This window comes from Coloeus monedula (assembly GCF_965178545.1).
Source record: "Coloeus monedula genome assembly, chromosome: 15".
Lineage (NCBI taxonomy): Eukaryota > Metazoa > Chordata > Aves > Passeriformes > Corvidae > Coloeus > Coloeus monedula.
The window spans coordinates 7,610,801-7,754,979 of NC_138795.1; the positions used below are offsets into that span (position 1 = coordinate 7,610,801).

Here is a 144,179-nt window from a genome sequence, read left to right on the forward strand (position 1 = left end):
AAGTCCAGAGGAGTTACCAATGAAATATCTCCTGCAAACCAACCTTCTGTTGCAGTTGATCTCAGAGTATTATATCCGAGTCATTTATTAATTAAATTTAGCCACACTTTATTTTCACACATGTTTTTGGAAGAGGCAACTTCTTCCCAATTTCTTACTCAGAAATGTTTGACGTGTGGTCTCTGCCAGCACAGCTGAGCACTTTGGCTGTTCGGGACATGTCTGTAATGTGTTCTGCACTGAGCTGCTGTTGGAAGTTGGCTGTTCAGCTATGTAACATTGTATGTGAGAGTTAGTTCATTTAATCTTTGTAAAAAAATGTGCTTGATTAATTAGTTGTAGAGGTGTTCGAGGGTTTTGGATGAGAGACATCATGGACCAGTGACATGTTTCAAAAAGACTTTAAGATGGGTAACATTGATGCCCAGGGCCCTTGCAAAAAGAGAAGCCTCTGCACAGGTTGAGAAGGATAAAGGCAGATTTTTGATCTGTCCAGAATTTTTTTTCATATTTTTTCTCCTGTAAGAGAGAATGTGTAACCATGAGTTCAGGACATATGTGGTTCTGTTTACAACAATTAGAACCAAACCCTTTTTCTCCCTTAATTCTTTATTTGTCGACACTTTGGGAAGATGCTTCCTGGGAGCCCTTTGGCTGCAGTGAATAGTGAGTATCTGGACTGACTCCACTGGTCTCCATCTTGTTCTACAAATAATTATAGGTAATACATTAACACAGATTGCTGCCTAATGCACCGGGCACGCTCTGTTTGCTCACCACAGCAACAGAAAAGGATTAAATGCATTCTTTGTGTTTGTGAGCTCTGAGCCGTTATTCTTGCCAGCCTGAGGTGATTTATTGCTTCAGATCTGAGTTGCCAGTCCCTGGTGGGGATGTGTGGAAGTGAAGTGACCTGTACAGAAATTGGTCTATTTAAACCCATATTTATTCGGTGAATCGTTTGCCTTAATGGCTGTTTGTGACAGCAGCTGCCTGTCAGAAATGTGCCAGTGGGTGATGAGGGACCCCAGGAGAGCACCCAGGATGTGGATTTCTGGAGCTGCCATTCCTGTCTTCTCCATCTTGGTACCTCCATGTCTGTCCATGGATCCAACACCACAAGAAACTGCACCAGCCTGGGCACCCTTCTGACATTTAACCGCATCTCCTAATTCTCTCCTTGATGCTGCTTTTTGTTCATGAGAACTCAACAAAATCCCTTCTCTCTTGGGTGACTGGTACCCCTGAGTACCAAGACTGGCCCTACATGGACTGAAGCTGCTCTCAGTGTCCTGGGGCCAGAGTGGGACTTGGGGACAGACTGTGGGTGCCAGGCCTTGCTGGGGACCCTGCTCTTCCAAATAATGGACAGCAGGTGGTAGCACATGTTCATTTCATCACTTTTGGGTTTTTTTAAGAATTAGGCTTTGCAAAGCTTCATGTGATTTTCTAGAAAGGGAGAGGGTGGGAAGGCTGCTTCCAAAGAGGATGAGCACCTGGCTTGCTTCCAAGTATTTCAGTTTTTCCACAAAAGCTCAAGCCCCTGACATTTCTACAGACACTTTCCTTCCATGAGCTCCTTCGCCGTGTAACCGAAAGAGCTTGTCTTGGCTTGACTGCAATCCTTACTGGATAATTTCCCTGCGGAAGTGCACAGGTAGTGCTGAGCCAGCAGAGCACCGGGCTGGGAACAGCAGCGAGCTGAGACAGACTCTGTGGAACTGAATTAAAGCTGAATTAAACTGGTTGCATCAGCTACTGGGGCTGCTGAAAGGAAACATGCTCTTCCAGCCCAAAATCCTCCTGAGAGGTGTGAAGGTAGCCAAGGCAGCATGTCAGACAGACAGGGCTGAGTCCACCCTCCAGCTGGCAGACAAAATATACAGATCCCTCTGCCCTGCAAGCTGAGTGGCAACAGGAGCAATGGAAGCATCTTTGGACAAATACTCCTGCAGGGTTTGTGATAAGACAGTACTTTTTGTTTGGCCTGGTGAGAGTGTCTGCATGAGCAAAGGCACAGACATGGTTTCGAAATATGCAGCCCAGTTAATCCATATGTCAATAATATATTCATTCTGAGATTTATTTAATACAGACACTTGGTTTACTGCTGGCTTTGGAAATATTTCAGCTCCAATAAAAGTGCAAACTTGTTTGTTTTTTTAATAACTGGACTTATGTAATTAACTGACATGTTATGACAGTCCACTGTGGCTTGAAAAGCAGAGCTTCAATCACATGTCTTAAATGAAATTAAGACAATCTAACCTCAGGTTTCTTGTTTGACTGGGTTTATAATTGCTTTCAGACTGCTCTTAAAAACAGCCACATGTGGACGACAACACCTGCAGTTTGGCCACTGGGATAACCACTGAGTTGTTTCCTTTTCAGACCTGGGCCAGAGCCCAGCTGATGAGTGCCAGGAGGCTGAACCCTCCTACGTGGCCTGTGTTTCCAGGTGTAGCTGGTTGTGTAAAAAATATTAGATGTCTAATCTCTTGTATCTGTATATATCTATTTGTAGCAGGGAGAGCAGAAATGCCAGCATTTTATGCTCTGGGAAATGGATACTGTCACAGGAATATGTGATTTAGCGTGTCTCCAATTATTTTGAACTGTTTAGGTTTTCTCAGGACTGAACTATAAGCCTATTGTAATTAAATTGTGTTTGAGCTTTTATGTCTTGATTCTGACAATCCAGAACTTTTCTTCTGCAGCAGCAGGCTGGGATTCTGTTCCCAACTTAAATTTAGAAAAAGTAGCAATTTTCCAAGGAACTGGCCAGAATTCCAAATCTTCCAGAACTTCTGAGTAGTTTAAATTGGTTCTCAATACACTTTACTCACTGTGTCATCTGTTTTTCAGTGCAAACCTGTCTCAGGCAGGTGCTTATTACCATATCTGGCAATACAACCTTTTGTTTCATTAAACTTTTACTGGTAAAACCTCATTCATTTTCATCTGGATAATCTAGAAGATGAATTACCACTGCAGTCCTCCTGCTTTCCAGAGTTGTAGTTGAGCCAAACCCCAGGTTTTCCAGAAAAGTGAATATTAATTTTGTATCCCAGTTGCTGGTAAATCACATGGTAACTGTTAATAGCAAAAATGGTTTCTCAATGACATTGCATTTTTTGTAAAGTTATTTTCTGTAATGTTTACAGAAAAAAAAATACTCTCTAGTAAACCATCCTATGAAAGACACATTTGAAGTGGAGAATAAGGGGTTTTGCTAGCCGTGACTTATTTGTTCTTAAGTGAATGTAGAAGTAGTAATTGATATGAAACTGCTGGTCAAACTTAGCCAAATTCTGACGTGCGAGTGCAACATGCTGCTTCATAAGGGTGGTGCTTGCAGAAATATCAGTGTGTGTAAGTAAAATACCCTTCAGGATGGGTTGATAGGAAAGCTCTGGGAACAAGTCCTGAAGCAGACTGGGTGTCCTGCCAGTAACCTTCACTGTGGTGACGTGGGAGGAACCACCCATTGTAGTAGCGCAGATGGCTCATGTTATTAGAGATGTCCCTGACAGGCTGGTCAGTTCTTTATTATTTAATTTCAGTACAGCAGTGAACATGCTATTAATTGGAGAAGGGATGTGGATCTGCAGGATCCTGTCCTGCTCTATAAACAGGGTCGAAAACCTCAATCTCCCTTCCATCTTCTCATACACGGTGCTGATGGTATCAGGGGTTGGACCAGGGTCCAGGACAAATTCCTTCCTTTGTGTGGTGTCTTTTGTGCCTCCCAGCAAAAGAACCCAAGTTGTGAATAAACACTAGCATGGAGGTGGGTCTGGGACAATCTGGTTTTGCTTAGTGGTGTAAATGATTTTAACTTTGTTTCTCAGTCCTGGCTTTAAAAAAAATAAATAGAATTTCTCAGAGACAAGTCACAGACCAGAGGCACTTCAGTGTGAAAGGCCAACTGAGCTGATACAGGTTTTCCTCTGATTTGGGAAGCTCTGCCATTTGACTCCCTTGGTGGTGGTTCACATGGTGTAATACTTAAATGTGTCCCTTGACTGTCATTTAGTGCTGTTTTCTAGCCCCAGAGACAACATGTGCATGCCTAGAGAATAAAGTGATGCTTCATTTAGTTTTGGCACAGAACACAGTTCTCCTGCCATTACTGATGGGTGAGCAGGTTAAAGGCTGTGTCCTTCCCTAGTTTAGCAGAGCTGTACATCAGCTCTGGCTCCCTGGTGGGATGTCAGAGGTTCAGTTCTCTGGCTTCTGGCCAGGACAGGCAGGAACTCCCTAACACTGTCCTCCTATTACACATAGATGGGGGCTAAGGAGAGCATTAGTAATCAGAGCAACTCCACCCTATATGGTGGAGATACAGTACCCTGATGGGAGATTCTCATGGAAAACTCTGGTAAAGCTGATAAGAATCCACAACTGACCTTTGATGTCTGCAGCGTTCAGATGCAAAATGCTTAACATAAGGAAGTGGTGAATCTGACAGTGCTCCCAACTGGATCTGAACAAGGGCAAGCCAAAAATATATTTACAGCTTTTGCTATAGATGTGTGGGTTTAGTAGGGCCCAGCCAGAGGGAAAAGGTTTTCCTTTCTATGAGAGGATTCTGTGGCCAATTTCCCTACAGAGCCTGGATCCTGTGAGTCTTGTTTGATAGCAAAAAAGAGCTTCTCAGCTGGAGCTTTGCCCAAAGAGATTCAGAACATACCTGTGTTTTTCTCATCTTAAGCAGTTTTCATTTAAGTGTTTGTGCTGCTTAGGTGATGCTTGCAGAGGTCAGGATTGTTCAGGGTGTTTTATTATGTACATTTTTCTAGTGTACATCCCTGGAGGCTTGTACAGCCCTAAGGAACACATTGGCCCTGTCACAAACTGTATCTCTCCAGCACAGAACTGAATGAAGAAAATCATAATACAGTGCAGCAGGTGAAGTAACCTTCTGGCTCATCACCATGGGAGAGCTGGAAGAGGAGGAGCAGCCCAAGCTGCAGACGTCAGAGGGGAGTGGAGGTGATCAGCATGCAGGAATGCAGAGGGGACATCTGCTCCAGACCCCAGCAGTGACAAGGCCAAGCTGGAGAAATACCCTTTTTTTTTTTTTTTTTGGATGGGATATTTCAGGAATTCTGTCAGTTATCACTGAAAAGCAGACTGCAGCCTCAATCCTGCTTTCTCCAAGTGTGAGATGTGTGGGTTCAGATCAAAGGACCTGGTCTGTACTTACTTTGTATGGGCTCATCATGGCCCTACAAAGCATTTCAGTGCTTATGCAATGAATGTGGGTAATTTCATTGGTCTTATTGAAACTGGTGGTGTATTTAAAATTCCGTGTTGGAGTGCTTTGCATGGTTATAAAGGCTCCAGGAGAGAAAAAAAGCAATTTAATGGAAACATTCAAGCGCTTCTAAAAAAGAAAATTTTCCTTCATGCTGGACTGACTGAATTCAAATGAGGCTTCCCAGACCACCTCTTCAGGTCAGATAAAAAAAACAACCCAGATAATTCAGGGTGAAAATCTACTTTTAAAGAAAACTGCCTCTGTTGGCATCGCTTCCAGTAACTTTGTTAGTGATACAGAGTTACTTGGTGCGTCACAGGGTGTGTTGGGTGTATTACACCGTGGTGTATGGTGTAAAATCGTTCTCATTTGGCAGGAGAACTGTTGGGCAGTAGTTTTAAGGGCCTGTAGCTTGTCCATAAAAGACCTTTGGTTTTGAACTACTGCACTGCTACGCACAGGAAAAGTGATGTTCCATATAACCAAGTTGTAAAAACCCCAGAGATTTCTGGGTTTAGCCCTAACTGGTTACCACTGTGGGCAGATGTAAAAGGCTCGCTTTTTGTTTTTTAGTTGGTTTTTTTTTCAAATGTACTAAAAGATAAAAATGTTGCATAAATATGTCCTAATCATCAGATTTTTAATACAAGTTCTGCCTGCTCTGTAGTGTCTGATCTGTACTGTTGCTCACAGAGGGGACTGAGTTGATGCAGATGTTTTCCTTTCTCTATCACAAGTAACAGCTGAACACACAAATTCCAGCTTTTCTCAGTCAGAAATGATCGTTGCTTCATACATAGCTTAGTAATATATAAAAAGTAGATTTCAAAATGTTGCAGGGAGCAGAGCAATTGCCATTTTTGCCTGCTTTGTAACCCAAATCACTGAATTCTCAGAAGTTTTCTGTATCCACTCAGATGCTCTAGTCAAGCTACCAGCTGTGAGATAAAGATATGTGTGCTTCAGTAAGTGTAACTGGCCCCAGAATGCAGGAGGAGGGTTGGGTGCCCCCTGGAGTGGCAGAGGTCTGCTTTGAAGGAAGACCTTCACTGAAGGCCAGCTCAAAGTGATCATTGTTCTTCCTTTGCTCATTTAGATCTATTTCTTCCCTCTAATCAATAGTTGCCCTTACAGCATCTGACTGTGTTACAGATGATCCTTGTGCACTTAACAATATTAGAAAGGGGGCTGTAATGTGCTGTTTCTCTTTGGCACCCTTCCCAGAGGGAGTAATTGCAACTCCAAGGGACTACTCCTCACTTCCAAGCATTTGAAAGAAAGTATCTTGGATGCTCATCCCTGTAAGGCAGCAGAGAAGCTGAACCAGAGAAAAAGCAATTTAAAAAGAAATGGTGTAAATTATATGCAGTTTGCTTTCTACAAACCAGGTTGCCTTTGCCATTGGTGAAATGCCCCAGGATAGTTGCCCAGTGGGGCATTTTAGCAGGGTTCTGGGGATACTGGAGTCCCATTTCCAAGAACCAGCAGCAGCAGGAGCAGGGCTGGTATGCCCTGTGGTTTGGCTGTGCCTGCAGTGAGGCACTGCAAGAGCTTCCCCACACAGGACATTATGCTCCTTCAAAAGCCCAGCTCAGCTGTGCCAGCCACAAAGCAGAGCTTACACTGATCACTGGATTTTCCACAATTGTTCAGCTGCTTATAAGAAATGGGAAGGAAAAGCAACTCTGTTATCACCGCTGCCTTTGCAGGGAAAGGGAGTGGATTTTATGACCTGGTTACAAGCATTTTGTTACTTAATAGGAATTCCTAAATTATTCATTTGAAAGTAAGATGATTTGGGGACAAATACCTGTTGTCAACCAACAGTCTTTCCTTGGGTTCTTAGTACACCTTTAGAAGTGTTTTGATTCATGCACATGTGAACCCAACTGCCAGGGTTTTTGTAAACCAGCAGCCCCCTCTTCTGTCACCATCCCCTTGTACCTGCTCCTGCCCTGCGCTGTCCTTTTCCAAAAATAATACGGCTCTTTCTCCTTGATGTGGCAGCTCCTTCCTCTGCCTCTCTCCTGGCTTTAGTGTCTTGATCCCCTGCCCTACTTCACTCTGAAGACCAGGACTCCTCACCCTCAGACCCCCATCTGATTTTTTTTTTTTGCTGCTGTGTCATCTGACTGACTGGCTATGGCCAACTACCAAAAAGCCAGAGAAGGAGTTAGTACTAATTTGGGAAAAAAACACCCCATTAATGTTACATGCTTTAAAAACATTAATATATTTTGTGCTCTCCATCCTCCTGGCTCTCATCATTTATAAATTTGCAGCTCTCGAGAAGAACACACTCCTCAGCACAGCAGGATCCTGATTTGATCCTAATTGTGACTGCTGGGCCTGAATAGGCTGTTAGTCAGCAAACTGCCCTGTGCACACAGTGGTTGTTGGGGAGCCTGAGATGTGTGACCAGATAATGTGCCAGCCATCACCTCCCTGCCCTGTGCCATGCCAGACCCTGACTTACCTGCCAAGGAAGGGCAGGGGCACACGGACACCAAACCCACGTGGGTACAAAACTTTGAGAGCTGAGTAGATCAAGTTTTGATGGGCTAAACTCAGGACTAAGCCAAGCAAAGCTCTTTTAACTTAGTGACCACATAAAATTTTTCTAGTGTAAACATAGCCAATTTTACAAATTTTGCATCTGTAAAAGATTGCAAAAGAATACACATTTACAATTTTGTTTTCCAGACCACTTAACAGCCTATATAACCTTAAATACTTGTGAGACTCTGATTGAGCTCCACAAGAAAATATTACGTGTCAGGTTGGAAGCCCCCTGATACCTTGCTGCTCTCTGTCCCAGGAGAGCAGAAAAGTTATCTCACAGACTTATGCAATTCCTGTTTTGCATCGCTGCTGAGGGCCCTAATGAGCTCAGCTGGCTGTGCCCCTGGCCAGGGCTGTGCAAACCTGTGGCTCCCCCAGTGGAAATTGCAGTGAGATAAGTCGTCTTCATTTCGTATCAGCTGGACTCCCTGCGATGAGTCATTTTATCCTGATAATATTAGCCAGTCATTTCAGATTTTGATGGTTGCTTTTCCAATGCTGCAGATGATGTAAGAGAGAGAGATTCCTTCTCACTTACCAATGTGTACAATCCTGCAGAAAAATAACCTGAAAGAGATATGAAGCTATTTATTAAAGTATTTTTTAAATTGATGAGCATGCATGCTTGTAGTCTTCTTCCATTAAACAAGTCACTCATCTATAGGATGATCTCTTTCGTGCCCCATAGTACCACAGAATTCAGCAGTGCTAGTTCTTATGGAAGTTGTGCTGAATGGTGAACAAACAGAAAACTCAACCTCATCTCCTCCAGAGCCACCAGCAACAGCCTCTGCTCTCTATCAAGGTGGCTGAATTTAAACAAGTGACAAAGTATGGGATTCTTCTCCAGCCTTTGAGCAACCTTCCTTTTTTTAATGTTTATATTTGTATCTGCAGGTGGTATCTGATCCATAAGACAAGTTAATTGAAAGCCTACTTTAATCATTAAAAAAATGTGGGAAATAGCTGGAGGGTGAAATATCAGGCTGGGATTATGAGACTAAAGCTGCATTTTACAAAGGAAAACCTTGTGCCTGGCAATTGTCCTTGTAATGTTGCAAGAGCCGGAGGCGTTGAATTAATTCCCAATACAGCTGAGTTCTAATTATCCAAATAGATCAGGGAACCCAGGAGCAACACATCCCCCACTAGTGCTCACAGAACCACTCCAAAGCAGTGTTTTGGTGTTCCCTGAGATGTTGGGGTGTGTGCAGCCACCATGGGTGGTACCTCAGTCAGCATCATCTCTTACCTCAGTGATATACTGAGGGATGCTGGGGTTCGTTGGTTTTAAATAAAGATGGGACATCCCCTTATTTAGGTAATTCAAGTAGGACATAACTCACTCTGAGGTAATGGAGAGTGGGATTTGAAAGGAAACCACAAAAACGAGGCTCCTGTAGGGGAGCTTGCACTCTCTAGGCAATTTTCCTTGTATTTTGAAGGACCTATATTCCCAGAAGGACAAATCAATAGTTCATGATCACATCGACCTGAAAGTTATCACATTCATTTATTTTAAATTGACAGAATAGGGTGTGGTATTTTGGGCCATGGGTGGAACGTGGATTTTTGGGTGTTTTCCTGATTTATGATTGGAAATACTTAAAAAGCAATTTCTGTTTTGCAGAAGAATAGCTATGTCATCTTCCTGTGAATAACACAGGGTGTTCACATCTCCATAGTAATTGGATGTGATAAAATAAACAGATGTTCTGAGGTTCTGCGAGAAAAGTCCTGTAAAGGTCTGAGTTTTAGTGCTCCTAATGCACATATATCCCTTTGCCTTCAGATTTCTCATAAGTAACAAGGTCCACTGTGGGGCACGCTACAACTCATGGGAGAAGAAAATACAAATCTGAAGAGAATTATGGCTGAAAAAATTTTCATTTACTTTGTTTTAAAAATATTGGAGAAGATTTTAGGAATAAGGCATGTGACTCAACATGCCTACCCTTTAGTTCCCTCTGCCCTAATCCTGTGTTCAACTTTCATTTCATATAGTAATTCCTTTCCTCTTTTAGAAATGAACAGAGGTATTTCTTAAATTCCTCAGGCTCAGTCTCTTGCTCTCCCCAGGCTGCAGCAGTACAGCAGCCCCTCAAGGAAGAATACTCTGATAAACACCCTCCTGCCCAACACAAGGCTGTTAACCTTTCACCATCATGTTTTTGTGGGCACACACACACACACGTACCCACCACACAATTTCAGGAAGCCCTAAGAGACCACAGCAGTCAAATGAATTTGAGCCTTTATTTGAACAAATGTCAGAAATTGTTGACCTTCCTGGCGCAGCTGCAGGGCCCTTCTGCCAGAGCCAGCTCCTAGGGGGTCAGAGCAGCTTGGGGGGACTTTTGGGTCTGGGAGGTGCTGCTGAGGTTTTGGGTTGTGTTTGCTACGCATGAGCGGCGATGGAAAGGAGGGGAGTGCTGCTGTCTAAGTCAATATATTCTTGTTGATATTTCACTGATGCCTAAAAGCCCAATGTGAGAGTGTAGCTGCTTCGTGCTCTGTGCTGCCTTTGGCCTCACACACACACTGCTTTCCCGAAAGGCTTCATGCCCTAAATGGATGAAGCAAAGAGTGGGAGGGGAGTGTGGGGTGGTGGAGAAAGCTCCCACCCCACCTGGCAGGTCTCTGGCTGTGCTGGAGCAGCACCAAAACCTCCTGACTCCCAGCCCAGCATCTCATCCACACCTTTTCTTATCAATTTTTTTGCATTCCTAAATACATTTGATAGACTGCAGTTGCTGGAGCACCACAGATCTGCTAAGAGGCTCTCTGATGTGCTGGAAGATTCAAGTGTAAATAGAATATTTTTGGAGAGCTAGCCATATTCCACTGATAAGCCTGAGGGAAGAATGGTTCAGAACAACCCAGTCAAAGTCACTGCTGGCACAGGGGGTGTCCAGCAGTTTTGGGAGTTGTCAGATTTTCTCTCACTTCATATAAATTGTAGAGAAGACAGAGTTTTGTTCTTGAAGAAAGAGGTATTGAAAGTATATTCACCACACTTTCCATCTTTAAGGTACCCTTTAATTTCAAATGCGTTGTTCCAAGTTGTTTTTGTTGAAATAATTATAAGGTGTTGGAGTTTATCATCCTCTTGGATGACAGCCATACCTGGAAAAAGCACTGAATAAAAGCCACGTTAACAGTTAGCCCTGGGCTGGTTCCCACTGTGAGCCAAGCCCTCTCTGGAGCTCAGCTGTTTGCAGTTGGCAGTCCATTCATTTAAAAGCTGTGAAAACACCTAAATATTTTTTTCCTAGGAATTCGATGAAATTGAGTGCAATTTATTTCCGCATTTCTAGCAAGCAGTTCAATTATTTTTGTTCCCCATTAGCTAATAAAATCTTGAGATGGAAAGCTGCTTTCCTGCCACAATGAAGCAATATTCATATTTTGCTCTTAAAAAATCAGTGTTCTTATGAGGGTCACAAAACATTTTGCAAAGGTGGATGACTACGGGTTGGTATGTATACACACACAGACAGACAAACACACACACACATATATATATATATATATATATAGGCCGTCTGTCACAGGCTTTTCTGTCACACTGTTGTCTCTAACTGCAGCCACAGCTGGTTCCGGCTGGGGTGAAAGCTGACCCTCACCAAAGAAATGTGGTAACTTCCAGATCTCCAAGTTCTTTAGAGGTGGTTTAAAAAGTTTGAAAACATCCATTCAGTCTCTTTCCCTTCCTACTTTCATAAAAGAAAAAAGACTGGGAAATTTTGGCTATGCTTTTTGCTAAAAAAAAAAGCAAGCAAACAACCCCCTCAGGCCAAGCTGACTGGAAGATTTATGAGGGTGAGTTGGGGGGAGCTAATTTTCTTGGAAAGTTTCAATTTCATTTCTAGGAAAGAAGAAAATAAATATTGAAGCCTCCATTTATTTTTATTTTTAAAAAATTAAATATAATGCTGTTTTCTAGCCAATCCTAATTCTGAAAAACCCAAACAATAATTAACATGATCCAATCTTGGGTGCCAAGGAAAATCCTTTCTGGCTTGGGTAAGAGACCAGTGAGCTCCGGGCAGGCGCAGGAGCGTGGAGAAAGGTCAGGGCAGGATTTCTGGAGAGAATTTTTCCTCTCCAGGAAATCTTGATGGGAAGCCCATCAGCCCCGGATCTCTTCCCTTTATCCAACCAATAACTCAGGCTCTCAGTCCCCAGCCTGAGTGTGTCCCTTTGACAAGTCCTTTGGCCCCATCCTCAATGTCAAGGGACTGGTTCCCCTTTGGTTGTTAGCAGCTAAGCCTCTTCATGCCAGCTTTTATCCTCTCCTGCATTTATCCTCACTGTCCTCTTCCTCTCCTCTTCCTCTTCTCCCTCCTCTCCTGCTCCCTCTTGTCCTCGTTCTACTGCTCCCTCTCCCCTCCTCTCCTCTCCCCCGACACTCGCCAAGCCTGGCTTGGCCTCTCTCTTGTCAAAGCTCTGAGATGCTCCTTCTGCTCCAGTGCAGGGGAAACGTGACCACACACATTGAAAACCGGTTTGCTGTGGCTCCTTCCTGGGGAGGCGGATTTGCCAGGGAAGCAGGCAATGAACAGACTCAGTCCAGAGCCAGCAAGCATCAGTCTCGTTTGCTGCATGACGTTTTGAGGGGAAAGTCGCATGATTCTGCCTGATTTCCAATGACAAATCATGGCACTCTAATGCAAAATTGCTTCCAGTTGCTTTCCAGAACGGGAAATGAATCCAACCCAAAACCACCCGTGCAGGAGCAGATGAAGTTGCACAATGGAACATTTAACACCGGGTGATTTCTAAAGTGAGAAGATAAGGGGATATATTTCATTTAATTAGGAAAGCAACAGAGTCAGTTCAGAGATTTAGACTTATGAGCAGCAGCGAGTTTGGAAATAAAACAGACCTCTTTCAAAATTACTGTAAGAACCTTTGCCAAACATCTATTCTTATTCACCTTTCAGTGAACACTGGCCTTTTTAATTAAAAAGGGAGCAAATTCCATTATTATGAACTGCTGACTGTCAGTAGAAGCAACATCTGTCCTGTGTTAACTAAATTTTCAGGGTTTTTTCCCCAAAATGCCTCCTTTTTATAGGCTTTACTATAAATGCAATAAATTGTATCAATTTAAATATCCACCAAAATGAGCACTACACCTGACTTTTAATAACCATGGATGTAAGCCATGGAAGAGAAATCTTTATGAAATGCAGTGAAATTTTTATGAAATGAAGTGCAGTCTGGAAGCTTTGCCATTAACTTTGCTGGAGTTAGCTTTTCCCTTCTGTCCACTTTCAACTTTCATTTCTTTCTCCAAGCATGGGGAGAATACCTGTCCCTTGTGCCACGTGGACCTAACCCAGGCTGGCCAGGCTATCCCTTCCTCTCCATCCACAGGTTTATCAGCTTCACCAAACCTGCACCACCCCCCTCTTTCCTCCTTGTTGCTTTGCTGAAGGCAAGTAGAACCCAAAGTTGTCTGCAGGCCACCTGCCTGGGATGCAGCCAGAATAAAGTCTCAGGTCTGAGGCCACAGGTCTCAGGTCTCAGGTCTGAGGCACCCTGCAGAGATCAGCATCAGCACTTTAGTTTAAGCACCATAAATTAGGAATTTGGCAGTAACACAGCCACCAATTTCATGAAGATTTCAAGCTGTACCACAGCATCACCTGGTACAGGATGTGTTCCCCCAACCTTTGGCAAAATTATGGTCCCCACCTCTCCCTCCCTCCTTCCCTCACTCCATCCCTCCCATCCTGTTCCCCTGCAGCCAACCGATTCCAATACAAGAGCTGACTCACTCTGAGCTGCTTGGATGCCACACAGTAAAACCTTGATGAGTATTAACTATCCTTCTTGGATTTATACATAGCTTCCAGAAATGCTGGCTTTATCAAACCACTATAATGAATATAAATCTACAATAATTTTTTTTCAATTAGCTAATTTCTCTCTTCAGGACTCAACAATCAAACACCTTGCAGGGTATCTCCTAAAATGAAGAAAAGAACATGTTCCATAACTAAGAAAGCAGGTTATAAATATTGATCAGGTTGGAAAATGAGTGGTTCTTTGGTGTTTGATGCCCATTCTTCAGTGCTGGGTACAGCGAGAGAAAATGACCCAAAAGGCTCTTACCTCAGTAAAGATGCTCATTGTCTAAAATCTAGGAGACCACTCAGACTTTCTGGACAGCAGCACATGTTCCTGCACATGCACAAAATGCCTGGCTTGGATATTTTATTTAGCTTGATTTGTTTTCTCGTTTCCATTCAGGCCTTGGAACTGGCCTGTTTTTCACACCTGAGGCTCGCAGAAGATCTGTAGGTCAGTGCTAGACACGAGGGAAGGGGCAGGAGATGGCTGGCAGGGGAAGTGATGCTTCCAAAGGGTAATTATTTATGTAACCAGAATGTCACTCGCTGGAGCAGTGGCTGGAACAACAGGCCAGAGCACTGAGAGCTGTCTCATGCTGAGGGAATGGTGCTCCTCCAACAAGTGTTGCACTGATGGGTGGAATTTCTAAAGCAAATGCAGCCACTGCTCTGCCTCTTGTCCCAGGGCCCTGACCCAGAGCCTGCTGCAGCCAACAGGAGTCTTTCCATCAACTGGAACACACTTGGAATGGAATCTGAGCCACAGACACACTAGATCTTGTGCACAGAAAAATAATCAGAAAAATTCAGTTGGCTGCAGTTGTTACCAGCTCGCATGTTTGTGGATTTGTCTGGCCGGACACATGGTTAGAAGAAAGAATGAGGACTGCACACAGATCCCCCTAGAGAATTAACTTCCCTTATTCCTATCTGACCAAACCACCAAAGCCAACAAACATCTTGACACCAGACTCTTTACTAAGATGTTTGCTAATCTGTAATGGAAATGAAACTCGAAGGGCCAGATTCCATTGCTGAACAGGAGAGGGAGGACTGGCAGTGTATCAGGGGAAAAAAATCTGTTTGAAGAACTCTAGGTAAATCTATCTTGTCCACAAAAATCTTTTAGCTGGAGATAAGCTCAGCCATTTGGGGCTTGGGAGGCTGGGATCCTTGCTCCAGCTTGGCCATGAGCCTGCTGGGTGATCTGGGCAAGTACCTTTATTCTGTGTGGCTCATTGGAGGCACTTGAATTATTCCACAATTAGATGTTCCTGGCAGTCCAGATGCTTCACAGCTATTGGAATTTTTTTTTTCCCTTCACACTTCTGGGCACTCAATAAGAAATCTTGCATAACAGAGACTCTGGAGGCACAAGTCAGAAGTAAATCCTGGTGTCAGAGTGTCTCCAAGCCCTTCCTACAAACCTGATATTTCTGCTGACAGATCTTTTGCTGATGCCCAGTTTTACATCCACTCAACCTGGTTTTGTCCATCTACTGGGAGAAATGGTTTCTTGCTGAAGAAGAAAAGAGAGTTAATGTATGATGAAATAATGAGGGTGCTGGGGAAGCAGCCCTGAGTCAGAGGGCTGTGGGAGTGTGTTACTCACTGTGAGCACAGCCTGACTTCTGTCCGTGCTCTTCCTTGCTTAGGATCAAGCTGGACATGAGCCAGCATATCTGCACTGCAGTTAATGGAGGTTCACCTACTCATGCTAGACTGGTTTGCCCCAGTGTTTACATGGCTGGTAAAGATCCACTTGCTTTTTTTTCTTCACTTGAACTTTGACAAATCACAGTCAGGAGAAATATTAATCTGAAATGAGTGTACAGAACCTTTGATCGCCTTGAGCCAATAAGAAGCTGTGATTAATTTTAATCCTTTAAATGCTCAAATGCAAATCCAGAAATGTGAATTAATATATTTTGCTGGCATCAGTAGAGGATTGTGAAACAGGATATTAAGAGCACAATAACTTAAACAGAAGCTTATGAAGAAATAATGGCAGTGGTATGGGTAATGAGTCAGAGCAAAGGCTGGGCTGCTCAGAGAAGCCTGTAAGAGTGGGATACCAGTTTGGTGGGATTTGGGGACCTATTGCCCCTTAAGTTTCTGGAAAATTCCAGCCTAAAGCTGTTGCCAACACTTTATTGCAGGTTTATATGTTCACAGTAAAAATTCTTAATAAAATTAGCTTTCCTCTGACCTTGTGCTGAGTCCCACCAAGGACCTTTGCCTGTGGGTATTCCTGGAGTCTATTGTCTGCAGCAAGGACTGATTTGTGTTGCATGGGAGTGATGCTTTTTCTTGGTCTTAAAATCAAGAGTCAGACACAGTTAGAAGGGAAAAAGGGATTTTAACTTTGATGCCTTAAGAGGCCTCCTAGAAACAGACTAGACAGGAGTAAGGGAATAAAAGTAGGTATTTATCTGAAGGGACTTCAAAGGTACCCCCTGAGGAGCCAGAGGCTACTGCCAAGATGGACCCCAAGATGGACCCCAGGTCACGAGTTCTGCACACTTGTATAGGTTTGGTTCATTTGCATATCAGGGTTAATTCTCCAATTAACGCTTCAGTTATTGATGTAATTTCCCTAAGCTTGACCCCCCTTTAGAGGTTTTTGGTTTATACTTTTTGGGCCTAGGATAGTCTGGGTGTCCTTGGAGAGCAGACTCAGAGAGGCTTTGTTATGTCTACCCAGCAGGAGAGAGCAGAAATTAACAGGCTACAAGAAACTTCAGAGTTACACACTAAGCAGTACAGAAATTGAAAAAGATAAAAGTTAAAACCTAAAGCATCACCTCGGTATTTATTTTAAGGATCCTTAGGTGCACTATGTCTAGGTTGAATGCACCGAAATGCACACCACAATGCACACCCCAAAAGATCTGGTATATCATTAGAGGTCTTACTAATTAGCACATCTATCAAAAATTCTCCAATGAGAGGCTTGAATGAGACCCCCTCCCCAAGGAGCCTATCCCTGGATGGTTCTATCTTAGTTTACAGAATGTGTTTTGGAGAGGACCTTGGGGTCTGGGGCACACTATCCTGTACCTACGAAGCTTCTAAAATGTTTATTCTCTTAGCTGAACAAACAAGTCCAAGAATATAGGCAAAAAGCACTAAGAATACAGGAGTAGTAAAAAAGGTATAACAGGGGTATGAAAGAAAAGGCAAAAAATCATTATGGCATCAGGAGGAGTGGAGGTGGTCTCCATCATCACACCAAGAGATGCTGCAGTTTAATTGCTTCTTGTTTCTGATACTCGGCAGCAGCCTCACAAAACACAAGACGTAAAATGTATGTGGTGGTTTTGATCCTATAAACTTGGGTTATGCATTGTCAATTTATCTCCAGTGTCATTCATCATATTAAAAAGTGACATAAGTATTATTTATACATGATGGTTACCCTACTGAATTACTTGCAAAGATTTAATAGGTGATAGATGTTTCCATGAGGAACAGGTGTCACGAGTGAGTACAGTCATATGAGCAATAAATAACGAGTCATAAAAGACTAACTCGGTAACAACAGATTAATCATCATTAGCCCTCTCGGGAATATTTATAATTGGAATCAGTTCATTAATTTTCTGCCTACAAGCACCAACAGGTTAACCAGCCACTTGTATTACTGAACTACACCTCTGGAGGCCTGATCCTGATGCCATTTGCAATCCCATAGGGCTGGGAATGACCTTGCTCCAAACTCTGTGCACTGGTGCTCCTGGTGCTCTGTGCTGGGCTCCTCCGTGGCTACCACAGGCAGGGGACGTCATCCCACTAACACAATCCTAAAAATACCCAAAATATTGACTGGCTTATGTGCTAGTCAGGTCCAGGGGGAATGAGTTTGGGAGTCTGTAATGTCTCTGTTTCTCATGCTGCCGGTCTCTGTCGTCTGTAGGAGTCTGGGATTATGACTGAGCCTGTGGAGCTGAGGAACTGTGTGTGTGTGTGTGTCTGTGTCTCTGTGTGTGTGTGAGCCACTGCCGGAAATTCAGCATCTGGAATCCATTGTGCCACAGTCATCCTGAGCTGAGCTGGAAGCCAGAAGAGTTTCAGGCTGCATGGGCGCATTTTTTTTCCTCCATGCTTGTGGGATTTTTAAAGCACGGAGAAAAACTCAAAAGAAATCCAAGTCCCAGCATCTCTAATCCTCACAAGTTGACTTCACATTCTTTGGTTTTAAGGGTCAAATTGTGACCCTTGCACAGGGGCCAGAGAAATCTTCTTCCTCCTGCCCTGTCAAACAGCACCCACCATTCCCAGGCACACCATGCTCACAAAATCCAGCCTTGGAGAGCACTGGCCACAGCTCCACACTGCCTGGGAAGGATGTGCAGCTTGATTTCACCTCTTTACGCCACTCATATGGTGGTTAACAGACCACAGAGGAGGAGGAAAATGACCCTTCCAGAATCCCATGTCTACCTCTGTGCTAGGCATCATCCCTGTGCTGTCTGCACCTCGTTCCCTTGGGGAATGCACACCAGAAGGAAGGATGGAGAGCAGAGGGAGGAAGGTGGTAGAAAGGGTGGGTGTGGGCTGCATTGTGCCAATCCTCATGAAGGGCCCTAGGGACCCTCAGTTTATCCCTGTGACCATGCCAGCTCTCCTCTGCCCCCAGAATGCCAGGAGCATGAGGATTTTTAAGCCTTTGGCATTGCTGAGCTAAGTTTTGCTCTATTTTAGAGAGAAGTTTCTCTCTGAGGTTTTCAGAGGCTGGAACTTGACACCTCCGTGCTGCAGGAGGCAGGAGCCAGAGCCTGGATTCAGCAGCCATGCCCAGAGGCTGGAGCAAACAACAGGACACTGGGACAGGAGCTGGAGCATCACCTGCTGTGACTCAGTCTGTGATACCTGTATGGCTAAAGAACAGCTGCCACCTCCGTGGCACATACTGCAGGGGCTTGCAGTGGCATAAATCTGGGAATAAATAATTCACCCTTTGGCACAGCCCCCTCCTGGGGAATGCCGCAATTTGTGGCGCACTTAGTTGGATTCTTTGCCTGTTGGAGGCTGTTCCAGAGCCACACTGCTCAGATGGTGCCTGATTCCGAGCCTGGACTGGTCTGTGGTCACTTAACCTCATCTGCTGCCCTGCCAAAATTGCTCTTAAGTAGCTCTTCTCTCTCACAGGCATTATCTTTCGAAGTATTTATAGAAAGCAGTCAATGTCCATTCTCACTTGTGTAGACTGAGGATGTCACTTCTCAAAATCTGTCTTTGAGGGACTCCCCAGGTGACGTGGGCAGTCAATAGTTCCTTTTTGTGCTGCTGATTTGGAATTTCCCTTTTCCACGCAAAATCAATGTTTAAATCAATTTTATCAACAGTTCCTTATCCCCTTTCGCCCAGTTTCTTTGATTTTCCTGGTGATACCTAAGCAAAGCCTTTACTGAAATCTTGGTGAGATCTACCACATTCCTGTACTTTAGGAAATGAGGTATCAAGGAAATATTCTGAGAGTGTAATTGGTGTTACCTTTGATAACTTGCAATAGAGGTTCATCCTGTTTTTCTACATCTGAATGTGGAATGAGACTTCAGGCACATTCAGGTGCTATATTGGTTATTCCATGTATGGAATGCAGTGACTAAAGGTAGAGATTTGAAGGAGATAGATGTGGGCATCTTTTAGAAGATAGATGAGGAAATGAGGTTTGAAGCAAAATGAAAATGCTTTGGTTGTTAAATTTAAGAAAATCCTCCATTCTGTTGGGTTGTAAGCAAAAGAAAAAAAAACAAACTGTGTTTCTTCTTTTGGTTTTTCTTTTGGTGTATGACACATGCCAAGACATGTGAGTCTTGACAGGGTGTATGAAATTGTAGATCAGATAAAGGAGACCCTCCCCTAAAATCCATTATTTCTGCCTTTCTCATACTTTCTGGTCATGTTTCCTTCCCCTCTCTCACGAACTGCCAGGCTGGGAGGTTTGGTGCCAGCTGGTGGAGAGCAAAGAGGACTGCTGCAATGGAAAACATGAATGCTCTCCCTTCAGAACAGTAAAATAAGCAGCAGGAGCCTCTGCCCATGTCTGATGAGCCTCTGGGGGTGGAAGGGATGTGATCTGCCCATCACTGATCAGAGCTGCCTTGTGTCAAAGAGATGGGAAAGATTCAGATTCAAAACCCCAGGAACCATGTTGGGTTCAATGTGGGGCTTGGAGAGCTCAGCCCAGTTTTGCCAGCCTGGTGTAAATGACACGGGAACGTCTTTCGTGTCTCTCGCACTCTGCTCTCCGTGCTGGTCACTGTGGACATCCTCTGAAGCAGATCACTGGTGTGAAACATGACAGCCCCACACAGCCCAAACAGCTCTTTCTCTTGGCACAAACCAAGGTTTGCTCCTGTGTCCTCTTGTAAACATTTTAAGTGTCATAAGAAACCAAAGAGTGTCCTATTACAATCCTGTACTTTATTGTCTTGAAACCCCACAGCTGCAGGAGTAAAAGTCCCCCTCGCCACCCTCACTACCCCAAACTGACCTAGTGATTCAAATACTCCTGATCTGTCAGCTCCCTTGATCCTGCCACACAATTCATGCCAAACTCCAGCCAGCAAGTGATCACTGAGGGAGGCTTGAACTGAGAAAACAAATAAACCCTGGTGCATTCTGAAGCGACGCAGATTTTCACTGCATATGAGCCTTGACAACATACATTATGTCTGCATTCAGCAACAAATCTGTTATCTCCTGGCCTCAAAAATATGCCACAGATGCAAGTTACAGAAAAACAGCTGCTACAAAAAAGGGGATGTGTAAGTAGTTACCATCAAAAAACTCCATAAACCTAAACAAATGTGAACTACTATAATGTCTCACTGCTTACCACAACAGAGAAAGCAAGTCTGGTTTAGAGGGGAAATGATGCAAAGCACCGATCTCCAAATCAGAAACATCCCAACAAGACCTCCCATAGCAACAAAAGGATTAAAAATAACAGAGAGAAAAGAGGACAGGGCAGCCAGCATTACCTGGGCTGCATATTCAATTTAGAATCCCTCACTCTTAAGCTGAAAACATTCACTGTTATGCTGAAAACATTTACTGATTAAACCATCTCCACCCAGGAGATGCCACTGTCAGGAGTGGCACTGCAGTTGGGGTGCCTCCAGCATCACTGCTGTGCTTATCATGGGCTGATTACATCACATTAAGTGAGGTCTCCTAGATATGGTCTTCAGTGCACAACCCTAATTACTGAAAACCCCAAATTCCAATCAAACATATAGTTATGGTTTGGGAGAAGGAGCTAGATCAGAAAATGAGAAGCTGTGGATTTTAATTTGGCCCCTAGGAATATTGCCTGCTGCAGGGTCAGGCAGGGGTTACTGTGTTACATGAGCTGCCATGTGACTATGGGACTAGAAATTAAGTGGGCCCTCAAGCACACAGGAATTGGCCATTTCTCAATTACAGGCTCACTCTTTGAGCAGTTTCAATGGACGTGGTCAGCTCTTGGCCATGAAATGTTGATGGAAAACAAATGCAGTGGATGAGCTCTTTGACTCTACCTGGTAAATGACAGATCTGCAAAGTGGGATAAGAACTGGACTTTACAGAAATTAATTAAGAATCAACATACAACAGATGGTGTATTCTGAGTTCTGGGTCTTGAAATCTTAAAATGTAGCCAGCTACTTGTACTCTTGGCTTTTATATTTTCTTTAATTACTTCAAACCTTGTCTCTTAATAGACACTTCTGTTACAAGCTACTACAGGGACTTCCCATCTCCATTCCTAGTGTGGCAGTAGGGTCTCAGACTATATTTGGATATTGGAATTTCAGGGTTGAAACAATCCACTAATTATTATTTTGGACTCTGCAGTGGCATATCAGGATCCAACATCTTGGCTTCTTCCACTTCAGAAATCAGAGTGTCTCTGCCTCCCAGCCATGTAATGGTTATGTGCCAAGGAGCTTTCTGCCCAAGACTTTGTGGGCACATGAAGTTTACAAAATGTAAAGAAAAAAATTCCATTTAGCATTTTCTCCTGCCATTTTCACCTACCACACTGTGACTCTGTAGTTGGTGAGCTCTTTGCCATATAAAAAGAAGAGCTTATGAAAATTCAGAGGAAAATCTCCCCAATTCCCTAAAGAACCAAAAGTGGGAACAACATAGTCTGAAAGTTCATCCTCAGCAGCCAAACTCTGATCCAACACAGATGTAGTTGAATATTGTACATGGAGAAGATCGTAATTTTTATATATCGTTTCTCTTGCTTTATCATTCTCTACATTTTTATGGGCTGGCCACATCTTGCCTCATGCACTAATATAAACACACATGTGAATGAACACTGTTGTGCAAAGTCTTTTTCGGATACCAGTAATGGGAAGTTTTCATCCCAGGGTTAGCTTACAGCACACTAACCTGCACGCTTTTGATTCCTGGGCATTATACTATTTCCTGATAATAAAAGTATGCAGCCCCAGTTTATTGCTCTCCATTTAACAAAGGAAATCAATGTTTATTTTGTATGTCTGAAAAGTACAAACTCAATTAAAGGAATGTCCGATGAAATACTGACTCAGGAGCTTGTACACACATTTAATCACACGTGTGGGAGAAACACCCCCTGGAAAACTGATTGTGCTCCCCATCAAGAATGATGTCAAAATCCATTACCTTCAACAGGAACAAGAACTGGCCAAATCTCCAAGTGCTCCAAGGCCTCTCCAGACTTGCAGTTGGCAAGAAAATTCCAGCATCTGCTGCAGGATCCTGACTTCTGCTGTGCACGCAGAAATGCTCTGTCCAGAAGAGCCCACATCTACAAGGACCCCCTGCTGCAAAGGGCAGCCAGCTGGATCCAGGCAGCCAGCAGAGAGTATCTTGGATCCCACAAAGAATTCATCCATCCTTGTGGTATTAATTTTACTGTCCTTGAGCAATGCACAAGTGTGGGCAAAGATCACAACTGAAAATGGCCAGTCATGTTGTAATGCTGAAGGGTGATGGCAGTTTGGTTGTGTATTTCCCATGCATAAATATGGCAAGTTACAAAACTCCCTAATGCCAGTTATTTAAAATATTACTGACAAATTTTAACCGTTTTATGGTTAAATTTAATGTGCCTCACTCTAGCAGCTCTTTGTCTGATTTTTAATACATGGAAAATAGAAGTTTTTTTGCTGGAACAGTCTGCATCTTCAACATCATCACTGGTAAAGCTGAAGTCACTGACAAAATTTTTCAGTTGTGTCATTTTCAGTGTGATTTGGGCACGGCCACTTTCAGATGAAAAAGACATTAGGAAGGAAAAAAAACCCACTGGGCGTTGTAACCATAAGAGTGACCTGTTCACTTCCCTACTACGAATGGCTTGCGTAATTTGATGGTCAAGCCTCTTGAAACTACACAACATACTCTGTTTCTCAATTTCATGGACAGTGATGTAACTCCAAAACAAGCAATGATTAATGAAAAATCATTCGTCCCACCCAAAGCAAGAAATGTCACACTGCTCCAAGCTTTGCAACTACACTGAAAATGTCTAATAAAATGTCTCTAGAAGAGCTTCAGCAGTGCTGTTTCTGTCCCAGGCATGGCAGCTGGTCTTCTCTGCCACAGAAAATTCTGTGTGACATGGTAGGGACACGCTAGGTACATCTGGAGAATCATTCAAGTGGTTACAATTGGGTAATGGTTCCTTGCTCAATATCTTCAGTCATTATATCTGCTAGCTTTTGTGTTTTCTTTAAAAACAAACATTATTGGGTTATCTCATGCAAGGCCACAGCTGAAAAGGAAATATCAGAAGAGAAAATATATGAATTTGGAAATGTCTCCTTGTGGAAACGTGACTCTGTTGTGTCTCATGCATCAAAGGCTTCCTCATGCCTGACTGCTCTGGGAGGGGTGCATGAACCCCACACCAGGAATTCACACAGAAACCTCAGAATTTCAGATAGACTTGTTCGCTGCTCAGCTTCATCTTCTCTCATCCTCATTAAAATATCATATAAACCAGGAAATCACTCAGTAAAGCTTCCTCTACATTAAACCACACTGATGGAGTGAGAGATGAAAAAGTGAAAGACAAGACTAAAGCAAGGCACACTAAATGCAGGGGCAAAGCTGCCATGTGAGATGTGTCTGCCTCCAGGGTCATGAAAATCAACAGCAGATGTTTGAGATAACCTCTTGTGGCTGGAACTTGACATGTCAAAGAGCAGTTCTGCCCTACAGACCTTCAGTTCGTCTCCCCTTAGGAGGGTAACAGGAGATCTTTCTGTCATCCAGTGGAATTTCTCTTCTACCACGATGCTAACTCTGGTAATTCGATACATATCAGCCTCTGAAACTGATATATATCAAGGGGCTGCAGAGGTAGGAATCCCTCCAAGCTCTGATACTATTTTGGGGATTTATTGGGACACTTCCATGGGGCAAAAAACTGTGGTGAAATGTTCACAGCAACCCACATTCCCTGGGGTCTGCAGCAAGTGGTGTTCTGTGGATGGGCTGCTGTTGTGCCAAGCACTAGTGGGATTTGGGGTGAATGGGGCTCACGTGCACAAGATTGATCTCTCTGTTGGTGTCACAGCTCTCCTTGCAGGTAATATAACTACAAAAATGTTTTTTTAAGGAGGCAGTTGGGCTCTAATCCCTCACAGAAGAGCAAGTGTGACATGAATGAAGCTGGCAAAAAAGCTTTGCAAATAAAGCTCAGTCACTCAGCAAGTTACTGGGATGAATACTTTGTCACCAAAAAGAGGCAATTAATTCTTCACCCAGGGGATCTCTGTCCTCTCCTCTTCCAGGAAAAAAAGTTCATATTCTGGTATTCCTGCAAAGTGCATTGTAGAGACATGACAGAAACAAGAGAGGTATCTTGGATTTGATTAACCATCATATAATGAAGGCATGGAAAAAATAATGCCCAAATAAAGGCGAAACTGAAGAGGAATTTCTTCAACATCTTCATCTTTCTAGAAATAGTTTATAATTTTCACTCAGCTGCAAGGGGCAGCCCCGGGTTGGTGGGCTGGCAAGCAGGAATGTTCCTTTGGTAAGGTCACCACTGAAAGAAACCCAATTGAATCAATTCACCTGAACTGCAGCAATAACCTGGGCATACCAAAGATCTAAACTGAGTCTTGAAATCTGCTCTTAACTAATCCTTATTTTATCATATTGCTGCACTGTAGACAAAGGATAAGGCTTCCCTCAGCCTCCATCATCACATCTTTAACACTACTACACACATATGAGTCTAAAATACCTTTATCCTCCCCAATAATTTTAATCATTTTTTTCCTTCAGAGGCTGAGTTCCTAGTTATTCTCCTCCCTGCATAACGAAAAGTACTCTAGTAAAGAAGAAAATGCTCCTGGTTATAATGAAAACCACATTATGGCAGAGCTCTGGGGACTGGGGGAGGTGGAGGCAAGGGGGCTCCCTGGCTCTGCTCAAAAGTATGATCCAATAAGTCATTTCCAGGGTAAACACATAAATCTGTCCATCTTGAACAGAATCCAAACAATCAGAAGTATTCCCCTTGCCTTATTCAAAACATCTCTGCTGCTGCTGAGGAAATAAAAGGAGTGCATAAAAACAAACACCCTTTGGTGGAAGCTGAAAAAGAAAACATTCAGTGTAAATGTTCAGATGGCCACTGACTAACTTTGCTCAGAGGTAAAGTTCTGGCTGCTGCTGCTGTCCCCTGCCTCACTGGTGGTGTCATGCATGCCCCGATGTTGTTCAGAGTGCTAGGATGAGATGTTAGGATGGATGCCTCGGAGAAAAGAAGAAGTGGGATGGGAAAGAAAAAAAATCTACATTTCTTCCCCTGCAGCAAATATGGTTTAGCTAATGTGCAAGTCAGGATTTGTACAGAAAGCAGAACCTACAATAGCAGCCTGTTTTCATCAGCGTGCCCTGCTGGGGAAGTAAGACTGGCTCAGTTGAATGGTAAAGATCAAGGAGAAAATTCTTTTCATGAGGGTCAAAACTGCTTGTAATCTGCAATGTCAAATTAAAATCCCAAATCTGATAGACTTTGCAGTGCAAATGAAAGCTATTGAGCTGTCATAATCCAAGATCTCCCACCCCCAAAATCTAGCTCTGTGTGTAATGTCATTGAAGAAGTCACGATCTGCTACAATTAGTGTCAGGTATGGCTTGCCCTGCTGTAAACCAGTGTCTCTCTGAGGAGATTTTAGACCTAGTGCTATTGTCTGGTGTCTTTTTTAAAGCATTGTCCAGGTTGTTATCTTAAACACCTTTTCTGCAAAGGCAGTGATGTTCTTAGAGAGCTGGGGTAGAAACACCAGGTGTTACAGAGGTGTTTTCATCTAGGTAGTGATTCCAACTGAGAGTTTAAAAATGGTGATACTTGAAATCACCTCTCTAGCTATCTTCTAGGATTCATTTCTGCTGCAGAATCCTAAAACTTCCCAGTTTCCTACTGAGGTGATACAAACAATTCTAAGTTTTCTACTTTAGGTCTTCATTAGGAACACTGGAAACAAAACACAATGTTCAGCTTTAGCTCTTTCCCAAATTGAGCTATCAGTTATTTTCCTTGGAGACCCTGTCTTTAACCTCTGCTGTTAGTTTAGCCCAGCTACACTTCAAGTTTGTTTGTTTAGACAGGTTTATAACCCAGTAAAAGGTGAGCCAGGTTCCCTGAATTATGGCTGTAGATAGCACAAAGGCAAACAAGTCATGGCCAGTAGAAGTCAGGAAGATGCCACCAGTCAGTTCATCCTTTCTGTGTAACCAGCTGGATCCTGCCCTGAGGATCTACAGGCAACTCAGCAACACAACTACAGGTAATTTTCCAGCAAACACACACAGGAGACCGAATATCTCTGTGGGTCTTTTACAACTCTTTGGTAGCTGCATGCTTGTATTTCCCTCTGGTCAATTCTGCTCATCAGTCCAAATCTGCCAATGTTAATGTAAATTGGCTAGCTAGAAGATGGTTTGGACTTTCTCTAGGTTGTATTTTCCCTGCCTCTTGCTCAGCTGACACCAGTCTTGAGCTTATATTTCTTGCAGGAGGTTATGAAATGTGGTTCCCGAAAGTGCAAGATCTGACGCTACAACTCCAACGGCTCATTTCTGTCCTGGTCCTGCCTTCCTGCATTAGCTCAGATGGATGTGTCACTGAGACGCACACCATCCCATCACTCAGCTGTTTCTACACACAGGGCAGACAGCAGAGTGAGTAGTAAGGAAGGAATTAAAATTTTTATGTCACTCCCTTCACTGGAGAGAACGTTTAGAGACATTATTGGCATTATAGTCAAGTGGAGTGTTTTCCAGAGTAGATTTCACCAAAAGGCTTCAAAACAGTTTAAGGACATAGCTTTAATATTTAGATGATTTTGCAAGGAATAGATTAATTCAGCCTTGCATTAGAGCTGAAGAAACTCCTAGCAAGAGCAAAATAAAGCCCAACACATTTTGTGCAGATGGATCCTCATTATCTGAACTCGTATGGCTCCTGCAGGAGGTGTCAGGGAAACGATCACTGGTGGGGACCATGTGAGAAATGAGACAACTCTTAAAAAGATTAATTTATTGAAAACAAAAAAAATTGAAAAATTACAGAAATCAGAAAAATATAAAAATTTGGGATCCTATGGCTCGGTAGATGGTATGCCCCAGGAGCGCAGGGATTTGAGATCTTCTGGCTGAGACAGCACTAGACCTCAGGTAGAGAAAAAACTTGCAGTGCTGGGTTGACTTAAAAAAATCACTAAAAGCCCCTTAAAAGGGGTAAGGCTTTTCATGCCCAGCACCGATGTCTCCCACAGCTAGTCTGGAGAGAGCAAGAGGGGAAGAGAGAAGAGGGAAGAGAGCCTGCCTCTCGGCTTCGTCCTTTTTATAGTTTTTGCTCCGCCCACAGCCCGCCCACAGCCCGCCCCTTCGGTCCAAGGCGATTGGTGCTTTCCCTTTGATGGATCATCTCCGTCCACCAATGGCTCATCGTTGTCAAGGGGGGTGGTATCAGTTAGAGATAAGGGAATACAATACCTTCATTAAAATTCAGGTATTCAGGTTGCCATGGAACTGGCCTGCAGAGTAATGGCTCTGTAGCTAGAAATAGCTGCTGGCTATTAAGACTGGGTGGGGGGGTTTTGGCCTTGGAATCAAAATGCAAGTGAAACACCTACAAAAAGTATTAAAACACATCCAACACACCTCAGAACACTTGTAAAAGTATACAGTAAACACAGGAAAGGTAACTCTTATGGTGTACCAGTGGTTTGTAGCTTGAAAAGGGGCAAGTTTGTGATTTTTAACTGGGAAAATTTTAACTGGGAAGGGTGCAACTCTATTAATAAATTTTAAACAAATAGGAACACTGATAATGGAATTGGATTTTTGTACCTGGGCTGATGGGTTAATTGTAACATTCAATTTAAAAATAATTAACTCAAAATTAATTATTTAAAGCACTTAATATGCAAAGACCAAGCACAAATAGGGATTTCATGTATGACAGACCAGAAAGTGGAATCTGTTCTTGTACATCAAGAAGGAAAGCAATAGAGCACCCACACAAAGAAGAGCTGGAGGGCAACTGGGGCACTTGAGAAAGGTGTGGGATGGGTTTGGCTGGTAGGGGATGGATATGTTACATACACACATCTGGGAGAGGGTTCACAGCTATTCTGGCAGAGAGAACTCTTCCTTGCCTCAGATACACATATCAGGTCAGAGAGATATATTGGGCATCTGCTTTATCATCTGATCATCTTTCATATCAGGTCAGTCGTGCATAGATTTGATGTTTCAGTGCAGTTTATTTCCCAAAGGACATCTTTTCCTCCTTAACTGTGCTCTTCCCATGTGTAACTTGAAAAGTGGCTACTGAGGGCTGAAAGTGCTGCTGAGGCTCAGGACTTAAATTCCCAAGTTGCCTAAGCACAAGGCATTATAAAACCAAGGAAACTGGTACTCAAGTATTTTTAATGATCTGTACTTTCGTGACTTCCCTACATTTATATTAAAAAAATCAATGATGGAGCAGGAGATTTAAATAGGATCTGCTAAAGCTCATTTAACCTTTCAACCCTTTAACCTTTCCCCTGGCCTAACCGGTGCTTTAGAGCTAAAGGAGAATGCCACAAGCGTATTTCTAGGGTTCACCTCGGAGACACCCCTAAGTAGAAAGCAGATTCGACAGGTATTTCATGTCCCTGAAGGGGTACATTGTGCTTTCACAGCACTTTGTGAAGGTCGGGAAATCAGCTGCTCAGAGCCTGTTCTGAACAGTTTGCAGACTGGGAACTCCAGCATCTGGGCTAGAGGGATTGTGCTTCAAAGGGAAATCATGAGGAGTGGGGGGGTCCCTTGTAAAATTGGGCTCCTACTCTGCATCCATTGATACTTCTTGTCTCGGTGAAAATTGCTGTTCCATTTCTATGAGATGACTGCTGAAACTCTGCGTGCAGCTGCTAACAGTGGGGCGCTGGGGGATATAATGCATGTGCTAAGCCATTTTCTTGGAAGCTTTTTAGATATCTAAATTCAGTCTGGAGAAGGAAATAATTTCCCCTGAAGATACCTTCCTTTTGATGGCTTGCTCTCCCAACGGCATTCTTCTGATGTCTCACTTTGTGCTAGGAAGCAGAAAGGCTGGTTGCAAACAGTGAAGATACTGTTTTACCACAAAAGACCTGGCAAAACGTCTGTGGGTTTAGTTTCATTTTGAGCAAGATTAAAACCCAACTTCTTTCTCTTCCTGAATCAAAACATGGAAAGCAGAGGAACCACAAATACTGGAAATAAACATTTTCATAAAATCAGAGGCTGAACTTTTCCTTATAGTGTTATTACTCTAACAATTATGCCCAAATAAAACACAACCAACTGGCAAACAATACATCAATCTAAAAGAGAAAATGAAACTAATATTGCTTGATAGTTTATTTTGCATCTAACTGTTCTACCAGAACCATTAAATTTTGGTTAGCTTAGGATGGCTAATTTGATTTTGAAAGAAATCTCCATCTGTGTAATATGTTTTGTTAAATCTAAGCCAAATCTGGTAGAAAGGAATTGTAATTTTGCCTACCAGAAAAGGATATATTTCCTGCTAATTTTGCAGACCTGCCTTTTAATTTTCTGCCCAGTGCACAGATCCATTAAAAGACGGACCGTGTCAGTCATTACTGAAACCTCCTCTAAGTTGTCAGTAAATGCTATTTATGAAACATGGTCCTTTAATAAAAAGGGAACAACAACTGGATGTAGCTTACCCAGGGAACACTTCTTCGTTCTTTCTGTTGCCAAGAGGCCAAGGCTTTTATTGCATTTTGACAGTTTCACTAGCAATGCACATGACAGGACAGCAGGAACAGGTAAAGAAGAGATGGGTACTGCAATTGCTCCTTTATTTTTGTTGGCCACAAAAAACGCATTCAGTCTCCTCTTGGATGTGTTTTCTCAAGTGTAGAATAACACATCAGCAAGAACTGCAAGGTAAGAAGAGTCTTCAAAAGCAAAATTTGCAAAGGGCAGGTCCTACCTGCCTAGATCATCTGAGAGACTTCTTGTATGGAAAAATGAAATATTTCATTACCTTTGGTTTTCAAGTGTGATCTGAGAGGTGAAAGAAGGACTGTTGTGATTGGAACAGAGACACTACAGGTGCTCCAACCTCAGCATCACACACTGCCTCTGGCTTTGTTTGGGACCTTTGGTAAGTCCTTTATCCCATGAGAAGGAATATCTATTTATCACTATATTTATCTCCCCAGCAGATGTTTTATCCTTTTAAAACCAAATGCAAATGTTGACTTGTAGGTGCCGTGAATAATCTGTCTTACATACAGCTCTGTTCATTAAAAGCCACAGGCACAGATCTGAGATTGCAGCTATAACAGGCAGCCCTTACCCCAGCCCCAAAGTGCATTTACTGCCCTCAGCACTATCCTTCTGTGTGTGGGAGCTTCTAGCAATAAAGACTTGCTTTCTTAGGAATTTTCCTAGCAGCTGGTTGCTTTTCTAAGGAAAAGTGACAGATACGAGCATAAGCAGACACACAGGTACCGGATGCAAATTAGCAGTGGGAGAAGATTCCCTGCGGCCAAGTCAGCCTTGGATATAGCCAGTGACCACCTGGCCTGGAGCCGATAAGAAGCAATTAAACCCAAGAATCCACCAGTCTGAATAAGAAAGGAAGAAACAGGCTTCATCTTTTCATCCTCACCTATTTTGATGCAAGGGATAATGCAGAGGGTAGCCCTGGGGCCAGGCTCAGGACCTGCAAAGCCACACCCAGGTGGTTGGGCAGCAGGTAGAGCACATGTACCACTGCTGCTCTTGAGCACTCCCATGCGGGCTGCTCCGTTCTGAGCCAGTTTACAGAAAGGCCTGAGGGATGCAACATCCATAAATGTACTTTGTGCTTCCAAAAGCTCAGATCTCATCCTAAGTCCTCAAACCACCTCAATGGAAAATAGAACTAGGGTTCCTGAAGCAGCTGTGTAGTTGGGATCTTTCTTTGAAAAGCTGGTAGTCTCCACCTGTGAATTAACTCAGCTGCTGTAGATCAGGTAAATCACTCTGTTGTGTGGCTGAACTTCTCTTATTCCTGGGTGACCCTTGGCTATATTTTATTTATTTATGTAGTCATCACCAATTGTACCTGATAGGTTATGCCTATGAAGGAGAAGTGTTTCTTTTATTGTTTGGTCTTTGTTTTGTGGTTTGGGGTTTGGTTTTTTTATATATTTTGAATCCATCAATTTAAAGGATAAGAAAGAAGTTTAAGTTGGTTAAGTATTAGCAGGTTCAAGGCAGTGAGTAAGCTGTGGTTTACACCATTAACAGAGTACAGAGCAGAAGATTTAGTATTGGGTTTTGTATTTTGCTAGTCAGAAAAATAACCAAAATAATATTTATTTCTTTTCATGGAAATTTATAGGAGCTCTGTCCCTAGGAGGAAAGATGTGCTCTATTCAAAGTTGTGCTTTTTCCCAGCCTATCTGCAAAAATATCTTCATGTAGGCTGTAACAATTGAAGCACAAGCTATTTATGCACTGATGGGTATTTCTGACTTGAAATATTTGACAGGCTCTGTGTTAAATATCTGGTTTCAGTTTCTAAATGTCTATCTCAAAGAGTCTTTTCCCCCTGTGCCGTATTAAAAGAAAGACTGTAAGAAAGGAAATGAAGAAATTTGGAAATTAAAAACATTCTAGGAACATATAGGAAGCCTTCCATTGTATCAACTCTCCTTGCCCTCTTATTAGGGCATTGAATTTGCTATATTAATTCTATTGATCAATTAGTTTGTGTTTCTTTAAAAATTGTAAATGCATCTAGGACTTTTTAAGGAAGAAGTTGGCATTAAGGATGGAGCTCCCAAAGATGTCAGAATCAGACTTTGGTAAAACTTTATTTGCTTCACAATATTTGCCTCTGCAGTTGATGAGGATGTGTTTAATGGGCTGAAGGTAAGAAGCAATTGCTTCAGCTGTGTCTATCTGAAGAAAATTTTGTTAGAAATCACCTTACAAAGGCAAAAAATAAACCCCTGACCTATTCAAGAGGAGCACCAGGCTGCCTGTTGTGGTTTGTGGTGGGAACCTGTCTCTTACAGGCAGGGCCTGGCTCAGGTTGGTGCCTTTGCTGTCGAGTCTCAGTGATGATGCCAAATGTGTGAGCAGGAACCTTGTGCTTCTGGAGCTGGTGTCTGCAGGAGGGCATAGAAAACTGGGTCTGAACCTCTCAGAGTCACTGAAGATCCCGTAGTATCTTTCAAAAGAGGACAGGGCTTAGTGCTAAGGCTTTAATCAGGTTCTTCCCATCAAATGGCACAATGGGGGGATGAGGCTGATGGCTGCTGATTTTGCAGAGGATACTCCAGGTGCCAGCAGCACATTCAGGGAGCACTCCAAGCTATGCCCTTGCTATGAGCAGGCTTGGATGTCCCTGATGGCCACAGAGCTGGACAAAATTTGTCTTGTTTGCAGTGTTAATGCAATGATTTGGTTTGAGAGACACTTATAAGCTCAATGGACCTTCTAGTTCATACACTTACTGTCTCCTTGGAGCTGCTGGGCTGCCTGGACAACAGCAGCTAACAACATAGCTATTTAGCATCAGTAACGTGCAGCATTCCAACTCCTGCCTCCCAGGATGGGTGGTAAAAGCCCTGGTAGTGTGCTTTGCCATCCACTGGCTCCTTATTGTAAGAATTTTCAAAACCAGTGCAAATGGTTCACCTATGTAACCTTGTCTGCTTAATGCGATCAGCATAAAGCTGCTGATTTTCACAAAGTTAAAGGTAAAGATAAAGCCTTGCACTGGACCTGGTGGGTTTCTCTGCTGTTCTTCAATAACCCTGCAAATCTGAGGGTGTAGAAACACAAGCAACTGCAATATTTTGTTACCCTTCATACAGCTGTGCTTCGTTGTTGACAACATGACTTGGGAGAAAGCAGATGGTTTTGCAGTCCAGAAGTCTGGAATTCATTAGTGGAAATTTTCAGACGTGGGTTGGGTTTTTTTTGATTTTTTTTTTAAATTATTTTTTGGCTTAGCTACAAAAAGTCAAAACAAACAGAGCTGAAAATTCATCGTGAGGGGTGTTAAAGACTTTCTTTGCTCTCTTTCACCAAAGAAGTGACTGGACAGGAAAATCACTTGAAAGTTACTTTTTCCTGGTTTGCTTTATTTGTGACAGCAAACCCTTTCCTGAGAAGAGGAGCTGTTAAGACGTTCTCTGGAATTCAGGTTTATTTGGAGAACACGAACTAAAGCCTGCAGTTGCACTAACCTCAGAAAGGAAAGGGGAGGAGACAGAGAAGGGATGTTAATTTATTCACTGAAGAGTTCAAACTGTGCAGTTTTTCCCCTCCAAGGAACTTTTTCTCCTGCTCAGGAGTAAAAACTGCACAGCAAATGTTAACCTGTGACATCCTGTCTCAAGACAGGAGCGGATTGGTTTGAGTTTGTTTTCTAGGCACTTAGTGAGAGCAGACTGCAGCATTTCAATACTGCAACTGCCTGGAAGAAGATGGAGGTGGAATTTGTTTGGCAGGAGTAAAAAATTCTTTGCCTGAGTGAAAGCACAGGAGCGCTGAGCCCTCCCAAGGCAGTCACCAGCCCTGCTGCTGGTCTGGCAGTGCTCTTGGCCAGGTTCTGCTTTGAGCTCTCCCTTCTCAGAATCTCATATCTGTTTCTTCCACTTTGTAGGTTTTTCATCCCTTCCCACCATCTAGATTTGTTGCTCCAGGCTCCCCCTCTTTATGGGGACAATGGCATTGTCTCAGCTCCTGGCAGCTTCTTTCTAGAGTGTTTTCCAAGAGATCCTGTGCTCCAAGCCTGCTCCAGGATCCACCCTTCCCTGCTATTCTACTTCCCATTATCCTTCAGACAACAAATATTTCCTATCTTGTTACACTCCTCTGATGCTGAGCCCCGGGAGAGCCTGGGCTCCGGTCCAGGGCCAACAGCTTTCTGACAAGCACAAGCAACACCGTAACAAATAACGCGGCTTTGGAGAGCCGCCTTTCCATAAGGAGAGGGAAGGTGGAGAGGGAAAACAGGCATGTGAAACCCCTCCTGCTAAAATCTATCAGCACACAATGTGGATCTGCTACAAAGGTTTCAACATGAGCTTCTGGAGCCTGTGCTGCTCATGGTTTACACACACCTTGTAAAGTCTGGGAAAGCCTTTAAGCCTTAGGTAAATACAGGTTACCGAAACTGTGTTGCCTGGGCCTCAGAAGTGTTAGATAAATTTCTCTGGGAGTAGGGGAATTGGTTGTTTTAAAAAAAAAAATTATAAATCCCTGTTTCTGCTTCTCATTCTTGGTCCTCTTGGATTTCCAAGCTGAGTTAGGTGTTACCCTCCCATGCAGACGGGGAAGCAGATTTGGTGTGTCACAGCAGCCGTGAAGCAGAATTGATGTCATAAAAAAGCTTTGCCCCAGTCCAGACAGGATGATGACTGTCTCTAGTTGGACTAAGAACTAGCTAAACCCCTGGCAGCCCTCCTCTCAAATCTAATACGTAGAGAAGGTGCTGCAGCTGGTTATTTAACATCTGTGCTCCTCGCACTCAGACAGCCAGTAAGCAATGTGACTAAGAGACAACGAAATTGGAAATTTTTTTCTGTAAACTGTAATGTGTAATTATGGCAGATGATAACCCCCCATTTCTTGGAAAAGCGAAAGATTCCTATCTGGGATTTTCTTGGCGTGACACATTTCAGGAAGCAAATGACTCTTCACAGAAGTCATTGCAAAGCTGAAGTCGCAAAATTCTGGCCTTGGTGCCAAGGATGCTGGTTCTTGTGAACTGACATGCTTCTATTTGTTTTCCAACATGAAAATTCTTGTTGTAACTCCAGTGGCAGATGCAGGACAGGCTGTGAAGCTGTTCCTTCTACCTTCTTCTACTGATGCTTCTTGTAAATGAACTCAGAAGATATGTGATATAAAATACAATGGTTCTTTATTTGAAAATGTTTCGTGAACTTGTGATATTTTTAGCACATCCAAGTTAAAACTGCATTCATTTATGTTGCTTAGAAGTAATTTCAATTTTTCATGCCAGGTAGATTCATAAAAGCACACACTCCTGTTAAATGTTGGCCATTTAATTCACCACCTACCTGTGTTTGAGTTAATGTAAAATGTAATCGAGCTGTATTAAAACAACATATCCAAGCTTTGAGCCTGAATTGACTGTATTGCATTCAGATCTCGGGCTGCAGCAATGCTGTGCCTGTAGCTGTACAGGCACCAGTTTAAACATTACTATGGTTAGAAGATTTTAGCAATACTTCCCTTTAAAACCTGGGCAGAACTGTTGTAGCCTGTAAGGACAGAAGAGGCTTGTGATCACTCCATGTCCTACTGCAGGACCTCAGGGTTACAGCCTTGATGCAGAGTGGATGTCCTGCAACACGATCATCTGAGGGGGGTGGAGGAGAGCCCAGTGCCTGCAGCTGTACAAATAATGGATTTAGCTGCTTGGGTTTCAAGTTTGCCAGCCAGTTTTGGTCAACTGAGTTCAAAACTGCCTGTCTTTGCTGTCAAAATGTACAGCACATAAAAAAGGTTTCAGACTTGAATTGAAATTAGATGTTTTGACTGGGGGAGAATATTTTTTAAGAGTAAATCCCTTCATTTTAAGATGTAACTAAAATACAGAAAACAGAAACATCTATTCCTCTTTAGTTTTCTAGCAAAGTTCTCTTACTTCCCAAACTCTTCCTTAAATTTTGTCCAAGTTACCATGAGTTAGTATTTTTTCTCTTTAAATTGCAGAAACAGTAGGAAACATTTAAGAAATACATGCTCAGTTTCAGCACACAACTCAAAGAAGCACAGTTAAAAGTGGAGATGAAAAACCATGATCCTGTCTCCCACTTGCCCACATACAATGATGAGGTAAACTGTAGGCTGACAGAAAGCAGAAAACTCAATTTTGAAGCAAAACATCGTCCTCAGCTTACCCCATCTGGTATGTTCACACCAAAGTACCCAGAGCCCAATGACAATACCACAGGAACTCTGGTTGCCAAAGGCAACTTTGCAGTGCAAGAGCATAAACACCCCCACAGGGATGCCATCCTTTCATGCATCTCATGGGACACTCTGAACATGAAGTTCTAAACCCATTTAGTAATTGGAGCTGTTAGGACTAGATAGAGTCCATCTGAGTGAGGGAACCTCGAAGGGGATTTCTAATTTTACTGTAACACAAAAGTCCTGTGCTTAATAGAGGAAAACTATACTTAACAACCAAAATGGAAAAATAAAAAAAGAGAAAATACCCAGACTTTTTACTGACAGTAAAACAGTGCAATTCATAGCCTGGTCATGAGAGCTGTTTCACTGTGTAGTTGGCAGAAGCTGCCAGGGACAGATTTACTCTCCAGCCCGAGGGGCAGTGGCAGCAGAGGAGGTGGTGTGGGATGTGCACTTGAGGTGACACCGTGGGGGAGCTGCCATTTCACTGCACAACTTTTCCTCCATTCCAGGCTAACTTAAGGATATCATCCTGCACACTTTCACAGGTTGTAGAGCACTGTTTCTGTTAATTATCAACTTGTGACTTCTACTCAGTGGTCTCTATCACCCTGTTCTGTAGCAATTCTCTGTGTGTAGTAAATAGAGATGCTCTGCATTGTTTTTTTTAGATGCTTCTTAATCTCTAGTACAGAGGAAATGCACAAAAACTGAACTGGTTTTGCATATGGCTGGTGACAGAAAAGTTATCTTGAAATCTCCTGTGTGCAATATCTTTATTTCTACCAATGTTGATGTGCCCAAATCTGATTTTGATAACTGGTAGATTATGGCAGATCTAATAACCCCAAACCCCTGGAAACAGAGATATAGATGAGTCATTAATTGCCAGTGAAAGAAAATGACTGCTTCTATTTAAGCAGAGTTAATGCCATTTTTCTTTGAATAAGCTGCCAAAAGAACAAGATCACAAGCTGTTAGGAAAACAACTTGAAGAAGCTGTAGCTGTGATTTGTGTCAAGCTCAGAAGAAGGAGACATATAGAATCTGTAGGCAAGAGCAGACATCATCACAATAGCTGTGAGTCTGGGACAGAAAATAACCCACCTGTGAGAAGAGTTTTGTTCAATACTGTATCAGTTGCTAAACAATAGCATCACATATCTATCATAACTGGTTTTTATTTATTAAAGCTGGGGAATCCCTGGTTACCTGTGCTTGGACTTAAGGTACTTTACTTTCACCCTCCTCTAAAATAAACAGTAGCACTGAAGCTGCAGTATTAAATACACCAGTCCTAAAAATTACTGTTGTAGCTTCAATCTGGGCTCCCCCCATTTATTTATTTTAATCCCAAGTGGGACAAAAGGGGAAGAGGTGGTGTTTAAGTTCCCAGTATGTAGTCCTTTGATGCCTATCTCAATTGGAAGGAAGTGATGGGGACAGATTAAGATTTGGGGATAGGGATAGGTAAAACAAATAGATTTGAATGTGTGGGGTGAAGCCAGATGCATCTTGTTGTATGGGCTGCTTTTAGAAATCTGGGGTTGTTTTCTTTCAGCCTAGAACTGCTGATAACTGGAGCTGTATGGCAGTAACTCACATTCCCAGCACCTTGCCTCCCTCCAGCTCATTCCAGAGGCTGCTGTAGCAGCTTCTTGCTGGGCAGTGGTGACAGAAACAATGTTAGGGCTGAGACAGTGGAGAAAACTGGACTGTTATTTAGCTTGGTTTTGTGGAGAGTACAGGTATGTGTTCCTGTCGACAGGTTTTTATTTGCAAAATCAGAAGCTTCTTGCCAGAGAACTGTTTGAAGGGGAAACCCGAGGGCAGCCAGCAGCAAAACTGTTTTCTAGCTTCAGAGGTGTTCTTCTCAAAGGCCAGCACAAATCCTTGAAACATTGAAGCTGTGAAAACAAATTGAGAGAACAATGGAATGGAATTTTTCTTACCAGAATAGCAAGCCAGGTTCATACTTAGAAATAAAATTAACCAGAGCAGTGCAGAAGTTACACCTCACCCTGCTGTGCTCCGTGGTGATGAGTGAGCCAGTGCAGCTGGGGGAGAGCAGAATTATTGTACACAGAGGGTGGTTGCTGCCAGGAGGGCTCTGCAGGAACTGTGGAAGGAGAGTGAGGCTTTCCCTCAGTGGAGGAGTAAGAGGTGATGCTGTGGCCTGTGTGCAGTGTGATGTAGCTGTATGAGCCATATGGAGTAGCTGCAGCAGCTTTTTGGTTCTTCAGCCAGTTCCTTGCCCAAATGCTTTCAGCCAAGCCATGTTTTGGTTCATTACTGGAGAGAATTAACTTCTTGTAATGCTTTTTGCATCTTTGGATTTTAAGCTTCCTGACTTCTTACATGGACATGCTTTCCACAGCTGTTGTAAGTAGCTAGCTTTGCTCCCTCCAACCCCATGTAAGCTGAGAGAATACTGAATTTATGAAAAATAGTGAGTAGATGGACCTGATTCCCAGAAACGGGGCAGGGGAGGGCAGGTATGCAGATATCTGTGTTAGTCTGTCAGCATTTCTCACTCTTGACCTGAAGGACCACACAATATGCTAAGAAATCCAGCACCAAAAGCTGGTTTGCTTGAAAAACCGACAGACTTTTCCAAGCATTTATTTTTCTCTCTGACACGTGCCATCAATTTATTTGCAGCTCCTGTTATGAGGAATTTACATCAAAACCTCAGGAAACCACTTAATGCTCTTTAAAACACAATGCTTTAGATGAATTATTACTAAATGTGCCTTTGTGTTTTTTAAAGTATTTAAGATCTAGTTAATTAGCTGGGTTGGTTTTACATTACACGTTCCTCACAACACTCAGCTGAAAAGCCATCATTGAATTAAATCATGGTTACTTAATCCTCAGTCATAGGTATGATGTTGATTCACATTTACATGTAACTCCTCCTACCACACATAATTTTTATAATTTCAAAGTCAACTGTGTGACAGTTACAAGTGGTGATTAACTCTCCCCTGTTCTCAAATTAAAAGCTGTTAATTACTACTGTGTACTTTTAAACTGAAAATACCAATGGTTTAGCCCTAGACAGATCCTAGGTGAGCAGCTAGTTGACACCTCCACTGAGAGAACCATCAAAATAACAAACATTTTTTTCCTCTCTTTTGAACTTCTCAGCAGAAGAAAGGTGTTGCTGTCTTCACTTCAAAGGCATTGCTGACTGTTTTCCAAACTCGCTGTGGAGCTGAAATGGATGCAGAGGGTGTCCTGAAGCGCAGCCTGACCTTCTTCACATGACAGCAAGGTCAGCACTTCGTTTTTGTTTTTTCCGTTGGTGAAATTCAGCTTCACTGGAGTGACTCCTGGTTAACAGCAGTCATCACTAGCAGACTGGGAAGAAATCAGAGAGATCCAGACCAAGCTGTCAGCCCAAATATTCTTGAGAGCCCTGGTAGGGAATAACACTGTCCCATTTAGTTAAAATGAAAGTGATGCTGATGAGAATGTTCAGAATTTTTCCACGTTTTAAATATTTTTATTTGGAGTAATACATAAAAATTGCAGAAGTGCAGCAGCCTAGTTGAAGGGAATGATGATTTTTAATGTACAGTGGCTGCTTTTAGGCTCTCAACTTCCACATTTTGAAGCAAGAGAAACTCTAAATATATAATATATAATTATATGTAATATATAAATATATTATATAAATTGAAATAATTGATTGTTATTGTTAATATACGAACCTGTGCTGTGTATTCTAGTACGAATCTAGAGACAGGCTATTAGTTCTCAGAAAATGTTGTAGCCACTCAACCAGCAGTCCAAAAAGGGCAATTTAAAAGGGGTTTTATAACCCAGCCATAATCATGCAAGTGCTGGAGTAGGAAGGGACTGCCATTTGGTCACCCCATGCCCTTCACACCACACACAGGTCACTCAGTGGTGACTTACAGGACAGGGTCTATTCCAGTGGTGTCACCAGTAAAAGGGCCACAAACCAGCCTCTGTGGCCTGGTCCATTGCATAACTGCTCCTCATAATTTTTCCTGATATTTATCACACTTCTTCCCTCTTGCACTTCACATCCACTCTTTTTTCCTGCCCCTGTTTACTAATGAGAGCGGTTTGGTTCTTTCACTCCCTGGGACAAGGAACTTACTAAACTCCTCACCAGGAAATTCAGTCCCCGTGGGTGTCAAGGAACAGAACAAGGTATTCAGATGTGTATCTGTACCTCTTGAGTATGCAAATGCATTTTGAAATATCTGTCCTTAAAAGCAGCTGATGGCTGCTTTTCAGGGCAGATCATAAATGCTGTGAGAACTAGGACCTGTATTAGGCTCAGAGGGAGCCTAAAAATAAATCCCTCCTCTTTCCAGCCACACGCTCAATGATTTTCATTGCCCCTCACCTTTGCCTATTGGTGCTCCAGGCAAATTCCTCATTACCTGACACTAAAACAACGATAGAGTGATCTCCATCCTGTACCCTACTGTTTCCTACTTCTATTTTTCATCACTTGTGTGAAGACAGAAAAAAAAGAGAAAGATGTAGCTGGGCAAAAATTCCTCATCCTTTGGGTGTCACTTCAGATTCATGATCAAACTTTACTGGGAAGCTGAACCAGCTGACCTCCCTGTTGCTTGTCAGTTGCCTGTCTCTTATGGCAGGAAAACTGTAACCTTCAATTTACAAACTCTGTCAAAACTGCTCTGTTTTGTTTTGGTTTTTTTAATGGTCTCATGAGAAGAGCACTCTTCCAGAGTATGGCAGAATTTCTGGATTCTTACTATGTTGAATACAATAGGTGATACTTTCAAATATTTTGGCTTTTAGAGTTTATGAAGTTGTGAGATGGGATCAGTTCGATCATCTCATCTGAGTGCTGTAAAATGTGTCCTTCAAGCCATACAAACCCACCAGTAAAACGAATTAGTGTACTCTCTAATGCACTTCCAAAAAGTCATGTAAAAGCCAAATGGCATCAGACAAATGTGTCTGGGAAGTGTTGACTGATAAGTTACCAAGGTGACACAGTAACCGCTAATTAATGCAGTTCTTACTAGCAGTTGAATCTCATTTTGTTTAGTTTTCTCCCCAGGAATGTCACATGGAAACATGAAATGTCTTGCATGAGTGGAATTTTGGGCTCTAACTTGTGATCTTTGGCAATTAGTATTGCAGTGATGTTAAAAAAAAACCAAGGGTTTTTTCCTACTGACTGCATCACTCATTAGTTAAAATGATCCACAAGGAACAAATAAAAAGTTTACCTTTATTGTACATAATTTAATATAAATAGCAGTGCTACTTAATATGCAGAGCTTCAATTAGGAATGTCCCCCTCCACTCTGGCTGGCCTGGGGGAAGCAAGACCAGAGATTACTTTAGAGGAGGAGCAGTTACTCAAACAGACAAGAAAAACTGGAATGGAGTGTCAAAATGACTTGCCTGATGTCACAATGTCACGTTGCAGGTCAGTGACAGAGCCGGGACTGCAACGCTGCAAATCATGGCCCTGTTTGGTCTTATTCTGGGAGACTGGGGGAAGGAAATACTGGTTTTTAAGGAGTATGGTGTGCATAGCTGTTTCACACATTAAGTAAAAAATACACTTAATGTATCCCTTACATAAATTAATTTAAAAGAGAATTTAAACACCTTAAATTTTATGACCTGGAAATATTTTAAACATAGTTTTTTACCTTAAAATTGAGACAAAGTTTTTCTTTCTTAAAGTGGCACAAAAAGGGTTTTTTTGTAATTGAAATGTTAATGTTCCAATCTTTATCCTTCATTCAACTTCTCCATCAAGATGAAAAGTGACAAAGTTTGAGGGAATCACTAATTTAGATTAAAAATTATCTGCAAAAACAGATGCAAGAGGATAAGAGCCATTAAAGTCTAGCTTAAATAAGACACCTCACACTTCAATTTCAAGAACTCTATGAGATAACTAGGATCATGTCTATAAAATACTTTGGTACTTTGTAATAAGGAAGAAGAAACTATTTCGTGAAACTTTGTGTATTTTTAAAAGTCATGTTTGTTCGAATAATGGCTTAAGCTGCTCTGTGAATGCTGTCAGTCCAAGTGTGCTGCAAGGCGCTCGCTTTAAAAGCCACCATTCATTCCTTTTGGTTGGAGGAGGCACTCTGAGATAAGAGATGAGTTTCTTTAAAAGAAGATAAAGCTCGAGGCACTGCATGGGCCATGTCTGCAGACCTGACCCTGCGCCAGGGGCCATGGCCTTCCTCCTTCTTGCAGCGCCTGCCCCCAGGAGAGAGCCTGGACCAGGAGGCAGCAGCTGGACAAGGCTCCCGGAGCAGTTTCTTTCTTGCCAAGTGCATGGAGGAGACCACGGGCTGAGCAGGATTTTAGGCTCTCCCTCAGGTGAGCCTGGTGACCACGTTCAGCCGAGCACGGCGCAGGAGCTCCCCGTCCTGCCTGTGCGGACACAGGTGGCTGCTGAGCGTGTCTGTAAATTCTTGTGGCTGGAGGACGGGGGATCCCTTCCCTTGCCCAGCTCCAAGAGGGGCTGCCCTGACAGGACGGACTGCTTTGCTGCCTTTCCTGCTCCTTCGTGGCACTGTGAGGTGGAAAACCAGAATCAGGGCACAAAAAACTCCTTGTGCCGCCCATGGTCACACAGCCAGGTCTCTCTGGGGTTAGTGTCACCCCGGAAATCCCTGAGTCGGCCTGAGTCACCAGACCTGAGGAGGACACGGGATTCATCCTGTCTTGACATGACTAGAGGATGTAGCCTAGAGCTGTGCCAGAGAAGGTTCAGGCTGGACAGCAGGTAGAATTTTTCCATGGAAAGGGATGCCAAGCATTGGAACGGACTGCCGGGCGGGGGGGGAGGGGGGGGGGTGGTGGAGTCCCGATCCCTGGAGGTGTTCAAGAAATGATTGGACGTGTCAGTTAGTGCTCTGTTCGACCAGGTGTGATCGGTCAAAGGCTGGACTCGGTGATCTGGGAGGTCTTTTCCAAGCTTAATAACTCCGTGACTGCCCGTGAGCGGAGCTCGGCCGGGCCGGGCCGGGCAGGGCGGGAGTGGCCGCGGCCCCGCCGAGCTCTGCCCCTGCGGGGGCCCGGGCAGGGGGCGGGGGAGGCAGGGCCGGCCCGGCCCTATAACCGGAGCTATAAGAGCCGCAGGCGGCGGGGCCGCGCCGGCGACAGCCGCGTTTGCAGGAGCGGGAGGGACCGTGCGCTGCCACCATGTGCGGTGAGTGCCGGAGCCGCGGGCAGAGCGGGCCGAGCTTCGACAGGGGCCGCTTTGTCCCGAGCCCAGCGCTGTCGGGGCTGCGGGTTCGCTCGGGACTGGCCCCGCTGTGTCCGTTTGGGGGATGGGAAGGACAGGGAGCGCCTGGCAGGTGAAGGTGAGGCCCCTCGGCCCGCCCGTTCTCCCAAGGAGCGGCGATCGCTGTTCCGTTCCTCTCTCCCCGAGCCTGGCGGCGCGTCCCCGGCTCTTGGGATGGAAATCGCCCCGTTCCCAGCGCCCCGCTGCCCCAGGGGTGCCCGGGGTGCGTGGTTAACCTCTGCTCCCGGTCCCGCTGCCTCTGATGCACGGGAGGCGTTGGGCTCTGTCTTTCCTAATCCGGGACTAGGGGTTGATTAATCGTGATTCACTTCCCAACAGCAGCGATAAGGGAGAGTTTGTGGCTTTCAAACAAAGGCAGTGAAGGAGCTTAATTCTTAGCTGTTGTGAGTTTATTCACGTCATTGTACCTAATAAAGATGAGATGGTAAAGATAATTCCTACACTGTGTATACAGTTGCTTAGATATGCTTTGGATCAGATTGAAATCAAAGTGTGGGTTCAGAAGCTGCTAATGCAGTTGTATTTAGTTAAGGAGGAAAGTTTAGTGAAACTTCGCCTATCTGTCCCTGACACATCCTCTCAGGTCTGGTGAAAGTAGAAAAATTTGCACTTGTACTTCTTAGTCGTCATCAACAAAACCTCTTTTGTGGGATGCAGACTGAAAGTGAATTGAGTTACTGCTCCTAAAATTGAACTTTTGGAATTAGGTATCTTTTCCTTGCCTCCACATCCTTTTTAATTGTAACCTCAGACAGAGCAAGGAGCTGAGGAATCCTCTTTCGCTTGAAACACGAGGTGATATTGTTTCAACTCCTATTGTTTGAGCTCCTACGTGACAGATCACTATCAGTGAGACAAACTCGGTGTCTTCTAAACAAAACCCCTTCAGGTGAGAGACCTGGCCCAGTGCCTGATACACCCTAAAGTGTTCCCACTGAGTGAGACAGGTAATGGTAATATCAGAAACTTTGTGAGTCTGGGCTGTGTATTGATTGGGAAATGAAGATGTTAACAGTGTTCAAGGAGTTCAGTGAAACGTCCGATTTGGGGTGGAGTAAGTGACTCAGTATGAAATGGCAAAGAGTAGCAGTTCACGAAGGGTAAGTAAGAGCAGAGCTAGTTTTTTTCCCATCAGCATTTAGAGACCTTTTATATTACATCTCTTTTCATGAAAGATATCCTCCAGCCTGCTATGCTGATCTCCGTAGGGAGTGTAGGAGTTCTTGAGACTGCAACCAGCAGTTTCTAAATTACTTTTTTGTTGTTGTTTTTATTTTTTCATATCTTTCCAGGTTTAAGTGCTGATAATACACCCTATTGTGTTTTCTTTGGCTTCAGGTAGCATGTGAAGATTTATAGCCCTTTTATTATGTTTTGAAAATACATAGGTCATAAATAGTGCTATAAACATGCTCCTAAGGAAGCAAAGTTGAGATGTTATCATTCTTCCATGTAAGAAGACAGCATAGCAAAAGTATTAAAGCAAAAGTATTCAGGGTTTAAAAAACAGTCAAGATGTACTTAAACTGATGATCTACCCATTTTAAATCAAAGTTATTTTCATCAGGATATGAAGTTGAGACTCTCTCAAAGCTAAGTTTCTGGCATCAACAATGTGCTTACCCCAAGAGAGGCATCATTTTATTTTTCAAAAAATAAATAATTTTGTTCAAACTTAAAGTATAGGCTGCCCCCTTCTTGATTTTGGTGAAGTCTTGCAATTGCAAGAGTTCTTGTGGAATTTTCCCATGAAAAATACTCAATTTACTTTTCCTCTTCTTGACGCTCTGCTTGTAATCCTGAAAGGGGAAGCTCTAAAGGCATGTAAAGGGAGAGCCTTGCTTTCAGTGTCTGCACGTGATTGAAGCTGGTTTTAGTAATGTTTTAACAACCTTCTGTTTCTGTTTTTAGTATCTGCTTCTAAAGGTAAGCCATATGTGATTGACCTAGTTCATCTTTCTAAGCAAACTGTAATTATGGAAAGTTATAAACTGGATTTAACATTCAGATCAAGAGGCCAGTGTCCTAGTAAAACACTTACTGGGTGCTTTTCCTGGATTTTATGTTTTTGAGTCTTCTTAGGGAAGCAAGATCTGGAAACGGCATCTAATACCTTGGGGAGGGCATCATAAAGGAACTTGTTAGCCTCACAAAACTCTTATCAAAAGTATGATTCAACTGAAATTCAGTCATACTGGTGTGTGTCCAGAAAGAATTAAGTTACAAGGAGTCTTTATCAGAAGTTGTTTCTACACGACTTGAGTAATGTGCTTTAAATCTGGCCAAAATGATGACAGAGGAGGGAAAAAATATGTCAGTGGATAAATTATGAAACAGAAATGTACTAGAGAAAGTGTTACTCTCAGTGCTTAGAGTAAGATTTATTTCCCTTGACTGAAAGAGTTTATAACATGTCCTTTGAAGTCAGGCTGCTGCAATTGTTTTCATTTTAAATGGCCTCTGGTGACTTCTGCATCTTCTAATGCACGTGTGTGGAAGTGCAGCTACAATTCCCTGGAAACAAGGATCTTTTTAACAATTGCAGCACAATGGTAGCATTGTAAGGACGGTCCCAGAGGAAGGTTCTTCCTGGAGCTCTGTGTAGTGAAAGATGCCACATGGAACATACAAGGATGTTGAGGCTTAAATTCCTTGTGAAATTTGGCCTAGAAAGTAGAGCTGGATCTGGAATGAGGTGTGTGGCAATGTTTTGGAATGATGTTGAGAAATTTGTATTGAAGAAATTGAAGAATGCTGCTCTTGAGGTTGGTGGTTAGTGCCAGAGAATGGTAAATATCTATCTGGAAAAATGATCAACAGGCTCTCAATCTGAAGTGACTGCTTATAACAAGAGGCATTATTTTTCAAAGCATCCATGATGAACAGTATTAAGCAGTTCAAATTCCCAAATTCCTCCTTAAATGCAACTATTGTCTTAATGTCTCTGTTAATGTTGGATGCACTAGAAATAATTAGGCTGAGCTCCTCATAAATCTCACTTCTGAAGCAGAAAAGTATTATCCACCCTTTAATCCTTCCAAATCATTCAGAGGCAAATGCAATACTCTCTTTGTCTCACTGTCAAATCAACAGTTTTAATAGCTTATAAACCAGTGGAGTAACCAAATTCACAGCAATATTTATAAGGGAGATTTATTGGTGTATCATTATAACAGCTTCTTCACTATGGCCATTTACAGTTCAAAAGCCTTAATTGAGGGGGAAGAGGGTGTTAAATTTCAAACAAAGGCTTTCTCTATCTAAAACACTCGTCTGAACTGCTTATCTGTTGAGCTCTTAAAGTCTGGCTTTTTTCTAACTGTAGTCTCCAGTCCTGACTTGTTGCTTGGAGAAACTGTTGAAACAGTGAAATTAGTTGTTTCTGTTTTACTGGGATACAGATTTGCAAGAGTTAATAAGAGGGCCTAATGTATCCATATAAATACCAGAATCCCAGGAAGAGCAGTAGGCAGAGAAAAGGAATGGCTGTGTTTTCCTTTGCAGGTGACTTTTATTACACCTTTTCTAAAGATAAAATAACATCCTCAACATCCTTCTAACAAGAAAATGCCAGTGTACTTTTGCTTTCCAGAAAAAAAAAAAAAAAATAGGGTGGAGAACCAAGCCCCAAACGAAAAAAGCCTCTTCTTGGTTGATGACTGGTCTATTCAAGAGAAGAGGGATCAGACTCTCAGGCTCTTCCAGGCTCTGTTTGCCGAGTAGGCAGGGAGTGAGTTCACGGCTCTCCTTGCGATGCCCCTGGAGGAGCTGACACGGGGCAGGCACAGGGCTCTTGTGTGCCTGGCTGGGTTTGGCAGGCGGGATTGTGCTGAGGCAGCACAGGGGGGAGTGCTTGTGTTTTGGGTGACCCTGTTTTGTACCTTCTGTTTCTTTCCTTTGTTGGCCTACCCTGTTGACTTCTGCCCTTTCCTCATGTTTTCTTCTCCATTCTTTTTCTGCTGGAGTGACTGTTGTATACAGGATTAAGCTGGAGCCTTTCAGAAATAGATGTTGTGCCTTGTACCTACCCATGGGTATTTAAGGCCATGACTTGGATTACAAAAGTCTCCTTGTGTTAGTACTGGTGAATATATTCCTTCTTTGAATGTCTGGATATGAAAAAGATCACAATGTTCCCATTTTCAGCTGTGGTTTTCATGAAAAGTAGAATTTTTTTAACCTCTCCTAACTGTTTAACTCTTGGTGGGTAACATGAGGAGAGTGAAACTTGCCAGCAGAGTTTGTGCTGAAATGAGGCTTCTGAGTCCTTTATTGTATTTGAATTCTTTCAATTTAAAAATGCATTAGGAGGAATTGCACTAAATGGGAAGTTGGGTGCCCCTAGGATTTCTCCCTGATACTACTTTTAAAGAGTTTTAAATTGAGACTGGAGTGATGAAATTTTTTTTAAAAAGCCTTTGCTTCTTTTCCCCCCTCCTTCCTCTTTTCTCTTTAAACAGGAATTTTTGCTTATCTAAACTACAGAGTGCCTCGCACTAGGAAGGAAATATATGAAACCCTGATAAAAGGATTACAGAGACTGGAATATAGAGGATATGACTCTGCAGGTATGTTAACGAACTCAACAAATTAATTTTAGCAACCAATAGTTCGTTCCATTACTTTTTTTGGGTGCTTTCAGTGTCTGGCGTCTTGGATTTTTCTTTCTTTATTCTACAGATTAACAGATCAGAACTAATTAGCTTGGTTCTTGGAGTGCTACAGCTTTCCTCAGGACTTAAAACTGGGTGTTTAGCTTTGTAATTAGGTAGTTGAGGTTAGTACACATAAGCAAAACAAACAGGGTGTGGAAGAAGATCTCTATATAGGGCCATGTAGTTTGTGCCTCAGCCTTTTTTGTGCATGTGAATCCCAGTGAAGGATGGGGAAGATTAAATTTGTCTTAAATTTGAGTTGGCTCATTTCATCAGGCAAGGTATTTCAGTCTGTTGTCAACCACAATTTGAGATGGCTCATGTATGTTTTAATCTGTGCAATGGATACAGACTTGATGTAGTTTCATCTGAACATGCACAGGTCTAGGAACAGACTTCAAATATATCCCTGTAAAGGGTAATTTAAAAATACTCATTTCAGTGGTGTGAGCCTGTATTTTCTCAGCCTTTTCCTTATTCTAGTGTATTTCATGCTTTAAATAACACTTAATGACTATGTCCTGTGCTGTAGGAGTTGCAATTGATGGAAATAATAATGAAGATAAAGAAAGATTCATCAAACTAGTTAAAAAAAGAGGAAAAGTAAAGGCCCTGGAAGAAGAGCTGTACAGTAAGTGTTAAAAATGACCCCTTTACTTTGGCCTCCCAGTCAGATACCATCTGCATCTCAGCAGAAAGTCAGACCATAAAATTGCAGTTAAGATTTTGTGTCAGCAATAACTGCACTGGGGAGTCCAAGCAGCTGAATTTTTTGTGCCCCTCAAATCTGCGCTCAAAAAGCAAGCTGACCTTCAGATATAGCACTGTGAAATTGTCAGTCTATACTCCCTTCTTTTGGTTGCTCCTTTGTTCCAAAGCTGGGTGTCTTTGGTGCTTTACTCATGAGATTTCTGCGCTGCATGGCTGAAACATGCACTCTGACAGAATTTACAACCATTTAAGCAGCTGGCTGTCATCACAATCTGCTTTATGCAGTGCTTCCATCTGTGAAAAGCTGAAGTTGTGTTTTAATACATTTACATTATAATTTGTAGTAATGGGGTCTGTTAGCCTGGCTGTTAGTATTGGCTAAAAACGCTCAAGTCTTGGCAAGCAAGGATTTAATCACAGTAGCTTGAACTTTTGGAAGTGTAATGTCAAGAAAGCAAATGGTTTAAAAAAAAGCCAGAAGATAGCTTTTAGAGTTTTGCCTGTAGGAATTCTCTTTGTGTTTTACTAATCGTGTGTGCGTGTGTGAGAGAGAGAGAGAGAGAGGCAACATTAAGTATTCAGTAAACTGATTTTCTCCTGTATAGAACAAGATGACCTGGATTCAAAAACAGATTTTGAAACACATTTTGGAATTGCTCATACTCGCTGGGCGACCCACGGAGTACCAAGCGCAATAAACAGTCACCCTCAGAGATCAGATAAAAGGAATGGTATGTAATCTCTGGAGCACTCAAACCACATGGATCTGAAATTATTCAATCCACAGAGCACATAGGTTCTCACTATTGTTATGATATCTATTTTTTGTACTAGGTCTAAGCTGTTGCCGTTCTATTTAGCTTAAACATGTATAAAACAGTCTCTTCTCAGGCTAAAGTAACACTAAAAATTAATGAGATCTGTTCTCTGAAAACTGCATGTTAATTGAAGTACAACATTCTTGTTTGGAAAGGTGAGACTGAAAATAGAAATGTGTCAATATTGCCTGGGCCAGAAAAGGGAGATTTCAAATCATTCTTTACTTGAGATGGCTTGGTGCTCTTCTACTGGGTGGTGTTTAGAACTCTCTTATTTTGGAACTGCCTTTGTATGCTTTTAGAATTTGTAAGCTTCTGCTTTCTGTTGTCCATATTGTGATAAACTGTAGGTCTGAAAGCTATAGCTACAGTTTCAAGTGTACTTCTAAGCTTTTTTCCCCTTGTAATTTTGTGTTCTGAATTAAATATCTTAATTTTTCATTGCTCATGACTACATACACCTCTTTTTTTCTCTTAGAATTTGTTGTCATCCATAATGGAATCATCACAAACTATAAGGACCTGAGAAAATTTCTGGTGAGTTTGTGGCAACTTGATTCTAAAACTAGAACATTAATACTCCTCCAAAGTACCATCTGATCTTTCATGACTTCGGTGGAACTTGAATTCAAGTTTCTTGATATCATAAAAAAGCTGTGTGAAAGAGTCTGCCTAATAAAGATGCTCAGAAGCTAGTACATGCAATATGTTCCTGTAATCCTAAATGCAAAGTATTTATGAGTAGAGTAGCAGTTTGTGCTGAAATTCTTTGAGAGGGTGTGTGGAGTGGGCTCTCTTCTGTCTCTTGGTGCTTGACAGATGCTAAGCAAGTCTTACTACGTTTCTTATTACAGTATTTCCCAAAGATTATCTATGGCACAATAAGTCCTTGTATTTTATCTGTAGTGATTTGTATCCACTGGTCCAATGTAGTGCTCCGAGCTGTCTGACTCTGCAGTTTCTGGTGGGAGGCAGCTGAGAGGCCCTTCAGCATTTCTGGCCTGAGGATGGACACAATTTTTACCCTTCTATATGATATTTCAGGAGAGCAAAGGCTATGAATTTGAATCTGAAACAGATACAGAAACAATCCCCAAATTGATCAAATACATGTATGACAACAGAGAAAGTGAAGACACCAGCTTTTCAGCCTTGGTAGAGAGAGTTATTCAACAGTTGGTAAGTGGGAAATTACTTTTTTTCCTGTACCACAGTATAAGCTACGTGTGGGGTTCCTTAGCATTCTGCCTCATGCATTAAGATCCTCTGCAGGAGTTCTTAGAAGGTGCTGCAAATAACACTTTTAGGCTTCTAAACAATGCTTAATAGACCAAGAAATGATATTAAAATTTTGGGGACTTTAAAGGCTTTTCACTGTTAAATCTTTAAATTGCAGTAGCAGTGGGTTTTGTTTGTGGAATTTTTTGTTTTGTCTTGGTTTGGTTTTTTTTAGCAAGAAGTTAATGCAGCTTTTTAATGAAGCAGTTTAATTTAAAAAAAAAGTAATAGGAGCCTCTGGGGGTTAAAGTCTCTCATAAATGGCAGTGTGTTCTTAAAGGTTATTCTGATCGTGTTGAAACACTGCTGTGATTCAAGTTTGGCCAATGCCTTGGCTCTCCTATTTGGAAATAGATCTAAGAAGCTGGACTAGTTTCCAAACTGTGAAGTGGGAATCTACTGTTACTCAGTATGTGAATGCTTAAAACTTTGATAGATGCATTGCAAACTTGGAGAAAGCTGGCTTTGTTTCCTCCCCCAGTCTCCGGGCAGATGTTTTCCCTCCCCTTCCTGCAGTTTCTTACACTCTTTTCACCTCCCCGTCTCCTCTTTAAAGCAGCTCTGTAGGATTCCCTGGAGCGGGGCTGGAATCCACACGAAGTCAAGGCCTTTGTGGGTCAAGAGGGAACAGCAGTGCAGCCCCAGAGCTGAGGGGAAGGGAGGCTTCACCTGACCCCAGAACAGGGACAGAGTGCTCTCAGTGGAGCCCTGTGAGAGGAGGGAATGTCACCATCTCTGTCCCGCTTGCAGGGTTGGGAGACCTTGGCTTCTGCTTTGGGAATCCTCCTCCAGGATTTTGCCAGCTCTGTTAGTACTATAGAGTTATTTTTTGGGTTTTTTTTATGGTGTTATGGATTTTTTGTGTGTTTTGTTTTTGAAATACATTAATGAGAATTTGCTGCTTGAACTAGAAATAGTAACTCCAGGTTTTTAGTTGAAACTGCATGGTAATGCTCTACATGCAAATTCTGATTGAAGGTCTGACTGAAAGTAAATGCCTAACACTCTTCATGTTGATTATGAGTAACATCTCTGACATTTTCATAACCTTTTCATTAGAAGTTATTGTTTTTATTTATAAAGAAATGCTAAGTTCTCGCTTCCTGATCTTTCAGCTGCTGCACTGTTAATGTGCAGGTCAGCTTGTTCTGCTCCACAGCCAATTCCTTTAAAGGTGCAGTTTGCCCTCCAGGATGAGATTCCTGATAGCAGTTCCTTCAGTGCCTCTTCAGAGAGGGGCCCCAGTTTAATGAGATGCAACTACTTGAGATAAGTTAGGATCTTTTTTTTTCTCCTCTGTGTTCATGGTTTCCAGGAAGGCGCTTTTGCATTGGTTTTCAAGAGCATCCATTACCCAGGTGAAGCTGTTGCTACCAGGTTAGTAAAAGTTCATTTTATACATAATGCATGCTTTTTATTAGGTAAAAAAAAAAAGCCAGCATCTCTTAAAGATACTAAAATATTGATGTTTAAAGTGCTTAATTAACCAAAACTCAGTGAGTCAATAAAGAATCTCAGTGTATCTAGTGTTTCTAAATTTGTATTAAGAGTGTGCTAACATTTTTCCTATATCAAAAAGGGGAGAGGGAAGGGATATTACTCAGTTTTAATTCCCATTGAGTAAAGACTGAGATAAGTATATTCATGTTGGCTAAAAGACCATCATAGTAACAGGCTATACAAATAGAGTTCTATAGCTGTCATAGCATTTATGGTGTCTTTCTGTGTAAGTTCTACTTTTATTTATGACTTGGAAAACAACTTTCAGGAAATGTAAAGATATTAACATAGCAAGTGATGTAGCAGTGGGAATAAAGACTCTTTTATGTTACAACCCAAAAGCCCATTGCTTCTGTGGTCTAAAATAAGACTACATTGAAATTGTGAAAAAGCCAGCTGTACCATCACTCCAACTGGAGAACATCTTCTGAAATGAACTATTCTAAATGTGGTTCAGGTTTGGGTTTTTAGGGCTGAGGGATTTAAGAGAAGCTAATCTTGTAATCTGAGTGTGACTTGTTCTTTTATTCCTATGATTTTTTTTAATAAGGTCTTCAGTGTGACATGTAACCCATATAGTTAAAAAATGGTCTTAATATTCTACAGTTTCAGAGGTGCAGCAGTGATGGTTGATGTTTCTGAGTTTGAAAGGCTAAAGAGTGTAACAGTATTTCAATTCTAAAGAGCATGGGAGTTTATTGTTTTCTCACTTTAGAGGCAAAGTAAACTTACATTTCAAATTGGAGCCTGTACTAAGCTGTTTTCTGATTACTGGAAAGAAAACAGCTGGTTCATATACAATTTCCTATACCTGGATGTAGTTTATGAGTAAAGAATCACCAACGCACATGGTACTTACTCATATAATAATATTTGGTGAATCTTGCAGAAGAACCAAGTTTATATAACACCTGACATGTAATGGCCTTAGGATCGTGGTTGAAGGAGGCTCTTCCTGTTTAGGAAGCTAAATGGGATATTGTCTTTTCAGCTTCACAGATGTCCTGTAACCTCTTTGTATGCACATTTTTCTTTATAAACTTGAGTGTTTTGCTTTTTGTAGGAGAGGCAGTCCTTTGCTCATTGGGGTTAGGAGCAAGTACAAACTCTCAACTGAACAGATTCCTGTTTTGTATAGAACATGTAAGTTGATAAATCAAAATACATTATTTTTAAGAACTAAAATTACTGTTACTTTATGATGAGAAATTAGGTTAATTGGTTCTTGTACCATAAAACTACCAGCTGATGCCAGAAATAGCTTCTTGGCTGAGGATATTTTTATACTACTGAATGTGTAGTTCATGTAAAAGTCCCATCCCCCAACCTATTTCTGTAACTGTGATACCCAAACCTGTATAGTCTGTATCTTAACTTGAACAGAACTGGTTTTGCATTTAGAATGTCTCATTTCTTTAATAGGCAACATTGAGAATGTGAAGAACATCTGCAATTCCCGAATGAAAAGACTGGACAGCTCAACCTGCCTTCATGCTGTTGGGGATAAGGCAGTAGAATTCTTCTTTGCTTCAGATGCAAGGTAGTAAAAGTACTTCAACTTTTCTGAAAATACTAAAAGTGAGCTCTGGAAATCTTATGCTGTCTTGTGGCTTTCTGAAAGAAGAGCTTTTAATCCAGGTAACATCAGAAAGCCCCCAGGCTCAGATGCTCAAAAAATGTTTGCAATTCAAATGCTGTTGACAAACCTTCAGAAGTGCAGTATCTGCCAGTTGCTGACCCCTATGTGAAATCCATCCAGTGTAGGAAAGTAATTTGGGTACAAATGGACACTTAACAGCTGAGCATTTGGGCAGACTATAGGTTAGTCAGGGTCATGATGTCTTTAATTCAGGTATCAGAGGAGTAAAATAGCGGTGCAGTTCCAAGCTTGGCAGGAACCTGGACATCAGGCACACATTTATCTGGAAACAAGAGCGTGACCTTAGCAGGATCCATCAGGGACCCTGGGAGGCCACTTCAGAGCAGCAGTGGTTCCTGAGCCTCCTGCTGTGGGTTGCTGTGAGAGTGCAGAAGGAGCAGCAGATGGAGCCATTGCCTTTAGGATGGCTCTGTCTGTAGTTATGTCTGAAAGGAAGAGAGAAGCAAGGCTGGAAATGCTCTTGTGGCATATTTAATTGCTTTGCTGTTAGCAACTCTGACGCGTCAGGTTTGTCTTGCTTCTGGTTTTTTCTCTGTAGTGCTATCATTGAGCACACCAACAGAGTGATCTTCTTAGAAGATGATGACATTGCAGCAGTAACTGATGGGAAACTCTCAATTCACCGTCTGGAGCGTTCAGCTAGTGATGATCCTTCCCGGGCCATCCAGACCTTGCAGATGGAATTGCAGCAAATCATGAAGGGTGGGTTGAAACATCTGTAAATGAGTATCACCAAAGATGGGCAGTTACTGTTTATGCAGTAGATGAGGCAGAAAACTGCTAACTGGTTGTGAAAATTACTTTTTATTCAGGCTGTTTGTACTGGGAGCTGACAATTCCAAGTTTTGAGACTAAGTGAGAATGGACAGTCTGGGACCCTATCTATTTTAGCCTTGGAAAAGTCATAGATACTTCTATTCATTTCAGTATTTAGTGAAAATATAATAACGTTAGCATGTTGTCGTTGTTGGCAAAGTTTTACTGTAAATTAATAATTGAAGTGGAACAGAGCAGTTTTCTTATGAAGGAATTTATTTACCTTGTCAGTGCTGGGAGATGGAACCAACCAACCAGAGTGAACTATCCATCCTTCCTTTCGTCTTGCCTGTTCTAAGCTTTTGTTTAAGCTTACACAGTCAAGTTAACTTGTTACCACAGGTCATCTTAAAAGTTCTCTTTGTAACTGGAATAGACTTAAAATAACAAAGCTAAGCATTGCCATGTCATGTTTTTGTAAATAGGTAACTTCAGTGCCTTCATGCAAAAAGAAATTTTTGAACAACCAGAATCAGTTGTCAACACAATGAGAGGCAGGGTGAACTTTGAGAGCAGCACAGGTAACTGAGAACAACCCTTCAAACTGCACTAAGTTTGAAATTTGTAAACATGCTATCTAGAAAATTAAACACACTATCGATATATGTGTATTAATTTGTTTGCAGTTCTGCTGGGGGGGCTGAAGGATCACTTGAAGGAAATCAGAAGATGCCGAAGACTGATCATTATTGGCTGTGGGACCAGTTACCACGCTGCAGTGGCTGTATGTTCCCAGCCTTGGCTGAAATGCACATATAACTTAATTGCTGGGGTTTCAGACAACAGCTCTTCATCTGCTTTTTCTTCCATCTCAAACTCTGTCTTTCATTGAGGGGTCTCACTGTTTTATTTAGTTTTCCTTAGTGCTACATTCTTTATTAATGCTCCAACGCCATTACCTACCATGCTAGAAGCTAACTTTTCCACCTTGGTTTTTAAAGCTCTGCTGAGCTCTAATTACCAGCTCTTCTAATAAGAATCCATTTAGATTTTCTCTGACTTGTAAAATGTCCAAATGTTAGCAGGTGGCAATATTAACAAATACTGTGTGCTGCTTGAATACAGACTCGACAAGTCCTGGAAGAATTAACTGAATTACCAGTGATGGTGGAACTTGCCAGTGACTTCCTGGATAGAAACACACCTGTATTCAGGGATGACGTGTGCTTTTTTATAAGCCAGTCAGGTGAGCTGCATTTGCTGTTGAGTGAGTGCTGTAAGATTGCTTTCCATTGCACTTTGCATCGTGTAAGTGTGGATACAGTTATTTAGAACACACTTGTGTAGAATTTCATGCTTTTCAGGGATCATTATTATCCTCTGCCAACCTGAAGTCAAGATGTGAATGTTTTCCAGGTGAAACTGCAGATACACTCATGGCCTTGAGGTACTGTAAAGAACGTCGTGCTCTGACAGTTGGCATCACAAACACAGTTGGAAGTTCAATATCCAGGGAGACTGACTGTGGTGTGCACATCAATGCAGGACCTGAGATAGGTGTGGCAAGCACAAAGGTAATTGCTGTTCAGTGTTTGACGTTCATCCTTCAGCCCTGTGGAATACAATTAAAATTTTAATTGCAGCACTTCAAACTGAGATCATATTCACTCTCTGCAGAATTAGCTGCTAAATGTTTTTATTTTGTCTGCAGGCTTATACCAGTCAATTCGTGTCTCTTGTAATGTTTGGCCTAATGATGTCTGAAGACAGAATTTCCTTGCAGAAAAGGAGACAGGAAATCATAACTGGACTAAAATCATTGCCAGGTATATTGATATTTTGGGTTTGAGGAGGTGTAGGGGATGTTGGCAGTGTAAAATACTACTCAGGGATATTTCTTTCTCATTTAAGTTTCACTCTCCCCCTCATACTGAAAGGCAGACAATATGAGAAAAATGGACTGTTAATTTCTGCACTATTTGCCAATTTTACAAGCGCCCTTCCAAGAAACTTGGCAGGAAGATTGGAATTTTCATGGGTTGGGTTTTTCTAATTACAATAAGGTAATTTTGTATGAGAAATATTACTTGATCTCCTAAATTCATGGTTAGAAATTTTTTAAGCCTTCCACTTTAAATCAGGATGGATAAAAGGAAACTAATTCAAAGTGACTTTCAAATGGATGTTTCACAACTTCCTTTAGAAATTCAAATGGGATGTATGAGCACTGCTTAAACCAATAGTTGCTTTAAATTTATTACTGTAAGGCTGGAGAAAATATCCTTAAACTGCAGTCAAAGTTGCTAAGTTAATGGTTGAATTGTATTAAGTGTATTTATTCTATTAGATAATTAGAACATTCTACTACAAGTGAACTATTTTTTCCAGTTAAAAAGAATTAATTTTTTTTTTCTGTGCCTCAATAGAAATGATTAAAGAAGTCTTGTCCTTGGATGAGAAGATACATGATTTGGCTCTTGAACTGTACAAACAAAGATCATTGCTGGTTATGGGTCGTGGGTATAATTATGCCACTTGTCTGGAAGGAGCTTTGGTAGGAACTTCTCAATATTGTTTAATATTCTTGAAAAAGAGATTTTGTGGCTTCTGCAACATAGTTTATTTCTAATATTTCATTACAATTTAATTCTACTGCAGTAAAACTGCTATCTATAACTAGGAGCATTTAATTCAACACATACATAGGGTGAACCTGGATATGATTTCAGTTTCCTGTTTTACATAATAAACACAGTGTTTAATGAGTGTTTAAAAACAAGAAACTAACAACTTAAGTTGCTGACCCATTTGAAAACAACATCAGAAAAACGCAATGTGCTGATGTTGAGAAGAGATGCTCATGCAGGAAACTCATGAATTATGTTATGAACGCTCTGGTAAAATGGACACATACCCATTTCTCAGAGGAGTTTGGTGTGTTAAAGGTAGACTGCAGTAGCCAAGGTTGTGCTGGGTGTTTGGTTCCTAAAATTCCTGTTGGTCACTCCATGTGCATGGGCGAGCTCTGCTGCTGCCCACAGCCTGCTAGAAATCCCAGCAGACACCTGTGTGTTTTCACTACTACTTGATACTGGGTACATGTATTTAAGTGGCAGAGGTCCAGCCTTGGTGTTTTGCTTCTTGTGGCTGTCATTTTTCAGCTGATTTAGTAATAATTTGAGGCATTTCATTTTTTTTAGAAAATAAAAGAAATCACCTATATGCACTCGGAAGGTATCCTGGCTGGTGAGCTGAAACATGGGCCCTTAGCCCTAATAGATAAACAAATGCCTGTTATCATGGTGATAATGAAGGATCCTTGTTTCACCAAGTGCCAGAATGCTCTGCAACAGGTCACTGCTCGGCAGGTATGGTGTTTAACTAATTAACTTATACCATGTCACAGGAAAAGAGATTGTGCACACTGTATTGCTGCTGACTGTGCATCTGGAAAGGGACATACTGCTGATTATTTTTAATTATTAAGTTGTAAATAAGATGATACATCTGCATTGCAGGTTGTTATTGCAGGTTAACATTAGCAGTGAAAACTGATTTCATATGGCTTGTTTGTTTTGGGGTTTTTCTGTTTTGAAGCAAATGGAATTAATATTAAAATTCTACAGGGTGAAAACATTCAAGTCATAATATAGTGAAAGTCAAGAGCCATTATGCAAGACTGGTATTGCCTTTGTTAGCTAATTGAGTGTCTTCAAAGACGTCTAGGCATGCTATGAACAATATTTCGAAGTAGTTCTAGGCTAGCTGTTCACTTAACAATGCAAAATTTTATTTTCAGGGTCGTCCAATCATTCTGTGCTCTAAAGAAGACACTGAAAGCTCAAAATTTGCCTACAAAACCATTGAGCTACCTCATACAGTTGACTGCCTTCAAGGAGTGTTGAGTGTCATTCCTCTTCAGTTGCTTTCATTCCACCTGGCTGTTCTCAGAGGATATGATGTAAGTGTCTTCTATATTTAACACTCCATTTAATGCAGTTTTGAACTTCCTCCTACCAGTGTAAAGTGAGAGACCCAGTTATATGGCATATCTAAGAGATAGCTATGAAAATAGCTAGTGAAGTTCATAGTGAGTGTGGTTATAGAGGTGACATTTCAGTGCCAATTCTTCAGTTTTGTATTTTTAAATTAGTATCCTTCTAAAAAAATTTTCAAGCTCTTTTGCTTAGTTTGATTAGTTAAGAGTGCAAATGGGACTTTTTCAGAGAACTCAGTCTTGAAATGTGATATTGTAGTTTAACTTAAACTAGGTCAGTGCTTTGCACAGCTTGGTTTGTTGATGTGTTGGTGTGTCAGTTTGATAGTGATGACTGCTTTGGAAAGGTACCCTGTGCAAAACAAATATGTATTTGTTAGGCGGGTTTTGGAAGCACAGATGAATTCAGCTGCGAGTCATTATCTGCAGATCTATAGCCTGTTGTGTGTGTTAATGTGTCTAGAATAAAGCAGAACTCATTAGGAAGTCTGAAAGAGCCCACTAAATGAACTGTCAAATGCAGAATGTCAGTATTACTCTGTCATACTGAAAGTCTGTCTCTTCATTCTAGGTGGACTTTCCAAGAAATTTGGCCAAATCTGTTACTGTCGAATAACAGCCAAGAACAGCTGACGTGTTTGTCACCAGACCTCTGAGTTATACTTGTAGAATGTGTTGTTCTGAACTGATAGGTAAATGTTCTTTCTAAAGAGAACGACAGTGCTAACTGGAAAGTGTCAGATGGATTTATCTTGCAGCTTTAAAAGCTTTTGATGTGCCTTGTACCCAAGTGCTTTTGCTCACGGCAAATACTCCTTTAAGTTCTGAAATCACCAAAGAAGATAAAAATTGTTTACACATGGTATACTGAATGAACTTTTTTACTGTGCAATATATATATATATATATATACAGCTCTCTCCAGAGTAACTGTGAACATTTTTTTAGCCTACACTACGTAACTAGTTTTAAAGATATAGTATTTATAAGTACAATTTGTATAGCTTTTTTTAAGTTATTTTTTTAGTACGTTGCTTATCTGTAACATTGGTAATGCTCAGACTGTAAATACTGAGCGTGTTGATACTTGTGTACAGGTGTTAGGGATTTTCCTTCTTCAGCCTCAAACTGGAAATTTGTTGTCCCCTCTTCTTTCCCAGCTTCCCTTCCCCCTTTGCATCTGTGTTTCATATTTAACCAGTCATTTACAAAGTTCTTCTGTGGCTGTAAATTCCCAGCTATGTTTTAAATGTCTGCTTCTTTCAACTGTTTTGAAAAGCCAGAACGACATTTGTTTTGTATGCCACCCCAGCTCTTATTTGCATAACATGTATAGTGCAACAGAATAAGGGAACTGGATGTCTTTCAATTGATATTTTTGTTTGAAGAGGGTACAATGAAATGACAATACAATTAAAAGATTATATAATTCTTCTTGTTTTGTGGTTTGGTTTTGTGTGTTTGGGTTTTTGTTTATTTTGTTGTTGTCTTTTTTTATTTTTTTTAAATTGATGACTTCTATCTCAGATCTGAATCAAGTCCTCTTTTAGTATCATATATGTTTGCAAAAGAACGTTTTGCTAGTTGCGAACCAACTTGCAGTAGGGGGGGCCTTATAAACCTGCAAAAAAATAAGGTAAATACACACAAGAAGTTCTGTGCTTATTTGTTTGGTTTTTATTTCCAAATGGCCAGAAAGCATAGTATTTAGTTTTTCTGCATTTTATTAACTAAATACTTCACTAGTAAAGCTTCCTTTATGATATTCCTCTGCAGGCTTGCTTATAAATTGAGGAGTTTGAATGTTTACTTAGGTTAAGAGGTTGAAAGTGTTACACCAGCTTGTTGTAATAGAGGCTACTTACTGGAAACTGCCCTAGTACTTTTTATAATCACATAAAAGAACCAAAATCATAACGAAAAGTATAGTACTAATCTGACCTAAATGCCAAGAATATGTAACACTGTATCTAACATGTTTTGGTAGAATGATGAGAAGGCCCCTTTTACTCTCTGTCTAGAATTAGTATTCTCTTCATATTAAAAATTGGAACTATCAAAGCATATTGATGTCATCTACTCTATATGCTCCATTAAATTGATTTTATTGAAAAAATTGCAGGTGTGTTTTTCTAAAATCATCTGTGAGAACAGAAATCACAGAAATGAAAGGTCTCATCACTCCTGGGAGAGGTGGAAAATGGAGTTTATTTTCAGGCAGCACCTGTTTTAAAAAACAAGCAGTTCTCATGTCAAGGCGGGGGGTATGTAATGGACAGAAGGCTTATGATTTTTGAGTGTGGTTGAAAATAGCTCGGGGAGGGAATAAATCCCTTCCCTTCTGAGCCATCCCCCTGGAAAAGCTGTGGGAAGTCCGTGCTCCAGGGCTGTGGCAGAAGCAGCGGTTCAGGGTGTGCAGCAGCACAACGAGGCCGTGGTGTGTTGTGACGTGGTGACAGGCTGCCACCATGCGATGTCATCCTGCCACTTTGAGGGCTTCTTGTCCATGGCAGGTGTTTATTACACGGAGGGCTTCTCCCGGCCTGCTGGAGCTGTGAGGAGCTGGCAGTAGGATTGGTGCCATAGCCAGTCATGACATGGTGCTGCAATCAAGTGACATCATGACTATCGCGACAGCCTGGTATTATGCGATGACACCACAACTCTCGTGACAGGCTGACGTCATAAGATGACATCACGATTATCGTGCCAGTCTGACGCCACGCGACGACACCACGACTGGGGGGCGGCGGCCGAAGTGCCCCGTCACTGCGGGCCTTCAGAGCCCTCCCTTATATAGCAGCCAGCAGGTCCCGCCCCCAAGTCCGATTGGCTGAGCTCCTCCGGCGGGGGGCTGCGATTGGTCGGGGCGGCTGTCAGTCAGGGGCGGTGCCGTGCGGAGCACCGGGAGGCCATTGTGGCTGGGGCAGCGGGAGGCGGCGGCTGGGGCCGGTCCCGCCGCGTCCGACCCAGGTGAGGGGGTGGCCGTGAGGGGCGTGCTGGGGCGGCGGGGCTGGAGCCGGGGCGGGACGAGCCCTGGGCCTGACGGAGTCCTCGGCTTGTCCCGCGGCGCCCGCCCGCCGCGGCGCGGGCAGAGCCGGGGCGCCCCGCGGGCCGCTGTCCGGGCCGGGCCGCGCCGGAGGGACGCGGGGGAGCGGCAAGGCCGGGCCCGTCCTCCTCTGGCCGAGCCCCCCGCCCTGCCCGTGCCGCAGTACCGGCCCTGGCGGGAGCCGCCTCTGCTCCTGCCGCTCCACTCTCGCTCCGTGCCGGCTCCGCCGGTGCCCGTGTGCGGCCGGCCCGCGCTCGGCGGTCCCCAGAGCCCCGTCCCGGGAGGGGAGCAGGACCGAGGGCTGCGGTTCCCGCTCGATGGGCCGCGTCGAGCCCGGGCTTTCTGGAGCCGAAGCGATTTCTCAGCAGAAGTTTTAGGAAAGATATGAGAAGAGTGTTTTTGCTCGGTTCTTACATAAACAGCGAAATGCACATTTAAACTTTTTCTCTCTTTACCCCAACTTGCCTTGGCAGAGTGCTGAGATTCTTTCAGTGTTCGCGTGTGTGTGTAGCAGATAGTGGTGAAATCTTCGTTTGGTCGGTAGTAACGTGGGTTGCTTAAAGAAGAATGTCTGCTTTCCAAGAGTTTGCAGTTGCAAACTACCTCTAAACTGCTGTAATCCTTCGGCATTACTCAGCTGGTGCTTTGTTACACTTTAGTTTTAAAGGTTGTGAGTAGAGGAGTGAAGTGTAACTCGCTGTGATTTTGTAACTGGACTCTTACCTTTTGTTATATATTGCTGTAAAGATTAAAAATACCCCTTGACACTATTAGATGATAGTCCTTAAAAGAGCACACCTGAGGTTGAAGTGCTTTTGCAAGGGTGAACAAGGGAATGAGGGGAGATTTTCTGCACAGAATTCCCATATGTTTTCATACACACATTTCCTACGTATGTGTGTATTTATTGCTAATATTGTCAGCAGTAGAATTTTAGCTTAAGGCTTAGAAATCAAGCTAAGTTTCATGTTGTTCTTGTGTTTCATTGTCAGTAATAACATTTCTGTAACCAAAACAACTCTGGGAATGCGTTCCCAGTCTGTTTGTTTCATATGCTTTCGACTTGAAGATATCCAGAGGACAGATCTGGTTAATAAGAAGTTGCCATTTTAATAAATATATTTTAGGGAAGTGACTGTATAATATAGGATATATTCTATAGTGCAGTTGCTTTCAGCTTTTAAAGATTTCTCACTGGAATTCTATATAAGCCTACTACTGGCAGGTTTGATGTGTTGGTTATTTTTCTAGTAGGAGAATAATGGATAAGGACTAAGAAACTTATTTGACAGATATACTTCCTCCTTGCACAGCAGGAAATCTGTTTTTATTTGGTGGCTCTTGCCCCCAGAATGGATTGTCTGAAGTCCTGTGAACAGATCATGGCACCTAATTTTACATTAATATGTATGTCTGAAGTAATATATGTCCTGATGCATCCAAGCAACTTGAAGCCCAAGTGAAAGTTGACTCGAGATGGAGAGGTGCTTTGCACAGAGAATGGCAAACATGTTGAAGTACATAAAGCTTGTATGTTCTGAAGCCCAGTTCTCTCTGTGGGTCTTGTCTAAAATGCTTCCTGATTGCCTGGTGATTTTTAAAAGGTGGCTTTGTGCAGACAAGGGTTCTTAAAGGGAGGGGTTTTTCAGGATAATTTCATTTCCCCTATTTTTTTATCTCTGTTACAGAAAAGTGTTTCATTAACCCCTGAAGAGGTACAGCATAGTTTCTTGTGTAACTAACAAGTTGATATCCTGTAACTTGATACCCAGTTTATGCAAAACCTGTACTTTTTTGGTTTTGTCTCTAAGTCCTTGCAGAGGGAAGATCTTGACCTTTCAGCTGTACGTTTCTTCCGATAATGAAGGTTCAGTGAAAATACCATAGCTGCTCAGGAATGGTTCATCAAAAAGTTTGGTACCTCAGAAAGCATAGCTTTGGAGTAATGAAAAGGGTTGGAAAGAAGAGTGGGATGTACTGGGGAAGTCTGGGAGCTGCTCTTGAGGCATCACTTTGGTCTCACGTTAGTGTGAGCTGGCTGTGGAACTGCATCTGACTGCCTCTAATATGCCTATATTGTGTAGGAGATGTTGTTTTTTCCCCTCCTTCTCCCAGCAACAGAGGCAGAAAGTTGGTAGCCTGCATTTTCCCTTTGCTGATTGTTTCTTCTCTAAAGCTTCTAAGAGGAAATGTCAAGTAAACTGACTGTCTAAATTGCTGCTGGAGATGACCCAGTTGAATGTCTGCCTCTTAAAATGCTGCATAGATTTGAAGAAACTAGAAAGTAAAAGGGACTCTAGACATTTCTTGACAATCTCTTAAGACTATTTCAGTTTGGTTTAAACTTAGTCTTTAATAGGATTGGGAGGTCTTCCACCTATTTTACTGCAGATTCCTTGAGTTTATCTGCTGACATAAAACATGGAAAAGATGCTGCTCCCTCCTACGTGCACTGAGGAAGAGAGAAATCCGGATTCTAATTCTTGAAGCAACTAAAAGTTATTTCTGTAGCTTTGTGCCCTTCTAGGGTGGGTATCTGGGTTGCTCTTGAGGCTTTCCTATTTTGCATTGGCTCACAGATACTTGGTGGGGCCAGTGAGGAGAGAGATGAGCTGTTCTTTCTGTAGCCGAAGCAGACAGCACAGGACCCAGCTGCTCTGGGGGAAGGGGCTGCTTGCATTTCCTGTTCTAAGGAACAAGTTTCAAGTGATCTGCCTGTGCAAATCACTCTGGGCTCTAATGGCAATGTCATAGTGAATGTAAAATGAAAAAGGGGAGAATTTGTTAGCAAATTCTTCAGTAATTACCGACGTAATTTTCTTGTGAGGTTTGGAAGGGGGATGGACACTCAGGGAAACTGGTGGTCTGTGCTCTTGTTACTGTAGTACATCAGAGCTAAAGAGGTTTAGTCCATTACTGTGCTCTCTGATGTAATTACTTACCTCTAATTCATTCTTGACAGATGGATTTGACTTACTCTCTATTGTGGCAGGAAATAATACTGTGGCTCTTTTAAACTGTAGCACAAAACTCTAATTCTGTAGTACTGTAAGGACATTGATAGTGTCGGGTGTTATGGTGTGTATAAAATGGGAAGGAGAATGTGTTGCCATAGGTCAGGGAAGGGTTACCTGGCAGAGGTGAGAAGGCAGAGCCCTCCTTGAAATTTCCTGCTGAACAATGCTGAAAGGGATGTTGGAGAAATTGCAGCAGCCACAGGGATTTAGGGGGCAGTTTTGTTTTTAACCAAGTCTTTTATTAAAACCCCGTTTCTTTCTGTCCATGGACTCCATGGATGTCTGCAGTCACTTTTATCTATGTACTCAGTGTTTGCATAACATAATTTTTGAATTTTTTTTTTCTGTAATACAGAAATTAGTACAGCCCTAGCACATAGTAGTAGTTCTAAGTTATGGAGTAACCTTCAAGGAGTAGAGAGTTGTATTTGGGTGGTTTTGTTTATACAGTTGTTTACTGAGATGCTTTTTGTTGAGGGATTGGAGTAGGAACATGCATTCCCTTAAAGTGTGAAAGCTGTAATTGCTGTCTGTCTGCAAGTACTTTTCATTAGCAATGGTAATGCACAAAACTGAAAGAATGTTTGTTTAATGGTGTGCTGTTGAAAAATTAATATGTATTAAAATATGTATACTATTTCCCATCTTGTCTGCCTGAAATTAGTGAGATATTGAACATTTGTTTTCTTTCTTTTTCTTTAAGATCTTGAAAACTTTGCCAGGTCCCTGAGAGACAAAACTACATGACGCTGCACCATGACTGACAGTAAATGTGATAGTCAATTTTACAGTGTTCAAGTTGCAGATTCAACATTCACTGTACTAAAACGCTACCAGCAATTGAAGCCCATAGGATCAGGGGCACAGGGCATTGTTTGGTGAGTAATAAATACTTTATTTAAATATGAAAAGTTATAAATATAAAGCAGAATTTGCATGCATTTCTGGTAGAGGTACCAGAACATAAAACACTGGTAATAAATTCTTATGTTACAGGGTTATGGACTAAATAAATTCTAAACCAATTTCTTGCTATAGTTCATGTGCAAACCTATTATTTTGTTTTGTTTTTAGGGAAAATTAGTATTTGGATAACTGCATAGATTAGAATGGTCAACAGATTTCTTCATTTCTCATTAACCACTTTATTTCTGTTTCTAGTTCTCCCATTGCCCTTGTAGTTGTCTTATTGCAGTGTAAGGTATGACAATGGTGAGAGATTCTGGGTTTTACTCGTTTCTTCATCATGGCCCCCTCTCTTCCCCCTCTTTTATTCCCAATCACTCCTGTCCATTTCTAGGAGCCATCAATGCAGTACCTTGCCATTAACTGGCAGGATGAGGCAAATCAGTGTCATTGTCACTCCATGGATTAACCAGAAAGGGATGCTGTGTGAGGGGTTGGGCTGGCCGGCTCTCCCTTGGTGTGTCACCCCAGCTTTGTGTCCAGCCTCCACTGGCCCAGGACGTGGGAGTCCTTAGGCTGATCCTGAACCTTAGTCTCTTGTATGGCACCACACCTCTGGGCCAGCTAAAGGTAAACACTTTCAAATATTTTTTAGACTGCAGCAATCCATTCTGCACAGCTTAGTGCCAGCCCATATTTTGTTGGGCAAGACTTACTTGGTAACAGCAGAAATGTTTATTGATGTGGGTTTTCATTCCATAAACAGGGAAGCAAACAGATGTACTCAGGAACTCTGTGATATTAACTTAATCACAGCACATGGTGGGCTGTTCGTGCTTTGAATCCAGCCTGCAATTTGTCTTCATCTATAAAATCTGCAGAATAAGTGTGATGACTCATGTACTGTGAACAACTTCTTGTACAGCACCTGCCCATGTCTTTGTGGCCTTTTCATAACCATAATAAGTTATATAAATAGGAAAAGAGTGCATTTTTGTTGGAGAATGTCTTTATTTTAAAATTTTTTAGATAACCCTCTTGCCCTGCTGATAGATGATGAACAAGCAAAACGAGAACACCGTATTTCATTCTTCTTCAGTGGGTTGAGTGATGAGGGGGTCCTAGATCTTGGCCATTAGGATTTGGGTAAGATTTAGTATAGCACTGACATTTTCCAGGTGTAAGTGTTCTCAGAGTTATGCTTGCTTTAGATGGCATGCAGGAATTCAGGGTGGTTGAAAGTATTTCTCCTTTCATTAGAAGCAGAGCATTTCTAAGCCAAATGACTTTGACTGTGTCCCTGCTTCAAAATGAAATGCAGCTAGTGTTAAGGTCAGTGTGTTGGGAAGAAGAAATTATTTGACATATTGACTTGTTTTGAAACTACTTGATTTATGGAACAACAGAGTGAAACATTGCATAAATTTTCATCTTCCTGTGAAATAACTCAAGTTGAACAAGGTGCAACATCTTAATTTCTCATAAAATCTTTACTCAAGGGAAAGATACAAAAAATTAGGAAGTAAAATGTAGAAAACTCAGTGTAAGATGGGTGCTATCCTGCTATGTTTGGCTGAAAAAATTGTCAAGTCATTAGTGTAACACACAGAAGTGATATTTTTTTAATCATCCCATATTTAACATAAAAATTAGGAAAAGTGTTTCTAGAGTTTTGTGTCTGGATTTTATTCCTTTTATGAGAAATTTTTAATACCGCCTGTGTCACTTTAGCTAGGAGAGGTCTAAATTTGCGCTTTTTTCCCCATTATTTTAATGGGAAACTCCATTGGTATTGCTCCATGTAGTTTTATCTTTGATATTAAAATGTAGGGAAAAAAGTAGTTTTAAAAATATGTGCTCGGGAAAAAAAGTAAATGAGAGCTTGAGGAAGATGAAAAAGTAACTCAGTTGTTATTTAGAGGATATTCCTAGCTCACACTGCAAACAGGCTAGGAGAGAAACTGGATATACCTTTTGTATTTTATGTACAAAGCACACATATTTAACTTACTGCACTTTTTTGTTCCTAAATATTAATACATCTGAAGTCTGGTAATCTATTTTGAACTGAATCAAAATAACTTTTGTCTTTAACTTCCTGACATCTTTTTTTTTCCTTTCTTGTCCTTGATTTCCTAAATTTTCTAGTCAATCTCCAAAATAAGAGGTTCAGGTAGAGTTGTTCATATGTGCTTAGACTGAGGCTTGATACATCTGATTTGTTAGATCACAGAGGAACACTTCCCCTAAAATTATTCCTCTATCCACTGCTGCCCTGTGATTTACAGCTAATTCATACAGACCCTGTTGGTTACTGATTTAAGACTAATTCACAGGTATAGTCATTAACATATGGAAGTCATTAAACATTAAAGGCATTGACATATAAAAATTAATTTACATGTAACATCTTTTGGATGAATACTGAAATATCAGTGCTTTCATGTTTGGGAGGAAAATAATTTCTCCAACTGTCTGGCCAGTTGCTTTCCTCCCACTTTGTGTTTCCTTTTGCACAGGCATAAAGGCTTTAAAACAGAGATTGCTCGTGGCATTCAGTAATGACTTGTGCATTTCACAGAACTAAGCTGAAATAAATGCTAGCAAGTCTTTAGGGTAAGTGGCACGTTGGTTCAAATTTGGAGGCATGTCCCAAGAAAACACAGCATCTCCTGGGTGAGCCCTGCTTTGTGGTGGTTTTGCTTTTTTCCAGGAGGGAAAGCAGCAACTTTATGCTGGGAAACTTGATATAATTTGAGTATTGTTGTTCTCAGAGGGAAGCTGTACCTTTTGTTGTAGTAATGTAGTGTGATGGTCCTTTTAAGTCCGGTGTCACATATCTCGATGAGATAGGAAAGGAGCTCGCAAAGGGCTTAAATGTGCATGGAAAAAATGTGAATGAGAATTCTTTCCTACCCTATGAAAGTAACATTAAATGGAAATAGGGTAATGTGGGAATCCTTATTTCAAACTGAAACTGTTTTAAGACTCGATCTCCTGAGTAGCATGTGCTAGGAATTCACATATATTTTGCCAAATAGTCTGTGTAACTAATGAAGAATATTCCCACTTTAGTCTTGTTTTGTTTGTACAGATACTTTAGCTTTAGATTCTTATAGCTATTAAAGCAAGTGTAAACTTTGACCTCAAACTGCAGAGGGAAGGAACAAACACAACTGAAAAACAGGGTAAATTTAATGGTCATGGTCACTTCTAAACTCTTGTATTCCTCCCTTCAGTCTGAGTTTTCCATAGTTCTCAATTCAGTGCATTTTTTTCCACCCAGAAGCAGATGATGAGTGTAATTTTCTGCTAGACACTACAGTTTTTTATCATTGCAAACTATCCGTGTACAGGAGAATATTGATCCCTGCAGAGGGGATTGTGGAGACATTGTTGTCATTCTCCTTTAGCAAAGAGAAATTTCCACTGCAAATACTAAATGATTGTCAGTCAGCAAAAGTGTCCAAAAAGTATTCCAAATATACAGACTAGGCAGCTGGAATGCTTCTTGATTTCAAATAAGCCTAAAATATTTTTAGATCTTGCAATTTTGAGTGTGAGTCTTGAGTCAGCAGTTTCAGTCTAAAGACAGAAAGGAGATCAGGAAGACCTTTGATGAATGTCAGTGGCTTCTGTTTGACTTACTTGTATTTATTAAAGGATGTGTAGTTTTTAAAGGATGTTTCTTTTCTGAATTAAAATTAGATGTTGTACCAACAGGTTAGTGGATATACTTTGTCTTAAGTCTTGGTTTCTTTTCCTTCCTCACTTCTGCCTCCCTTTTGCACCTCCCCCTCCCCCCCCCAACAGACTTCAACTTTTTGTCTTTGAACCCTTCTAGTGCTGCATTTGATACAGTGCTTGGAATCAATGTTGCTGTGAAGAAGCTGAGTCGTCCTTTTCAGAACCAAACCCACGCGAAAAGGGCCTACAGAGAGCTCGTTCTTTTAAAGTGCGTCAATCACAAAAATGTGAGTTGGGCTTTGTGTTTCTCATTACTGTGTGTTATCAAAAAAGCTTAGGATTTGCTCTCTCACTTGCTGTTAGTAACCAAAGGAATGGAAATAGTGACTGGAAAGATTTGCTGTGGGCAATGCAGTTCTCCCCAATGCATGGCTCAGTTTTTGGGTGAGCTGCTTGGGGTATGAAGTGCCAAGGGGAGGAGGTTTTTGCTGTGTTGTTGGTACAGGGCTGCCATCAGTGTCACCTTTAGACACCAGGCCTTGCTCTCTTGCATTTGCCCTTTTTAAGTCATCTGCAGCAAAGCCTGTTTGGCACTGGGATGGTTTGTGGCTTTGACCATTGTAACTTCCCTGTATTTAAATCTTCTGAGCTTAGGCAAGATTTTTATTAAATACAGTGTTTAACTGGTGGGGTTTTTGGGGGTGCAGCACTGTCTAAAAAAGTGAAAGGCTATGGACAATACTTGTGAATTTTGAAATCTTTGAACCCCCTAAAGTGAGTCTTGATGTCAATACTTCAATGTTCAAATACAAGAATATAGGGTTTATGTGACTGCTGTGTTCTGGTACTAATATGAACTAAAACACTGCTGGTCATTGAAGTTGTGCAGTCAAGTGTCAAACTTCCTGCAGTCGATTAGCCTTTCAGGGTTGCTTTTTAAGTAAGCTTTTGGTGAGGCCCAGATGTAGCAGAATAAAAGCAAGGTGGTTATTAAAGATGGCAGTACAGTAATTTTAGCAATTCTGGAAATAGTACATCATAATCTAAGTTTAATGGGATGGCGTGGGGCACCTCTGTGCACGTGGTGTTGGACAGCCTTGGTTAAAATTCCTTGCACAGCATGTGATTTAAAAGAAGAGATTATTATTTATGGGGGGGAAACAGGATATATTTCAGGTACTAGGGAGGGAGATAGAAGGTGTCATATAACTTTAAAAAAGAAAAGTGATTTTGTCCTATCTTGGTTCCTTTGGCACACATGCTGCAGTTTGGAACTATTTCTGAATTGGCAGTTTTTCAGCATATGTGAATTAAGTGCAGCCAAGTAACATTCAAACTGTGTATATAGTAACAGTGTGCACTTCATTTTGCATAGTAACTTCTGCAGTAGTGGAATTTTATGTGAATTAAAGCAGATGTTTCTTCTAATGTTTGTTTTTATTTTATAGATTATTAGTTTATTAAATGTATTTACACCACAGAAGTCACTAGAAGAATTTCAGGATGTGTAAGTACTAGATTTTTTTCATTTTCTCTGACAAATACTGGCATAAGCCCTAGAGGTGGATTTCCAGTATCCTACAGACTTCACGCTTTGAAAATCAAGAGTAGCTAAAAGATGAAGTGGGAAATAAAAAAGGGATATTTACCTTTTATTCATCAGCCTGCCATACTTTGCTTGCACATGCATCTGGTTTCTGTGCCTTGTCCTTCAGCTGCGTGCATCACCTCAGGATAGTAACTTGGTCTGGATAACGTGAGAGCAATTTTTTACTGTACCAGTCACATCAGCACAACAGTATTTTGGCCTCGATTCAGAACTGAATATATTTCTTTTTTATTCAAGCATTATCAGTTGGTCTAGAAAGGATTCATGGCCATTTGATTGGTGGGGTATCTAGGTTCCAGTGAATGTGCTGTTGTGAATAGGCTGCTTGGGTGAATGAGGGAGTGTTGTGTCTGAAGAGGGTAAGTAGATGACAACTGAAAATTATTTTATGATTCTTAGTTTTCACTGTGATTATCCTAATTTTCTTATTTTTTAGAGTAAAATACAGTGAAAGAGCATTTATGTTGCAATATCTGCAATCTCTGCATCATCTTCACTCAGTCTTAGTTTTTCATGATGCATAAAGATAGAATTATTCTCTGTATTACTGTTTATAAAACTAGTGGAATTTTAATATTTTGTGACGGAATATTGAACACTTAATTTTTAATAGTATAACTTTTTGAATAGCTAATTTTGCTTTGTAACTGTGGTCATGTGTGGGTTTTTTTATCATTGGCTTTTTGACATTTAGGTTAGCAAAGTAGTTGAATTTTTTTAAATACCTCTTATGCTAAGCTTAAACCTCATATGAAAAGTAAGACTTGAGTTTTCTCAATGCTTTCTTTTTTGTGCTTTAGATATTTGGTTATGGAGCTGATGGATGCAAATTTGTGCCAGGTTATTCATATGGAATTGGATCATGAAAGAATGTCTTATCTTCTTTACCAAATGCTCTGTGGTATCAAGCATCTCCACTCAGCTGGTATCATCCACAGAGTAGGTAGTAGTAGATCATTAACAATACTCTTTGTGAACACAGTTTTTATGAAAAAGGGAGGAAGGGAGGGGGTTGTATAAATAAGCACATACACCAGAGCAGGAAAATGCAGTCGTTAGTGAAGTGAATTTTTGGCTTATCCTGATTGTGGAGGGGGGTGTGTGGGTATTATTATTAATCCTTCCTTAACTGAAGTAATTTCTTGTTAGGATTTGAAACCCAGCAACATAGTAGTAAAATCAGATTGCACGCTAAAAATCCTTGATTTTGGACTGGCAAGAACAGCATGTACTAACTTCATGATGACTCCATATGTAGTAACACGGTATTACAGAGCACCAGAGGTTATCCTGGGAATGGGATATAAAGAGAATGGTAAGCTGATGGAGTAATGCTTTATATTATCTGTCTAAAGTATGTCTCTCTTGGAACATAACTACTTTAAAAAGAGGAGGGAGGGCTGATTTCCCCCTGTCAAGTTTGTTGTTATTCTAATCATGGTTTTGGAAATCAAAATTATTACAGTGTAATTTTTTGGTGAGAGTATAATAGTTTTCTGTGTGCCTTTCTCCATTTAACATTAACTGCTCCCTCTGCCCTGCTGTAGTTATATCTTGTCATATATTCATCTATTATCTTTTTGCCATGTTTTTTATTCTAAGAAAACTGTTTAGACACTGATGCTGGCTGATACTAAAAAACAATAAACCAGAATATCAATATATAAATAATAAACCCTTTAATCAATGTAATTTTATTCTGAAACATCTTCTTTTGACAATGTGTCCCCTTTTACCTCTCTGATATATTAAAATATGCTGCAGATCCCTACCATAAACCATGCCGTATATTCTCTTAAGTCTGCATAGTGCTCAAAGGGACTGGGTGTTGTATTATTAAAACCAACACAGCTGTAATCTATTGAACATTCAGCCAACAGAATTGCTGCCAAGGAAATTTTCTTTGCATTATTGGGGGTTTGCTTGCTGATTTTTGCTAGCACTGGACTTGTATGCTCTTTGCTTTATCACTAGAGCTTGTGGATGCCATGGTTTTGTATACCTGTAGTTTTGGCTGTCTGAAACAAGGGACTTGTGGGACCTTGCTGGGCCCTTGATAATGATAAAAACACTTTATTTAGTGCAGAAGGCAGCTTGTACAGCACATACTGATGTGGATCAGAACTTCAGCAGAGATTGTTCTGGTTGGGACAAAAATAAATTATCTGCAGGACTGTGGGAATACAGTGTGAGTTTTCAAATAAATAATTGTGGTATTTAAAAAAAAATGTCTTTAATCTTTTGTCCTTGTTGCACCTAACATATGATAGTGGATATCTGGTCTGTTGGGTGCATTATGGCAGAAATGGTCCTCCATAAAGTCCTGTTCCCAGGAAGAGATTGTATCCTTCTTCATGGTCATTTCACAAGTGTAAACACTGACTATGTTTTACAACATGCTAATAACAAAATTCAGAATAGTCAACTGGTGTTGATATGATTGAAAATTCATGTGAGCAGTTTGGTTTTCCACATTGTTGTGTTTTACTGTAGATGCAGATGGTTTTGTTTGTTTTCCTCACATTTGTTCATGATACTTCATAATTTGATCATTTCACTTTTATTTTCAGTTGATATCTGGTCAGTTGGGTGCATCATGGGAGAATTGGTGAAAGGTTGTGTGATATTCCAAGGCACTGATCGTATCCTTCCCTAGTCATCCTTGAATCCCATTCCACTTCCAACAGAAACACAGTTACTTAGATCTGTATAAAAGTATAAACAATGTTTTCAATAATGTTTTACTAGATCCACTGTGCTCTTTGAAATTAGTGTCATTAACCAAATTGTTGAGCTTTCCATTTTATTTTCTTAGTAGACTACATTTGATGTAATTTATAGTAGTTGAATCCAATGTGTTATGAGCTTCAGCTTTTGTAGTTTAAAAGACAGATCCTGCTAGGTTTGAAATACAGAAAATATACTTAACTGCTTTTTTACTCCTGTTCTTTGTAGATAAGTGTTTTAAGCAAAAGCCTACAAAGTTACTTCTTAACTATGCATGGATTTTGCTTATTATTTATTTGAACAGTAGACTAATTTTTTTTATTGCACAATTTTTTAAGTTTCAATCAGATTTTTTTCTTGTTTATAGCGCTTGCTGGGCAAAGGTGACCTAATGGCAAGCACACTGCATGAGATCTTTTTTTATTATTATTATTTAACATAAAAAGAAAACCTTTCTGGAGGTTCTTTTTTTTCCCCCATTTTATGAAAATTTGATTTTGGATTTACTTTTTCTATAAGATTGTTATTCTTCCATTTCTCCCTCCAATATTTTTGACCAAGATTTCATAGAATCATAATCTGAGAATAGTTTGAATTGGAAGGGGCCTGAAAAACCATCTAGTTCCAACCGCCCTGCCAAGGGCAGTGACAACTTCAACTAGACCAGGTTGCTTCAAACCCCGTGCAGCCTGGCCTTGAACACTTCCAGGGATGGGGCAACCACAGCTTCTCTGGGGAACCTGTCTTCATAATTGTACTCCAAGTTTTTGAAGTCAATATAATATTTTTGCTTATTAGTAAGGAGCAACCACCACTAAAACATCAGGTGCCTGTTCACAGATACCTGTGTATCTTATAGAGGAGGACTTCCAATTTTAATGCTAAATTTCATGACAATGATCTTCAACAGTTGATCATACATTATTTAGTAGTAAAATGACTAAATGTTAAATAAGTCTCTTTTTTTTCTACCTTTCTTCCTTTCTATACTTATTATTTTACCTTTTGAAGCCTTCAGACCAACCTAACACAATTCTTCATGGATGTTATATGTCTTTCACCTGCATGTTGTTAGCATGGGCTATTTTGATTTATTCATGAATAAATGAAGGAAATTTTGTTCATACTTGTTGAATATGCAAGTTACGGTTTGTGATTCTCTCAGGGTCACTGAAGTTCCACCAGTCTATGTTTCAAGGAGTCTCCTCCTCTGATAGGGCAGTACTTGGCTGTGCTTACAGGAATTTTTGTTTCTTGTGAGAGTTTCAGTTCTCTTTAATGTGAGATATTGAACTCTTTGTGTTGTTGAGGCTTTTCCTGAGTGATCACTGCGTTGGTCAGGTTGTCACCTTCAGCTGCAGGATTGTCTTGGCAGGGTGGTTTATGGGCAGTGCTGCTGTGCATGGCCATGAAGCTTTCCATTTGTTGATTGTGTTTGGGGTTTCTTTTGTTTGGTTGCTTTCTTTAAGTTAAATTTTAAAATGTCTTAGTATTTGGGCATTTAGAGGAGGGAGCTCAGTTCAGCCCATTGCCCAGTGCTTGCCCTTGACTATCTTCTGGAAAACCTACTCTTAGATTCAGTAATTTGTATTTTCCCAGATGGTGGATGGGAGTTTCTGGAATACTTGCAGCAGTGCTCTGGCTGGAATGAAATGCTCTGCGTTGCCAGGGTGATGGGTACACAGAACCTGCTCCTGACTGTGCTCGGTAGGCCTGAGTTACTACCAGGTGCTGTTGCAGTGGAAGCGAGAAATGGAGAAAAACCAGGGAATGTAGATACTTAAGGTGAAATAATGGAAAAGCCTGGCAGCAGTGGAGTGTTTTTGATGTTCTGTCTGCCCGTATGGAGAAGGAAACTGATTGCCTGACCAATGCAAAAAGCATGAGGGGTATTTGTGCTTTCTTGGGAAAAGTCATGCTTTGTTGTGATTGTAATAAGGACTCTGTTTTCAACTTCTCTTCTTCCAGAGTCCCAAAAGGCACATAGACTTGGAATGGATTAAATGCCTGATTCCTTCTGACCCCGAAGTCTCTAAAATGGGGAGAGTGGCTTTGTCTGAAGGCTGCGAGGTCATGCACAGAGAGCTTACTCTGCCTGCTTTATACTGAAATCCCACTTGGGTTTCTGATAAGAAGCTTATTTTAAGTCCATCCTATGTTGAGAATTTTTTTTTCTACTTTTACCATCTGTAAAGCACTTTGAAACTGAGATACTGGTTTTTGCCCATTTTTACCTCTAAAGTGGGACAGGTCATTAAGTTTTCTGCCCTCCCTGTAGTCTTCTGAGACCTCAATAAACTGGACTCTGATTATCTGACTAACCAGGCTGCTGTAACTCAAAGGAGAAGCATCTTCTTGAATCTAGGTTGGTGGAGATCTCACAAAAATCAGTTTCTCAGCTAGGAACAAAATTTCCTGATATATGTTAATTTTCTCTTTGTGTTTTGTTTTAGCATGACAGTTAACAATTTTCACTTCTTAATTTTAATTTTAATACAGCTTTTCCATTGGAATGCATTCAATAAGCAAATAAAATTTTCAATCTTTGTATCAGAAGTCAAAAGTCTTAGCATGGAGCAGTGACTATACATACAATCCTAATTGTATTCTTGACACACTAACTGAAATAGAAGCACCTCAGTGTTTTTAAAATACATCTTAATTCAAAGTACAGCATATTGTTTAGTTGCATAATCTGTCTATGAGAATGGATAGGTTGAAGTGCTAGATTGTGAATTTAGCTGTGAATGTTTGCAAGGTCAGTGGATAGGCTCTGCTGGAATTGCATATTTTTATCAGGAAAAACTGGAAAGTGTAGATCTGAGTAGACTTCAAGATCAGGAATATTAATGCAGTGTCTTCTCAGTGTGATAAATGAGCTTTGTTTCCCCAGCTAGGCTGGTTCAGAGCAGGCTCTGGTATCTCTGTAGTGAGTGTCACCATGTCTGGGGAAAATGCCTTCACTTGAGAGAGGGAGAAGGGACAGTTCTGAAGAAACATGAGGCATAATTTCAACCTGTGGCTTGTAAATACTATTCTTATAAAATATTTAAATTTTGGTTTCAAGAACAGAGTTATCTGGGAGTATTACCACGGTTGATACACTTAAACAAAAGAACCTGGTACAGAACCTTCTGGAATATGGATTTCCTGTTCAGAACTCTTCTGCACCTTTTCTGAAGTTGAAAAAGGAAAAGAAACCAACCCCACCCAAACACCAACCAAAAAAAGCCCCCAACCATCCAACTACACCCCTGCAAAACGCTCCAACCCAAAACTTGATTTCCTTAGGAGACAGGTACAAAATTCCTTACTTTGGATGGGTTTCATTTGTGCTTTAGGGTTTTTTGTGTGTTTTTCTCTACCTTCAAGAATTTTCAGTGTTCCTGATGTTATATTGCACTTCAGAAGATTCCACAGCAGCCTTTCTTTTCTGACCTTAGAGTTGTTTTGCTATGGATACAACTGCCAAATAAAGCTTCTTTTGGACTCCAGAGAAGTATTATAATTAGAAAAAGATACTTAAGCATAATGCATTGTGCAGCACTTCCAGCCTGTCCTTCAGATTACAAAATCTGAGTCTTATTTTTGTGTCAGTGTAGCTTTTTGCATGGCAGCTCAGAATACTGCTGATGCTACCATGAAGTTCATCTTTGTGTCCTCTGTTCAAGTTTCCATTAGCTTCTCAGATTTTGTAAGTGGTATTTTTGTAGAGTTCAGACTTCAAATTGTTCAGCTGATTTTCCTAAAGATATGGTGCAGATATTGATCAATGGAATAAAGTTATTGAACAATTAGGAACACCATCAGCAGACTTCATGAAGAAACTGCAGCCTACAGTGAGGAATTATGTAGAAAACAGACCAAAATATCCTGGTATTAAGTTTGAAGAGCTCTTCCCAGACTGGATATTTCCATCAGAATCTGATCGTGACAAGTTAAAAAGTAAGGCGAGTTTTTTCTCTCCTTTTTTTCTGTGATGTTAATTTAAAATGTCTGCAGCACACTTCATTTAAAAACCTAATAAAAGTATTTATTGTAGTAGATGTCAACATTAAAAACTGCATATCTTCTGTTTCTTTCATTTATGACAAATTCTGGAATCTTAGTAGTAGCTACTAAATATGTACTATTTCCCTGTCCCCAGGATTCTGTTTAATTCTCTTAATTTTAATCCACTGAATAATGTCTGTCATTTAATGTTCTCCAAAAGTAATACTTGTTATTGAGATTATTGCTGATCATCTTTTTCTAGTGCATACAGTTCATGTGGGCTATGCTTTATCTTTAGATAATTACTGAGAAAGTAAACCCCCTCCCAACAATCCACCTTATTATATTCTGTAGAAAAGAAGTGAAATGTTGCAGTGCATGTCCTGTGTTCCCAGTGTTCATTTCCTGTGTCAGACATGAAACTCTACAGCTCTTTTACATGTGTGTTCTTTTCACCTTTACTTTCTAGCCAGCCAAGCTAGAGATTTATTGTCAAAAATGCTTGTAGTAGATCCAGACAAGAGAATTTCTGTAGATGAAGCCTTACGTCATCCTTATATTACTGTCTGGTATGATCCAGCTGAAGCAGAAGCTGTAAGTTTGCAACTAAAATAAATTTTTAAGATTCCAATTTAATAACTTTAAAAATACCTTTAATTTTAGTCAAGAGCATGCTTTGAACTCATTCATTGGCTAGCAGGAGTCACACAGGAAGCCTTCAGATGAGCATTAGGGGAAGAATCACCTGAAGAACAGCTGCTGGTGGGGAGCTGATATAACTTTGAAAGTGGCTGTTAATATTTAATTTTAGTTACAGAAAGAGGTGCCTGTTTGGTGGCACTCCTGGGCTTTTTGAGACAGGGACTTGCTCTAAGGCCCTGTAAAGCATTACAATGAATTTAATTTTGGTTGATGCTTTTAAACAGCCTTTCAGTGTGAGGCAGGACTTAAAAGCAAATTCTGGAGTTCTAAAATGAATGTGTCTTTGAGGTATAGGGAATAAACTGCCAACAAGGAAGGTAAAAAATGCTAAAAAAGTTGTCATTTTTAGGTTTTTTAGTTAAGATTGGGTGTGTTAACCTGATGTAGTAGACGCTATAGACTTCTCTTTTCTTTGTAGCCTCCACCTCAAATCTATGATGCACAGTTGGAAGAAAGAGAACATGCAATTGAAGAATGGAAAGGTAAGAAGTGAGCATGACAAATTACATTTATTGTCATATCTGGTGTTATTAATGAGTGGCTGCAGCGTGTGCTGGATTGTGTAACAGACTGGAACCTACTATTCCAAATAAGCAGTACTGCCTGTGGCAACAGGAAAAGAAATCAGTAATGGAAACATGTTGTGTGTGGAGTGAATATTACATAGGTGTGTGTACGTTCATATATATGTGTAGCATCCTGAAGTCTGTTCAACAAAATGCTGCAGTTTTCTATTTTCCCTTCCCATTGTAATCTGTATAGCTTTTTCCTTGATAGAGAGTTTTCTGAAAAAGAAACATGCCTCTTCTCAGTGTGCATTATTTAAGCCATATCTCTTGACAATATTTACTAGTTCATTTGTTCTAGAAATCTTAAATAGCAGAAGAGTTCTTTGGTGTGTTTTTTTTTCTTTAATCTCATTGCTTATTTATTGACCAAATAGATTAAACTGTTGACTTAAACAAAAGAGTAAACAGCACTGTGGTACTAAAATCAATTCCACCTTACAGTTTTAGTCAAAACCATTAAATGGTGAGGCAGTTAAAATTTTAACATCTGCCATCACAAGACCAAGGGTAATAGACATCTTTTATGACTACTTTGAAAGCTGCTTGCTTTTGTAAAACAGCTTTATAAATTTCAGATATTGATTCTGGCTGATACATACATACATTATCCTTAGGGCATGCCTGCACAGATAGGTAGGCTTCAAATCATCTTTGATTACTGCAAGGTGGAAAAGTAAAATGGATCAGCTAAATCTAATTGAATGCATTTGTAAATATTGTTACTCAGAATTGAAGATCTTAATCTATTTAGATACTGTTATCTAAGTTACGTTAAGATTCTGGGTATTTACACAAGCTTCTGTGATTTAAGTTACAGCTCTGTATTTTTCTGGTTGTTGTTCAGGTATCCTAAGTTGTCCTTGATTAGTAAATAAGGGTTTTCATACAATATTTTAACTGTTTACCTTCTTCAAAATATCCAGATTTTCCTCAATACATCTGTGGAAATGGTTCTTCAAGAATAAATATTATATATTATTTTGTTATCAAAGTAAAATTTCCAGGGAGGTTTCCATAGAATCATATTTTGAATCCAAATCTGATTTTTAATTTTTTTTTTTATAGTTAGTATTAGTGCATTGTAGGTATACATAAAATTTTGGGGTGGGATATTTGTTATTTTTAAGTGGACAGCTATCCTATTTATATAATATGTTGATTTTGGTACAGTCCTGATGTCTTTCTGTGATGCTTGATGAAATCTGTATAATTCTCTTATTGCTATAGGGCTGCAAAGAGGGAAAATAAATACCTCTACTTTTCTACTTCCAGACTGACTCTTAACCATTTCCTTGTACCTTGATACAAATGTGAATTGTATGCAAATCCTCTGTGATTTTACAGTGCTTTTTCTGTCTCTTCTCTCTTTCCTCCCACCGTTCTCTCATAAGAATTAATATACAAAGAAGTTATGGATTGGGAAGAAAGGAGCAAGAATGGTGTGGTAAAAGATCAGCCCTCAGGTTAGTCATTGTTTCAGTAGTTCTGTGACTGTCACACATAGTGCTGGTCTATGAATGAAGAAATCCTGTTTAATAATGCAGGTAGGCAACGTTTTTGTTGTTTGGGACTCTTGAGACGGATCTGCCTTTAGAACTCCACGTGCTCTGATTTTTAATTGTCACGAACTTGTAGAAAAAGTTCATTAGTCTTGTGTGTGCCACACCCTGAGCTGCCTTCTCCCCAAAGGGCTCAGTCATCAAATGAAGTTATCAGCACCACGTTACTTCATCTGGTGCTCAGGTAACTTCTGTGCTGAATGCTGTTGTGTGGCTCAGCATGAGCCCCTTTCCTGCAGGGTTAAACAGCCTTAGGGCTCCCTCAGGATACTGAACAGTGCAAAGTATTTGTGCCCATGATTGAATCCTTGTGTTTGCTGCTGTTCTCACGGCTCAGTCATCAGAATATTGTACTTTCTTTTATTAACTCTATCTGTTAGATTTCTTGGCACTCAAGTCACTATTCACACTATACACTGTTAGTTTTTTTCTCCCTTTCCTCCACAGAGAGGGAGAGAAATAAAAATCTCTTAAAAGGTCACCTTGGCTTTTGAGTGCTGGGGCCCTTAGTGCTTGCTTTTCTCCTTTTTTATTAATTCCTTGATTTTCTATGGATTTCTGTGGGGAAAGTGCTGCTCACAGCCCAGAAGCGTAGTTATTTGTGACTGTAATATTGTCTTGCCTCAGATTTTATTATGTTTGGTTTTCTTAGCACAGATGCAGCAGTGAATAGCAACACCAGTCCTTCCCAGTCATCTTCTATCAATGACATTTCATCCATGTCAACAGAGCAAACATTGGCCTCAGACACAGACAGCAGCCTGGATGCCTTGACAGGACCCCTCGAAGGATGTCGATGATCAGCCACGATTGCAGACTTGACTTTGGAAAAGAACACTTGTTTCCATTGGGCCTGAATTGCTTGTGAGTTAATGGAACCAAGTAGAAAAACTCCATGTTCTGCATGTTCTGCTGAAGTAATGCCTGTTGTTTTTTTTTACTCAGTTGTTATGAAATTGCCTGCTTAATGTTGTAGAATGAAAGCAAATCAATGTCTAAAGAACAAAAGAAAATTAAATTTAGACACTCTTATAGGCTTTTCTTTTGTTTCAGCCTATTTCAGGTGAGCAGTTATAATAGACTTTTAGCCAATAACTCCTCTTGAGTGGGTTCATCAATCCCAGTCCAGCTGGCAGGCTTCTGTGACACAGTGGTTGTTTACATTTTAGTACAGTATTGCTCGTTGGTAGGCTTTCTGAATGTATAGTCCCTATGAAGTTTGTTTTAATGTGTGACTGTGGCAGTTTGCTTTATATAACGACTGGAATGTTGTGTGTAAGTGTGAGCTCACATGTGGAACACTCTCAGTACTATGTTTAAAGGGCAGTTTTTCTTCCACATAGCACGTTTTTTTTCTTTTTTTTTTTATATCAAACCCTTTCTATCTTCACTTTTCAGCAATTCTCTCTTCTTGTAGAAGAGATAAATGTGAAGTTTAAAGCATAAAGCCATTACTTTGTATTTCACCTGAGTGTCTCTAACTTTTTCAGTCTTTTAAATGTGGATGGAAGATACAGTGGCTTAAATAAATCTTGAGGAAGGATGAGTGTCTTTTCTGTGAAGCAGTGCCTGTTTGGAAGAGGACAGTGTGCTAAAATGTTCTGTATTTTCTAGCTTGTGATACTCATCCTTTAACAAACATAAACAGAAAAGGAAATTTGATCTATGATGCTCTTCATTCACTGCAAACTGATAAAAGGAGAGATGACTTGGAGAGACTTGCAGCCTCAAATAGCTGCATAAATATTTTCCATTTTTTTAAATGGGTCCATTCTATCTAGTGAGTAATTAAAGAAATAAAAGTACAGTAGTTCTGAGTCATTTGTAAATTAAGTATTTAGTTAACAGAGCTTAGCTCTATTCTCACCTTAGGAAACCCTCTATTTGTACTGAGAAGAAAAATGTGTTTAATACGTATTTTCTAAACGCAGTGTCAGACGAGGAGGAGGTTATTTGCTGCTTCCATACAGATTTATCAATACAGTTTTCAGAATCAGATAATACAAAATTGCCTGTTACATTGCACAATCTGTTGAATTAGAAAATGCATTTGCAGTAGAATAGGGCTTAAATTGCTTTATAACACACACTTGTGACTTTGTGCACGTTCACTTTGGAGTGCACAGGTGTGAAATTTTGCTAAAGGATCTCATATGTACATGTGTGTGACTGAACTGTAGAACTGTAAGAGTAATAGACATGTACAAGGTGAGGTAAAACACCACTTTCTTAAAGGCACTATATTTAGCTGTTGATCAGATACTCTTGTCTTGAATGTATAAATAGAACCTGTAACATATACTGGCCCAGCCAGCCACTGCATTACTGACATACTTCCCTTGTAAAACACAACTGGCCATTGTTCCAGACCTCATGTCTAGAAAAGCAGCACTTTCTCCTTATGCAAATACTGCTTTTATATTAAATTTTGCCCCTTTTTAATAGCTTAATTTGCTGTAGCAAAAATATCAAGATTTTAATGTCCCAGAAGATTGGGGGAAAAAAAAAAAAAGTAGTTAACTTTGGAATTATTCTGGCATCTCTGGTTTTTAAAATTCTGTTTAATTGAATTGCAAGATATTGAGGCTTGTGTTTTTTCTTATTGTTTGGTTATAAACCTATGGATAACTTACTCTGATCTTTGGATACTGACAGTATATGTGAAATATTTTTAGTGCATTCTCGTCACTGGAGAAACATTTAAAAATACCTATTTACCATATAGCAGAACAGTACAGTTTGCTGTTCATTTGCCTTTTTCAGTCCTTGTTATTTGTGTAAGTTAAAACAGCTGAAGACACCTTCTCACAGCGAACAATTAGTGATTCATTACAAAGTCATCTGCTGGATTTCATTTTTCAGGACTTCTAAATTTTTCAGCTGAAGGTGCACTGTTCTATGTTCATTTTAACAGTTTCTGCTTTAGAAGACTTAAAGATTTATTTCTTTTTCCCCTTGTGATTTGAATATTTGCAGAGTTGAGTTTTTCCCGTTGGACTTGGGCTGCTCAGCACAATGGAGGGTTGGACCAGATGACCTCCAGCTCTCTTCCAACCTAAATTATTCTGTGATTCAAATTGTCTTTTAATGTTTTTAACAAAACTGTCCTGTCTTCATTACTGGAACTGACCTTCTCCTAGTACATATACTTCGCATGAATATATACTCATGGCACAAGACAAGAAACCCCAACCTTGAGATTAACTGAGTTTATTTGTAAATCTTGTAGGAAAAGCTGTCTCATACCTAAATTTTTTTTTAATGTCTTCTTGCTATGGTATACATTGAAGCTTAATTACAGAATGCCTTCAGAGCATGCATGAAATGTCTGTGGGTATTGTGGATTTTGACTCCACTTTAATTCAAAACCAAATTGCAAGTACACATGGATTTCCAGAGGACACATATGCAGGCAATACACAAAAGCAGCCAGATGCATCCTGCAGTTCCCAGGTTATCCCAGAGTGTACATGCAGGCCTTCAGTGCACTGCATGCAGCTTCTCCCCATGTCGCTGTTCCTGACTGCAGGGGAAATTCAGTGCCAGGTTTGTGACATGGTTGTCAATGCCACAAGAACCTCCTCACTGATGGAAAACAAAATGCAATGTAACTTGACAGGGGTTTAAAAATAAGGAGAGTTTGGTGTGCAATATAATCACTTTTATTCCTAATACTAAAATTATGTATGTAAAGTGATGCAATTGACCATTGTTTTGCACTTTGGCATTTATAAATATTTATATGTATTTAAAGATTATATGTGTGTATACATATATATTAAGGAAACAGCTCAGTTTTGTAAACATGAATGTTACTTTCCTTTGAGAGACTTTGTATAGTGTTACCACTACTGCAGCATACATAGACAATTTATGAACTATGACTAAAATAAATGGTGGTCAACATAGATACAATCTGTAATCTTAACTGCTCACCTGAAAAAGAAAGGGATCTTTGGCTGTCAATAGATACTTTACCAGAAACTTGTTAAACATCTGAACACTGAGTAGCTGAATGGCATTGCAGAAATGGAGTATGTTTTAAACAGTTAATTTTATCTGTGCTTATATCATTTCTCCTCAAAAAAGCCTTAGAAAGAGAAGCTTGGCATTTTGAAATCTGGGTAAGCAGCCTGTAAGTGTGCTTTGAGGAAATACTGTGATATGATAAGTGTAGGTCAAAATTAAGGCTTTGTCTGCATGGATCATAAAAACTAAACTAGTCTAAGGACTGGAAACTACAGTTTGCAAACAGCCTTTGAAGTTTTGTAATGTTTCCTGCAGGGGCTTGCATTTTCTTGTCAAAAAATGAAAAACTCAACATTGACTAGAAATTTAACTAGTTGGTTGGAGAGTTTCAAAAGCTGTTAGGAACCAGAGTGCTCTTGAGGTTTTGTTTTTTTTTACATCCTAACAGAGCATATGTGTTTATTCCAAATTAATTAAAAGAAAAAAGCGATTCCATATGTTTAATTTTTCTTTCTTAAAGGAAGGACCTTAAGTGTTAAATCGCTTTCCTAAAAGTTACAATTTTATGAATGAAGTAGGATTTATCTGTTCCAAATATAGCTGACTTACGGAGTCTCCAAGGATGGGCTGGGTGAGCCTTGTGTTGTCACAAGGGCCTCCCTCCACTTGGGAGTGAGCTAGGAGGTCACAGCTCCAGGTGCAGACAAACCTTTGTGGTTGTTGGGGAGCGCGGGTTCAGCCTTGCAGCAGCAGAGGGTGTTTGGGTAAATGCTGAGCTGCCTTTGTCTGCATATTCTACATGTGTTGTATGGATTCTATCAGGGCTTGATGCTAAACGTAGTGAGACCATATACTGGGAACCAGATTCTTTCCTGGGATGTGTGTTGTGTAATTCCTGCTCAAAACTGGTTTTGATCCAGGGACACCTGCACCCAGATGCAGAATTTGGACTTGAGTTCTATAATGAATCTAGTGATTTCTTTGCTTTTCCAGAGTGTCTTGAATTATTTTTTTTAACATGTTGAAATATGACAAAAAAAGTGTATTCTGGCTCATTATTTTACATATTTTAGATTGTCTTTTACATGAGTAATGTTTTAAAAGCTTCTTACACAAGTTGTCAAATCAGTTTTGGTTTTTGCCCACTCTGCATGCTAAAATAATGTCTGGAGCTAAAATAATGTTTGAAGTAAACCATCTTCTCTCATATTAGCTTTGGAGGAAAGTGGAGAGATAACCATTGTTTCTGTTTGTGTTTTATAAAATGATTATTTTTGTAGCTAAAATTTCAGTTGTTGGATTTCAGTCCCACAGTGTTGCTTTGTGGATATTAATTTTCTGGGTCCGCTATTTCAAACATGTGTATAACGTGTCCAGTATAAAATTAAACTAATAAAATGCACTCTTCTGCAATTTGTTATTGAAAAGATGGCAAATCATTTTGGTCCAAGAATTCAAAACAAAATAGAGAAAAATCCATTTAGCTATTTAAGTTTATTCCTTGATGCTGCTGCTTATTTTTTTAAAAGGTGCTTGCAGTTTTGCACAAAAGAAATCAACTTTATTAATTGCTGGGTTTAAGCACTTTAGGATTCTTCTAAATACAACCATATATGGTGTGAAAAGGAATGAAAACATGCTTAATGTGTTTAAATTTTAGTTGCAGTCTTTGCTATTCTGATAGAGTTGATCAGCATGTTTCTTTAAACCTGTTTTCAGAGATTTGAAATAAGAAACTTTTTGGGGGCTGAAATTTAACACATGGTAAGAGATCATTTGAGAAATACCTTCTGAGTGGGTCACTTGATTGGCAGTGTGACTACCTGGCCATCTATTTGATAAAGACACAGCAATGTCTGTTCCTGTAGCAAGGGCAGCTCACTGTGAGCACTAGGATTCCTTTTTTTAAACAAAGAAACTTTTCTTAACTCTTGGCTATGCATCATAAAGTAGTTGTATATGCTGTGGTGAGGCCAGGACGTCTGCCTTGTGGGACTCCCTTGCAGCAGATGCTCTGTGACTCCCACAGGAAGACACTGTCCCTGCTCTGAAATGCTCCAACAAACCCCTGGTATTTGCTGGGGTGTCCTTGAGCAAGTCCCTGTGGTTTTTTTCCCCAGCTGAGCAGTAGCTCAGCACTCCACAGGCTCCTTAGGATAACAAAGTGGAGGAGGAGGGAGTCAGGTACGAAGAGCATTTGATGCTGGCTGCCTGAAGCAGAGATCATGTTTGTTGCTGATCACAGAGCTCTTCAGTACCCCTGAGCGTGTGCTGTTGTCTTGTCTTCTAACTGGGAAAACCATTTTTGAAAACCCAAGTGTGTCACAAGCTTTTCTATGAATTCAGATGCTTAAATTGGTGCTAATTTTTTAAAAGAAAATGTAACAGATGGTTAGCAGTGTTATTTGTCTGGTTTTGATACCTATATTTTCTTAACTGGTGGCAAGCCAAACTTTATAAAATGACTAATGTGCATTTTCAGCTTCATTGGATTCCCAGATTTTCCTAAAGTAAAAAGTTTAAACTTCCATGGTAGCTACTGCTTCTTTGGAGCCATTGCCTTCAGGTGTTTTATACACTAATCAAATGAACACAAATAGAACAGACAGCAATACCTAATTATCCCTTTCTTTAAATCGCAATGTGGTTCCCTAGTTGGTTTTAGCAGTTTAGTGTGATCAAGATGCCTAATTAAGAGCAAATCAGAGATAGCTGTGTGCAGTTAACTCAGTGCATTGAAGCCTTACCTGGTTGTTAAGATAATTTATAAAGATTATACAAATCTTAGTCTATTTTAAAGAGGGAATAACAAGCAGAAATAATTAACTGTTTTCATACAAATTAAAATGTAAATTCCAGAAAATATATTATTTAATGTATTACAGAACATGGGCTATTAAAGAGTGTAATAGGCTCATTGAGTGATTAGTTATGAAATCCAGTTTTATCCAATGACTCAAAATAAACCCCCTCCAAAATGTAGTTCTTTGAGAATTTCTTTTGAAATGCCTTCAAGTTTAACTCCCCTCACAATCCTTTATTGGTTTGGTCCTCTTTCCCACCTTCTGTTTACTGAATGTCACCAAAAGTAGCATCAAGCCCTATCACTTCTTACAGTGTTCTGGTTTTATGGCCTTAATATCAGTTATAGTCTGGTATATAATTTCAGAAGAAAGATGTGCTTTGAAGTCTAACTTATAGATACATGTGGCCTCTTGTGCCTACAGAATTAGGCTTTGATTGTCATATCTCATTCTCGATGCTTGTGCAATAGGAACATGTTCCTCTCAATGCAGTGGCTATTTTGTCTGATGCTGGACTTTGGTTTCAGGATGACTAGAAAGTTTTTTGGGGTTTGTTTGGGTTTTTTGTTTTTTATGGACAGCAGTCATGCTTCATTGGTTTTTTGGACTGATACTCTTTAGGGAACTAGAATTTCATAAGGAAAACTGTCAATAACTAGTCCTGTAGTTCTAGTTAAAGCCTTGTTCTGAAGCTTTTTGGTTGTTTTTTTTTTTCTTTCCAAAAACGTTATCGTAAAACAGTACTAAAGCCACTGTAAAATTGCAAATAAATATGTGTACATAAAAGATTTTAGGAGTCTGTCTTATTTACTATATTTTTTCTTTCTCGGTTCTTCCTGTGTTGAAGTGGAATGTTTTATTTAACCAATCATGTATAGATTACTTCTTTCAAAACATGAAGTTTCAGTTACCACTTTAGCTTCCAGTTAACCGAAACATAAGTGTTGGCATGAAAAAACTTTAAGAAAATGTTTGGAGCAGCTTTTTCCTGAACAACTGGAATGTTGGGGCACATTAACAGCACTTGGTTTTGCTGCCAAGTGTGTTTTGAAACTTACTGGGGGGGGGGGGTTGTTGTTTAAATGGTAGAAGCTTGACAAAATAGTTCCACTGTGCTTCTTTTGAGGACGATGTGAGTATTTTTGCAAAGACAGTGATGAGGTTTCCAGGCACCTCGCAGAGCTGTCTACTCTAGCTCCAGGGAATGGGAAGTAAAACTGAACTGCTGCTTTGATCTCCTGGATTTAATGAAGGGTTTCTGATATTAAAGGGAGGATTAACAGCTGCCTTCCCAGATCCAGGGTGAGGGCTCTCAGCCAGCCTTTGTTGTTGTGAAAGCTTTACCTGGGAGAGTCTGAAATTCTTTTTACAGCAGTGTTAATTTCTTGTGTGGAGAACATGGAAGTTTTACCTCTTCTCTACAGGGCTTTGCAATAGAGTATCTGGATAAAGCAGGGATGCCCAGTACATCCCAAAGCATCCCTGTATTAGATGATGGGATGTTTTTCAGGTTGTTGTTTGGGCTACAAGGAAGATTTAATCTGTTAAATACAGACCAACAGCAACAAAAAAATCAAGCAGGATGATGTGTGAGCGGGGAAGTGCTTTACAAAGCATTACCCAAGAACATTCCTCACTTATGCAATACCTTTTCTTTATGTTTCCTGCAAGTTCTCGATGCTGGCAGGACAGTTTTAAAAAAGTAAGGAGGAAGTGCTGTGATTAAACAAGACTCAAATATTTTTTGAGGAAAGCGGGACTTCAGAAGTTGATATTCTTCATAGCAATGAGGTCTAAAAAAGAGAGTGGAAAAAAAGAAGAAGAAAGCAAGTGCTGGAATTCAAATGAAAAACCTGCTCATTTGTGATTGCTTGGTGGGAAGGTGGCAATGAAACAGGCTCTTGTTCAGTGACGCACTCATATGAGTGCATGGAAGGGGTTGGCCAGGAGGCACTTGGGAATGAAGATTTGCAGTGCTGCCTGGGGCTTGGAACAGAGCAGGGCTGTCTCATTCCATGAGCCTTGTGGGGTAAGACTCCGTCCGGGTTTTTGATTCATTCATATTTGGTCTTAAAACAAACTGCGTGCTATTCTTTGGGGAAGGAGAAAAACATCTGTGTGCTTTCTGCTTACACACCATTGGCTGCTTTGGTGACACCTCTCAGGTAGGTGGCCTCTCTTACAGTTAATCTGGCTGGAAGAGCAAATAATGAACCACATGTTTTTATCATACAAAGTATAGTTTTAGGTTGGTACAGGTTTAAGTAACATGCTATTTGTTTATGTGACAGTTCTGCAGTGGGTTAAAAGAACAGGGGTTATTTTGTTGATACTTAACTGTGTGTCATTAATGCTGTATCAAGGTAGTTACTGTATTTCTTGAAACTAGTGTGTTCTTCTGGGAGTGCTGTAGGGAGGCTAATTATAATGCAGAGGAGCGAATGGCTTTGTAAGAGACCTCCTCGCTCTCCATGAGTGAAGAATATCCCTTCAGTGGGAGGAACAGCACAGAGTGCAGGTGGGAGCCGTAGGGAGGTGCAGTGCTGTCTCCTTGTTTCTGTGTTTGTCTCTACCTGCAACAGCTGCTTTGGGATGCAGGTAGGAGCTCAGCACTCTCCTTAAAGCCCAGGTAATACCTGTGGCACCTCTGGGATGGCTGGTAAAACACTCCAGCAGGCGTGGCATCCTGAGATTAAAACCACTCGGGCATTTAGAGCATCACTCAAAGCCACCTGAAAAGTACCAGAGCGCTGCCCCAGTGCACTGCACAGGCTGGCTTGGGAGGGGATTGTGTCAAGAGTCCCAAAGATTTTTCCAGTGGTAAGAGAAAGTGTCCCTGGCATTAGCAGGGCAGTGCAGAGCTCCTGGGGGTCCCATGGTGTTTGTAACAACTGCTCACTGCATAATTAGCAGCCAAGGTTTTCTAATTGGGTTGGGTTTCCTGTTTCACCTCAACAGGAGCCTGTGCTGACCCCGGGACTGGCCTTTCTCTCTCCCCCAGTTTAGCTCCATTTCCCAGTGACGCACTCCTGTTTATTTCCACCCGTGCATTTCCCCAAAGGTTCCAGAGAACTTCTCCATTGCTCTTTGGAGCTTTTCATTTCTTCTCTCTGTATCTTCCTTTGCTCTCTCTGCATTTCTCATCCCCATCTCCCCCCAGCCTGTACCACTTACGTTGCTGTCCCAGTTTCCAAAGCATCCCCTGAAACTCCAACTGCAGTGCTCTGTTCTGCTCCAGGCTGGTAGAAACACAGATACTGTAAACCACAAGATTAATTCCCCCCTTAGAAAAGTTCTAGTCTTTTAAAGTTAGCCTTTTGAAACATATGTTCCCATAAATACAAGTATTGGCACCCCAAATATGTTTCCAGTCTTTGGTGTTATGTATTAAAATCTGCAATTTTTAGTTATACTAATTTATAATAAGTATAAATAACCATATGGCCAAAGGAGTCAGTTTGTGGGTTGATTGGTTTTTTTAGGGTTTTGTTTTGTAGGGGAATGCTCCAGTAGTGTAACAGCGAATGGCAATGCAATGTATTTTAGGAGACACTGATGATTCTGCTTGAATTGCAGTTCCCTTGTACTGCAGGGGAAAATAGAAGAAGAATACGGCAAAGATATTAAAAAAAAAAGAAAGACTAAAATCCTACAAACAGTTCCTTTACTTAGAAGAAATTGAGGAATACTTCGGGAAGTTAAAGATTAAATGGATTTTTTTTCTTTACGCAAGGCAAAGTGTAATTCGACATTACCCACTTGCCATCTGTTCAAATGCTGCACGTTGAGGTATTTTCTGGTTTATGTCAATTTGCATGACATACTTGTAACTTTTAACTAATTAACAATGTTATATTTAAAACATTAATTCCTTTTAACTACACAATAGCAGAGCAGCAGTCCTTGGAAAGTGAAACTTGGAAATGCTGCTGCCTTTTGGCTTTGATAACAAGCTATGGGTAAATTTCTATTCAATTTCTAATCGTGAAATTGGGAAAATACTAATGAACACTTTCCTCAGAGTTGTTAAAATTCATGACTTGCAATTTGTGAAGAATAATGACTTACTGCTAATGCTGCTGAGCAGCCTGCACATTATTCCCTGGAGAAATGCTTGATATTGGATTAAGGCAAAAAGGGAAAATACACAATAGACCAGAGGCTTTTCAAGAGCTCTGTGCAGCCCTGCAAAAAGTCTTTTAGATGCTCTGGAGTTCCTCAAGCACCTTACATGAAAATGAGTTTGGATAACTGAATAATTGCCTACCTAATCCTGTAGTGCTGGATCCTGGTGCTGTTCCCAGTGATGCAGGGAGGCATTGACTGCAGCAGCATCCACAGACCCTGCACTTGGTTACATGCTGTAGGAAAGGATGCCTTCCCTGGCGCCTCATAGCGTTTAAAATCCTCTACCTTGCAATTATAGATTTGTACTCAGCCTTCTATCTGGCCATCAGCATCCTCAGAGCTGCCAGGTAGTGCTGTGAGGGTTTGCTGCCAAGTCCCCAGGGCAAGTGAAGCTGTCACTGCCATCCCCTGGGACGTGTCCTGTCTTTTCCTGATCCCACAAAACATGACTTAGAGCTGTGTTGGTTTCTTGGGAGTCTTCTGGCTGGGCAAGTTTTGATACCTTGAAGGAGAGTTCTCTTCAATCATGGTTCCTCAGCAGGAGCCTGCTGAGCTGCCCAGCCGACTGTCCCCAGGCCCTCCAGCGCTGTCACCCGCTCAGTGCCTCTTCTGCTCAAGAGGGGACCTTGTTTGTGTCTGTCTTGCTCTGCCTTCACACAGGTCCTAAGAGTTTTCTTCCTCCCCACTGCTGTTTGGAGCTTTTCAAGTACTTGGAAAGGGTCCATTTTGCCAGAGCTGGGACTTTATTTCAGCCTCCAGCTTTGCTTTTTGTATGCAGCAGGATGAGGTCTTGAGCTGCTGTACCCATCTGCTGCCCACTCCCATTGTCACCATGGCTGGTTTCTTGCCATCTCCAGGAGCTACTGCTGCTCGCCTACCCCAGCTCGGTTGGTTGTAGCTTGTCTGACACCTGCAGGTGGCCCATTTGAGAGCTGCCCACCCTTAAATTTAACTCCCTGGCTGGAAGGGGAATTCTGCAGCACTGTCCCAGTCCCAGGGCTGTGCAGGGAGACGGGGGTATCCCCTTTGCAGGCAGCAGGGACACAGCAGAGGCCTGTAATGTGTGTTTTGGCTGTGCTGTGCCCAGCTGGTGAGGCATGAGAAAAATTGCATGGGATGTAAAATGGCTCATGCTGCTCATCCCTGGAGCATCCACTGCATCAGCTTCGGAGCGAGCAAATCGCAGCGGTGCAGCGAGGGAGGCGACTCCTCCGGTCACGATGCTTCAAGGACAAGAAGCTGGAGGTTAAGGAAAAATAGGCCACATCAGCAATATTTCAATTCCTTTCGGAAAAACTTTGATGTGAATAGATACAGAGTGTTTATTTTAGCTGCCTGTTCTCACATGAGAATCAAGCACAGCACAAAAATAACTCGGTTATAACTAAAGGAAGAGCAACCCTTGCAGTTTAAATGCATGTCTCAGAAATAATCATCTCTGATGGTTTAAAATAATCTGGAAAGATGTTTTCTCTCCCTCATCCCCACATGTTCAGTCTCATGATTATAAGAAATGCAAATGAACTGGATTAAGTGCTGCTGTGTTTCTGTGTTTTACAGGTCTCTGAAAACCTCTTCACATTTCCCTCTGCCCACCTGACAAAGCTGGGATGTGTTCCTGGCAGAAATTGGGTCTGGGAGATTATTGAGACATTTTCCCACCTTAACCTACATTCCCTTCAGTAGGAAGAGTCCTTAGAAATGAGCAGGCATGTGACAGTTTTGGGAATCTAAAGAAGGCCTGGGGTGTAATATATAAAAGCCGAGTAAGTAAGGCTTAGCTGTCTGAGGGGGAAGATGCTGTACTGGAGGAAGGTGGGGAGGAATCCACTAATTTGATTTTGCAGAAGTGAAATAATAAACTGGTTTAAATTCCACCATCAACCACTCTTCCCCACCCAGTGCTGCAGTTGCTGCAACCTAAACTTTTCTTCCAAACAAAGATCTTCCTGGAGTATTAATGGCAGTGCTTTACAGGAGTTCTGTTCCTATTAATAAGCTGACAGATGGCTGTAGTTTCTGATGAACCAGATTAGGTTTCATTGATTAATCTGTTTTCGCCCTACCCCAAAGGACAGGCACAGCTGTGCCGACCAGCAGCTGCTCTTGCACAGACCTGATTTCCACAAGCACATCTGCCTGCCTGGCGAGGAAGCGATCCCGGCGCTGCTGCCCTCGGGAGGCTGGGAGGGAGCTGGTCTGGCGTCTCTGCTAAGGCAGAATGGAGAAGCAGGGCAGCCAACGGGGTCCCTGTTTGGGAGCTGAGGGACTGGGAGTAGTCCGACCTCGTGGTCCCCATTGCAGTCACACTGTTAAAACAACACCATGTGGGTGAAATCAGGGAGCTCAATGGGAAATTCGGAGCTGACCTCTGGTTGCGGTCCCCAAGCCCTGTGTATTACTGGAACTGATTCACATGACTGACAGGGGGAGACCTGTTGGAGGCAGCAGGTTTGCAGCACATGGGGCTGGGACTTGGGAACAAGCAGCCCTTAGTTCTGTGCCTCTTTTACAGGGTGGCTGCCAAGCTCCAGGATAGGAACCCAAAGTACCTCAGAGCAACATCAGTGGGGTGTCACAGCTGGAATCTCATCTACTCTGTGCTTCCTCTCCCAGTTATGATTTCAATGAGGCAGAGCACCATATGTTGATTTCCTCCCCCACACCACTCTGGATTTACATTTATTCATATGCCACGTTCTCCTTTCACCTTCCCTGTGGCTTCTCCAAGAAGATTGCTTGTATTAGTTTCCTGACAATGTAAAGGTCAGCAATGAAAAAGACTGCGTATTTTTTTATTTTTGCCCTGAGGCAGAGGAAGAGCTCTGTTCCAGACTTTTATCTTGCAGAGAGCTGGGATGTTTTGAAAAATTGTTTCTTATTTTGGACTGACTTGGGATGGAGCTTGTGATTCTCTGCTGTGACCTCTCCCTGGAGCGCAGAGACGATGCCATGTGTGGTTAAAATTTAACATGCTTGAAATAGTTCCTCCAGGCGAGCTGTGGGACTCAGCCTCCCTCGTTCTGGTCCTGTGCCAGCTGCCTGTTCCCCTGCAATCGCCTCTGAGCTCTAGAAGAGAGACCAGAGTCCCCTTGCTATGCCTTTTGTGGGGTATCCTTTGCACTACAGACAGATGAGATGTGACTGTCCCAAAAGGGACATCGATCAGCCCTGGATCTGTGCAGTGTCTGGGTAAAAGCTCACAACTTCCTTCACACAAAAACTGATGGTAGAGAGTCATAGAATGGTTGGGGTTGGAAAGGACTTTGAAGGTAGTCCAGTTCTACCCCCTGCCATGGGCAGGGACACCTTCCACTATCCCAGGTTGGTCCAAGCCTGATTCAACCTGGCTTTGAACGCTTCCAGGAGTTGGGGCAGCCACACCTTCTCTGGCAACATTTTCCGGGGCCTTACCACCCTCACGGGGAAGAATTTCTTCCTAATATCTAACATCTACCCATCCTTTGCCAATTTGAAGCCATTCCCTCTCGTCCGGTCACTACCTGCTGTTGTCCAAGTCCCTGTCAGCTACACAACTGGAGTGTTGTTGTAAACTGGGTTAATCAGCACTTTCTCACCTTCAGCCTGGGGCTAGAGCTGAGCTCAGCAGCCAGCAAGGGAGAAAGCAGAGGGATCTGCACACAGCTGGCAGGGCATCTCCTTGTGCCAGGCTCAGCTCTTCCAGTGTGTTAAAGTAGCTGTGTGGTTTGTGCAGGTAGCCAAGAGCTGCTCAAAAGGCACTTCCAGGTGTGCTCTGGAATGGCTGGGCTTGACACAACCTGAACCCACCACTGTGCTCCCAAATCACCCTGTTCTCCATGAGGCCCTGGTGCAGCTGGGCTGGAGAACATGTCCTGGTATGGGAAAACACTGCTGGGAGCTGCTGCCCTCTTCTGCAGGATGCAGTCAGAGCTGTGTGTGGAATGAATGACTTTAATGCTCTTTTGGTTTGCTGTTAATGAATTGAAAGTTTTGTTCTTGCTGGGTTTTTTTTCAGCCTGGACTTCCATGATGTTGGAATAATGAATGTCATAGCCTCATCTCTTGTTTTCCTCTTGCATCTGAATTAAAAATTAAAACAGTTTCTTGTACTTTTTTTTCAAATCCCACTTGGGTTTTAACTCTGAACAAACTCTTTATTGTGCTAAATATGGTGAATAAAAGGAAACAAAGAAAATGTTCTCTGTGCACCTGCAGAAAGAGAACCAGGATGGACCAGCCTTGGCTGGGACAGGATCTGGACCCAGGCACCTGCCCATGTCCTGAGTCTGAGCTCTGTTAAACTTCTGGCAGCAATCTTGTATTGTTTGATCGCAATTGTTTTACCAAAAAAAAAAAAAAAATAGACACAAAATAATAAAAAGCAAACGTTCATAACTTGATTTTGAAATCTAATTACACTTTTAATCTTAGTTTGCCTTTTTATGATGCATGTTCTTATACAAAGGTGCTGCCACATTCCAGCAGAGGAGGAACAGGTGTGTGTGGCTCGGTGCCATAAGGACCTGAGCTTTTTAAGCTTTGGGGCTTGTCAGGAATATTGGATATTGCCCGTCTGCATCACATAATGCTTCTGTGCATAAATAAAAGTCTAGGGCTGCAGCCAGACAGCATCACAGAAAACAACGGTGCTTGCCTTTGGGCATCTGGAAGCTGCTTGAAAAATAGAGCTGGAGTCTCCTTCCTGTGACCCCAGCAAAGAACCGTGAGCACGTTTTAGTTTCTCTGGCTCATTGCCGGCTGAAGCTGAACGTGGCATCCTCCTCATCCTCCCCCAGGGCCGGGTTACGGCCCCGTGGCGGGGCTGGGCTGCCGGGGCCTCCGGAGCCCTTCCCGGTGGGACAGCCGTCAGAGGGACGGGGATGTGTGCGAAGGGGGCAATGACCTTTTCTCTCCGCTCTCCAGAGAAGGGCAGTGCTCAGCCGATCACCCGCTAGATGTCACGGCTGGGGCTGGGCTGGGGCTGCAGGCGCTGCCGGAGCCCAAACGCCCGGAGAGGAAAAATCCCACCCTTTTTTCAAGCTCTGTGACACTTTGTAACCAACGTTCTTTAAAAACAAGGCATGGAATTATTTACATTCCTTAAAAAGGGACAAAAAGACCGGTGAGGGGGAGTATTTGAACAAACACAGGCTCCTGGCAGGAGAGGGCACTGTGTACTTTGCTATATCCGAGGGAATATGTAGCTGGGATGAGCGTGTTTTCAGGTGGAAAGCTGTGCAGCCGCAGAGCAGGCACCCCAGTGCCCCTGAGGTGTGACCAGCCCTGTGCCATGGACAAAAGCGCCGAGGACAGAGCTTGTGAGTGTGGAACTGCTCCTGCTCCTCTTCCCACACCACACTGGATTGGGTTAAAACCTGCTTTGTACCTGATGCTGGCTTACAGGGGCAGAGGGGCTGCTGAAGGAGTGGGCTGGGATGAAGGCAAAGCCAGCATGGAGAGGTGGGAGACAGGGCTTCGTCATAGGCAGCATCTGCGTGGCTCTGCAACAAAAGCATCCTCACCAAATATGTGCAAATACCTTTAAGATGCTTTTCTCCCTCACCAGCTGTATTTTGTATCATAACCATAACTTACCTGTTTGCTTTAATGTAGGGTTTCCATCTGGGGGATATGCAGTTTCACTTCATTTCAAATTACCTCTCTTATCCTTTGTTTTCTTCTGTAAAATAACTCCTGTTGTGTTATAGTGGGGGAAAATTGCTTGGAAGGAACCCACCCAAACTGCCTGTCTCATGGACTTGGCTTTTAATGGAGGCAGTCTTGATGTAATTCCCTACTTTAGTTTCATTTTAGCTCTACAGATCTGCAAGGAAGGATTTCAGGTATTGGGTTTGCTCAGCACTAAAGGCAAGCTCAACACTTTCTTGTGCTCTCAGAATGACCCTCAAACCCTCACAGGGAGCAGCCTGTTCAGTTCAGCATTTGTATTTCTGGTAAACATTAATGGGAGCTGCTGGTGTTCAGGCTGTCATTCAGTTTAAGGATTTTGTTTCCCTTTCAGGTTCTTCCCAAAGTGTGTTTCCATGTGGGACTTTTGTCTTTGCATAAGGACGAGGCTTTGACTTTAAAATAGGGGAAATGCTGAGAGCTCCTGGGATCCCTCTGGAAATAATCAGTGTAACAAATGCCTGCTGCTCGGCTTGAAGCTAACTGTCGTGTTTAGCTGCATTTTGGATGGTGTCTATAAACACAGCAGCTGTCTGCATGCGAATGGGACTTTCCAGCAGTGCATAATATGAAAAGAATCTTATTACCAGTTAAAAAAAAGAAAAAGCAAGAAAGGCTCAAAGAGCTCGGATGATGCCAGCTTCCTATCAGCTCCAACAGCAGTCTAGACATCTTGGAGAGTCATCAGACTAATGTGATGTGCGTGAGGCATTTACAGCTCTGCGTGCCTTAAAGACAGCTGGGAAAAGGGAGCTTTCCTCCAGGGATCAGCACAGCTCCTCAGGGCTCCTGCTGCCCTCTGTCCCACTTCTCACCTATTTCTTCCTCTCCTGCTGGGGTTGGGGTGTCAGGGGTCACCTCTTCAATGAGGCACAGCACAGGATGATGATTTTCCTTTAGTGTCGTTAACCTCGCTGACACCTTTGCTCAGAAACCTCCCGGGTTTTTGCAAACCCTCCTGGGGCAGGGCTATGGTCACTTCATTTTGGCTGAGCCCTGTGGCCATGGGAAGGGCTGAGGCTGTGGGAGCTGCACGGACACTGTCAGGAGGTCGGACACCTCCACTGTCCCCTGCCCTGGGCGTTTCCTCAGGGCGGTGATGGGACAAAGCCGAGGTCTGACCCCACTCCCAGCATTTCCCCCAGCCACAAGCTGCTCTTCCATCTGCTCCAAAAACTGCTGTGCCGGGGTACCCCAAGGTGGGACAGCTTGTTCTGCCACAGACCATTTCTGGGTCGAGTGTCCCCATCACCTCCTGAGCCAGGCTGCTCTTTGGGGCAAGAATAAACCATCTCTCTGTTGCAGGACTCAATTTGTAAAACATTACAAAATTTTGGGAAAAAAACCCCAATCCCTTGCTATTTAGCAAGTAATTTACTTGCTTGAGTGCAAAGAGAGGGATCTAAGTGGGTTTTGTGCCATCCCTCGTGACTAGCTGAGCTGTGGGTGATGGATGCCACAGGGAAAACTTGGCTCTGCCTGCACTGAGGAGGTTCCCAAAAAAGAAATACCAAAACACCAGAGGAAAGACTGCTTTCATGATAACTTCTGGCCCATCCAGAGGGAGAAAACGTCAGGAATTTCCCAAGAATATCTGTAGTCTTTGTCTTTCCAGCTGAAATTCAAAGCTGTCTGGGTTGGAGGAGCACCAGAGACTGCAGGTGTCCTCCCTCCCCTCTAACACCCAGACTTGGCATTTCTCACAGGGCTCTATTTTTAATAAGATTCAACAAAATTTATTTGGTGCTTCTGGGGTTTTTGTTCTTCTGGTTTGTGTTGACAGTAGCATGTTGGGCTGGATACATGGCTTCACTGTTTGCATGTTACAGGGGGAAAAGCAGAATGAAAAAGGGGAGGCTTGTGGAAAACTAGCAGTTCTTTGCCATCATTTTTGGGGAATACGGCACAAAATTCACTGGTCCCAAGCAAAGGTACTGAAGAAAGAGGGAAGGAAAGAGATCTATCACTTAACATGTTAATTTTCCTAGGCAAAGCAAGCAGGTAGCAGCAAACAGTGGAAGGAATAAATCCATGTTCTTATTCAAACTGATAAGTAAAATGTGTATTAAAAATGCAGTGAGTGATTGCTTTAGGGGGATTAAAATTACAGCCCTAAAAAGCCCCAACAACTTACTGGTTTGAAGGTACATGACTGAAAGTGGTTCCTGTCTAATCATTTTGGCACAGAGCCACTTCTCAGTGGTCAGCAAGGAACAGCCAAAGGCCACAGCACCAACTCTGCCTTGGATGGTGCCATGAGCTGGGGATGGCAGGGTGCCACAGCCTGGGGACAGCAGGGTGGGGACAAGGCTTTTTCCTGGGGATTCAATGCAAGTTACTCCAATTGCATGGAAGTAAAGGCTGATGTTCAAGTTACCCACCTGGCCCTGATCCTGCTCAGGCCAGGGCTGAGGCTTCCAGCAACACTGTGAACACGAATTTGCTCTTCCCTGCACCCAGTGCTGGAGCTTTGTGCTTCAGCGCAGAGAGCTGAAATCACCTCTCAGGTCAGGATCCTGCCTGCGGGGTGGGGGATGCCAAGGGTGGGTCAGTCGGTGCCTCTCACCTCATCCCCCCATCCATGAAGGATTTTCAAGGCTGGAGGGGAGCAAGAGGAACCAAGGGTGCCTGGTTCAGTACACAATAGGGCAAAATTTTGGTGAGAATAAAGATAAATAGTGAGCAAGCCCTGTCCCGCTCTGATGCTGCCAGGGAGGAGAGGGTTGAGGCCAGCCTGGCCCAGCACAGGGGACAGAGAGGGACAGCAGCATATTAGACCTTCTGATGCAATAATTTTTTCCTAAATGTCACTTGAAGGGAGTGGTCGTAATGTTGAGTCATTACCAACCATTTGCATGTACAATAACAACAGGGAAAAAGATAAAAAAATCAATACCAGGATCAATGGAGAGCTCCCTGCTCTGGGTCTTTTGCCTGGAGCTTATCATTAGTAGACACTCACAGAGCAGAGTGCTATTAATTAGAGGAAGCATTTGTAATCCACAGGAAATGACTGGCAGGTGGAAAACCCTTGGATTTTTTTTTTTAACTGAGCTTTTGGAGGTGGGTTTGTTTTTCCTTTCACTTCTGGACTCTTCAGTGTCCTGAGTGAAGCGTCCCCTTCCCACCTGTGTTTTGAAGAAAGAGTTTTGTCACCTGGAATTACAGGAAAGGATGACTTTCCAAAAGTCAAGCTCTGCTTGAGTTTAACCCCTCTCAAATCACTGAGTAGTGAACCTCTGATGCTCCTCTCTTGCACCCTTTCCCCCAGCACTGCTCACAACCTGCTGTAGCACATAAATAACAAACATTTCTTTTGCTTTTGCAACAGCAGCTGATGGATTTCCAGGAGAGGGGGCTCTGGGCAGGCAGAGCATCCTCCAAGTACTGCTGGAAGCCTCAGCCCTGGCCTGAGCAGGATCAGAGCCAGGTGGGTAACTTGAACATCAGCCTTTACTTCCATGCAATTGGAGTAACTTGCATTGGATCCCCAGGAAAAAGCCTTGTCCCCACCCTGCTGTCCCCAGGCTGTGGCACCCTGCCATCCCCAGCTCATGGCACCATCCAAGGCAGGGTTGGTGCTGTGGCCTTTGGCTGTTCCTCGCTGACCACTGAGAAGTGGCTCTGTGCCAAAATTCAGCTCCAGAGCCCCCAGCCCACCCACTGAAAACTGCAGTTGTAGATCGGCAGAGAGAAAAGTACACAATTAACTGCAAAAAATCCAATTATTTTGTTTAATTTTGACAGTTCTGTGAGCTAAAAGGAGGACAAAATGAAGTGCATGTGCTTAGGGACAGCTGTGTCATGGCTATGCCGAGGTGAAGCTGTGCCACGGCGGGGCAGGGGCTGCTCATGGATTTGTGTTGGGGAGAACCCACTGGATCTCAGGCTGAGGATGAGGACCTCAGCAAGATTTATTTTTTTATTTAGCATTTTGGGGGAGTTACCACAACTTTAAGAGTGTGAGAGTGTACACAATCCTGCCCAGACTTGCTGGGCTGTGAGCCTGTCTCTTGGCACTCTGTTTGCTTTATTGTCTGTGTGGTTGTGCACTTACTTTAATTAAGAAACAAACTCTGAAACCACATTTGAGATACTCTTCCTCCTCTGCATCATGGTTTAGCTGATCCCAGGCAGTCTCTATTAGGTGGCTTTGTATTTTGGGGTTTTTTTCTTACTTGCTATTACTACCATGAAATCATTTACAGGCCCCAGGGAAGATTGGGAAAAAAATCTCTTTAAAAACAGCAATTATTCTTAGTAAAATATTCTAAATAATTCATTGCTTACTGGCTGTAGTGCACTATTAAATGCCTTTTAGCTACTACTTGTATAAACTCTTAAAGCCCTGGTTCAAAGCCAAGCTCAGGTTAATGATACAGCGATTTCTGTGGGAAGCTCCGTGCCCTGACAGAGCAGCTCCTGCAAAAGCCCCATGGAGCTGGAGACAGAGAGGTCTGTGTGGGCAGGTGCCTGTGTCACTGTACTTGGTTTTAGCCATATGCTCGAGATTTCTGGACCTAGGAAGTCTCCTCATTCTTGGCCACCTTCTGGAGGAGCCAGGTGGACACTGTACCGTATTGGTGGAATGCTCTCCCAACAGCAGCCCACGAGATTGAAGAACGTGACAACTGCCTATAAAGCATGAAAGAAAGGGCCACAAATGTGAAGCCAGCAGTGGCTCTGTTAACCTGCCTCTCCAGTAGCCTGTTCTCCATACATGGCCACTGGAGATAAAGGAGAGCAGACTGGGCTCAGTGCAGTGCCAGGCACTGCCCATCAGTGTAGTGTGAGGGTGTTTTTTCTTTTTCATTTGCCTGCCCACCTCTGCCATGTATTTGTTTCTGTTTGGTTTAATCCTAACCCAGCACTTCAGCCCCTAAATCTGATCCAGATGAGTCCTTACTTGTCTGACAAAAACTTTACCTCAACACTGGTAAAAATCTGTGTAAAAGGACTGACCTGGGCACAGCATTGAACCCAAGGCATCTGCCTCCAGCTCATCTCTTTGAGCGTCACTTTTGGGTGCAGCTATAAAGAAAAGACTAAAAGATACTGAAGCACAAAAATTTAAATTTACATTTTCTGCATAAAGCTTTTTTTAGTTGCCTATTAGCAGGTATTGGCATCTCTTTGCATCCTTAACATCTGGGTAAAAAAGAAAAGCTATGACATGGCTCAGCAGCCACCGGGTACATCAGATCCCAAGGCCATTTCCATCAGCAATTCAAGCAGTGCCTGTGCAGTCTGTAGGATGGGATGTGTTTCCAGGAAAAATGGCTGGTGGAACCAATTAAAGGTTTTCCAGTTTCATTCCTGTTTAAATGACGAACATTGCAGAGTTTCAGCAGGCACTGAGCTGTTTATTTTGCCATTTCAAGTGAAAATAGTTCAATTCATGATTTACACCTTAGAACTCTTTGCAGAGCTGATCCAGGTTAGTTTTCTAGAAACAGTAATTTGTTACTAGACCTGACAAACACCCATCTCGGCTGCTGGCCCTCATCCAGATGCTGCTTACCCCATGGCACTGGGATCTCTTCCCTCAGATCAGCCAAAGACCTGGGATTTGCAGGATTTGGCTCAGGGTACTGTTTGGGAACCAGCAGACACGACCTAAGTTCTGTTCCCCCGAAGGTCTCCAAGTATTTCACAAATGGTGACCTTCACTTTATCTCTTGGAGGTAGGTAAATAGTAATATACTAATTTTACAGATGACTAAACAGCATAGAGCGTTTAAATGATTTGGCCAAGGTCAGAGCAGCCAGCAGTGGGGCTGGGAGGAGATCCAGTCCTGCTAAATCCCATCACCCCCTCCCACAGCTCTGAGCAGGCCCTGCCTTTCACAGAGCCCAGTGGTATGGGGTTGAATTTAAATGGATCTCAATTTCATTTACAGCAAACTCCATGATATAAACTGGGGGTTTCAGAGCAAATCTTTTATCTGGGCATTTTTTAAGGACTGTGTCATTTAAAATTGCACTTGGCAGAAACTGGGCTCTTAGAAATCAGAAAATAAGCTGCCTCCTGAATGACAGCTATGAGGGAACAGGCGAGTTAAGGGATTAATTTGTTTGATTAAATCTTTAAAGAGTTTACTGAGAGTGCAGACAGGTCTACAGATTATAGCATGGGCACAGTGGTGGGCAAAGGAGTTATTTAGATAGACCCCAAGTGCTATCTTTCATTTTTCTCACTCCATAATTACTTATAAATAAAATAAAAGCAAAACCACAACCGAAGCTGCGGAATTAGTTACCATGCTATTTTCCTCCTCCAGGACAATAAAATAGTGTGAATGACTGGTGGCAACAGTGCTTCCTGCAGCCACCAGCACCCTGACATGGGAGCTCCAGGGAGAAATCAGTGCCACAGCCCAGATGGGCCTTTGGGAAATTCCTTTTTACCTTCCCAAACATTAAAGCAATCACTGAAAGCGCACGTTCAGGATAGGAACAGGTTGAAGACACTGGAGTTTTTGATCACGTTAATGAGCTCTGTTTTCATTAGGGCTGAGAGGCTGGAATGTCCCTTTTGTCTCCAGGTTTTGCTGAGCCCCTGGGAAGCTCTGCTGGAGCAGCTTCCAAGAAGGGGTGTCTGTGTCACCAGCCGCTGGCTGCTGCCATGGCAAACATAAACACATTCATTTAAGCCAACAGTAATTAATGTGGGCTTTTTCTTCATTTTTTTCCTATGATATGCAATGCAGCAGGAACCCAGGAACACAGGTTTCTGCTTTCTTTAATGACTCTGAATGCAGCAGTTCCCTGCCAGCCCACGGGCTGCGAGGCAGTGGCTGCTGCAGAGCAGCAGCTGAAGGAGCTGGTTATTGACTGAGGCGTCTTCCCAGGAGCAGGAGGCTTTTCACAAAATGCAACCAGGGGGTAAGGTGCTGCTAACCAGAGACACCTTCTCTTGACCAGCCTTTCATGGTGCACATTAGGGACAGGTGGGGCTGGATCCTCTCTGCACCCTCTAGCCTAGGGGTACTCTCAGCTGTATTAATCACTTGAGGGCCAATAAATCTTTTGCCCAATTTACCATTAGCTGCCCAGAAACAGGGATGAGCTTGTTACATTTCAGCACTCCACCTGATGGCCCTGGGGTGGGTCTAAATAAGGGACAGCCCCCAAAATCTGAGGTTTGTAGTGTGGCTGAGGTTGGAGGTAGGCTGAGTTTATGAGTAAAGATTTTTGTCTTGATTGCAAGTTTTGAAGGGCTGTGAAGCTGCTGAGTTGAACCATTAAGCTGCCTAAAGGAGATGCTGGGTGAGAAATATGAAGTTTTTTAACATAAGAAATTACAGAGTAGCTCCAGATATTTAAATGCCTCACCAGGCACTTGGTGGGCTTGTGAAAGTCCCATGTGTGGAATGAGCATCTGCCTTGTGAGAATGATGGCTCAGGTGGGGGCCATGGTGTCCCCCTGGGTTGGTGGCCACATGGTGAAGCATTCAGAGTGGGATCCACACAGGATATGTCCCTGAGCACAGCTGTAGGGAGTGGTGTCCTCAGCAGCCCCTTATCCCTGTCCCATGCCCTCAGGAAGAGCTGCTGCAGGGGTTTGCTGTGTGTGGTTTGCTCTGCTGAAAGCCTACAAGTGACTGCTCTGAGGGGACTGGTGCCAGCCACGGGGGAAGTGCTGGCATATCCTGAAAGCTTGGGAACCCTCCCTAAAGCTTGAAGGCACCGCGGGCCTGTGGGGTTGGGGTCTTTTTGGAAACATTTGGCATGGGAAAGGGTAGAAGTGGCCAAACGATGCTGTTGTTGTCATAAGCTTTCAGAAGCCTTGGAAGGACTTTGCTGCAGGTGGCAACTCAGAGCCTCCCCCTCTGTGCTGAGGTCCATCCGTCCCTGATGCTTTGTTCCCTCGTGCCTGATTTATGAGACAGGGTTTGGTTGGTGTCCCCCCCATGAGCCCTGTCCACACAGATGTGCTGTGTGCCAACCTGTTGGGCTGGGCTTGCTCGGTGGGGGTGATGTTTCCCAGCAATGCTGAAGCATCGCTGCACTATTGACAGAGCACCTAATGGATGTGAACATCACTCTTGCTTTTTATTTGCAATTAATGCTGGGTTTGTGCCTTGAACTCTTGGCTTTTTTCAATGCACACAGACCTGTTCTGAACAATTAATCTGACAGCCAGTGAGTAGTAGCCTTTATTTTGTTGTTTTCAAAACAATACCAGTCCTTTCTGGAAAACGAATGGAAGATCAGGATATTAAAATACTGCAGGAGCACTGTGGTGAGGCACTGAAAAACCAAGGTCCTGCTCTTATCCCAACTGAAGACAGCAGAGCTTTGCTGACTTGTGTCAAGACAAGGGTCTGACCTACTGTTTTGGGTTTGCTCTGGGGCAGGATGTAGCTGGCTTGGTATTGATGAGAAAATCCCCCTTTCTTCATGCACTGGTTACCTGGGGGTACCACACGGTTTGGTTGAAAAGTGGTGTGTTCTCTGTAAAATGGCAGATTTTCAACACAAGCCCTGTCCTGTAGGATTTCCCACATCTGAGGACGCACGAGTCTTCTAGCTTGGTCAGTGGTGAACAGGAGCTAGGTGCACAACATATATAAACGTACACAAATTTGAAATTTCTAGTGTAAAACATAAAAATTGAAAACAAGTGTGTTTCCCACTATCCTTGTCAAAATGGTAGTGGACAAATCCAGGGCATCTCTCCTCAAGAGTGGCAGAGGCTCCAAGTCCACATGGTGTTGCTCAGAACAAGGTGAATCTTTGCAGCAAGTCTTTGCAGAGCAAAGAGTTCCTGTGCAGCAAATGGCCCTGAGCTGTAATTTAATTGCAGTTCTGATTTTTTTTTTCTATTGTTATTATTCCAGAAGCAGTTTGGACTCCTGTGCTATTCTGCTGTTAAATGCATATGTAGACAACAGTCTGGTAGGAGGAAGCTTATGGTGTAAAAATAAATGTCCTGGGGGCCTGACTGTCTCTGAGATAAGGTTTAAACTCAGTTTCTTCGTGAGTTCTCCCAAGGCCTCCCATGAAGGAAGGGATGGGGCAGAGGAGCAGCAGGTAACATCCCTGCTTCGACTGAGAGCATTGCTGTCATTCCATCCAGCTTTGGGTTGCAGGGAGAACTTGTGAGACTTCTGCGTGGCACAGCCCAAAAATGCACAAGATGCAGCATGGAGGTAGAAACAAATATGGAGGCTATAATATTGTAGTTCTGTTGTAAAGGCTGAATCACTTGAAGAGAGAAAGGGTGTTACAGTATTTTGTTCTTGTTTGTAGTGTAGCCCCCCCTCTGCTTTCTTGTTACTGCAGCATAAGTATTTAGCAAAGCATTAATCTTGCTTGTCAGTAATAACATGCAAATTAAACACCTGCTCTAGGAATCTGTAGTGCTTTGTTCCATTAGATGGTATTGACATGTCAGGTATTTGGACTTTAATTCAGAAAAATGGTGCCATTTTCATTTATCTCCCCTAATGAAGAATGAAGGTGTGCACTGATACAGGGCTGCCCACAGCAGCACAGCTGAAAGTGAGAAACAATACTTAATATCGGCACTAAATTACATGTGACATCTCATTTAAAGATAAACAGCCTGAAGGCATATGTCCAAGTGGCATTGATGAAATTTTTAAATGTTCCTTTGAATTTTCATTTAACCACCAATTGGGAAGTGAAGGCACTGTGCTGGCTGGGAGATGTAACACGTTGCTGCTTTAAATGTGAGCCGAAAGGAGAAGCAGGAGAAAGCTGCAAGTCCGGAGGGCCAGGGATGTGGATTGGCCCAGACATTCCCCTCCAGTCACATGGGAAAATAGGAGCTGTGCCCAGTAGATGGTGGCTGTGAGATGGGTGGAAGCAGTTCTTAAGCTGTGAGGTGCTAAAGCTCCCTTGTCCTCACCTGCACAGTGACTCTGGTGCCAGAGGCCGGGCACAGCACAGGGGGACTTCAGCCTTGCAGGGCTGCTTCTGTGAGCAATATCCCCTGGTCCCATGAGCTGCAGGCTGGACACTGCTGAGCCCCCACTGTGTCGCATCTGACCCCCTTTGCACATCTTGCTCTTCAGCTTTCCATCGTTTTCTGGAAAAGCTCAGATCCCCATGGAGAAAAGTGGTTACAACAAGGGGGAATGGTTTTAAACTGGAGGAGTAGGTTTAGACTGGATATTAAGAGGAAATTCTTCCCTGTGAGGGTTGTGAGCCCAAGTTGCTCAGAGAAGCTGCAAATGCCTCATCCCTGGAGATGTTCAAGGCCAGGTTGGATAGGACTTGGAGCAACCTGGTCTAGTGGAAGGCATCCCTGCCCATGGCAGGGGGTTGGAACTGGATGATGTTTAAAGCCCTTCTCAGCCCAAACCATTCCATTACTCTATTAAATGTTCCTTGGCAATTTAAATATGGAAATTAGGTCCTATTTTCCATCTTAGCAGGGAAGCCCTCTGCATTTGAAACTCATCCTATTCCTTGCTTGCTCTCTTTTTTCCCCATCTAAATAATCCCAGCTCATTCCTTCTTTTTCCATGAGTTTTTCAAGCAGGTTTTGTTTTTCTCTGGACCTGTTGTGATTGGCTTTGCTGTGTCTTGCCCAGCTAGACACAGTAACTGAGCTGAGGTTCTTCCAGTGTAAAACAGAAGGAAGATCCCTTTTGTAGGGTTATATTCTGGCAATAGAAAGCCAACATCTTCAGCTGGGCTTTATCCTATGACTTTGCTGGTGTGGGTAATCTGGGCTGTTGAAAAGCAGACCTTGTCTGTATGTGCACTTGGGGCTTTTTGGGATCTTCCACAGCCTGTTCCTCGAGGCAGGCCCTGGGGCAAAGCATCTTGTGACAGAAACAAAGACTTCCAGAAGGAAGGTACATAGTGCCATATTCTCCTGCCAATACTTGCCTGTCTCTTGAAGTGATTGCTAGAACTCGCTTCTCTATAATGTTTATCCATTGTTTTTGGATGACTTTGATTTACTTTCAACTAATTTCTTTTGAAGAGTGCTCCAGAGACGAGCTCTGTGATTTATTTTCATCCAGATCTCCTGAATGTGTACCAGAGATTTTTTGTTTGCTTGCTTGTTTTCCCCCAGAAGGTAGCTGGCAGCAACAGGAACAAGCTCATGCAGAGGGTGCTTTTGTGGCCAGACACTGAACACACAAATGACCAGGCTGCAGATCTTCAAAAGCATCCAGCAGCATGAAAAAGCCACGCTGGAGGCAAACAGCAGGCACTGCTGGACCATTCCCTCCTAATCTTTGATTAGTCACATTTAATGGGATTTCTTCTCATGCTTTTGAGCTGCTCAGCAATGCTGGAGTTTGACCAGCATTTGTGGTCACCCATTACTGGCTCCAGCCAATCTCCATACAGTCACTGAATGTTTATTTGTATCTCCTTGATAGACGTCAGGCTCAATCTCAGACACAGCTCTCAGGATTTCCTGGTATGGGGTCACTAGGATCCAGCTCTGGGAAAGATTGCATACTTCTACTTGTTCAGTCTTGATTTTGATCAGGAGAAGAGTTGATGTCATTGCATCATTCTTAAAGCTCACCCTCCCTTTTGGCTTTTTTTTCAAAGAATATAAAGCAATTTGATACAACAGGCTGTGCTTTGTTGGTTCTTATTTTTGCATCTTGCAGTGTGACAATATCCATAACAAACACAGGCTGGGATTGCTTGTGGAGAATCTACTCTTATTTTGAATAGAACCTTTCCTTTTCCTCCAAAGATGTTTAAACCTTGCCTTATTAAAAATAATAGAAATGCATTTCCCCTCATATAAAATATTAAAAGCAGTTTGATGGGTTTTATTGTTTAATAAATAGTTTGCACTCCCAAGGCTCTTTCCAGCATAGAATATGAGTACTTCACAATCCTTTCTGGTGTCTGGCCATGCATGTTGCCTCCAGCAAAGGGAGTTCTTAATTCACCAAGTACCTCCCGACGATGTGAAATTGTCAACCCCAGCCCAGCGCGCTCTAATCGCGGCTGGCACAAGCTGGCCCTGCTGACGTCCACGCCGCAGGGAAGTCAGACATTTCCATACCCACTGAATCTCTGGGTATCTCCTGATGGAGGCAGCAGCCCATTAGAAGCTGGACCTACTCCACAAACCACGCAGGAATGGGGTATTTCGAAGAGCAGCCGCATTTATTTACACCACTGAAGCATCTGTGTATGTCGTAGCTGTTCATTTACTTACCTCCCCCAGACCACAGGGCTTGTGGTTTTTCCATGTTTCGTCTTGTCCAGCTGGGAATTGAGGCCCAGAGAGAGGAGGGGACTGCTCAAGAGAGCCCGAGGCAGAGCCAGGAAGCCACGGAAGTGCACTGGCACTGTGGCCTCATCCCTGCTCCGGCTTCTCACTCACGTTTCCCTGAGCTGTGCAGCCCTGTGACAAGTGACATTTCGCAAATCATGTCAGGCTGAGGATTTGTTGATATGATTCTTCTGGCTTGATGGGAGGGGGTGGGGAGGAGGAAGCCTCTTGGTTAACAAGGAGGACTAGATGGAAAAACTGCCAGATCTCTTTTCTACAGCAACAAATACTTGCAAAAGCAATAGAGCTGTGCAGGGGAGGTGGGGCTCTGCTGAGCTTCCTCCACCTCTGTCTCTGCAGCTTCATGGCAGGTGCTGCTGTGGGTCACAGATGATGACTTGCAATGTTTTGGTGGCCTTGCCTCCTTTCCCCAGCACAATGCAGGTTATTTGGGAATGTTGAGGAGCAGCCCCTGCCAGCCCAGCCTGAGGATGGACCTCTGTGGTCCCACCACTCAAAGAAACTTAGGCTTCATAATAACAGGCTTAAAAGTCACTATTACACAGTCAGTTTATGGGGCCCTTTGTGTATATTTTCTGATTCACAGAACTCCTGTGGATGGCAAATCCAGGGCTCTCTTGGCCCACACATTGTGGCATCCTTTAGCTGGGTGTTTATGGGTGATAGCTGCTGAAGAAGGGGGGGTAAGTGGTGATCTCAGCTCTTCGCGCTAAGGGAATGGGGTGTTTGAGGCTGCTGTAATGAGAAGTGAGCAAAAATGGCAGCAGGGAATAAATTCTTAATTTAAATAATGAGCGCCCTTTGTTGCCTGACAGATGGTCATTTTCTGAGAAATGCAAAGTCTCTTTGGAGGGGTCAGATTGCTTGTATTTACATGGAATAATGAGGGAGAGGCACCGGTCCCAACACATGCTGTGTTTTTCACATTTTTCCAGGGGTATTCCCAGCAGTCTTTGAAAAGAACAGATTTGATCCTTCACAAACCTTGTGTGAATCTGACCACGCGTTATTGCATGAGGAAATCAAACAGTGATGGGAGTGTCTCTGATATTCAGGCAGCTATTATAATGCCCTTTAAGCATCTTTAGTTGCTAGAAAAGAAGCTTGATACTGATGCCAGAAAACATCTTGGGCCTGAATGTGCCTTTACTTGTGCAGGGCTGGCTGCAATCCAATATCCAGCTATCTGCACACTGGTGGTGTCTCCAGGATTTAACACGTGGGAAGGCAGATGGATGGCAAAGAACTTGTTTGGGGTAGGGCACCTTCCTACACACTTCCTCCCTTGCTGCATCCACTTTTAATGTAAGAACTAAAGATCAGGCACCCAGTACTCTGTTTTAACCATTATTTTTTCCATCAGTTCTGGTGATGGGCAGCAGGGGTTATAGAGCTGCAGGGGGTTTGGGGTACATTAGGAATTCCTTGCTGTTTCATGATAGTTTAGCTGGGATGGCAGCAGCCCAGTTGGGCACCATGTCTGCTCTGGCTGAGGTGTCTCAGCTGTCCATCTGCTTCTCTGCAATGTGCAGGTTCTTGCTGTCTCATCAAACAGAGCAGAAAGGGAAGCAGCCTGTCCCGAGCCAGTGGTCAGGAGACAATGATCCTGGTTGCAATTGCTCATTCTCCCGTGATGCTCAAGAACTTTGTTGCTTCCTGGCCAACGTCAATATTTTGTGTACACAAGCATTTGGAAGAGGTACAACACAAAAGTAACCTTTGAAGGAGTAGTTTGACCATCCTTAAGCCCCCACGGAGGAACTCTTACTGGCAATTGGAGGCCTTAGCATGGTTCTCTTACTGTTCCTCAGTCCCTATTTAGGCTGATGTTTTAGCCCAAGTAAGATCCTTACAGTCCCATTAAGCTTCTCCCAAAACAGCAAGGAAAACAAACACCAGTCTTGAACCAAAAACTTTTCTAATGGCACAGGCTGTACTTGGGTATTGGGTTTCTAGCTTTTCCTGTATGTGGGTCCCCATTCTGCCCTATTTCTTCCAGCACCAAAGAAGGATGAAGACTTTCTGTGGGTGAATGTGCAGTGCTGACAGTGTCCCAGACAAGGGAGAATTTGGTACCCCTGCAGATATCAAAACAACCCTCCTCTGAGCTCCCTTCAGCAGTGTAGGGATAGGTTTTGCTATCACACTTTAAAAAGGCTAAAAAAACCCCCTAACACCTTCCTAGCCTTCTGATTCTGAAAGTGTAGAAAGACACATACAAGTTTGAAAACACTAAAGGCAGTGCCTTTAGTTATGCTGCTCAGCAGCTGAGAGGTGCTCCCATAAAATTCAGCAGTTTTGTACATCCTCACCATGTGTTCCTTAATCTCTGGGTAGCAATGTGTTTGGAAGAAGCCAAGGCAATCAACACCCATTTTTCACAGTGAATCAACTACTAGTGTCAAATTCTGGTCTGTGTTTTGTGCCAGAAAAGGCTTGTTGTTTCCTAAATTTGGAGTATGCCATGTCAGGCTGCAGAATCACTTGTTTCCTGGACAGGGACCTAAATTTCATATTCCTTGTCAAGTCTTGGAGACTGGAACCAAAATTGTACTGACAGGGTTTTTCCCCCTTTTGGTTAATTCCTCTCCAAAGGTGGTTGCCTGCTGTTTTCCATATACCCTGTGCTCAGACTGACAGAAAACAGATTTGGGCAGCATGGGGTCCCTGTCAAGGTTTTTGCCATTCTGTTGGCTGATGCTCCTTGCCAAGAGCTCTGTGCATCTGGGAGGGAGTTCCCAAGGACATCAAATTTCTGGACAGTTTGCAGAACACTGGCCTGATCTGCATGGTTTCGTGGCAGCATATGGAGGCATTGGATTTGCTCTGGCATGGATAAGCTCTTACAGCTTATTAAACATTTTCTTTTAAAAAATGTGTTTTATCTGGTTGACCTGCAGAGAACCAAACAGCTGTGTTTACCAGTGGCATGCATGTGGACAGGACTTATTTTCAGGACTGGGAAGAAAAGGAGGAAGACAGGAGTGGCCAAGCAGTTGACAGTGTGCAGCACTGTCAGGGAGTGAAACCTATAACCAAAACCAAAGCACAGGTAATTTTTAAAGGTTAGTATTCTAAATTTAGCTTCAAAGATGCCAAAAGAAAATGGGCAGATATGATCACAACAGATCAGTGATCTCACAGGCAGTGAAAAATGTGTGTGAAGCCAAAAAACACATTCATGATCTTCTGTACCCCCCTCACCCACTCAGGTTGTGCTTGTGCTCAGGGGTGGCAGTGGTGTGTACACAGGGTGGTGATATCCAGAGCTGATCTACTGGTGTGCAATGGGATGCTCCTGAAGAGCCTGCTCAGCTCTGTTGTGTTGCCTGTGAATGCAGGTAATGAAATACCAAGGGCTTTCATTACACTTCCAAATATAAAGGAAACCTTCATTTATCCATGCCTGGAGAATCGGAGAGAAAATCAGCATCAAAGAGAGCCTTCTACTGAAACCATTTGATGTTATAAAGGATAAAGAGTATCTGGCAGAGGCCTTAGAGGGGGAAAATCTGACAGGCACTCAAGTGCTACGAGCCTTGTGGCCTCCAGTTTAAATGCTCCAAGAGTACGATCATAATGCACGGGGGATTCAGAGCATAAATTGATGCTTTGTCTTTGCCCTTTTTTTTTACATTGCACTAAGAATTTGCCCTGCAGCTCCTGGATTAATTAAATGCTGACAGTCTACTAGGATAGGGGTGGAGACACTCTCCTGCCCTTTGGATGTGTTGTGCAGAGTGGAGTACACAGTGCCCCTAGGAAACAAGCTTGTTCCATTAGGCAAAATCAATAAGGCAGAAATCTCTGTGAAATTCTTCTATTAAATTACAAATAGACTAAACCCCTAAACCAGGTGACAGTGATCATTGCTTTTATGTCCAGAACAAATGCTTGTGGGAGTACTTTGGTCAAATAGGCACATGCACTTCTGCAAACATCAGCTTCAGGCTGCTTCCTGTGGTGGCTGATTTTTACCTCCTTGGGCTATAAGAACAAAATTTTATTTTGCCTCTGTGCCTATCAGCTGTTTTCTGGGGTACTTAGTGTAAATGGTATACCCATTCGTGCAAACATTTACCATAGAAGATCATTTCATGACAATAAATTCGTGCTCTCTCCCCAAGAATGTCATCCTTAAGGTCTAATTTTCCTTGGTTGTAGCACAGAAGTTTTCTTATCACAGTAGTTTCTGGAGGGAGGTACTGGAGAGGGAAAGTGTTCTGAAAGTTTGCTTTGGTTTCTTGTTATTCTTTTTACTTTTAGTTCTGTTGGTAATAAATTTTCTTTATGCTATTTAAGTATGGACCTGTTTTGCCTTGAAGTTTTTCTGTTTTCCTCAATAATCCTTATTTCACTTTATGAAAATGAAGTTTCAGTTCCTGCCCCCCTCCCCCTCCTTGCCTGCGTTCTCACCCTTCTCCTAGAACTTTCTTCCAAGTCACAGGAGTTTTTCTAAACTGCTAAACCACCACACAGTTTTATCTCTGTTCCAAGCTTGGTGCCTTTTGCCACAGTGGGGCACGAAGAGCTCAAACAGCTCTTCAGCAAGTGACACCAGTGCCCAGGCACTGCCTGAGATGAAGCAGCAGATGTGCAATGCATTTACTGTCCTTGAGCAGCCCAGAGTGACACACTGCCTGTCAGCAACTTTTTTGTCACTAATCTTTTAATATCACAATACTCTTTTTTTGCAAACACCTTTTGGACTTCTTCTCGGCTGGGGCAAAGATCAACAGGTTGATTATTCCTGAAATGGTTGGATAGGGCTTTGATCCATCTGGTCTAGAGAAAGGTGTCACTGCTCTTGGCAGGGGCTCGGAACAAGGTGATCTTGAAGGTCTCTTCCAACCCAAACCATTCTGTAATATGTCACAGGAAACCTTTTCTCTAAAGGCAAGAGCTTGGACACCAACAGGTTTTGATGGGCTCTGAGACCTGCCAGGCCTTTCACCTTCTCTCACATGTCCTGTCTCCAGCAGCTCCAGGAGCTGTTAGAGCAGCAGATGCCACAAAACCTGATCTTCTTAGGACATGCAACACAGGAAAAAAATTGCAAGGAGATCATGATCCTTATTAGTGTGTTTTTCAAAGGAGATTAGTCTCCTGTTGCTCCAATCCTGAAAAAATTCATTTTACCTACTTAGATGAACGTTGGTTTTGCTTACACCTGGTGAGTAGGGCAGGGAACAGCAGAGTTCAGCTGTAGCACCCAGGGCACATACTGGGCATTAGAAGAACTGTGGGCAGGGACTGGGTTTCTTTGGTTGGATAGGAGAGTCTCCATCTTGAGAAACTCTTAAGAACAGCCTGGATAAGTTTTGTCAGAAGTGTTTTCCCTGACTGACAGCCCAAGGAAAGGCTTAGGTCACTTCTCCTGGTCCTTCTCAGGATTATTTGTCATCAGTGCTGAAGGTCCTGTGCTGTGTCAGGGTGCTGTGTTCCAAACTACTTGTTTTTTGGAGGTTTCCAGAATCAAACTGTTCCTTGCAGTTCCTGGAAAAAAAATGGCTTTTGGGAAACATATTTTGTTATGAGGGTCAGAGACTAACACCCTTCCCAGCATCCATAGCAACCTGCCTTCAGAATCTCTGCTTGGAAATCTTGTAATCTTGCTTAGATGCTTTTTGAACAATTTCCAGGAATGTTCTGCTCTTTCCCATTCACGACTACTAAATATATGCTCTGTTTGGACTGCAGACCCCAGTCTATTTTTATATTTATTGCCAGCATATTTTAATTTTTCTACCCTGGATAGAACAATTTGGTCTGTTCTTAAACCCCAGACCTTGCTGCCCCCTCTCCTGCCACTGCCTGATTTTGGCATCACTTACAAGGAGTTTATTATTCTGGGGTGCTTCTGTGTGGACAAGGACTGTGCCAGCTTCTGACTGACTGGAGACAGACTTAAAACCAGAAAAAAAAATGGGCAGGAAAGAAAGGAAATCAGTTGTCCCTACACAAAGGACTAATAAAGGGTACAGAAGTGCTTTATCCTGTTTGTAAATGGTTAACTGAGTTTTGGGGTTGAAAACACTGTAATAGAGCAGTGAATTCCAACTTGTGGAGCATTTCTCATTCCTCTGGGTTGAAATGGCCAAAGGTTTTTATGTGTGAGGCAGAAAACAAGTGGCTGCTTGCTTTCCCGTCCTCCTGTGTGCTCATATTTAGCAGGGCTTTATTTATTTGATTAGGTGCAAGGAATATAGGCTCATTGTTTACACTGCATGAACAGGAATGGCAAAAAATAGATTTTTATCAGTGCTACTCTTGCCTTTGGTTGCTACCCTGGCCTCTGGAATGTTTATTTCTACATCTGGTGAAGATTTAAGGGTAGGGAGCAGGATTTGAGAAAATATTCTCAGGCATGTGGGTAGTGAAGGACTATTCAATTTAATCTGTGTCTTGATTAAGCTTATATATCTCCTTGTGACCTTGACATGGAAATTCCCCCTTTAAATAATGTTCATAAGTCTCTAGGGTCAAATCCAGGCTTCTGTGATGCAAAACATGACTAATGAAATTACTGCGTCCTGAGCTGACAACATCTTGCTGCGCTGCAAAAGGCTGAGCCCAGAGCAGTGCTGGGATGTCCCAGCTCTGCTGGGAACCTAACTCCAGCCTTTGGGAAGGGGGGCTAAAGTCAGAAACAATGACGTTTTTAAGTGTGGGTTGAAGCATTGCAAAGCTTCAGTCCCACAGGGACAGCCATGGTTCTGTCCCATTACTCCTTACTAACACCCACCACAGCAGCTGGCTTGGCTCTACTTAGTTATTTTTCCTCCAGACAAGGACTGTGACCTTTGATAGTGACAGAGGGAAACTCTCCCAGCAGTTCTGGTGCTTTAGAAATAAGGGAAAAGGAACCCAAGCCCTGAATCTCTTGCTACAGAAAAAATCCTTAACCCACCGGGGCAGGATGGTGCTGCAGGATTGCTGACTGGAGTTTCCAGCAGAAAGGCAGGTGAAGGGGTTAAAGACAAAGCTGGTGCTTGTTCCTCCATGGCATTATCTGTATGATTGCTTTTCATATCTTGTTTATTGTGGTTAGCGGAGCATCTAGCACTCTGTAGCACTATAGAGTGTAGATGCAATAAATCTTGTCATTGCAAACAGCACACTTTTCATCAGAGCTCGAGGAATTGCAAGGTAAGCATTCAAAGGCAATCTATAGATTTAATTATATAGAAAGCCTAACCCATGTGTAGATCTTAAAATAAATTATAACTGTGAAGACTGCATTATGTTCAGTTTTATTCATATTACGTGTATTATCCTGTTTTAATTGTTGTGAGGACACGGGGAATGGCATTGCCAACCCAGTGTCTTCTGTGGTTTTGTATCAGCACTGAACAGCCAAGGATGCTGGTAATTTAAGGGATGAGGGCTTTTCACCCTTTCTGACAGCAGTGTCTGTAAATTTACGCTCCTGAGTTTTAAAATCTTCTCTGATGCTAATTGTAGCACCAAGAAATCCCGTGGGGTGAAGGAAATCATCTCTGATTTTATTTACTGAAAGAGGCCTGTGACCACAAAGCAAAACACTGTGCATCAAAGTGACAGGTCCAAATTGCTCTAATCTCCACACTCAGCTCCTGGCACTGGGCTGGCCACAGCCTGTCCCCACCCAAGGGACACTCTGCATGTCCCCCTGCCTGGGGCAGGAGCGAGGAGGCGACTTACCCTGCCAGCAAAAAACACCCACCCGAGTCCTGGGTGTTTGGGATTACAGCAGTTTCAGCAACTTTCATTTTTTCCTGACTTGTAAATCCCCCAGCTTGGTGGTGCTGAAGTGTGGGCCTGGGGAGGTTGGCTGGCCTGTACTGTGGTGTCCCAATGTGGGACTTTCTTCCCCCAGCACAAATTTTGTGAAGGCTGTAGGAGTGCAAGGGGTGATGTGGGAGGCTTTTGCTGAGGCTGGTGTTCTTGGGAGATGCTAATTCAATGAACCTGCTCTAAACAAGCTTCTGGGGGTTGAGCTGCTCTCCTTTGGGCATGGTGAGGTTCACTGATGGTTCCCCCAGCTGAGGCCTGACAGGAGCTGCTCTCCCTAGGAGGGGCAGAAATAGGACTGTTAGAAATGGAGAGATGGATTTGTCATTGCCAATTAGCCACGAGACCAAGCTGGGTGAGAACAGTCAAACACCATGACATGATCTCTGGCTGGGAGAACCTGTTCTGGCCTTCCCAACCCAGGAGAAGCTCCTGGGTGGTAGGTAAATGTGATGCGTCACTGAAGTGTTTCACTTGGATACAGTCAACGATGCTTTTGGAGCACTCCTATGGACCATGAGTCAGGAGAAGGTTGCCCAACATGCCCTCAGGGCAGCATGTTGCTCAGACAGGTTTGTCCAGGAAGGAGCACCAAAAAATTCCTGCTGGAAAGCAGAGCAGGCAGTGGATGTGCTCTAAATTCTCCACACCTTTCTCATCAGCAGCCCTGAGAAGGACTGTGAGGTGTTCCTGCCCATGTCACTGACTCACTGGTCACCCTGGTCTTATGGTGGGGAAATGGGGTTCACAGCTCTGCAGATGAAAACTGTGTAAAATTGCTGCCAGTTTATTTCATTGTCTTGGGCTGTAAACTGTGACTCAGGAGTTACTTCACAAGGGTTTTTGCTATTGGTGGCACAAGGAGACTCAGGAATGGTGCCAGGCAGGAGTGGAGGGGTCCCCACAGCACCAAGACTCACAGGTTTTGGCTCTAGTCCTGTTTTTCCACTCATGGCACTGCCTGAAGTCCCCTGGCTCTGCAAACTGCTGAGTTTGTCCAGTGCTTCCATTCATCATTCTTTGTTGGACACAAGGATTTCCTACTTCACAGTGAGGGTTGAAAGAGAAGTAACTGGTAACTGTAAAGGACTCTGCTTAAATGGAGAGCAGTGTAAATATGAGATAAAAACTAAAAAGCACATTTTCTTCCATCTCACTTGCATGAAGTAAACCATGTCTGACTAGAAAATGTGGTCTAAAATCAATTACAGCTAAGCTGAAACAACAAAATGCATGTATTTAATTAGCACAAAAGCACAAATTTATTTCCATTCATAAGCAAGATGCTGAGGTTTCACTCCTGTCTCATTGTCAGCAGTATCACTCTCTTTGTGCTCCCCTTGCCAAATCTCCTGAGGTCAGGGGGACAGCAGCATTTTGGATTTAACACAGTTAAGATGCTGTAGTGGTTTGCTCCAAAATACTCATTACTGTTTACCTTCTGTGAGATAAGAATTAGGAGAAATGCAAAGCAGGCACCAAACTTGGAAGAATATAAAGAAGTTTATTAACAGACCTAAAAGGAGAAAAATAAAATCATATCACACCTTCAGAACACTTCTCCTCCCCCCACCTCTGTAAAAAGACAACCCTTGAGATGTTCAGTCTGTTTCTCACTTCCATAACAACCTTGTTCAGTCCATTTAGGAAGAGGAGTCTCTCTTGCCCGTGCTATGAAAACATTATCACAACGAGACAGCCGCCCAGGTTGGTTCTCTGCACGCATGTGAGTCCCTTCCCCCAACTTGCAGCTTTTCCCACAACTGCTTTCGAGGGTCCACTCTTGAATTACTGGGGTACAGTTTTAAGGTTGAGCCGTTCGGAAACAAAAGTTCTCTTCACTCATCTCTGGGAGCATTTCATCTCTAAGAACAGAGGCCCTCCTCCTTCCCTGGGACCAAAGGGTCCTCCTCATCTTTGTCTCTAGGACTATCTCTGGGAGCAACTCTAGGAACAGAGGTCTTCCCCTTTCCATGTGGAGTAAGAGTCCTCATCGCTTCCATCTCTCCCTGCTCAAACTTCTCATCAAATTACAGCTGCTTCAGCATCTGCCTATCTCAGTGCAGGTGCTTTTGCTCACAAGTACAAGTTGAACGCTCCACCCCCCCATGCCTTCATGAGATTACAACGGGTACTCTGATACATCATAGCTTTACAACAGAATTTCAGCTTTAAGCATCTCCTCTTTCTCTTCCCTCAGGTTTTCAGCTCTTCACAGCACTAAAAGGGTTAATCTCACCCAGGCCTTGCAGCTGGAATTTCTCTTATCACTGTTGCTCACATGATCTTTGCTGGACAGCGGTGCAGCTTTCGGCTGAATCTTGGCCGCACTGGAGAGGGGGAGCTGGGCCGCTCTGGCTGCCCACAGCAGGGCTGTGGGGGGTTCTGTGGGTGGAACAGGGCCCATTGGCTCCAGGATGGCCGTGGCCTGGCCTGGCCTGGCCCGAGCAGGGCCTGGGCTGAGCCCGCTGACCCCACACGGGGACCCGCAGCCACCTGTGCCAGCGCTGGAAACGAGACAGAGCCTCTGCCCGGGGTTTGTCTATTCTGAAGTGTGGACCACAGAGGCGGTCACAATTTTAAGTGGCTCAAAGAATTGTCCATATTCAAACTGGCCAGCTGATAGGTTCTGTCAGGTCACAGAGGAGCTGTAAGAACCCCTTTGCAAGAACATCCCTTCTGAGACTATGCTTTGCTAACCCATGACAGATGCTGTATGGGGTGAATTAAAAATATAATAATTGTCTGACAACTGTGCCAGTGATAAAACTTTTCATAACTATTTTCAGCTCTGTGCTGGGGTGATGGGATAGGCAGAGAATGGCTCAGTCGCTGCGTGGCAGGAGCAGGGGGAGGTCACTGCCTGATCTCAGTGTGAGCAACAGACCACCTTGGTGAGAATTTCTGCAGGCCAGCTCTCTGCCTCCCTTGCTGCGCTTTAACTTCATAGATTAATTTTTTCAGCCATGTTAGTATACATTTGAGCAGCAGCACAAGAAAGAGGCTCTTTTGTTCATACACACAGCAGGAGCAGAGATGTGTAATTTGTTTGTGTGGACTGGGGAAATCCCATCCCATGTTGTTTTTAACGAGGTGTTCTTAAAAGCTGTTTTTTGTGCTGATGGCAAACCTGTGATCAGAGCTGGTGTCAGCAGCTGTGCACACAAGGACCTGTGTGCTTATTAGTTCAATACAGGCATGTGATCAGGAGGAGCCCTCTTCCCCAAAACCCTCCCAGGACCTGTCTGTGACCACCTCTGCCACTCCCTTTACCTCTCCTGCTCCGGTGGGAAAAGCAAAGTATCTGCTGTGACCTTCCACCTGTCCTAGTTTTTGGCAGAGCAGGAAAATCTCTCCCCTGCAGTTCTGATACTGATCTGGGTAGTTTCTCCTGCGCAGGATCCATAGCACTCAGAAGTTGGGGGCTGAGCTATACCTTGTTGCTTGCACAAACCTACATTCTTGAAGTCTCCAGAGGAAATCCCTGTCCTGATTCATCCAGACCATAGCTGGGGTGATGCTGAGCTACCCTAATCTCACTGTTCTCTTTCCAGGGGCTTCTCCAGGGGCTGAATTCAGGATTAGACCCTGGGGACTTGTGCTGTCCCTGCTCCCTTGCTGGGCAGGTGTTGGGTTGGTGATAAATGGGCACAATCGTGGCACGTGTCTTGCTTTCAGCATGCAGAGCTGGTTTGTAAATGGAGTGTTTTGCTAATGCAAGAGGAAACGGATGGATATTAATTGCTGTCTGGCAATTTGTCATTTTTCCTGTCGGTTATTGATGAAATATCAGGGACCTGAGGGAAAACAGCAGAAGAGACACAAATGTTAGGAACAACCTGAAGTCAGAGGAAAAACCTTATATTGGCTGGAAGCAGAAATAGGCTGCATTTTTTCCAGTAGATATACCAATATCCAAATATTTCAGCAATTCTTGGCTTCACCACACTGCTGCCTCATACCACTGCTGCAAGAAAAACTTCTTCTGAAGGTCAAAACATCCTTTCAGTATTTCAAAATGAGTCATTTTGACTTTTCTTTCAATCCCTTTGCATTCCTTTTATTATGAAAGCCACAAATTTTTGGGGAAGAAACCCCCAAAACCTAAACCTCATTCAGCCCCAGATTGAGAGCAGAGCAATATAACTTTAGTTCAAATAGAGAGGGGCGTTGTTTTGGATTCCTGAAAGTTTTGCAACTTCTCTTTTTTGCTTTTTTCTTTCAGCACATCTGCTTTCTTTAGGGGGATTGCAAACAAACTAAAATAATGATAATCATGCAATTATTTTCTCTGCTGTGGATAAATTCCTCTGCTGCAGTGGAAATGGTGGGTTTATGGATGTTGGACCCAGGAAACCCTTGAGTGGACAGAGCTTAGATGAAAAATGCTGGTACTTTGGTGTGTGCTGAATCCAACCAAACATCATTATGATCATCTTGGGCGAGCTCTGGGGAGGGGAGTCTTAATTACCCAGGTTAGGTCTTCATTTATTAACTGCTCCAATTTAGCATAATAATCCTGAAGAGGCAATGCTCCTTTGCCAGCAGTGGCACTCTGTGCTCCTCGTGGTTCAGAGGGGAGCAATGAGCAGGTACACATATTCAATGAAATTTATTAATTTCCTATAAACAGCAGAAGGAACCAAATTATTTTGCCCTCTACACATAGAGTTACAGCTTCTTTAAAGATGCAGATCTACAACATCCTTTGGTTGGGGGAAAGTCCAGGGGAGAACAGAGAGCACTTGAATTGCTTTTGCTGTGAGTGTATGGAAAGGTTGGACCATAAAAGGAATATTAATGCTTTGCTCTGTCTGTCTGCACGTTGCATTGCTCAGTGATGCTGCCTAGCTCTCAGCATGCTATTTCATTTATACACACAATTCTAATAATCCTCACTCCGTGCTTCAGCCTCTTCTCCATTTTTCTTTTTTTTCCCCCAGTCCCCACATTCCTGGCAGTTGGAGTAGGTTGGGCTGTCCAAGAGCTGGTAGATAAAACAACCCTGTGCTCTCATCACCTTTAAACACAACAAAGATAGAGGCTTTTCCTAGAGAAAAGGATTCACTATTCTGCATTAAGTAGCACTCGAGTTTCACATCCCAAAAATGAGATTCTATCCTTCTCCCTGAGAGCAAGGCTGGGAAAAACTCTAAACAGACATAGAGCAAACAGTCACTGAAATGCATCACTCTCTCTTTTTTTTTCTTTTCTTTTCACTGCTTCCCTGCCCCCCACCTCTGAGATAAACTGTAATTTGGCTGATATCTGGTGCCAGCCACATACATCCTATGTGCCATTAATATCCTTTGCACTCACTGGGCCCCTTATCCCCAGGAGGGGTGGCTGCATCATGTGTCCCCAGTATAACTGTGTTCCTGGGCAGGGGGAAATTCAGATTCCCCAAAACCCAGACGAGGAGGCATGAATGGGTTGCATAGCGGTGGTTTTACATAACCTCAAACCAAAAGTATTCATTACAGCCAGGATTTTGTGCAGGTGCTGAGACATGGGGGGTTTGTAGGTGATAAGCAAATGTTGGAAAACCTGCAGGAATTTTTTTTTTTAATTATATACTTGTGTGGGAAACTGTTGTTTAAACTCTTCTTGGAAAGAGTTACTTAGCATGTGTGGTGTGATGCCATTCAAGAAAGACAAGCTTAGCTGGGCTTCTGGCTTGGGGTGATGGCAGGGGCTTCTCAAACAGGGACAGACAAACACCAAAGTGACCACACAAGAGATGTCCTCTCCTTTTGGAGTGTCCTGAGGCAACCCTAGCTCAGCTGTCATGCCCCAAAGTAGCTGGAATTTAGGATCTGCCCTGATGTTTTTGCAAACACTCCAGCAAAGCAGTTCAGAGTTATTTCTCCCACTCCCTGGAGTGGGACCACGAGTCCTGTGGATGTCACTGTCACAGGTGAGAGGCACAGCAGAGCCTGGGGAAGGGACCCTGTGCACAGCCTCCGAGCAACTCCTGCTGCCGGCGTGTTCCTGACTTCAAAGGCAGGAACTGAGAGGTTTCTCGGAGCCTCAGCTTTGTTGTTCGTCTTCTCCGATGCTCATAAATTATCAACAAACAACCTCAGCTATCAAGTTGGTGAGAAGGACTGGGTAATTATGTTTGTGGTTCAAAATGAAGGTTGTCAATTTTAATTAGGGAAATCTGAGGGCACAGGGAATTTTTAATGTTACTACCTGAACTCTCGAGTGCTGCACAGAAAATAATTGTAAATGAAAAATTAATCAGGGCTTGGTAGGGAGTGCAATGGATGCTCCTTTTCCTCCTGTTTTATAATTTTGCTTTCTTCAAATCAAATTTGGGTCTAGTGATACAACTGCCACCAAGTTTGATTTTAATTACAATAAGGGAAAGCTATAGGCATGTACCAAAGGGTGATTTAAAGGAGAATCAGGTTTTCAGAGCCCAACAATTATTAATATTTGAATATATTTCTCAGGTATGAGTTTCAGAACTGAATTCAGAGCACTGAAGGGTGCTGCTCCCTGGGGTTCTGGTATCAGAAAGACAATCTTCAGCTGGTGCTTATGGCTCTGGCCCTTCCTGCAGGTCTCCCTTGCCCTAATGCTCTGCCCTGGTAAAGGCAGGATTTGGGCTTTGCCTCCTTCCTGGGCAGGGTTCAGCAGTGTGCATGGAGGAATCCTAGGACTAAACATCATCCCTGTTCCTCCTAAAACTAGGGGAGTTTCATCCTTTAATGTCACCAGCAGCCAGAGGGGCTGTGGCTGTGTGACTGTGGTATCTGAAGAGCAGGCAAATGTCAGCCGAGCGTGCACTAAGTTTTAATCAGCAGGCCAGTGTCTTCTCCTAATTTATTTTCCTTCATTTAGACAGGATTTTCAGTATTGCATGTGATGCTGTGAATATTTATGATGAGATTGTTTTTTTCTTTTACTGCTGCTGTGATTAACTAATTTGGTACTTCCCAAGGATGAGCACAGTGAAGGTTAAACCGATCAGGATGAATCCTCACCTGGCAGTGTCCTTTGAGCATCAGCAGAATGGTTAGGTGTGATTTTGGCCTGTGGGTGTTCCCTAGGAAGGGTTGTTTTTCACAGCCAGACAACTCTGCCTTGCTTCAACTGCAGTTGGTACCAGCAGAACTGGGTCCTAAATAGTCTCAAGACAGCAGAAAGATGTTTTAGTGGGCTTAGATCAGCCCAAAGGGTTTCCAGGTGTCTGCCACATAGGTGGGTAAGGTCACAAATTAAGGGAGGAAAGGAGAGGAGCTTGTGTTCCCAAACCCCCTGGCGCTCAGACACCTCTGGGGCACTTGCACATCACTTGGATGCTCACTCTGTGATTCTGAAAAGCTGGGAGATGTCTGTGTTCTGGGAGAAGAACTCAGGATTTTTTTTTTTGCCAGTCAGGGTGACCCAAACATCACTGATGTATCATCCCAAATCATGCTCTGGAGGCAGCTGCCTTGCTGCCTTTCATGAATTTTGACTTCTCTTGCTGCAATTACTGGTTTGCAACCAGTCCTGAGGAATATTCGTATCAAGGAAGGCTGTAGCCATGTGAACTTGTTCTCATGCCACTGTACCCACAGTCAGCTCTTCAACTGTTCGATACTTCAGCATTTGGAGGGAAGATATGCACAACAGAAATACTCCTGGGAGCCTCCACATTTGGGATGGTTTCTGCAAATTGCAGCTGATGGTGTTTCAGGCTTTGCTGTGATTTGGAGCTGGCAGGTCAAAGTCTGGCAACAAAACAATTTGGCCTCAAGATTTTGAGGCTTGGGAACACGATTAACACACAGTTACTTGGTTCCTATTTATTATCCTTGCTCAATACAGCTTCATATCCGAAGATCTGGCCTATTTATGGGTTTTTGATGTCATGAAGAGACAAGCTGCAGGATGCTGTCCTGTAAATTGTTTGGTGCCCTCAATTATTTCTCTCCAGGAGCCTTCTTTGTTCAGCTGCTTCCCAGGCGAGTGCCTGGCATTGTCTGGAGGGCAAAAAGTGCCGTCGTTCATCTGCACCACGGTGGAGAGCTTGTAAACTGTCTGGCTGCAAATGGGATAGAGGGTGGTAATTAAAATGTGCTCTCAGAACACAGAAAGAGGTTGCAGACAAGTATTTATTGTCTCCCAGGCCTTCAACAGGCTGGTAAAACATCAGAGTACGTTTAAAACAACAGCTTAATTAAATGGTACTACAGTCTTAATCTTGCCTGGGAAAATCATTGGCTTATTTCCTCTAAACTGTGCTTTTAGAGAAAGGGAAGGACGAGAACATGCACAGTCAAAAACTTGCTTGCCAAAAATACCCAAAAATGCAGCCAGGGGATAGAGCATTTGGCTGGGCTTTAGGACAATGACCCTGGTTCTGCTGATGGCAGCTTCTCTGAGTTCCCCTGCTCTCTAGGTCTCCTGCACTCTGTGCATGCAGAGGCAAAGCTGGTTTGCAAAGGGCAGAGCTGAACCAGGCAGCTGACACTGCCCTCAGTCCCTCCTGGGCAGCGCTGCCTGTGCCTAGAGGCCATGGGATGGCTTGGTCTAAAAGAGCATTAGGGGGAATAAACGGCAAATGAGTGAGGCTGAGCCTACAGTAAAACAGGGAGGAGAGGGACACGGTGCTTCCAGTCACAGGCTGGTGCTATGCCAGGCACAATCCAAACCATGTTAAACCACTGGGCAGTCACTGCTCTCCTCAGTCCTCCAGACCTAGGTGACAGGGGATAACACAGCTTCATCAGCCGGATTTTAAAAATGCTAATGAGCCCAAATTGAGCCTGGCTTTTCTCTCTGTGCCCAGAAATGCTTCTGCTTTTCTGAGTGCTGTTCACTGGGCTGCTCTGCAAAACATCACCTTTGAGCAGGGAGCTCTGTTAAACTAAGTGAAGGGTCTGTCCTCAGTTCCTGCAGTCTGATGTGGTTTATTTTTGGAGTTTCACACAAGTGTGGCAGTGGGCTCTAGAGGCTCTCCTTGCCTGTATGTGCAAGGAGAGTGTGCTGGCCACAAGTTATACGAGCACCCCAGCAAGAGCCAGCTATCCATGCCCTGGTGCAGTGCTTTGAGTGGATTGGGTGCTTGTTACAAAGCTAATCCCAAAGATGACTGTAAAGAACCACAAGCACCTTCCTCCCTGTCTGTTTGCATTTGTGGGATCTGACCTACTTCTTGTTATTTGTAACATAAAAGCCTCCCTTGTTTTCTGACTTGCAGTGAGCTGCTGCAGGAGTGCCCAGTGCCTGAGAGTCCCAGCAGCTCCAGGGGAGTCCCCGTGTCTTGCAGTGCAATGAGCTTCACCTTAGAAAAGCCCTCCAGGGAAGAAAGGTGGTTTTATGGGAGGCTGAGTTAACTGCACGTGTGGCAACCAGGACATGTCCCCAGCCTGGTATCTCTGTCCTGCCTCTCCTTGCACCTGAGCTCAGAGCCAGCCCTCCCACAGTCAGGGCTGTCAGGGTGTGGGGGTTGCTGCCTTTCTGCTCCCAAAACCCAAACGTGTAAGCCCTCAGAAATAAATCCTTCAAAATCATACTTTGTGTGGCCACAGCCTCTCTATTTCTGAAAGGACAAGGATGGTTAAACCCCCTTGGGGTGGGGGAGCTCTTCAGTCTCTGTGCAGCATCACTTGGCAAGGTGACATTGCCAAGAGAAGAGGGGGATGTGGAAGGGCAGGAGTGGCTCCTGTGGCTGTGCCTCGGTGCAGGGCAGCAGCACATGCTGCTCCTCTTGGTTTGCAGCACCAGCATCCCATGGCCGTGTGTGTCCCTGTGTGCCCATGGGGAGCTCAGCCCTTTTTTCTGAGGACATATATTTTGTCTTCCCTGCTGCCCATCCACCAGCAATCCCTGGCTGCCCTCTCCCTGGGGCAGAAGCAGCTGATATGAGCCAGGGAAGAGGCACACAGGATGCACTGTGGAGTTTAGAACTGAGCCTGAACAGCAAGGAAACATTAATATATGCTCTTTCCCCTCGTAAATATTTCTTCAAAGACACTGCAGCTATCTGAGATGCTCCTACACAACAGCAAGTCATAAATGATGGCTTTCTTCAAGGAGAGTAGACTGGAAGTTCAGTTAAATACATCAAATTGCCTGTCAGAATAATCTTCCAGGAGTTGATGAGCCCAAAGATTAAATGGCATGTTATTTCTTCTCTCTGCTTTTTTTATCTTAGCGAAAGGGATTTGCAGTATATTCCAGAATCCATATTTTAAATGAATTGCAAATAGTTTCTAGTAGACTTGGCCTATATGAAAAGATTATTACCCAAAACAACCCCTCTGTCAGGGGGAATGTAGGTTAAAGAAAAGCAGGAATGTAAATAAATGTAAAGCCTTTACAGTGAATTCTGCAGGGGCCATATTTATTTTCTCTTGAATCCCCAAACCTGGCTTCCTATGTAATTAAAGGGTCTAGCTCTTCATTGTAAAACATACCAGCATTTTTTGTGTGTGTGTGTGATCAGTAAATATTTGGGCTGAAACTGTTTAAACATAAGCTTTCAATAATCTTTGTTTTGCTTTTTCTCCTGTTCTCTGGCTGAGCATTGGTTTGAATTTCCATAGACTAAAAATACATGATTTTATTTGAAGAGCTTAGACATCTTGTTCATTTTGCTGTTTAGCAATTTCCAGGAAAGTCTAATCCTCCCCTGACTGATGTTCAGCATCATACAGTCAAACAGGGATACAGGATGTGCAGCAAGAAGTTGTTATTCTTAACCACAGTCTTCAGGTACCTGAGCCCACTGCTGACATTGTTCATCCACCACATATTAAATTCCATTGCCCTAACAAAAACTCCTGCTACAGGCTGGGAGCAAAAATGGTAACAAATAGATGCAAAAGGGTGATTAAAAGCCAGCAGTGGACAGGGTATGAGAGGCACATGGCAAAGAGAGAGATTGGTAGCTGTCAGTCCTGATTTTCAAGATAACAGCCTGACTCTGAGGCGCTGTTCCCACATTGTTCCTGTGTGAACACTGACAGGGAAGGATGGCATGTGCCCAACCCATGGCTTCAGCCTTAGCTGTGATGCTTATCCAAGTGTTTATCTGGAGCTCTGAATTTCATCTCCCCTTCTAGGATGTTTTACAGTGATTTCTTTAATTTATTGAAAGACCTGTAGGGTAAATAAGCAGGGAGAGGAAAAGAAATCCAAAGCTTCTGGGGGATTTCCCCATTTACTGTGCTCCTGGATGTTCATGCCCAAATTTAAAAGTACCATTAATTACAGGCATCTAGAAAGGGCCATAATCATCTGTCATTCATGGTGACAGGATGACATCTCTTGTTTGGATGTTTCAGCATTATCATTTACAAGCTCAAGAGCACAGGCTGTGATGATAACTGTGTCTGACAAGCTCAGGAGATGAGTTGGACATTTTGGATGTGTGAGTGTGTGCAGGGGAGGTGGTGTGGCAGCACAGGTACGTGTTAGGGCCTTCCACAGATGAAGAGCAAACAGGTATCTTCATTATGAGCAACTTTAAGTTTGGATAAAGGTGGAAAGAGGCACAGAAGAAAGAAAGTACTGAAGGTGGGGTACCTTGTGTACTCTCCATACAGCTTCTATTGCAGATTCACCACCACATCCAGAGTCCCATAAAGCCAGATACTGTAACACCCAATGACATTAAACTGCTCCAAACAGCCACCACACAAAGCTGTGATAAGTTTTAAAATTTGGCAGCTCAGTCATGCATCTTATTCTTGCTCAATTTCCACTTTTATCTGGAAGCACATGAAAAAAAAGCTTCCCCTTTTCCAGAGTCACAGGCTGCCCACTGGCTCAGTGACCTGGCTAGAAGGGGCCTCTGTGGAGCTTAACTTCATCCTTTGCTTCTGGAAATCTCATGGATTTTCTTGCTGGCAGTATGAGTTCCAGGAGAAATGCTTGTTTGGAAAAATAAACAAACAGTAGTAGCTATTAAGAGCTGGTCTGTTTATTCCCTCCATCTATGGTGTTATGATTGCAGCTGTCATCAGAATCTTGCTTGCGAGTGCCTAAACTGAGTAAATTGGACTGGAGAGCAGCAGGGGCAGGAATGCTAGACCCAAATAATGGGTTCAGCATGCTGATCCTCCCCAGTTCAGGACTGGTAGGCACCCACGTGCAGATGAACAGATGGCCAGTATCACATCTCTGCAGAGCAGGGCCTCAGAATGGCAGGTCTTTTTTTGTCTGGGTGGGTATTTTCCCTCCTGTCAGATATCAATCTCATAGAGAGCTGACACCTCACATATCCTTCCTGGCTTTAGCTTCTCTGTGTGTCTGCATAAAGTGGGTCTGCTGCCTCCTGCTCAGTTCAGAGCAGAGTAGGAGTTGGGAGACTCTGCCTGCATTGCTGCCTGCCTCACAAAAATGTTCCTGTGTGCCCTTGTTGCCCGTCTGCTGCTGTGGCTCATCCCTGCAGTGCACTGCAGGTAGTTCACAGGCCTGGGGTTGGTCACGTAGCTCAAGTGTGTGAGGGATGCAGCATCTTCATTACTCTTGATTAATAATGTGTCAAGAGAGACAAGAGCCACTTACCTGTGAAATCCACTAATGACGTGTTGTATTAATAATAACACAAATGAAGAATAAAGAACAGAAAAAACAAAAAAATCCCCATCCAACTCCAAATCCAAGTTAAATAATGTAAGGAGTGTCTCCTGTGATCATCTCACTGTAGATTAGATCAATAACAACATCTGAGTAAAGCCAGGAGAGTGGCTCTGAGCCCAGAACTCTGCAGCACTGGCAGTATTCTCAGCCCTTATCGTGGTTTACTACAGAAATGTTTTCCCTGTGCATCACAAGGTTCCCTGGCTAGCTAATATACAGCCATTGTTGAAACAAATATTTTGTTAATTTTTTCTTGTTGGAGGAGAGATCAAGCAGTAATTGTTCGCTGCCACCTGGAAAGAATATGCAAAGCCAGTTCTTCAAAAGGTCAGACTTACACCAGACACTGAATATAGATAGAAAAGGAAATCTGTGCTCATTCTCCCTTTGGGTGGATGCTTGACATCACAAAGTTTGGTGTGCATAGTATTTTTATGCTTGTGGAATAAAGTTTATAGCGTGGACTCTTGAGAAAGCTTGTAAGAATCTCTGCTGGATCTTGACATGGCGTTTCTAACTAACATGATGAATGCCTTTGTTTGCTGTGTTTATTTTTCTCCCTCAACTGAACCAGTCTCATAGTGTTTATTGTGTAGTTCATTATTTATACCGCAGCATTCAGCTGCCCTCATCGGATCAGCTCCCTCTGTGCAAACACACAGTGGGAAAGTCCCTTCTCTAAAGAACTTTAGCCATCGGTGCTAATTAGAAGACAAAGGTGCCTGCTGCTCTCCCGTACTTTGTTCTCGCTCACAATAACAGGCACTTTGTTTTCCTCGATGTCCCAGGAGACAATGGGATCGTACCTCCCACGGGTCTTTTGCCAGGAGTCACCGCCCCAAGGGTGCAGGTTCAGAGCGGCCATGGAGGATTTACCCATCCTGCGAACAGATGAGGATTTGCAGCACACTCCTCGCCTGGAAGATGATGAAGTTCTGGCATGTCTTTGGGGTTATTTAACATAAAATAAATATCCCAGCCGTGGGAGGTTGTCATTCAGGTGCCTTTCTGTCGGGCAACCAAAGAGACCTGGCTTTTCCTGACAGGAATGTGGCAAGAGCTGAGGTCACAGCAGTGCACTCCAAACACTCTGCTTCATTTCAAGGACTCAAAAGGATTTGAGCTGCAACTTCTTCTTCCATCTTTCTTTATCTTCGACATTTCCAGTCTCTGTTTGGGAAGATATGAAGGAATGGTTTCCCACGTTTCTGATTATTACACAAGGGGAGTGCAATATACAATGAGAGTTAAAATGATTTATAATGTGGAATGCTCCAAAGGATACACAACACACAGAATGAGAGAACTGCTGGAACACAATCTTTTGGCAGTGCATGAAAGCCCAGCAATGATCTTGGAAACTTATTGATTCAGGGATTAGCATGAAAGGCATCCAGCTAGGATGCTTTGTTCTGTTTTGGGTGGCATCACTGGAGACCTTGAGGAAGGTCAGCAGATCACACTGACTCTCAGTCATTCCAGCTGGAAGCTGGGCAAGAAGCAAAGACCTCATGGAGGACCAGATGCTGTATCCACACTTACTGTTCCAGGATAAATAAAAGAAGAAAACGCTTTTCATTTGTTTGAGCAGCTGTTGTTCTCCAGTGACTCTTCCTCTCCATCATTTTCAAATGCAAACTGGCTAACTGTACATATTTCTAATGACAAAGATAAAGAATCATTTAAATACATAATTCTGTTGCCATTGAAATGGCATCAACCATGCTTTGATAGAGCAGTCAGAAAGGTTATGAGTGTAATGACACAGAAAAGGCCGGTTGTGCTAGCCAGGCACATCTCCTGACTGCATTACACAAGTATTTTTGAGAGAGGACAGAAAAGTGGCACCATGAAATAAGACCTGGAGGATCTGAAATGGTTTTAGTTTTGTACAGCTGCTGTGACACTTGCTTCCCCATTTCCCTCCCAGCTATTTCTGCAGTGGTGGCCATCAGATGTGGCCAGAAATGCAGACTTGGCAGCATAGACTGGGTGCAAGGAATCCTCTGTATCTTAGAGGAAGATAAAGCCTTGTCAGGCTAGAAGCAGAAAGCTGATACTTTGCAGTGAAACTCTCCTCTGAGCCCTGCACAGCCTTGGGAGTGGGATGGGCGATGCTGAGACCACACGAGATCCAGCCCTGTGGGTAGCCCTGGGCACGACATTCCTGCCTGGCAGCAGCCGTGCCCTCCCCCCGAGCTGCTCCAAGCTCTGGCTCCTGCACCTCGAGCGCGAAGAGCAGCACATCCACCACTGCCGGTGCCGTGGGGCCCCTGCTCACCTGGGGACAGCCCCTGGCAACACCTCTGTGGGGACACCTCTGCAGTTGGAGCAGTTCAGTCACTGATTTTTAGGAAGTTTTCACAATACACAAAGTCTGACTGCAAACTGTACAGCTCCTTAATTAATGACTTGCTGGCTTCCTTCCCAGCTCACAGCTTCTCCATTTAGACTATTCCAGTCACATACACTCTCAAAGCAGCTTTAGCTTTTACAAAGGCAATCCAACAGATGAATAAATAACAATAAGCTCCGGCTGAATGCATTCAGGAAACTTTTGATAGAAACTAATTTATTTTACTTTATTATTTAGCAAGCCAATATATAAAATTACCTATCACAATAGCAGATGAGCTGATGCGCTCACTTCCTGTTAGCTTTTGGTTGCTGCTATGGAAAGGTTCAAGTATATTTTTTGTGAGGGAGTTATGTAAGAAAGAGGTTTTTTAAAAGGCAAGATATTTTCAGAGTTTCCTGACTACTGAAATAGCCCTGTATCATCAAGCCTTTAAAGCAACTAAGCTTCATCTTGAAAAGCTTCCACTGTCGACTGGTTTAAAGGAAGACATCACTGAAAACCCTTCATAAAGATTGCAGCTGACACCACCTGTCCTCAGGTGCAGTCAAACATCCCACCACATGGGAGAAGTGTTCCCAGGGGATGGCTGTGCCTCCCAGGAATGGAGCATCATCTTAGATCTCCCCATCCTCGTCTCTGGAAGCAGAGCCCATTGCACTGGCTCATCTCCCCTAACATGAAAAGGGAGCAGCACACACAGTGAGAGTGAAACCCCAAATTAAATACTATAAAAGCAAAATATTCCTTGCACGTAAGTTCTTCACTTGGGAAGATAATAGAGTGTGCACTATCCCTGCTAGCTGTGCTGTCCTTGAAGAGCACTGGCGTTTCAAGCAGTTTCTGGGCTTCTCCCTCCTGCCAGAGGCTGCAGCATCATGTTCAGGTTTGTGTGACAGAAAAACTTGTCACGGGCGTGTGGGTAATCCTAGAAAGCAGGAGGACTAAAATGAATCTCCAGTAGTTTGGCTGTCCATGCACCACACTGACTCTGCTCTGACAGCACAGTGTGGACAGACTCCCTGGAGTCAGAGGAAACCAGACAGGACAGCAGAAAGAGCAGCCAAATATATTCCCCTGGCTGTAAATAGACACTACTGCGTAAAACATCTTGGTGGATATGGTGAGTTTGCATTCCTGAAAAATACAATTACAATGCTAAGGGTGAAAACTGGAAGAACAGTGGACTCATTGGTTTTGGATCCTCAAGATGTCCAGTAAAGGAAAGCAAATCTTCAGTAATTCCAACTGTGGTGGAGTTTTTTCATCTTCAGACATTTTCTATTGTATTCTGATCTCTCTGCTAGACAAAATAAACAGCTTGAAATGCTTAAGGCTCCATTCCTGAAAATGAGAATCAGTTAAAGGCCTCAGTACCTGAAAAAATGTGGGGGCCTTTGCAAGAGCCATGACTATATTTCTATATGGTCATATTCTCTGAAAATCTTGTTTTGTAGAAACAAAAAACCTGATCATGGGTAACCCTGAAAATTTTATGGTGGGTCCAGACAGTAAAGAATTATTAATGGAAATCTGTCTATTGCATACCAGGAGATACTGAAAGTTGAGTGTGTCACACGCTTGAGCTGCTTTATTTGTACAGTCATTTATTCAGCAGTCATCCTGGTAGTTTTTCTACCCCTTCAACTTTGTGAAAATGTAGAACATGACACAGTTTCTTTACAAAGCTTTGTGTGGTTATGTAGAAATTAAACTCATCATTACTCATAAAGGCCGCAATATACAAGGAATTTGTTGGTATATTTAAGACTTGGAATGACATTCTGTTCCATTTTAGAACATTTAGCAGTTAGCTCATCAGTAGATGTGTCTAAGAAGTCAGTAACCTGAAGATGAGACTTTGGTAAGTAAAGGTAAATACACAATTCTCGGAGAGAAAATAAATCAAGAAGAAATCAAGAGCTTAGTAAAAGAAATCCATAACGGTGTGTTTTCTTCCAGTGTATTTAAGAAGGCACTTAAATGGCCAAGACTGGCCAATGTGTAAAATAGAAAGTACTCAGATACAGACAAGTCAATTTTAAGACAGGGTAGATTAAGTGACTTTGAGTCTTAACAATGTCCCCAGGGTTCAAGGGGATAAACAGAAGAGAGATGCATATCCAAAGTAAATAGAATATTGAGTGTACTAGAAAGAGCTACCACCAATTAATTTCTGGGATTAATGGCAATGCAGAGCAATGTGATATATGTCTGGGACAACCTGTGGAAGAGAAGAATGCCTGGCAGGGAAGGGCAGTTGGGAAAAAATTGTCCTCCTCTGTTGCCATCAAATATTTGTCCATCTCTCCACATCCTTCCTAGCTCCCAAAGGCACAAATGCCAAGCTGTGCCTGGCTGTCAAACTGCCTGAGTAACCAAGCAACTCCAAATATATATACACACACATATATACTATATGTCTTCTTTTCCCTCCTATATATAAATATAGGCAACAGTATCCTGGCTCGGATTCTTAAACTGGTTTCCCTTTTCTGTGATTCCCTCCCTGAATACAAGATGGATTTTTGGTGGGTTTTTTGTTAGGGGTTTTTTTTGGTGTTTGTTTGGTTTTTGTTGTTGTTGTTTGTTTGTTTGTTTGTTTGTGGTCAGTGACCAAAAAATATTTTGCTACCTTTTGTGAACAACTTTCTGTGTATTTTGGTTCTGGCCCTTTACACCCTGAGCACCCCACAAGCCCTTCTTCCCACTCCAGCAAAGCCAGGCTGTAACTGAGGTGGTTGTCTCCTGCTCTGCAGCACAGCATATGCACTTGCAGTGATAATTCCCAAGACAATTGAGCTGTGCTTTGAGGAATTAGTTAAACCTCCAGCTCTACCTAGAGCTGAGGGGTTTGTGGGGGTGGGGATTCTGCATGAAAAGTAGGCAGCATGAGACAAATACAGAAGCTGTCAAGGGAAGCTTATTTCAAGCCTGTCCCCCCAAACCCACCAGTCTATTATTCCAACCATAAATTTGTCCTTCAGTGTTTGTTTTTCTTGTCTTAGAGTCTGAAAGGCCTATTTCTAACATTGTGAAGCCTCAGCTGTCATATCTGCTTTCCTCTTATTGCAAGCTATGCACTGAAGCACTGTGCCCTTTCATATCAAATACATCATTAAAATAGAGCCTTTTTCCTGTCAGAAGGAAGCTCTGGGTGCAGCTATTCAAGCATTTTCTCTTGCAGCCAAGCCAGTCTAAGAGTTCCCACCTTCCTGACCTGTTTCTGCCCACATGTACAGTTTCCCTCCCCTCACGTGTACCTTAGGGGGGGAGTAGAGGGGGGTCCCCATGAATATGATCCTTGTGGTTTAAAACCAGTGCTCTGAAAACACATGTCTCAGCACATCAGAGGGGGGCATTGACCCCTGCCATGGAGACAGGGAGTGTGTCCTTGTAACCACATCTTCAGACACAGCTAAAGGCTGTTTCTGCTGCTTACAGGCACTTCTCAAAGCAAAGCCTGCAAGCAGTGGAAAAACCTGACCTGAAACCTTTATACAATTCTCCAGCCACCAGCTAGAGACCAGAACCATTTATTTATCTTTAATGGCACCCTCTTTAGGCATTTCCTCAAACAAAATTAACACCCTTAAACCCCCAAATTAATTCATCTTCCACATTTTGCTGTGATTAAGCAGCATGCTGTTATTTATTTAATCCTCTCTGGAAACAGCAGAGTTGCTGCGAAAAGAAGAGCCGTATTTATTTCCAGGCATTTTAAATTCATTACAACCCTGTACTCATAGATACATACGAAGATTTATATCCTTGGTACAGAGAAACCCATTCAGTGAAACAAAACACAAGCATCTAAAACGCAATCCAGGGTGAGTCTCCAAAGCTGCACTGCAGTCTCGCATCCTCCTGGCAAACACAAACCTCCCAAAAGACTACAGCCCCCAGCATGCACTGAATCCAATGGCATTTCTGGAACTAGGGTGACAGCTTGCATGAAGAAGCAATTAACCTGCCTTGGCAAAACAGGGGGGAGTGGGAAGAATCATGGCCACAGCTGCTACATATTCCTGAAAATTCGGTGCAGCTGCCAGCTTGCAAGACAACCCTGCACTTTCAGCTTTCAGTGAAAACTTGCAAGCTGTTTGACGTGCTGGTTGTCAGGGGGAAAAGGGATGCTATAAACGACTTGTGGAGGGCTCGGTAAATGCTGTGATATCCCAGGAAGGTACCTAAATGCAAAAAAACACCTCTGTGAACAAATTCTAGTGGGGCGCGTTTGCTTCGGAGAAAATGCTCTGAGTTAAACTTGCAAAGGAGCACAACAAAAGCTGAAATGTGTCACAATGGGTGTTCGCATCCAGAGCGCGCTAATGAGCTGTTCCACCTAATGAATGAGCCCGTGTTCGATGTTTTGGGGACAGTGCCAACAATGTGCAGCTCTGTGACACACGTGCTGACCCCCCCCCCAAAGGGGTTTTGTGCTGCTGCCAAGCTCGGGGCCAGTCTTGCCAACCAGCTGCCACCACAGGGCACAGAAGGGTGTTCGGGAGGGAACGGGCACCTCGTGTCATTTCCACCCTGCCTGTGTAGCTGGGTGCTTTTTAAGTGCGTATGAAAATCTGGCTTTCTGTAAACCTGAGAGTTTGGGAAGAGAAACAGCCTGGCCAGCAGAGAAGAGCTGGCTTAATTAGATTTGCATCACCAGTGTTGTGTCGGCAAAGTCAAGTCTCTTCAAGCCATTCCTGCTCTTTTCTGTGGGGTGAAGATGCTGGAAGAGAGGTAACTTGAGACAATAAATCATCTTTATTTTTACCTTTTTGCAAAATCTTAAAAATAGAAGTACCCATTTGTTTTTTCTCTAGTCCTGTCAGAGTTAAGGACTTGGGTGTGTATTTGTACAAGATGTACATGTACATCTATAAAAATCTTCACCTCCTCTTCATCTCCCCCACACATACAGACTCACTGCAGCACTTGAAATTCTTCAGTTGCTTGCTAAAAAAATGCTCTGAAGAGTGATCAAAGGTTAATGAAAAGTTCAGCAAAGGAGCAGACCCCAGCAGAGACAGCAGTTCTTTAAAGCTTTCAAACAACTGACAAGAAACCATCAATAAGTATTTGTGGTCAGGGATAAAGAGAAACATCTTTTTGAACATATCCAAGCATGAAACCTCCGTGGTAGTTACCTTATAATATTATCCCTACGTGTCAAACCATGTCATTTTTATGAAGAAGACTGATTTATATATGACAGCAGCAAATTTTTACAGCCCTCAGGGGCTGTGACTTCAATAGCTAAGATCCAAGTAGTAGTAGAAGTGTAGTCTACAACTCCCATACCAAATGGCAGTGGGAGGAAGATGATTGTTGTGTTTTCAATCCTGTTACCAGACTTTAAAAAGTATTGCCTGCAAGTGCAGTCAATTTGCATTCAGGGCTCAATGAAAATGGACTTTGTGGAGCAGTGCTTTTTTATTATTATTATTTTTACTCCTTTTTTCTGTGTTTCTCATGTTTTAAAATAGAACTGTCTTGAAAGTAAGTTTTTGCTTAGATGCCTAGGAAATTTTTAAGGACATTTATCTATATTTTGCAAATGTTCATGTTATAAAATTAGTGTACTTGTGTTGTTCATGTTCCTTGAGCACTGGGAGCTCCACTCACGTGCACTGGGGTACCTCAGTGGTCTCAACAGCAAGTCATGAGAAAGAATCATCACCTCACATGGGCTCTGCTTTGTGTTGTAACACCGTGGTCAGAGGGTTGAGGCTCATGATGGGGGATGATCTTGGAGAACATGTGCTGGAGGAAAAGATTGATTCACGTTCTCTGGGGCTAATTATATGGTGGATGCTGATAGACTGGACCAAGACCTTAATATTTGTAAGGTATTTGTAATGGGAGTTTATCGTTATACCTATCCTGTTATTGATTGACATGGTAGTGACAAGACATCCAGATCCTACTGATTAATTTAGATATGTTAATTGAGTGCGTGCTCTAAACAGGGTTTGATGCACTGGTGCATTTTTTTCTTGACTTTATTTTCCTGTCGCCATGGTGCTGTATATGTAAACATGCCTTCTTTAAAAATATCAAATATGAAAGCAGATTTAAAGCATTTTAGAATGTAAGTGCTGGGATCAGAAAAACATGTGTGGTGTTTTGACATGAGCTGAAAATATATCCAAAGGCTCCTTTCCAGCATGCTGACAAAATATATAAATTAGCCTGGCAAAGGTCTGGCTCCCACCAGAGCTCCCAGCTCCATGCAGAGCAGCCAAAGCCAGTGGTATGTGGTGAATTAACATTTTTCTAGCAAAGATTGTACCTGTGGATGTCACAATAAGGACCACAGGGAAGGAAGCAGCTCACTGCCCCTAAATTCAGTTGATAAATTAACATTGCTCTGTGCCTGGCTGTTACAGTGGTGGCTGAGAAACCCCCACAGTGGCCTTGGCTATTCCACCGGTGGGAAGAGAGGGAGCAGAGTCACCCCTCAGAGAGGAGCAGGGAAAGACAGTGCTTCCTAAGGAGGAGCCCTGAACATCACATCTCATATGCACCAGCACTTCCCTCTTAACGAGTCATTCAGTGCTTCTAATTTTAGGCCCATCTTTACCAGCATTGAGAACCCTGGCCCTAATAACACCAAAGTCACAGAAGCACCACAGGAAGGAAATTAACATTAGGAGTGTAATTCCTTTTAAAGCATTACAGATCCTGTGATGTACACTACTAATTCCTACAGATGCTCTGGAAAAGGCCACTTAGAGCGTTTCTCAAGCATGCTAGGACTGCTGGTGGGAAGTTCAAATTCAAGGCATTAATACTATAGCTTAGCTGTTGTATCTACAGCCAAAAGGGGCCATGTGGTCTTTAAAAGTAATTTGAAAAAACCCCTTCCCCTAGAGAGATCAGCTTGTTTCTCCCAGGAATTCTCTGCTCCCAGGCAGATCTGTAGTATTGATGGCACACTCATTCACATTCACGTCTTGTCTGTTCCAATAAAGGCTGAAGGAAAATCTCCCAAAGGAATGTGTGTGGCTGCTCTAGCACTTGTTTCATCACTGCACCTTGTTTGTGCTATCCTGCAGCTCAGGCTGGTGCACTGCTGGCAGTAAAATACCAAAGATCAAGCTGGAAATAGGTCAGCCTCTGTCTCCATTTCAGCTGTTCTAATTGCTCCATAGGACAGCTAGGCACAGAGACCTCAGAACGTTCACCTTTGCCTTTGGAGTGAATCCCCCTCTCCACACAGCTGGATCTAAAGAGGGGTTACATTTTGATTCTGAGAGCTATTAACTGGGTAAATTATTCCAGCTGTAAACAATCCCTCACCTGGGTCACTCCATCTCCCTCCCAGCAGCTGGGGGTGGAGAGGAAACATCTTCTAACTGATGAGGGGCCCTGAATCACTGCCAGCTGTGCACTGTCCCCATCCTGCCACACACTGTCCCAGATGCTTTACAGCTGTGCTTTAGTGACCTCGCAGTTAAGGGGGTGTAGTTGCCCTAATGTGTGCCTGAGGGGGATTTCTCTCCTTACTACTTTACTGTGCGCTTTCTGAAGCTCTCTTACAGCACGTGTGGCTCTTCAGTCATGGGTAAGCAGCAGTCCTTGGGTTAATTTGGTGCTGAGTGCTTTCACTTAGTGTTTCACTTCTGAGGGTTTTGAAGTGGATGAGATCAAGTGGGTTTTTTCCCAGAGTTTGTTCCTAGACTTGTGTGAGTATTCTGTGACCATCTGCCAGGGGAGCAGGTCTGTGTCCCAGGAAAAGTAAAAGTGGGCTGAGATTCTCCCATTCTTCACAGACAGCTAAAAAACCTGAGAATTGTGTTTACTTTTTATTATGATTGCATATCATCCTCTGTAAAACTAACCACAGTTACTGTCTGTAGGTTACTTGGGCATACAAAAAAGCTTAGTGACATATGGGCAAATTAATTCATGTATTACTGGAACTTTCTTTGTCACGCTTCTACTGGCTTCTTGCCCACAGTTGTTATATTTGGACTTTGATACAGTGTCTATAAAATAACGATTGCTTGGGAAGTGGGTGAAGTTATAAAAGTACTTAGCAGCTCTTGGGGGCAGGTACCTAGTGATTTTCCAGAAGTGCTCAACATGTACTGTACTGACAGCTTTGAATATACAAAAAGTTGAGCAGATGAAGAAAAGGTGTTTGATCCTGAGGTAGGGAAAGTAGTTGACCTTTGTGGCTGCTGCACCCTCCTGTCACTCTGAGCAGTCTCTCACTCCTGTGGGATACATGACACTTTTACAAAGGACCTGTTTTGCACCTGAAATAAGAAAGGGTTTTTTGTGGCTTCCTTCATAATGTTCTGAACTTCTAAGCTATTCAGGTCTTCTTTTTATTTATAACAGTTTTCTCTTGGTGGAGTTCACAGCAGTTTATGGGGGTTTGTCCTGATATAGGAACAGACAACTTATATAGGACCAGGACTTTGGGGGAAAAAAAATAGATTTGGAGAAGAAGTAAATCTTCACCTGGTTTGGTGTGACTGTAAGTTTCTGGGGGGTCTGGAGTGGGGTGTGTGGAATTGGTAGTGAAGTGTTTCTTGGTCTATTACTAGTGACTAGTGAAGGGGTGACCTGAATATTTCCTCTAGCTCTCCTTGCCTTGTTGAGGGTCTGTAGCTCACAGCAGAGCATCTCCAAGGTCCAGAACAAAGGACTCAGTGTCTCACTGCATAGGAATTACTTTCTTCCCCGTGTGTCTCATCTGCGTGTTCCAGGTGTGTGGCAGCCAGGCAGGGGCTGCCTGGGCTCTGTGCCCTGTAACCCCAGGATTCTTGCAAAGGTGGGGGACTGTCACTTAAATGACTTTAACGAAATTACATCAGAAAGTAAAAATTGAGGTCTTTGCCTAGAACCTCAAAGTTCCTTGTTTGGATGCTAGGAATGGACCTCACATGGGATGTTCAGGCAATTCCTCTACTTAGGACAGCAGAAATCTCTATCTGAAGAACGAAGCAACATGTGATAAGCACTGAAAGTATTGGCTGGAAAAACACAAGGAATCCATCAGAATTAGGTACTTTATGAGAACTCTGGACCTCAGTTAGACATGTGCATGTCAAAATTCCAGCTGGCTGGCAAGGATTGTGGGAGCATCCAAAAAGCTTACCTCTTGAAACACTTGCTTTATATCAGCCTAATCTCTCTGGACGGTAAATATCTGGTGTATTCTCTGCTCTCATAATCAGGTTGTTTTACCTTGGTGAAACTGAGAAGACAATCCAACCTTTGTTTCTGATGGTTACTTTTCATAAAAGATAATCTATCATCTATCTCCAGAAAAACCAATTCTATTCTTCCATATTACATTTCCAGTCATTTCACAGTTGTCTTTTGTACCGTGTAAATGGAGCATAAAGACTGTGGTAAGTGCCAACCCTGGTTAAGTGAGTCCTGTTTCAGTACATTATGGTTGATTTTCAATGTTTCTTGCTGTTACTATACATTTCTGTCAAGGAGAAGGAGGTGGATGCTGTCTTACCAACTGCTGAGCTATTACACAGGTGGTTTACATTGTGGTTTCCACAGATAGCAAATGTTGTAGTTGGAGATGCAAAATGGCTTCCATGATAAAATTCTGACTCAGTGTTCTCATCGTTAGCCTTGGGATGAAAATTGTCTCCAAACAGAATGAAAGCAATAAGAAAATAAATTATATGCCCTACCACAGTCCTCTTATTGTGGAATTTGCTTCAAATCCTCTGCCCAGCTATTGAAACCTTAATTTTTCATAAACACTGGGAACTGAAACAAGATACTCTGCAAGTAGCAGAACTAATACAGAACAGCTTTTCACCAGGGAGCAGGAGTTACTGAGCTGCTCTCAGAGCCAGGATGGTCCTGTGAAGCCATCAGTATTGCCATATTCCAGCTATGTTGTACCTTTGCTAATGAGCCCAGGCAATTTCAGGCAGGCTTCACATCTGGGCCATGGTCATCCTGCAAGGCCCGTAAGGGCCTTGATAGCACTGTATGGCCTGTGCAGCAGCACATACAGGGTTAGGAACATGGAAGAGATGTGACTGAGAAAGATGTACCTGAAAACAGATCTCTTGTACAGATGAACTTCCTTGGGTCCTGGGCTTCTTGATAAGCTCGGAACTTACTATGAATGGAACATTCCTGTTCACTGTTCCATTCATAAAGAAGAAAGGAGCCAGTTTTGTTGCCCAGAGTTGCCTGCTCCCATTGGAATGGTTGCCCTGCTGAGCTGGTTGTGGGTAGTGGAAGAAGTGGTTGGATGCTTCTGCACAGCTTGGTAGATGTGCCAGTTTTCATTCTTTTTCTGGGGCAGCCTCCTTCACATCAGAATCTTGCTTTCACTACAGCAATCCAGAGGACAATGTTGTCTTCCCAAAGTCAAAGGCAGGGCAAAAGTAACTGGAACAAGGAGATAATTCTTTAGCAGGGGTTAGAGGGCAATGAGAGGAGGAGTGTGTGCTCTGCTGGAATAGCAGGGATCAGGGACTGGGTCTGGGTCTGTTCCTATTCTCACTGACCTACTCTGACTCTGGGAAGCTCGGGCTGCTTCAGTCCCCATTTGTAGGGAGAGGGAAACACTCCCTCATCTTCACCAGTGTAGCAAATATAATAGCCCTTATCTACAGGATTTTCTTCAATACCATGATGCTTCTTTATCCTTTTTCCCCTCAGCTCTGGCTGCACAGGCAAGCTTAAAGGAGGAAGGGGATCATCCTTTTCCCCTCTTAGTGCCCTTACCAAAGAGAGGAAGCACTTTCATGAAGGCAAGGAACTTCTGTACTGCTCTGAACGTGCTTGATCCAGAAAAGGCTTTGTTAGCTGACTCAGCTTCAGCAGCACTGAAATGAAATTAGCAGGTGTTAAGCCTGTTTTGAAATGCTGCATCACTATGACCCGATTAATAACAGCCTAACTCTTTTAAGCTGCCTCTTTGGCCTTCTATGACTAAAATTTTGCCAATACATCATGTTGTTCCCTTGGTTTTTCTTATGCCAAAATGAAATTTACTTTATTGCATTAGCCGTGGTGGCTGGAGGATGCTTGTTATTGAAGGCAGTCAGAAATCTATCGTCCTGTTCCTGCAGAGAGCAGAGTGTGTGCAGCTCCTTATGGAGGGCTGGCTCACACCCAGGGCTGTGCAGAGCTGTGCCTTACCCGTGGCAGTAACTGACCACTGCTAGAAAGTTATTTTATCTGGATTGTTTTGTTTGAGACTCCAGGCTCAAAGCTTTTAGTACTTTCCTGGCCTGTTAAAGGGGGAAATCATGTGCTTTGTTTGTGTCTCGTGCCTTCTGACTGGCTGTGGAGGTACAGAGATCCACAGTCCCTGCTGATTACTGTTGTGGCAAATAGCGAACGCCACTGCATTTTTATTTTGTTTTTAATACTTAGGGTGACTAACCTCTCATGCTTTCCTCATGTAGTCTGTGTGATATAGTCCTCTGTCCTTTTCTGCAGATGCTGTTGGTAAAGCAGCTTTTAAGGAAACTGCTGGGTGCAATGAACTGGGACACCTTTCTCCAAAGGTGAGAATGGTATCACTCCTCTTGTAGCCTTCACCTTCCTGGGCTCCTATTTTCCTGCCTCAATTTGTTTATTTAGCCTATATGTTTCCAGGGCAGGGCATGGCTCATGTCTTCTGAGCTGCATTCAGCAGAGCCCTGATCCTTTGATAATGCAGCAATAAATCTCCTGGAGTGTTTCCTGACTTGACAATTGTGTGCTGAGCCCCATCTTCAGACATTCTGGAACCCAAGAGGCTCAGATATCTTGGATGTAACCAGCAAGACAAGAATGAAAACCAGGCCAGCTTTTTGGGAGCTAGTGTTTTGATACTCTGTCATCCAGCAATTACAAGAAACTAGATAACCAAATTTTCAGTATCTCGTGCACTGATATCTGCTGATAATCTGCCTGCTGGTTTTGATGACTAAGTGAGGGCTGACTCTCCAGGTGTTGTTCCTACTTGACTTCTGAGGTTGACTCCAGCATTGATGTCAACAGAGATGAC

The 144,179-nt window shown here is 42.6% G+C and overlaps 2 protein-coding genes across 4 annotated transcripts; both read left to right on the forward strand.

Annotated features, from left to right (window-relative positions):
- Nucleotides 1-44,455: 44,455 nt before the first annotated feature.
- On the forward strand, nt 44,456-59,996 carry GFPT2 (glutamine-fructose-6-phosphate transaminase 2; the record flags this gene model as incomplete). The annotated part of the gene is made up of 20 exons (XM_082291432.1): nt 44,456-44,510; nt 45,368-45,382; nt 47,917-48,024; nt 48,644-48,742; nt 49,428-49,553; nt 50,119-50,177; nt 50,685-50,819; nt 52,234-52,295; nt 53,482-53,561; nt 53,841-53,958; nt 54,617-54,780; nt 55,320-55,415; nt 55,521-55,618; nt 55,960-56,080; nt 56,251-56,408; nt 56,546-56,660; nt 57,261-57,388; nt 58,035-58,202; nt 58,634-58,795; nt 59,403-59,996. 20 exons carry the CDS (start codon nt 44,456-44,458, stop codon nt 59,445-59,447), a joined length of 2,112 nt encoding a protein of 703 aa, XP_082147558.1. The 3' UTR covers nt 59,448-59,996.
- Nucleotides 59,997-61,725: 1,729 nt separating this feature from the next.
- Nucleotides 61,726-88,169, forward strand: MAPK9 (mitogen-activated protein kinase 9). Of its 3 annotated transcripts, none has more exons than XM_082291587.1 (12): nt 61,726-61,804; nt 65,601-65,775; nt 69,648-69,777; nt 70,939-70,997; nt 71,900-72,038; nt 72,249-72,414; nt 73,670-73,741; nt 77,589-77,771; nt 78,289-78,413; nt 78,940-79,003; nt 80,482-80,553; nt 81,307-88,169. In XM_082291587.1, the coding sequence occupies exons 2-12, from the start codon at nt 65,654-65,656 to the stop codon at nt 81,447-81,449; spliced, it is 1,275 nt and encodes a 424-aa protein (XP_082147713.1). In that variant the 5' UTR covers nt 61,726-61,804; nt 65,601-65,653; the 3' UTR covers nt 81,450-88,169. The 3 variants fall into 3 exon arrangements, with proteins under 3 accessions (XP_082147713.1, XP_082147714.1, XP_082147715.1); XM_082291588.1 differs by having other exon boundaries at nt 81,302-81,449; XM_082291589.1 differs by lacking the exons at nt 61,726-61,804; nt 65,601-65,775 and having other exon boundaries at nt 69,673-69,758.
- Nucleotides 88,170-144,179: the final 56,010 nt, after the last annotated feature.

Coding starts and splice junctions, on each gene's coding strand:
- MAPK9 (XM_082291587.1), top strand. CDS start 65,654: ATGACTGACAGTAAATGTGATAGTCAATTTTACAGTGTTCAAGTTGCA. Junction 72,039..72,248: donor CAGCTGGTATCATCCACAGA/GTAGGTAGTAGT, acceptor ATTTCTTGTTAG/GATTTGAAACCCAGCAACAT. Junction 72,415..73,669: donor AATGGGATATAAAGAGAATG/GTAAGCTGATGG, acceptor TTTTATTTTCAG/TTGATATCTGGTCAGTTGGG.